The 144,179-nt window shown below is 40.6% G+C and overlaps 1 long non-coding RNA gene across 1 annotated transcript in view; it reads left to right on the top strand.

The window, feature by feature from the left end:
- Positions 1 to 3,471, top strand: part of LOC142149893 (uncharacterized) — a 4,458-nt gene extending 987 nt beyond the window's left edge. The window contains exons 2-3 of the long non-coding RNA XR_012690906.1: positions 188 to 535; positions 638 to 3,471. This is a non-coding gene — a long non-coding RNA (uncharacterized LOC142149893). The remainder of the gene's footprint in view (positions 1 to 187; positions 536 to 637) is intronic.
- The last annotated feature ends 140,708 nt before the right edge of the window (positions 3,472 to 144,179 follow it).

Below are 144,179 nucleotides of genomic sequence, written 5' to 3'. Positions count from 1 at the left end.
TGATCCAGACCGCATTCCCCATTGAGAATTATGGGCACTGCTGTACTCTGCGGTAGATTAACTCCTGGATTAGGCTTTTCTTAAATAGCCACATACCTACATTTGCCTAAACCATGTAAAAAGAGCCATTTCCACATGGTTTTAGGTTTAATTTTAATTTAAACCTAAAATGTTATTTTCATTTTAGGCTCCAAATTGTTTCCATACTGGCTGGGAGCACGTTGTCTGCACATTGCTTGAGGAGCACTAGAATCACTGACTAGGTAATGAGAAAAAATTAATAACCATTTTGTGGGGAGAGGTACATTAACGGGTGGGCAGTTATATAACAGTTATTTCGGTTATATTATTTAGCTCAGTAATGCACAGGCTTCGATATGCATTAATGTCTATTAGTGGGTTTACTTGCTCTTTAAAAACAAGCACACACCATGTTATTGACAGAAACAAGCTGGGCAAGTGTGAATTGAACATGTGTTTGTGTTCTCCGGAGTCTGTCTGACATTCAGAGAGAAGGGCTGGTTACATACAAAAGGTAATCCTCAATCAATATATTATAACTGGCTTTCAGTCAGTGCAAGACTTCTGTCTTCTGTGCTCTTTAAAGCAGTCACTCAAACAACAAAGTCTCTTTCAGATATTCACGGACGAGGATTGACAGATGTCTGCCTTCCAACATCATTGTGCTGTATAGATTGACTGTCACAAGACAAGATGTGTAATCAATGCAAAGGTAGCGCTGTGATGAACTGAACACCACCACAACTGTCACAGCAGTAAACGAGTAAAAGTGTTACCGATAAGTAGATGTTTTCAGGAGAGCCATTTTTATGGTAATAAGGCATCATATTAGGGAGCCATGTTTTGGGATGACACAAATACTTGATAGCTTATTTGTACACTGAAATTTAAAGTTGATATTTGTGTGCTTCATGAAAAAACAGTCAGTATTTAACTTATTTAACTTATGTGCAAAACAAAATACTAATTTGCACCCCTTGTATTGTAACATGGTTTTGTCTAGGAGACTGAAATAAAAAGTTTCTCAAGTTAAGATCCTTAATGAATCAGGCCCCTAATGTAGAGTTGAACTTAGGTTGGATTCTAACTTTAAAATAACTTGCAGTCTCTCATCCCAAAAAATCAGAGTATATATAGCACACAATACATGTGTGTAACTATGCATCAATCTTAATATCATATTTCAAAGTCCTGGCACCTGTAGTTCCACAATTGTACTTATTTTTCACTTACAAGTATTACCCTGACATCACCACCCAAAGAAGAGCCCCAATGCTATTTAGCATAGGGCTAATTTGCCCTGGGTGGGTGGCATACATTTTATGCTGGCCTAATTTCCCCTACGAAAATCAACCCCATGCTGAATGGGCTGGTGCTGGTTTCCCAGTGTCAAAGTGGACCCATTATGACCATTTTAATACTCAAAACTGCAAAAATAACAACAGATAGGAATATTATACAGTCACATCAGGGAAGAATGGGACCAAGGGATTATTAGCAGCTCAAGTGCAAATGACCTTGAAAATATACCTGTCATTGTTCCTTAGTCCAGGTATTATGCAAATAATGGCCTAATGTAGTGTAGACATAAATGAGGACTCCGGTTACAGAAATAATATTTGACAATGTGTCTCCTCGGATCTACTCTGCTACAACATTCCAACATACTCGTTCTGGACTCCATATGGCAACATACTCTCCAACATGATTTGCTGAATCAGAATAAAAGGATTGGTAGACATTCTAAGAACCCGCTATATATATTAACTCTGAATCTGTCTTCATTTCACCAGCTGGGAGCCCTGGATACAGTACAGGTACACCACTCAGATAGCCCGTCTGTCACCTAGAGTTAGGGGCAGAGACGGGAGCCAGCCTTCTGTGCACTGACAATTGCGGTTTTGCCAGGCTCAGAGTGACTGAGAGCCTGTCAGGATTCATGTGGAGCTGTCACTGTCCCACAGTAATAAATGAGTTTATGAAAATTGGAACTTTACATTAATTGGGTCAGTGACCCGTAACTCTGTGGATGAATACACGAGACGTAATGAAATTACCGCAGAGGCATCAGCGCTATTAATCTCTTGTGTGAAGAATCCTCTGTTTCCATGCACACAAACTCTTGCAGCTGGGCTAGATGTTCTGCAGACCTTCCCCAGCCCCCATCCATGTGCTGGATTTAAAGTTCAAAGTAAAATGTATTATTTATGCCATTTGTCTTTCATTTTTCTGTAATTGATATAAAGAATGTATATGAGGTAAAGGTGAAGTCTTATTTGGTAACATATGCTGCGCTGAAATGAAAGCAGTCAGCCATGAAACCGGTTCTCCATCATCATTAGGGGTTTCTCATTTTTAAAGCTACAAATACTGCTTGCACAGTGTAAGCGTAATTATAGTCACAATTATAAAATAAAACTATGTTAATGATTGGTTGGTTTAATGAGCTTGCTGTATTGCTGTACTCCACCTTCTTTGTGCTCGTTCGGTCTTTATGTACAACTTGTATTTTGTGTGTTTGGCTATTCTGACTTTCCGCCACTGCGGAGTTTTCTGGTGCCTGCAATTAAATGATGTGGATGATCATAAGGAGTTCAGGGTTGTATTAGGCCAATAAATGAGGGGTAGGACAGAGCATATTCTGGGGAATAAAATAGTAAATACACATGTTTTATGGTTTTATGTCATTGTGTAGTTTAGCAGTTTCTTCTTTGGTGAAACAGTAGATCTAATATTGAATAAAGTAATTTATTTGCCTCTCATACCTAATAATACACTACAATAAATTATATTATTGGTAAGTTGGCGCAATAAAATGATTAGGTCCAACCAGTCATATACCTGAATGTGACAGATTTGCTTTTACTAATAGCACTAATCAGACCAGATATAATTGTTTTGGATACTCCAGGCACATTTGTGGTGTCCAGCTTATCACTGCTGCACCCTTAACTCTGACACATCCTAAATGTATAGAATAATCTTTTATGTTCCCTACTAGTAATTAGTATTATCATGGATTTGTTAATGATGGAAGACATAGGTGTCACAACATACCCAAATCCTCACCCTCATATGAGCAGAAGTTTAATACAATGGGAAAAAAATATTGTATTACATGTGGTGCACTAATATTTTAGACTAAAGTTCCTGTCACATAGCGCATAATTCCTGCCACCCTTCTCTATCTGCCAACCAACGTATCCCATTCATTATTGACCCATATACATTATACAGCTTCTTTGGCTCTGGAAAATCAGGTAAGAGTCAGACTGATTCCAATCAGCAAAAGAACCTGCATAATTTATATGTCACATAGATTGTAAGCTTGCGAGCAGGGCCTTCTCACCTCTTTGTCTGTTTTACCCAGTTTGTTTATTACTGTGTTTGTCCTCAATTGTAGAGCGCTACAGAATTTGCTGGCGCTATATAAATAAATGTTGATGATGATGATGATGTGTCAGTGATTAAAACAAATGGCATTCACATGGTAACACTGCAGTGAGGGCAGGGATAGTGCAAGGAGACCTTGTGCTCCTCCCTCACTTTCGGAGGCGCTGGATTGCACCATTATTGTAAAAACAGTGCCCCTTCTATACAAACCGCCAACAGGAACTTAACGATGGTCTGTAGCCCCTGTAATTTTGCATGCCTCTACCCAGGTTTATCTAGCCTTTCTATGAGTCTGGGACTGACCCCAATAAATGTCAGGAGTGGAAGTACCAGTATTTGAACAGTTATATGGTCATGTGACTGCTTGATGAATTTTCAGGCTCATGCAGAGGTGAACGCATGTAGGGTTTTATGCATATAATATGTTTTTTTTACTTCTGCCCATGCCCACAAAGCACTAGTAATGCTTGCAGCATAACTAGACCGAGTCTCATCTTGTGATTATGGCTGCCTGCAGGCCCTTATGATTGAAGAGACAGAACAGGGGAATGAGGGGGCATTTAAGGGCGTGTCGGAGCAAATGCAACTTATGTACCCTGAGACTCAGATGCATATGCCGCTGTCAGGAGATGAGAAACGCGCAGGTGTTTGATCTAATATAAGTTATGAACTAATAATGATGACAGTCACCTTAGAGAGTCACCTAAACTCGAACGTTATCCTGTTGACTTATAACAAATCAATCAATTTGGTCTTTGATGAAAAGAGCCTTCTCCTGTTATAATATTTTACACTGGCGGCGTACAGTGTTTTCCTATTATGTTATTTAATTAAAAAAGAAAATGCATTTTATTGCAAATACTGTATACACTCTGACAGATGAATGATGACTGATAATGTCATAAGAGATTTACAATTAGTTACATTTTCAGTGAATCATTTTCTATGACAGTTTTACTTGAAAATGAACACCAGAAAGCAAGCAGTGTCGTATAGAATGTAAAACACTGCAGGGAGTCTTTGAGACAGTTACACAACAAAGACATATTTAGAAATATTCAATGAATGTCCCGGGATACAACATTTTAAACATATTTTAGAACAATTGTTGGCAATTTTCTGTCACTCTTTTAGAAATGTTTATAAATTGTTCAACTATTTCCTGAGAAGGAGTCCCAACGCACCAATACCATAATTATAGCCAGGGGTAGAGTTACATAGCATATTTTGGTGACTGAGGACCCTGAGGAGAGCCTCACCTTGAAGCCAGATCACAGCGGATGTAATAGCGGGGGTGGGTCATGCTGGTCTATTTGACTGGAGTAGATCATCATCATCATCATCATTATTTATTTATATAGCGCCACTAATTCCGCCATTGGAGCTTACAGTCTAAATTCCCTAACATACACACACACTCACACACAGACAGACAGAGAGACAGAGAGGGAGAGACTAGGGTCAATTTTGATAGCAGCCAATTAACCTACCAGTATGTTTTTGGAGTGTGGGAGGAAACCGGAGCACCCGAAGGAAACCCACGCAAACATGGGGAGAACATACAAACTCCACACAGATAAGGCCATGGTCGGGAATCAAACTCATGACCCCAGTGCTGTGAGGCAGAAATGCTAGTAGATCATCATATTCTTTTATAAACTCCTTCTTGCCTTGTATGTTCCAACAGCATAATAACTGTTTGTCATGAATCCGAATTGTAAAGTGCTACAGAATTTGCTGGCGCTATATAGATAAATGTTGATGATGATCATGATGATCTCTGCCCAACACTGATCCAGATCCAAGTGAACCACACATGAAAATTAAACTTCACTCATTTATTTTTAGACCTCACATTATACAAACATGATTTGCGTACCTTAGGTGTGTATCTGGGACAGAGACAAGGATGACTAGATGAAGGATGTCACAATTTTGTTTCATGAAGTGTTGGGAGGTTTACTATCTACTTCTGGAGATTTTAGCTGACATACATTGATTCCTTTTAAAATAATAGTAATTAGAGCTCTGACATTCCCTCCCTTCACTTTTCACAAACAGTAGTATACCTAGAAACGGGTGGGGTATGGAATAATGATGATGATTATCCCGACAAGACTTACCCCGACGTCTTCACACCGAAGGACTCCTTCCCAATGAGGCTGCAGGACGACTGATGTGCCCACCGACTGCAAGCAATCGCAGTGAATGAAGAAGCCGGTGCCACTTGATGACGTCACTAGGAACCGCAAAGCTGTTCTCAGGGGTAATGTAGGTATGCGGCCCTGGACAATGTACAACGCTTTGTAAAGTACATTGTCCTTGGCCGCATTGGCAGAATTCACCAAATATAATGTTATTTTACAAGGTAATCTTTTTTTGCCACATAGCTGTATTGACCATTCTGACATTATAAGCACATGACTCGGGGGCAGCATTTAAATGGTTTATGTTATTTTATTTTATTTTAGTCATGTTTTGCACAGTTCATATTGTATTTACTCACAATGCAAATGCTGGGCCTGATTCACACATATCTGCCGATTTTCAGGATATTGTAGTCATAATCACTCTGCACATGCCCAGAACCGGACAATACGCCACTGTGCACAACAGACACTTAGCACAACTGACAATTTCGGGGCGTGAGCACTGAGGGGAAGGGGCATTGTGCCATAGTCAATTTACAGTAAGTGCGTGCCCCTCCTCCATGCGCCATAATCATCTGCTGCGGCACTATATACATAAATAAATCAATGCGCAATTGTGCAAGAAAAAATATATACTGCACTACGTAAATGATTGGTTACTACATTTCCTGCAGCGACTTTTCATTTCCTTATAATTCCCAGTATGGGTTACATTATTGCCTATATATCTCCTACAGTCTCTCTTACGTATTCCCTCCTGCTGAGCAGAATGCCGCTGTCTCTTTTTCTCACGTCTCCAAATGTCTCTTCCTATCTCTCTGCTGCCTGTTTGTGATGATTGAAATCTTGCAATGCTTAATCTGGGAGTGATTAAAGAGCCTCATTTCTCGGAAGGCTCAGCACCCATCTTCTCCTGTGATAAATGGGCCTCTAACATCCTCTGATCCCATTATATTGTGATTAATTGTGCCAGTTTAAGTCAATAATTCATTTGTTAAAAATAGGCCTGACATGGCACCATTTGTCTTAGGGGAGAGGGAAGAAACTGCATCCACTTCATATTTAACCTTTAAGCTGCCAGTTGGCCTACACTACCCAATTATTAACACCTTCATTGATGAATAAAGGGATCATCACAGATTGCTGAGATAATCTTTTTATAAGCAATCGCTCCTTCTCATTCTGTTGTCATTAATTAGTATAACTCCCAGTGGAATTAGAGAAATTGTTATCTATCTGTTTTTCTTCCTCTCGAAAAGAGGGGGTGAATCTGAATAGTAATGTAAAGATGTTTCCCTGGAAGATTTATAACTGGCAATGACCCTATTTTAAAGTATTAACCAACTCCACTGAACAACTTGTCCTGTTCTCTATGCGGCATATGCAACTATACAATGTAATGTGTATTAAATGCCGTTTGAGCTTTCTGTCCTATATACAGGGCCAGTCCAACCACTAGGTGAAACTAGGCAGTTGCCTAGGGAGCCAAGGTTTAGGGGGTGCCTATAACACTGAATGAGACATATTTCAGTGTTTCGCATTTTCCCACAGTGCCTGCACACTTAGCCCCGACCACTAACATAGAGGGGCAGCAGCTAACAGCTGGGAGTTATGCCGGGAGGGTGACGGGCAGCTATGATGTCACAGCCCAACACCACGCTCACAGTCTGACAGAACAGAAGAAGCTGCCACTCCACACAAGGTAAGAATGGTCATCTTAGCGACTGAGGATGGTGGTGTGCACCCAAGTAATGAAACATGAGCCTTTAGCCCTCTGCATGAAAGCTGTGGGGTATTTATTTTGCTGTTTGGGATGGAGCCCAACACACATTTTACATTTTAGTACAGCCCAATGGTAAATCACAGTAAAACTGATATTTTATCAGTCTGTCTGTCCGTCCCAGGACCCTAATGTTAGTAGATATTGGAGGTTTTCTAGTTCTAAATTTTCTCAGGAGTGCTGCACAGTGATCTCATCGCAAGCTGAGCCCGAATTATGAAGCCTTGTATAACTGCTGAACATACCTCGCAGGTGCTTCCACAGTAGGACACAGCTGGAGAGGATCAGCAGACCTAGGCCTGCATACGATATTTGGGTTGCAACAAGCCCATAGAGCCCCTGGGTTACTACTGCTGCTGCCCCTACAGCTACTTCACTGTATCTATGTATCTATCTTAAACTTGATTACATTTTGTTCATATCCCAATTTTTTCTGTTACACTGCGTCTCAAACATCAGATTATAATCTCTGTGACTAAGAATATAAATCTAAAAGCAAATAAATCTGCAAAAAGGTTTTGATGGAACATCAGCTGTATTTGCAACACAGTAAAATCTCTCAAGCATGTAACAACTTGTAATTGCATTGAACGCATTATAAATGCTGGCTTAGTCTTGTGAAAGCTCATTTTATCAAAGTATAAATTGCAATACTTGACAATTGCTGCGCTGTGGCGATTACTTATGGCATAGCATATATCTCCAGCTTTAATTTCTGAAATATCCAATTTATATCAGCCTATTAAATATCTAAAAATGCTGTAATATTTTTTTTTTTGCAATTTGCTATTCCGGGCCATGGTATAGTGTCAGGGTAAATAGGTTGCAAGGGCTTTTACACACACACACACACACACACACACACACACACACACACACACACACACACACTGCCCTGCAGCCCTGGGGCCTTGGATTTCATTCCGACCAGGGCACTGTGTAGAGTAGGTATAGGTTTATGGGTTGTGTCCAGGAGATTTCCCTTCAATTCAAACACATACTGGTAGATTAATTGGCTTCTGATTGAATTGGGTCTTATGTGTATGTGTTTATGTGTCTGTGGTTGGGAAATTAGATTGTAAGCTCCTCTGAGGCAGGGACTCTTCACAGCTTTTTGCGTGAAATATGCACATCTCGAATGCAGGGCTATGTGTTCTATTTTCTCTCATATTATTTTCTTTACGTGTTTTACCACCAGATTGTTCCAGATCCATCGTCTTGAAACAAAAATAATACATTATTTAAAAAAAACCAATAATACCCATGTAAACATGTCCAACATATTACAATAACCTGGACTGCATCTGTAATATATTTTCACTGTAAAAAAAAACCATAATAACGTGAACTAAAAAATATTGAGAGTTTATTTTTGACAAAGTTCTTTCTAAAAGTCGTTTTTTCGTCTTTTAATCAGAACAGTCGAGTTAATGTGTTTGCTGAAAGAAAACAGTTATTAAAGCTTGTACCAAATGTTCTGGCAAATCAATGGTTCTTAGTAGGGGTCCAAAGCATAGTCCCCCTTCTGAAATCCCTCATTCCTGTTCCCTGCGCAAGCACTGGCCTGTGTTCTGTCTCCATAAATTACTCTTCCCCTTTAGCTGTGTCAGGGGAACATAAGAAAGCTGTATATAATTTCTGGCATTCCAAGGCCTTTCTACTCCTGACATCTGCCTGTGTTTGTGACAGTAGAAGCACATTCCTAACTCATTATCTTGGAAGGCAATGGAATCCAGGCGGTGACACTGCCATTAATCAGAATGAAAGAGGGACAAGCCTGAAACTTTCACTGCCCTGTCATTCCTAGTTTTGGACAAGCAGCAATCCATCTTTCCGAGTGACAGAGCTGATAGAGGGCATTATTTATTCTTTTTGTTGTATGGGAAAGGAAGGCGCAGGCTGTCAGCTGAGCCAGGGATCTGTACAAAAGTCCACAAGTAATTTGAAGTAGAGGAGTATGGAGGGAGAGGGATAGGAGGGGTAGTGATGAATGTTTCTGGATACAGTCATATAGAAGTGGGAAATGTATAATATAGTATTTCACTACATTGAGTAAAACAGTCTAATGTGAAGATATATAAAATTGTCATAACCTGCTTACATTTTAGCAATGCATTTGACTTCTGCATAATACACTAATTTAGAAACTGCACCCTGCAAAATTCTACAGTCCCACCATGTAACACATGACTTAAGAAGCTCATTACTCGGCATACTCACTCACTGGGTGGAAGGATTACATAGTGACAGGTGCTGCTGCTACAAAGAGCAGCCTACTTCTGCTGTCATTGGTTACCCTGTAAGTCTGCTCTTTGTAGTGAACTTCAACCAACCAGAGAGCTTCAGGCTTAATATTGCGGTTCCAGAGATACAATCTTTGAGTTCCAATTGTGCTTCGCCATTCTGCGGAATTACATTTCATACTGTATTTCTAAATTTGCATTTCATGTAATTTATAGTCTATGAATAGAGCTGGGATGAATTTAGTCTTCTGTGTTGTGGAGTTGGTGTAAGACTGGGAATTCCGTGACGAACAAAAATGATCAATCAAACAACTCCAGCTGTTGTCATTGATTAATCTATTGGTCAGCAACATTATGGATTAATCTACTGGACAAGATTATCTTATTACAAGTACTTGCAGAAGCACTTCTTCCACTAGTAAAGGTCATGTAAGATGAAAGACCCAGATAGGGCCCTCCAAAAAATGCTTAATGTTCTCTTTCAAAACAACAACTCTTTTAAGTGTTAAGGAAAAGCAATATGTTAATAATAAACACTGTGATGCAAAATAGTCAACATCACATAAACCTCAGTGGAAAGACATGGCTCAGATTATGACCACTTTTTCTCACTAGTACTGGTCCTGCTTGTACTAAAGTACCCAGTGCTCACTAAGGTCATACATCTTCTATATCTGCTTATGCATCACCTTCTAGCTCTAAGCATAGATCTGTCACCTCCAAAACACACATGAAAGAACCAGAAGTAGAACACTGAGACTGAAAATGAACAAACTGGGCCTTCACCTCATCCTGAGCAGAGTGTGAAAGTGCCCATGAGTTGTATGTTTGACATTACAGAGTCTGACACGTTATACTGGATGATGATCTTGTTGACATCAGTACTGACACAGATGCAGAGAATTTGAGAAAGATGCATACTCTAAGCCTGAACCCTAATCCATAGACAAAAATTATATTTTATTTTGAGGGTGCACTGTGAACATCCACCTGGGCATGCATGACATACAGGTGTGAAAGGGTTAATCAAAGCAAAACTCCTCCAAACTTATTTTCCACACTCACTTTTAATTACCAAATTACCACCACTAAGACTTACTTCCTTGTACCAAGTTTATAGTATCCCTCTACCACCCTCTTAATCTCCCTAGGTTACAGTATTACCACCCTCTACACTTCTTTGAGGTCTGAGGCTTATTCCAAAGTATTTGGTTGTTCAGCTTTATAGCAGATTTCTGCATTTTATATATATTTTGCACGAGGTATATTGCATGCCCTGTTAATAGCTGTAGGTGAGCGGATGTCAATGTCTATAGCTCTGTGTGTAATAGCTAGCAATGTTAATGTTGATGGTGTAAGTGGTGTATAGTGCAAGTAGTGTACTGCTGGATGGAATGTCAGTTTGTGTAAATTGTAAAGTAGCGTGGAATGCTTGATTTTTAAACAATAGTGTTTGATCTGATTATTAATAGCTCTAGGTGTTAATAGCTAGAGGTTAATAGATCTGGGTGTCAATAGCTTGAGGTAGATGTGTGAAGTGAGTGTTGTTCAGGCTAGTAGATTCTGGACGTGTGCTTTATTTGTTTAATATCTATAAATATGGATGAGTGTGTATGGATGTGAAAAGTAAAGAGATCTATTATAATGGGAGGTGTAATGATGCAGCGTGGTTAGTGTAAAAAGGTGTGGGTGTGTGTCTTAGGTGAGGACTTAGTGAATGCAGGTGATTGGGCATAGCAATTATCTCTGAAAAGAGCAGTTGTGTTATATAATGCTTTGTGCAATCAGTGGTGCTCTCCAGCATCTGCTTCTTGGCGACCAGGGCTCGTGGATGTGTACTGGGCATTGGTGGAATCATAATGCAGTATGTGTTCCACACACTTCCACTTCCTGTCTAGTGGAGCACACAGGCGCTGGTGTGTTCCACTCGTCTGGCTATCCTGTTCTTCGGGTAAAGATGCAGCAGTGAATGGGTAAGTATAGTTTTTAGTCTTAAACCAGCGGGTTTCCCCTCCCAGTGAGGACTACTTCTGGGATTTGCAGATGTGAGATGGGATTGTTGGGATTTTTGAAGTATGCCCGGCTGTGGCAGCCAATAGAAGCAGAGGGGCGGCTGAAAAGGGATTGGCTGAGGATGTGGGAAGGATTGGATATTGGCATAGAGGTTAATGGAGCCATGTTTGTGAGGGCTGGATATTCAGGGGAAAGGGCAGACAGTGCAATGTGTGCAGTGTAGAAAAGACATAACACAATGTTTATTGAATAAAAATGGATTAAAAATTGACATACAGAAAATATAAATGCATAGACATTTCTTTAAAATGAAATAGGAGTAAAAACAAAAATGGTCATACACATACTCACGTAATTCTGCCACCTTGGGAAGGATAGAATGCTGGACAATTCAGCCGTAGAAAACTGAACCAAAGAACTGACAATTTTTAACAATTTTCATTAACTTTTTAAACAGTCTCTCTTGCTCCCCTCTCCCCCTCTCTTCTCCCACTCACTGAAATAAGTGTGTGTATACTAATCGGTTTTACAACTGATTTGATTACTTTGTTCCAACAAACTTTTAGACAGGAATTCTATAATCAGAATATTTTTCTTCTGGGTCATAATAGATATAATAATTAGTTCAATAAGCAGAGCATTTTTATGCATATGTGCATATGAAACATGAATATGCTAGATTAATTATTTGGAGAATTATGTTATTTTATATCTTCCGCATACAGTTGGTATTAAAATAACCATTGGGTTGACACATGTCATGCCACTGGTTCCACTAGCTACAAATATATGCAGAGATCCCAATTGTAAAGCGCTACGGAATTTGCTGGCGCTATATAAATAAATGTTGATGATGATATTCTCTGACAAGTTTTGTTTTGATGTATTCTTCCCACAGGAGATAACACAAGGCCACTGGGAGGAACTACCACTATTCTAGACACAGCATCTGACTGTCATAAACCATTGGTGACAGGCTAATCTTATCTTGTTTCTGGGCCCCGAGTGACAAGACTCAGGCTTATGCAGTAAATACCAGAATCCTCCTGGTTTACGAAAGATGCAAGGACTTCACATGTTAAAAACAAATTCATATTTCTTTACTTCAATTTATAATTAATAATAATTTTATGTATATAGTGCTTTTCTCCTAATAGGACACAAATGACTTTATACTTGCAAAATAAAAATGATACATACAAACAGATAAAAGATTAACAGAATACAGAAAAGAGAGCTAATGTATTATGAAAGTTGAGGTGCATTAATGAAATGATGGAGCAAACGGGTAAATCTTCAGTCCTATTTTTGAAGAGTACTAGAGAGGAGTGCTCTTGGATTGCGCAAGGCAGCAAGTTTAAAAGATTAGAAGCTGCAAAGCTAAAATATTGGTCTCTAAATAAAGTACAGAAGATTCTAGATACAGTTAATATTCATTCATCTGCTGATTAAAGTGGGTGAGTAGGAGTACAGGGAAAAAGAAGTTTCTTCAAATAGATACCCTGATTACGTAGGGCTTTTGAAAGTCAATAAGTCAATTTTAAAACAGATTTTCCATCTTATCAGGAGTCAGTGAAGGGAATGTAAAACAGGTGTTATGTAACGGGAACAGGACTGGTTAGTTAACAACCTGGCTGTTACATTTTGCACCAGCTGTAAGCGGTACATTTTGTTTGTCTGGGTTACCCAAGTAGAGTGCGTTGCAGTAGTACCAGGACCAAAATGAATATGTGAATGTAGGAAACTCTTCTGAGGGAATCAAATACTAGATTCTGTCTATGTTACTCAGATGAAAGAATGAAGATTTGATCATCACTAATACCTGATGTTTAAGTGTAAGTCCCCTGATCCTCAAATGCTGTAGGCAGGTGAAGGAGGATTAAGTTCAGGCATTTTCTCTTTTCTTTTTTCAAAAGAGCATTAACCATACATGCCTGAGCTGTTTCAGTACTATGTCATCTCCTGACTCCTGATGGAGTAGATCATAACTATCATGGGTTGACAGACTGGTTTCCAGTTGGGTTGCAACCACTTTCTCTATAAGCTTCCATCTGTAGTTAGTCATGCAGTCTTGGTCTGAAGAGAGGTTTTTTTTAGAAGAGGTCTGACATCTGCTTCCTTTAGTGGTTCAGAAAAGAATGCCTGTTTGAAAAGAATGTTGTACAACCTTTGACAAATACTGGACCAATTTAACCAATACAACTTATTAGAAGGGTTGTTGGGGCTGGGCCAAGATCAAAGCTAGTCCATGAGGCCAGATAATCCATAAGCCTAGAACCTTGGCACACGATTTGTGGCACAGTTGGGATTCCAGTCTAGATGGAGGATATCTTATCAGCAAAGAAGATTGCACTGGGAGAGGGCTGCATCACCTGGTCTGCAAAACCTCCCCACCATATGGAAAAGCTGCCTCTACACCCTACAGAATAGCTGAGCTGGTCTGTTGTTTTCTACCATAATCTGACTTGTCAGGAACTCTGACTAAAGTGTGGTTTTGGACTGGTACACTTCAGTATGCTTGATTAATTTAGCTTACCCTCTACTAGAAGAGTCTTCCGCCATTGTCTTTCAAGCCTGCAACCCCTCTTCTTCAGCACCTAATACTGTTGTCAAACCAAGGTGCTTGGTGGTGTCGTATGCTTATACGATCAGACAAAAAAAACCAAGCAATTCAACTACAAAATTGGCATTCCTTGTTGCTGAAGTGACCAGTTATTAATCTGTGCATGTTCTGTTTAATCTTCACCATAAGGGTAGGTGGGAGGGCCTAAGGATAATGCCACATTCTTTTCCCACCTGTATATTTTATTAAACTGCCATCCTATCTGCCACTGCTCTGCCTTTCTGTTTCATTTGTGCCTAATGCCAACCTCTTGTTATATTATTAAGAAATGCTTGCCCACCTGTATATTTTATTAATCTTACTACCTATATACCACCACTGTTTAATTTATTTGTATCCAATGTCATATTGTTTAATAGTAGGAAATGTTTTAATAAAAAGCCATATATCTACCTAACTGGGGCTGTTTTTCCAGTTTGTTTCAATTGCATCCAAAACCATCTCCTTGTAACAGAAAGATGTAACACTGCTTTCAGGCTGGCGATTTAGTCTAAAGGCAAGAGGAAAAAATAGCTTGAAGCAGGTCATAATGAGCATAATGGACCCACACTAGCATTAATTTAGTTAGAAGTAGAGATGCTCACTGACCCCTATGAAGTGGTTTTGGTTTTGGATCTGGATTAGCTTTGTGTTTGGTTTTGGTTTTTGTTTTAGCAAAACCACCCTCGTGTTTTTTGGTTTGGATCTGGATTTTTTAAGAAAAATTGCTAAAATCTCATAATTTGGTTCTTTTTTTATCCTACATTATTATTAACCTCAATAACACTAATTTCAAGTCATTTGCAATCAATTTTGACCACCTCACAGGTCTAAATATTATTTTCGTACACTTTCAAACAAAGATTGCAGCAGTTCTTGCCAGTGATAAGAAAAAGGCCATTGTCATGTCTGGGCATAGGACCAAAAAACTTATGTGTGCAATTATTTTTACACAAATCCTGACAACCGTTGTCTAGCCATGTGTAGCGTTTGTAAAGCCACACTCAGTAGAGGTAGGGACCTTAACCATCTAGGATCCTCATCCATGTTACGGCATTTGACGAGAGTTCATGGAAAGCTGCTGGGAAAATCAGAAACTTATGACCCTGACAGAACTAGTATTTGTATTTTTCTGCATTGAGCTCTCCTTTTTGGGTGTTACCTATATAACACAGTAGAATTTGACTGCAGAATTACACCAACCTTCACAGTATTAGTATTTGTATTTTTCTGCAATGGGAATTAGCAATGTAGCTCTCCTTTTTGGGTGTTACCTATATAATACAGTAGAATTTTATTGCAGAATTACACCAACCCTGACAGCACTAGTATTTGTATTTTTCTGCAATGAGAATTAGCAATGGAGCTCTCCTGAATGTCACTGTAGACTTTCTTGGACACTGCTACCCCCTCTTTCATTTCTAGATGGCCGTGGAGGGCGGAATTTCTAGATTCCAAAACTCCCGAGATCTGAGATTTGACGACATAACAATGAAGTTTTGCCTCGTTTTCAATTCCGAAAAAAACCGTGAAAGTACTCGGATCCCATATGTTCGGGTGTGTTCGGTTCCCGAGGAACTGAGCCTGAGCATCTCTAGTTAAAAGCCAATTAACCCATTATGTCTTTGGACTGTGTGAGGAAACCTAAGCAAGCCAATGCAAGCACGTCAAGAACATACAAACTCTACACAAATAGGGCCCTGGTTGAAATCAAACCCATGACACCATGCCAAACGGTTAATTTTAAACTGGTGCATTTAGTTATCAGTGGAAATAAGTTCAGTGCAGTTGTGTGTATATTTCCAGATCCTCTTTAAGCATTATTTGGGTAAAGCAATATGGTAGTTAATGTACTGGGCTTGTCCTAGGGTGCTAAGATGTAGAAGTGAGCAGTATGACACAGTGATGCAAATTGTAGCAGACTCTATATTTGTTGCTTAGTCTCAGTGAGAGCTAATGAGCAGAGTAGCAGTATGTAGACAACATCTGAGGTACACTTCTGTAAGCTGGCTGCAGGCTAAATTGGTCAGTTTCCTCAAACGTATTTGATAGTTTATTGATAGCATGATTAAATGTTCCACCTATTCCTGAGCTTCTATGACTAGTCTCTAAATACAGTTTTGTGGTAGAGTTCCTATGTTTCTTCACCCTTCCTTTACACTTACCTATCTGAGTTTGTTCCACTAATAAATTGCTGAATATTACATTTCTAGCTTCTCTCTGTAGAAAAGTCTCAACTAACACTTGACATCCAAGTGACAGAGTGACAGACCTTTTATTTCACCTTTTACTTCCTGCAGTTCTTGACCCCTTTGCTGCTGATTTTTTTCTCACTCTTCTGCTGAGCTTATCTTGACACTTTTTGGGCTGGTCCCATGACAACCTCAATATCAGTAATTTGTCTATGCCGTACCCACACAAATTATACCTTGGTTTTTTTTCAGAATAGATTGAATTTTCAGAAAACACCGTTAGTTTGCTCATACCTCTGGCATAGCAAATGTACGCAAAATGGGCAAAAAAGTATTTTTCTATTGAAACAAAAAATAGTTTGTAAACAATACATGTTTGTGATCAATCCATTTATTCCAAAACAGCAAAAAACAGTATTCTACACATAATAAAATCTGTATTTGAAATTGATAATTCATTTTGTTTTTGCTAGTTTGCACTGTCTTGAAAGAAAAGCGTAATACGTGTAAGAATAATAAGGGCAGTCAATTAGGATTTCTTTGAGCCAGGATATGAGACAGGTGGACATTACAACACCCCTCAACATCTCTGGGCTGCTTAATATTTGTAACCCCTGAGTTTTTGGAGATCTGGGCTTTGTAATAGTGCCCTCCTCCCCCATCCTAGGACTTCTTAATGCTTTCTGCAGTGTAGGATGTTATCAAGTGATCATCAGACAATAACCTCTAAGGAGCCACTTCTTTGAAAGAGGGGACTTCATTTTTTCAAAGGAGGGTGCACTTAAGTCTCTAGGTGCAAGGATGGGGATATTGGACACTTTAAAAAACCCTCCCCCAATCCAGGGGTTGTTCAGAATTCTTCCTGTAGTATTGTGGTTTAGTGGGACATGGTTTTAGCACTCTAGGGGTATATTTGGGGGACGAGTCACACTCATCCTTAGCGCAGAAGGGGTTCATCCTACAATATATTGTGTGTGTATATAAATATTGGGACATCGATACAATTCTCATATTTTGGGCTCTATACACCACCACAATGGATTTGAAATTAAACTAACAAGATGTGCTTTAACTGCAGACTTTCAACTTTAATTTGAAGGTATTAACATCCAAATCAGGTGAACAGTGTAGGAATCACAACGGTTTCTATATTTGCCTCCCACTTTTTAAGGGACCCAAAGTAATGGGACAATCGACTCAAAAGCTATTTCATGGACATGTGTGGGCTATTCCCTCTTTATTTCATCATCAATTAAGCAGGTAAAATGTCTGGAGTTGATTCTAGGTGTGACATTTGCATATGGAATCTGTCGCTGTCGACTCATAATATGAGATCCAAAGAGCTGTCACTATCAGTGAAGCAAGCCATCATTAGGCAGAAAATCAAAACAAACCCATCAGAGAGATAGCAAAAATATAAGGTGCGGCCAAATCAACTGTTTGGAACTTTCTTAAAAAGAAAGAACGCACCGGAGAGCTCAGCAACACCAAAAGACCCGGAAGACCATGGAAAAAAACTATGGTGGATGACAGAATAATTTTTCCCCTGGTGAAGAAAAACCCCTTCACAACAGTTGGCCAAATCAAGAACACTCTCCAGGAGGTAGGTGTATATGTGTCAAAGTCAACAATCAAGAGAAGACTTCACAAGAGTGAATATAGATGGGTCACCACAAGATGTAAACCATTTGTGAACAACAAAAACAGGAAGACCAGATTAGAGTTTGCCAAACAACATCTAAAAAAGCCATTAAAGTTCTGGAACAACATCCTGTGGACAGATGAGACAAAGATCAACTTGTACCAGAGTGATGGGAAGAGAAGAGTATGGAGAAGAAAAGGAACTGCTCATGATCCAAAATATAACACCTAATCAGTGAAGCATGGTGGTGGTAGTGTTATAGCGTGGGCATGTATGGCTGCCAATGGAACTGGTTCCCTTGTATTTATTGATGATGTGACTGCTGACAAAAGCAGCAGGATGAATTCTGAAGTGTTTTGGGCAATATCTGCTCATATTCAGTCAAATGCTTCAGAACTCATTGGACGGTGCTTCACAATGCAGATGGACAATGACCCGAAGCATACTGCAAAAGCAACCAAAGAGTTTTTTAAGGCTAACAAGTGGAATGTTATGCAATGGCCAAGTCAATCACCTGACCTGAATCCGATTGAACATGCATTTCACTTGTTGAAAACAAAACTGAAGGGAAAATGCCCCAAGAACAAGCAGGAACTGAAGACATTTGCAGTAGAGGCCTGGCAGAGCATCACCAGGGATGAAACCCAGCGTCTGGTGATGTCTATGCGTTCCAGACTTCAGGCTGTAATTGACTGCAAAGGATTTGCAACAAAGTATTAAAAAGTAGAGATGGGCGGGTCCGGTTCTCCGAGAACCGAACCCACCCGAACTTTGGGAATCCGAGTACCGAGCTGAGCAGCTCGATACTCTCCCGCCCGTTCCGAATCCAAATCGAGGCCGAACGTCATTGTGACATCGTCGGATCTCGGGGCTCGGTTCTCGCGATACTTCAACTTTATAAATACACGCCTCCACAGCAATCCATCGCCATTTGACAGAGGCAGAGAGCAGGGTGTAGTCATAGGCTGATTAGAGCAGGGACAGAGAATACAATATTGTTCTTGCAATTGCTCTAACCAAAATCGCTAGTGCAGAGAGGAGGATAGAGGTTTATTATTTTTTCTTAATATTTGGCACTCCCCAGCGCTTTTGGGGTGTCCCCCATAATTGTGCATAAATATTTCTGGCTGTCAAAAGTCATATCTGTCAGCAGTATCTACTAAATAATTTTTAGCACTCCTCAGTGCTTTTGGGGTGTCCTCCCTAATTGTGCATTAATATTTCTGGCTGTCAAAAGTCATATCTGTCAGCAGTATCTACTAAATAATTTTTAGCACTCCTCAGTGCTTTTGGGGTGTCCTCCCTAATTGTGCATTAATATTTCTGGCTGTCAAAAGTCATATCTGTCAGCAGTATCTACTAAATAATTTTTAGCACTCCTCAGTGCTTTTGGGGTGTCCTCCCTAATTGTGCATTAATATTTCTGGCTGTCAAAAGTCATATCTGTCAGCAGTATCTACTAAATAATTTTTAGCACTCCTCAGTGTTTTTGGGGTGTCCTCCCTAATTGTGCATTAATATTTCTGGCTGTCAAAAGTCATATCTGTCAGCAGTATCTACTAAATAATTTTTAGCACTCCTCAGTGCTTTTGGGGTGTCCTTCCTAATTGTCCATTAATATTTCTGGCTGTCAAAAGTCATATCTGTCAGCAGTATCTACTAAATAATTTGTAGCACTCCTCAGTGCTTTTGGGGTGTCCTCCCTAATTGTGCATTAATATTTCTGGCTGTCAAAAGTCATATCTGTCAGCAGTATCTACTAAATAATTTTTAGCACTCCTCAGTGCTTTTGGGGTGTCCTCCCTAATTGTGCATTAATATTTCTGGCTGTCAAAAGTCATATCTGTCAGCAGTATCTACTAAATAATTTTTAGCACTCCTCAGTGCTTTTGGGGTGTCCTCCCTAATTGTGCATTAATATTTCTGGCTGTCAAAAGTCATATCTGTCAGCAGTATCTACTAAATAATTTTTAGCACTCCTCAGTGCTTTTGGGGTGTCCTCCCTAATTGTGCATTAATATTTCTGGCTGTCAAAAGTCATATCTGTCAGCAGTATCTACTAAATAATTTTTAGCACTCCTCAGTGCTTTTGGGGTGTCCTCCCTAATTGTGCATTAATATTTCTGGCTGTCAAAAGTCATATCTGTCAGCAGTATCTACTAAATAATTTTTAGCACTCCTCAGTGCTTTTGGGGTGTCCTCCCTAATTGTGCATTAACATTTCTGGCTGTCAAAAGTCTTATCTGTCAGCAGTATCTACTAAATAATTTTTAGCACTCCTCAGTGCTTTTGGGGTGTCCTCCCTAATTGTGCATTAATATTTCTGGCTGTCAAAAGTCATATCTGTCAGCAGTATCTACTAAATAATTTTTAGCACTCCTCAGTGCTTTTGGGGTGTCCTCCCTAATTGTGCATTAATATTTCTGGCTGTCAAAAGTCATATCTGTCAGCAGTATCTACTAAATAATTTTTAGCACTCCTCAGTGCTTTTGGGTTGTCCTCCCTAATTGTGCATTAATATTTCTGGCTGTCAAAAGTCATATCTGTCAGCAGTATCTACTAAATAATTTTTAGCACTCCTCAGTGCTTTTGGGGTGTCCTCCCTAATTGTGCATTAATATTTCTGGCTGTCAAAAGTCATATCTGTCAGCAGTATCTACTAAATAATTTTTAGCACTCCTCAGTGCATTTGGGGTGTCCTCCCTAATTGTGCATTAATATTTCTGGCTGTCAAAAGTCATATCTGTCAGCAGTATCTACTAAATAATTTTTAGCACTCCTCAGTGCTTTTGGGGTGTCCTCCCTAATTGTGCATTAATATTTCTGGCTGTCAAAAGTCATATCTGTCAGCAGTATCTACTATATAATTTTTAGCACTCCTCAGTGCTTTTGGGGTGTCCTCCCTAATTGTGCATTAATATTTATGGCTGTCAAAAGTCATATCTGTCAGCAGTATCTACTAAATAATTTTTAGCACTCAGTGCTTTTGGGGTGTCCTACCTAATTGTGCATTAATATTTCTGGCTGTCAAAAGTCATATCTGTCAGCAGTATCTACTAAATAATTTTTAGCACTCCTCAGTGATTTTGTGGTGTCCTCCCTAATTGTACATTAATATTTCTGGCTGTCAAAAGTCATATCTGTCAGCAGTATCTGCTAAATAATTTTTAGCACTCCTCAGTGCTTTTGGTGTGTCCTCCCTAATTGTGCATAAATATTTCTGGCTGTCAAAAGTCATATCTGTCAGCAGTATCTACCAACTAATTTTTAGCACTCCCCAGTGGTTTGCGCTCAGAATGGATTCAAAGCAATCCACATATGATCAGAATGAGCAACCAGGTTCTGTCACCAGTCCTGATGTTAGTGTTCCCAGTACGTCATCTGGCCAAGGCGATGTCAAATAACAGAGTGTTTCCAAATTAGTGCAAAAAACAAAAAACAAAAATTTTTTTACTGTATTGAAGCGAAAAAGTAGTGTAACTGAGCAAAAGTTAAGTGACGATAAAAAAAAAATTGCAAGCATGCCATTCTACACACGCAGTAGCAAAGAGAGAATGAGGCCTTCACCTTTGGCTATTAGTGGCAGATCCCAAAAAGTTACCCAGCCTACAATTGGTGCACAACTACTGTTACGCGTCAAAGCCGAGCTGCAAGATAACAGTAAGGCATTAGAGGAGAATGTTTGCTCTGATTCACAAATGACAACAATCCCTGTAGAGTCCATCCAACAGTGGGATGTCTAATTGTGAGCATTCTGCTGATGTGTGCTTTAATAGCCCGAGTGTAGTCGGTGATACCCAAATTGAGGATGCCACTTTGGAATTAGAAGAGGATGAGGGGAAGATTTGTGTAGGCGACGAGGGCGCTAATGATGATGTTGATGATTATGATGCAGACAGATACCAAATTGCCTTTCTCAATTTCTATTTATATTCTAGATTATATAACGGCTGAATAGTTGTCTATTTTACTCCTAGTGGAGAGAGGATCTGATGCAGACAGATACCAAACTGCCTTTGTCCATTTCAATTTTTATTGTACAGTATATAACGGTTGAATTTATTAGTATTTTATACAAGTGGAGTGGGGCCTAGAGAGACAGAAACCAAACTGGTTTTCTCCATGTCAATTAATATTGTACAGTCTATAACGGCTGGATTTTTTGGTATTCTATACAAGTGGAGGGGGGCCTACAGAGACAGAAACCAAACTGGCTTTCTCCATGTCAATTTATATTGTACAGTCTATAATGGCTGAATTTTTTGTTTTTTTAAAAAAGTGGAGGGGGGCCTATAGAGGCAGAAACCAAACTGGCTTTGTCCATTTCAATTAATATTGTACAGTCTATAACGGCTGAATTTTTAGTTTTTTTAAACAAGTAGAGGGGGGCCTATAGAGACAGAAAGCAAACTGCCTTTTTCCATTTCTTTACATATTTAACTATAAGTGTAGGGTGTAATATACATCCAAAGACGATGGCTGCATTGCCAATATGCATAGATGGAGAGGAAGACAATCTGTTTTGTGTGTAGAATAAATGAAGGCCTACCAACGAAGAATTAAACTGTTTTTTTGGATGATTTATTACCTCAACAATTAGATTACTTATCTCTAAAACAGTTGGAGCACTAAATTGGGTTATTTTAGGTACAAAAACATGGATTTTCCAACAAAATAGCAAAACAAAACCAAACAAAACCAAAACCAAAACCAAAACCAAAACACGCAATGGCGGTTTTGCAAAACCAAAACCAAAACAAAAACACAACGGTAATCCAGATCCAAAACCGAATCCAAAACCAAAACACGGGGGTCATTGACCATCTCTATTAAAAAGTGAAAGTTTGATGTAGGATTGTTTAGTTTGTCCCATTACTTTTGGTCCCTTAAAAAGTGGGAGGCACATATAGAAACCATTGTACTTCCTACACTGTTCACCTGATGTGGATGTAAATACCCTCAAATTAAAGCTGAAAGTCTGCAGTTAAAGCACATCTTGTTAGTTTCATTTCAAATCCATTGTGGTGGTGTATAGAGCCCAAAATATTAGAATTGTGTCGATGTTCCAATATTTATGGAGTTGACTGTATATGTATATATATATTTATTTTTATTTATATCAATAGTTTATTAAACTAAATTCATTTAGATTAAAATGACTAGAATGAATTAAGTAATAGAAAAATTAATTCATGTTCACCTGGAACAGGTCATACATGAAAATAATTTTGGCCATAAATGCAAGGGTTGCATTGGGCATTTGCCCCATTGGCCAGTCCCCCCTACTGGACCTTTATCACTAAGCAAACACTAAGTCCCATGTGTCAGATGAAATCCAAGGTGCATGCAACCATCTTTTGACAGTTATGTAGCTGAAACTCAGGCCCCAATATTATGTGACACTGAGTGCAGGGGTGAAGAGCAAGAAGAAGACAACATTAGTAAAAGAAGCCATGCAGGGAAGGGGTTATGGTAACGAGAGCAGAGTAAGTACTGTGAAGCATTGCACTCGCATTAATACACCACCCTGGTATTATCATACCCTACTGGGAATTGGCGCTGACATTATTACACTGCCATATTATACCGTATTAGGCATTAGCACTAGTAAACTACATTTTTCGATGCATTAGGACCGACATATTTCAACCTACTGGGCACTAGCACTAGCATATTAAAGCATTCTGGGCAGCACAGATGCACCATGGTTAGCATTGCTGTCTCACAGCAATGGGGTCATGAGTTCAATTCCCCACAAAGAACATATGCTCTTCCTGTGTTTGTGTGGGTTTCCTCCAGTTTCCTCCCACAGTCCAAAAACATACTGGTATTTTCATTGGATGCTGACTAAGATGGACCCTAGTCTGTGTGTGCCTGTATGTTTGCATGGTAGGGAATTTAGACTGGAAGCTCCAATAGACGGGGCTGATGTGAATGACAAATACTCTCTGTGTAGTGCATAATATGATGGCGCTATATAACATCTTGCTGCATATTATTGCAAGTATATTGCATCTTAGTGGGCATTATGACTTGTATTTTGCAATCTATTGGGCATTATCACTGCCACATACCATCTTACTGACATTATTACTTTCATATTACATTGTAACTGTAATAAAAATGCTGTGGATATGTAGTGATATATAATAAGTTATGATTTCACTATGTACAACAAATAATACTATCTGAATATCTAATCAATGTCTCTGTCTATGCAAAACACTACAGTAATTGTCGACAAATTAATTAAGGTTTGTAGCAAAATATCTTATTACTTTGGACTGGTGGTATGGTACTATGGCTGACTTACTTGTCCTTTACCTCCTGGCCAATAGATGATAACCATTGTAAAAGATGCATTATTTTATGTGTTCCAAGACAGGCAGACACACAGACATAAATTATCATCAACATGTCCATATGGATGGAGTGTGTGATTAAGTATAATTTAGTGCATTATACTATGTCCATAACTTCGGTACTGGATAATACACATCTGGATGATAGTATGCATTTAAGAGCCAAGAGACAGATAGCGAGTGGACAAGTTTAAACAGGTCTGTACAAGAAAACCAAGAGGGACAAATGAAAAAGAAAGAGAGAGGCAGGGATTTGGGTCCAAACAGAGGCAGATGGGCGATCTGTATAATCAGGTTGATACATTAACAAATAAAAAAAATCTTAAACTGTGCAGATGTGGCTAACTAAAATTTGAAGTCCAAGGTGAATAGAACATGTGGACCACACCCATCATATACCTTTCTGCATCCCTCCAAATAATTTATTTTAAAATGCTAACAAAACAGTCTGATGTATCAACAAAAATAAGAGTTCAAATAGGAACCTACCATGCCCCCAAATTGTTGCTATTATGGTGGATTGGAACAAGATGTAAATAACACAACACTTAGAGACAATGTTTGGGAGGCAATCTTTGTGACCAGTTTGTGTAATAAATGTGCTATTTAGCATTCTGATGTCTAAGGCAGTTGCCTCAATTACCTCGCCCTTAAATAGAACATGTATGTTTGAAATCTTTATACAATCCTCATCTGGTAGTAAAATTGGGTAAAGCAGCATTAAATTGTAAGCTCTGAAGGCTTATGAACACTTTAGAAGCATGCTACCTATTAATGATTTAACAGATGGTATCTATTAAGCATATATTTGGCACCTAGTGACCAATTTAAAGTAGATAACAGAAAAAACAGCCAAGCATTTTAACTGTCTTTACTGAGAAATGCTGATACTTGCAAGCAATTAAAAGTGCAAAGTGTTCATCTGGGAATCAGATGCTGAATTTAACATTAATGCAGTCCAGCTCACAGAAGTCAATGGTACAGAAAGGTTAACAGTGGGGCTACTGAGCTCAGAAAATGCATAATCTAAAAATGTAATTATAATGCAGGTTAAGAAAACACTACTTTGTCCAGACTCTATTTGCAATCTTAATTGTATTTTTTGAGCTAAATAGTCATTAACACACACACACACACACACACACACACACACACACACACACACACACACACACACACACACACACATAGATATGCTATATTGATGTATGCATTATAAGCAGATATCACTCTTGAATAGGCTAATAGGTGAAATGATTCTCCAAATCCCATGTCTAACACCATTATTTCTTGCTCTTGTGTAATGGAAAAATGGAAATTTAGTTTAACATCCTAACTCATGAAATGTATGCAACAGTGCTACACTAATGTGACTGGTTGTATAGAATGCAAAGCAAGGTACAAGATCACTCTTTAATCACTAAGCACATACTTAGCACAATATTACAACTTTACTTGTATCATCATCATCATTTATTTATATAGCGCCAACATATTCTGTAGCGCTTTACAATTGGGGACAAACATAGTAAACTAATAAACAAACTGGGTAAACAGACAAAGAGGTGAGAAGGCCCTGCTCGCAAGCTTACAATCTATTGGACAATGGGAGTTTGACACATGAGGTTAAGTCTACATTTGCAGTCGGCCCAGCCAGACTGCAAAGGTAAAAGTGACTCATAAGCTAAATGATCCTGTCACACAACAATGTTGGTCAAGTGGTAGTTGTATAACAGGTGGTAATAGGGTAGTGTAGTGAGGTTAAGAGGGTGGTTGAGGAATATTATAAGCTTGTCCGAAGAGGTGGGTTTTCAGAGAACGCTTGAAAGCTTGTAGACTAGAGGAAAGTCTTATTGTGCGAGGGAGAGAATTCCATAGAGAGGGTGCAACCCGGAAAAAGTCCTGTAATCGGGAATGGGAGGATGTAATGAGTGTGGATGAGAGACGCAGATCTTGTGCAGAGCGGAGTTGCCGAGTTGGGAGATATTTTGTGACAAGAGAGGAGATGTATGTTGGTGCAGCTTTGTTGATGGCCTTATAGGTTAGTAAGAGTATTTTATATTGGATTCAGTAGAAAACAGGCAACCAGTGTAGAGACATACAGAGTGATTCAACAGAGGAATAACGATTTGCAAGGAAAATCAATCTTGCCGCAGCGTGCAAAATAGATTGTAGGGGTTTGAGTCTGTTTTTGGGAAGGCCAGTAAGGAGGGAATTGCAATAGTCAATTCGGGAGATGCTAAGTGCATGAATTAAGGTTTTTGCAGTGTCTTGTGTGAGATATGTGCGAATTCTGGAAATGTTTTTGAGATGTATGTAACATGATTTAGAGTCAATGTGAGGAACAAAGGATAGGTGTGAGTCAAGGATTACACCTAGGCAGCGAGCTTGTGGGGTGGGATTTATGGTCATGTTATCAACAGATATAGAAATGTCAGGTATGCTCTTGTTGGTGGGTGGAATTATTATTAACTCTGTTTTAGAAAGATTAAGTTTGAGTTGGCGAGAGGACATCCAAGATGAAATGGCAGAAAGACAGTCAGTTACACGGGACAACACAGATGTCGAGAGATCAGGAGAGGATAGATAAATTTGGGTATCATCCGCATAGAGATGATACTAAAATCCAAAGGAACTTATTAGATTTCCAAGAGAAGCGGTATAGATAGAGAACAGCAGAGGACCTAGCACTGAGACTTGCGGTACTCCAACTGATAAAGGAAGAGGAGCAGAGGTGGCCCCAGAGAAATTAACAGTGAAAGAGCTATTAGAAAGGTAGGATGAGAACCAGGATAGAACAATGTCTTGAAGCCCTAGGGATTGCAGCGTTTGTATGAGAAGAGAGTGGTCAACGGTGTCAAATGCAGCCGAGAGATCCAGGAGAATTAGGAGAGAGTAATGGCGTCTAGTTTTAGCAGTGATCAGATCATTGACAACCTTAGTCAACGCAGTCTCTGTGGAGTGTTGAGAACGAAAGTCAGACTGAAGAGGATCCAACAGGTTGTTTGCGGAAAGGAAGCGTGTGAGGCGAGTGTAGGCAAGTCTCTCTAGAAGTTTGGAGGGGCACGGCAGCTGAGAGATGGGACGGTAATTTGATAGAGAGTTTGGGTCGGAATCTTGTTTTTTTAGAATAGGAGTAATCACTGCATGCTTGTATAGTGACGGAAAGATGCCAGTAGAGAGCGAGAGATTACAGATTGTACAGTATACTTGTATAGTACTTTACAACATTGGTATGTAATAGGAACTGAGGGCTGAACTTAAGCTCGAAGGATTTTAAAAGCTAAGGCTGTGATTGGACTGTATTGGTACTCTGTGGGTTAATAGTTTTGGCTGGGGAAGTACGCCCATCTGAGTCACGGGGAGGAGTTATGGAAGTTATATTTGGGATGGGCGGAAGTGAAACATTCTCTTGTGCAGCTGGACATTACCCACTCTCTCTCCCTGTTGCTGGTTGGTCAAGGTGATTATTTGCTTCATTGCCATGCAGTTATGGTATGGGTGTGTGTCTGGTGGACATGATGGAGTAGCGTGGCCAGTGGTAAGGGCACATTACAGTAGCGGCCACACTTATCCCACCTTCTTTCAATGGAATGGGCTATTAGTCTCAGTGCAAGTACCGCCCGAGCAGGTTGGCTTGTGGTTGCTTTCGTTAGCCTAAAAAGAGGGAGGGTTTTGTAGTGCCCGGGGATGGTGGCCCCATTGAGGTAGACATGTGCGCCTTGGGGTGTGTTGGTTGTCCCCCGTTTTCGGATTTCCCATGGTAAATGCTGGGGCATCCTGGTTTGCCTGGCGGATGTCAACTCTAACTACTCTCTTTCTCCACCACCATACCTTACAATAAAGTTGTCTGTGTCGCTATTTTATGGTTTAGTTAATGGTAAGAGTATAAGGTAAGGAAAGCCTATCAGCCGTTAAGCATTTTATATAATATCTGGAATAAAAAATAGACGGGAACCCACACTAACATTGTGTGTCATTTCTAAACTGCAAAAAATATAAAACTGCAACACAAATGCCCTTTTGTGCCATCACATGTCTACGTTCGTACAATAGCACACAGGTTTATTGGGAGAACATAGATTTGCATGCCAAGATGGAAGCATCTGAGGTGTAGCAAATGATTGCTCTGACTGATGGTTGAAGACAAACTGATCGGAAGGGTTCCTTGCTAAGTGCAGATTAGGTACATATTAGTGCCTAGTTTTGCGAAAAAGTTCAGAACTTAGGGCCTGATTCATCAAGGTACACAAACGCATACGCATCTGCTAAACGGGACTTGAGCTACGTAAAACACCACATACGCAGCGCAAACAGAGCAGATACGGCACTCAAAGTCAACTCAATCTCAAACTCCAATGCAAATATAACGGTTTGCGTCACTCAAAGTATGAAACACAGATGCGTATGCGTTTGCGTACCTTGATGAATCAGGCCCTTAGATATCAGTTTGCAGGACAAAATTACTTAAAATAAAGGGATGGAAAAGGTGCACTTACAGGGGCATCCCCAGTTTTGCGGGAGGGCACACAACCCTTTACTCCCTACAAAAAAACTTGAATTCTCCTCCTCCTCTGTGGTCCCAGAGGTTAGAACTTATTTCTATAGTTATAATGGAAACAAGGATATATTGTGCTAACCACAACTATGAAATGAAAATCTGAGTGCATTAACGGTATGACTACATATTAGAAACAAAAGAGATCAGCACTCTATTATTGCTATTTCAGTATCCAGTTCCATATATTGCAACATATGTTAAGCTAATGAGCTTGAGGCAGTCTTCCTCTACTAGTCAGTCCTTACATTCAAATAAAACCGGAAATCTTGAGCATACCCACATTATACATAGCAGACAAGGATTAGTTCCAAAACTTCTTAGAGAGAAAATGTTGAATGATGTGCAGTTTTTTTTTAAAAAAAAAAATTATTGATGCAAACCGCCTTTCCCCTCCCCCCTTCTGTTCACATGAGAGAGTATTTGGACACAAACAAGACTAATCTAATCTGCTTGATTAATTTGTATTCTATCTCTCAGGTAACACCCACCCCCTGCATTACATCAACATTTTAGACCAGTAACAAGCACTAAGTACAGTGTAGCGGAGCAGATGCCCCCCTGACCCCCAGCCCAGCCTGCCCGTAGTAGCGGAGCTGGCCGTTTGCCAGTGGAGAGACAGAGTTCCGCCCAGTGAGTGACATACAGGGCACCGTACATATTAGTCCCTCTTCCTGACATTTTTTATTTGCACTAATGGTCTATGAGTATCTAGTTAATTTCAAATCCCTACTCCCCTGTTAACATATCCCCTTCAGTTCATAGCTGATAACTCCATTATTTATTCTCCTCTAAAACCCTACCTGCTTCAATGCAGGTTTCATATTAAAACACTTACGTCCAATATTTATTAAAAATTCTGGTCACAGATTCCACCTTTGAAATGCATACATTCTTTATAAATTAATGTGTGGACTTTTTAATCGGGCAAATTAAAACAGCCTCATCCTTACCTTGCCGTGCATATAAAACCTTCATATAGGATCCCCGACGTCCTATTTAATAATAATTAAATTCAGTTCCAATAAAGTAACCAATTCCGATAATTAATTCCAAATTTTGTTGCTAACGAGCACACAGGCGAGGTAGTGGCCACTTGATTAATTTTACATTTTACATTTGCTAAGCAATGAATACTTAATTGCACTTTTATCTCTAACGTTGCATTTTATGGCTTTAGAATATGAGGTCTTAACACAGCAACTGACAGATTAAACAAGTTAGTGGTCTCTTTATTAACCCACAGGATAGTTTCCACTCAATGGACAATTCATTTTAGTCTCTGATCTTTTCAAGCACTAGTTTCGTTCAACTCTTATTTGGACCAGTCAACCTACTGTGTATTTAATAATATAATAACATCTGAATATAGTTAAAGGAGAGGAATATTTGAAAGTTGCCTGGGTCCTAGGTGGCAGGATTTCAGGGGTGTCCGTTGGCACCTGTATTTTAATTTTATGTTTTAAATATTATATTATACATATTAATATATATTTAATTTATATGTGAGTTGCTATTACTATTTTTGCGCCATAGATTAATTCAAATGCAGTTACATTGGATGTATGCGATTTCCAATACTAAAGATTTAGGGCTAGATTTACTAAACTGCGGATTTGGAAAAGTGGAGATGTTGCCTATAGCAACCAATCAGATTCTAGCTTTCATTAATTTAGTGCATTCTACAAAATGACAGCTAGAATCTGATTGGTTGCTATAGGCAACATCTCCAGTTTTTCAAACCCGCAGTTTAGTAAATATACACCTTAACAAGTGGCAGAATGAGGGCAATTGCACCCCCTGTGTGTCACCTGAGGAAAATATTGCAGTGAAGATATTTTGTGGGATTTGACAGTTATGAGAAAGGCATGGTAATTAATTTGGATGTCTTTTTCACTGTGCATGTGAAATGTTACATTATTAAGCATAGTAAAAAAAAAGGTGGAAGAATAAAAAAAAACAGCACAGGAAAAGCATCCGTAATTGTGCATGGCAACAGAGACTTAGTAGACCTCATTAATGAATTGATTGTCCACCCAACACATTTCACGTTACACGCCTGTTATTGCTCTTGGGAGATCCCAATTGTAAAGCGCTACAGGATTTGCTTGCGCTTCATAAATAAATGTTGATGATGAATGTTGATGAGGATACCGCAGCATAATAGAAATGCCCAGGGTTCCTGGCAGGCAGAAGAATCTGAACAGGTGCAAAACAGTTTAGTCAAATAAAAGTCAAAATATAATTTTTGAACCACCTCTTTCACTATTTTGAACCAAAATCCTGCTGGGGTAGCCAAATGTGCAGGAACAAATTAGCTTCTCCACCAAAGCTCCAATGCAAGGTGCAAAATGTGTCTGACTGAAAGTATAAGATGCGGCCCAATTCCCATCAGCTCAGAGCTGGGATCTCTGTAGATTGAAATTGACTCATTGAGTCATTCTACAAAGCAATGATCAATGATAAGAACAACCACTCACAGGAATAAAATGTAAATTATCGATAAAATTAAGCTTATATTTATTGGTACCTCCATCAAAATCAGTGTTTAAACATTAAACAATATGCAGTACTGTCCCCAAATCATATTATGCTATACTGTAGTTCTCCCAGTTCATATTATGCCACACAAGTAAACCCAAATCATATTATGCTATATAGTATTGCCCCCAGTACCAGAAAGGTAGGTTAAAAAGTAATTAAACATACACGGCATACAAGAAAATACATTAACATACCTAGTAACCTGTGTTCTGATCTCCTACTGGCCCAGTAGTACTCCGGGCGCCGAGGGAACCGCAGCTGTCATTGATCCTTTGATCCTAGAGATAGGCAGTCTTACGAGAGATGTTAGAAGGAGGAGGTAGGGAGGTAAGAATCAGGAAGGGGGGGCGGAGAAGCCCTGATCCGCACAGCACATGCATTAGGGTGGCTGATTCCTAGGGGGGAGCCAGCTATCAAGAACTGAATCAATGTTGGGGCTGGCCACTAATAGGCTAGGGCCGACCCCATTAGCTTGGGCCACACATACTGCCATGCCGGGTCCCTTCTGTAAATATATATATATAGAACAGGAAAAAAGTTGGCAAGCCAATGGGGCCTCTATGCTCGTGGGGCTCCTGGGCACCTACCCAGCATGCCCATGTGTTAAGACAGCTCTGTAGATAGATAGATATGAGATAGATAGATAGATAGATAGATAGATAGATAGATAGATAGATAGATAGATAGATAAATAGATTTTACACAACATACACCAGGCACATCTACCTATCTCTACTATTAATGAACAAAAGGGACACATGAAATGAAGACAGACCTGATGACCCCTTATCCTCACGAGTTATTTAGGACATATATGAAACTGGATATGATCATTCCCATCTGTCCCCTCAATCAAATGGTTGCATAAGAGGTCAAATGCATAGATTTCTGCAAAAGGAAATGTGAAACGTGAATGCCTATTATGCAGTTATTACATTACCTTTAATGTGTTAATTCATAAACATATATTCAAATTTGTAGGGACAAAAATGTTTACACTGCGCCTCCTACAGACAGGTTTACATAAAGTAAACTAAGAGACTGTAATTTCCCATTCAAAGGTTTCAGCAGCTGTTGCCAGGAAAACCGAACTAAGAATACTTGAAGTGGGATCCTCTAGACAATTGTTTTATGTGAAGTCATTATATGCATTCTATAAATATAATGGGTGTGGATTGCAGACATGAAAAGGCTGCTGATATCACAGTATGACACGTTTTTCTCACTGACCTTGAATCTTAGCCTTAATTAAGTTAATGTGTTTGTACTGAGCTTGTGACTTCCATTAGTTTTCTCTGACGCTGAGACCAGGCGGCCTGGAATATACATGATTTTACTGAGGGAAATAGGATATTTTTTGCTGCTTATGATTGCTATGATAATGCGGATTACTAACAAATAGGGGGTTAAGAGATTCCTTATGGTCCCCACATAAGAGATTTGCCATGTTTGTAATGCAAAAAACTATTACACATTTCCCCTCTGAATTTCTAATGAATATTGTATTATTTACTAGGACAGTAAACTCACACACTACACATCTAAAGGCCATCAGACCCTTCCTGTGATCCCTGTATTTCTAGGACTAATGATAAACACAGACATGAAATGTTTGTTATTCTTGAGATAGGATTGTATTCTATGCTCCTCATTACTTGGTAATATGTTCTGGTACTTCTGGGACATAATAGACTTATAATCGGGGCTGGCAATTACATTTATGGACTCCCTGACAAATTTTGAAAAATTGTATATTTCAAAGTCTAATTAATAAAAGTATGAGAGAGGCCATTAAGCCAAGGGAGTTTAAAAGCATGTGTTGTGATGCTGACAATGTTACTTACCACTGGGGGTTCAGTCTGTGATGGAATCAGCCAATTGTGAGGAGGTGGGAGTGTCGTGGAAAGAATATATCAAGCAATTGGAGAAGGAGAGAGAGCTTCCTGTTTCCTGGGGTCGGATAGCTGGCAGCAGCAGGCTCAGTATCTCTCTCCTATATTGCATTTATCTGTGTTTCTTTTTTCAGCTTCTTTCTTTTTCTTTCCTTCATCTGCTGCTGTGTATTCCTCCCCCCTTTTTGCTGTTTTTTGGTCCCCCTTTGCCATGTCTGCCACCCGTCCCAGACTTAACACTCATTTTGAGGGAACTAAGAGGAAGAGCAGGGATCGGTTAGAAACCACTTCTCCCGCACCGTCAGTTTGACATTAGTTTTCGCGCATGCCAAGTTCCTGGCGTGGATAACCAGATAGCGGACGCTCTTTCTCGTTTTGACTGGCAACGTTTTAGATCTCTGGCCCCACATGCCCGTTTAACCGGCTTACAGTGCCCCCTTGTGTTTGGCAGATGATCCGATAGGGATAAGGTGGCTAGCGGAGGCGTCCTTGGCTTCGGCAACTAGAAAGTGTTATCAAGGGGCATGGGAACGTTGGTTGTGTTACCAGGCGGCATTCAACAGCAACACTTCAGGTCAGATTCCCTCTATTATGGGCTTTATGTGGAATCATTATAATGAAGGGGTTTCTAAAGCTAGGATGGGGTCCCTGTTTGCCGGTATTTCATTCATGGCTAGACTAAATGGTACGCAGGATCCCACAAAGTCATTTATCATAGCTAAGGCTTTGAAGGGTTGGTCCAGAATTCAGCCAATAAGGAATGACACTCGCCGGCCTACTGACGGGCAAATTTTAGCCAGGTTGATTGAAGTCTTGCATAACTTAGCTATGGATGATTACGAGGCTTTGCTTTTTGGTCTGGCTTTCTCAGTAGCGTATCACGGTGCTTTTAGGGTTAGCGAGCTTGTGGCCAGATCTAAGAACGACATAGGTGGAGCTTTGCTGTTTAGAAATGTAATTTTACAACCTAATGTGATATGCTGTAAGATAGTTAGGTCAAAAACAGATCAGTTAGGCAGAGGCCAATGGTTAGCAATTACAGAGTAGCAAGGAACATCTATATGCCCGGTCATGCTGGCCAATAAATTTGCTAGTCTCCGGCCCCCAGGGGAGGGTTTGTGGTTAAGTCATATGGATAGTACCCCATTAACTAAACATCTCCCCATGTCTTCAGTACTCTCTATCGCTTCATCTTATCTTTTCTCCTCTATCACTTGGTGACTTAGGGCTATGCTGCTCGCTGTGTTGAACGGGGGCGTGAAGGGATTTTCTCCTCTTTTTTCCTTGGCAAGGTCTGATTAGTGTGTGTGCCTCCCAGGGTTCTAAGGTTTTTTTTTACCTTCATTTGGGTTACCAATTTTCCTATTTCCAGGTTTTAAGAATGAATTTGAAAAATAAAATAAGTAAATTAAAATAAAATAGTTTTTATATATCGATGCAGATGGCCCTCATAGAGGGATATAAATGTGAAGCTAATGAAGGAAAGTGTTTCCGTTGCGGGGTACTCCGCTTAAACTGGGGTGGCCCCCTCTGGTATGGAGGGGCTATTTTAAGAAGTTGGTAACAGCTTAGAATACGGTTTGTTTTGTGGTAGTACTTACTGTCATTAAACATGGGTATAATTTGATGATACTATGTATTTCGTTCTAGGTGAAAAGGACGCGAATATGGGTCGTGGGTCATTCGTTTATCTTTTGGGCAGCGAAACACAGAATAGCGAATTGGTGGTCCGGTTTCACGCACCCAGTTGACATTGGGTGGTTGGCTCAAAGGGGCATGGTATGGGCGACGCTGATTCCCACGTTAGGTAAGGAAATAGAAGATCTCGGTACCCCCGATATAGTGGTGATTCATTTGGGGGTAATGACGTGGGTAGAGGTAAATCCCTGGATCTAATTATTAACATTCGAGAGGATCTTGCGCAAATACATGCCCGATGGCCTTCAATTAAGGTTTGTTGGTCTAACATAATACCCCGGCTGTCCTGGAGATCAGCTATTCCCCCGGCCACATTGATAAGGGTGGTTAAAAAGATAAACGGATACGCGAGACAGCACGTTAAAAGCATGCAGGGGGTAGTTATAAGTCATCCCGGGTTAACGGTAGACAAGAGACATCTTTTCAGAGCGGATGGGGTTCATTTGTCGGCAGAAGGAACGGTTTTGTTTATAGAGAGGATTTTTTCAGAGCTGAAGGGGTTAGTTTTTTCTTTAGGTGGCACGGCTTTAGAACACACGGCTGTGGTGGGAGAGCATGGCAGTCAGATGGTTGTTAAACATACAGTACTTAAGTGTTGGCGATGTAGCCTTGGTTCCCTCGACGTTATCAGACTCGTTGATGCTCTATTAAGGAGTATCAGGTTTTGCCTAGAAAGGGCTTAACCAGTTTGAGTCCAGAGGGTATTGAGTTAATTTATAGTTTATAGTACCGGCCAATAGATAAGGTTTTAACCTGGGTTGGTGGAAAGGAGACGATCTTCCACCTTATTGGTTTATGTTGGTTTTTAGCCGGTTGCCCTGCTCTTCGCCACCTATATAAAGAAAAAAAGGTCCAAATTGTTGATAGAAACTTTTGATAGTTTTTGATAGAAATAAAATAAAATTAAATAAAATAAAAATATATAAAATAATTTAAAAAAAAATAATAATAAAAATAAAAGGACCTTTTTTATTCCAAACTTAAGTCGGTGTCCGTGTCTTTATTTTATGGTTTGTAAGTGTTTGGCAAAGTTAACCAGAAAGGGGAGTTGCATAGGAAGGGTAATCAACACTATGCATTTTATTAAGTTTATAACAATATTTGTATTATGTTTTGGGGTAGATGAAGCAAACAAATGCAAAAAAATTATACAGAAAAATAATTTAAATTATATAGACTCTCTAATTGTAATTAAAATGTGCACCCCTGCGTATTTTCTCCCCCAGTCACTTTAACATTGCTGTGGGTAGAGAGAGACCTTTTATAGTAAAGCACTGCACCTGTTTATGGTGGTGAATGGGTATCCCCAGTTACTGCAGACTGTATATGCTTCTATGGCATGTTATTCCTGCATCGGAATACAGAGAATGAATTACTAAGCATTTTACACCTTTTTGGACCTCATGAACTCCCATATCTAGGCATGCCCATGCCTAGTATGACATCGGTCCACTTCAACCACTATGGTTACAGACAGTATTAGATGCAGGGCCCTATACAGGGCCCCCCATGACCGAGTACCATATATTGGTCACTACTTGATAGAATATGCTGATCATTATTGGGTAGGTCATGGTGGTCATATACTGATCATAGCACATTCATGAACAGGTGCTTGCTGGCTGGGGGGCAGGGGGGCATCTGTGAGCTACCTTGTGCTGGGTCACTTGGCTACCTGCATTGTTATTATTTTTAAATGTTCCAAAGAGGCTGCTGAGTCAAGTCTCACGCCCCCAGGCTAAAATTTGCCAGCCAGCCCCTATCCCTATAGAGGAGTAGAGCGCAACCGCTTTTGTTGAATTAACAGCCCCTATTCATGACTTTTTTGATTGTGACTTATAATTGCCGTTAAGTCCATTACTCCATCCTATCACCCTACTTTACGATTCTAACACATTAGGCAAGTTTGGTTTTCACACTTTGAATAATGAATCAACACAGTCTCATACATAGACTCCTCATTGGTAAATAAAATAATAATGCTGTATTGTGTCTGAGCACTGTCTGTTTTTAGTCATGTAACTGGATTTGTTATTATTAGAAGTTCTCATGTGTGTTTTACAGATATCTGTTTGCTGGATTCCGCAGGTTCGCTCTACAGGTTATAGCGCAGGAATCTCAACAGATGGGAATTAGGTGAACCCATCTTTCAACTGTATCTCAGAGACCAAAGCAAAGGCCTGTCTGCCTTATACACACAGCACATTCCACATCCTGCCGCCAGATGAAAGATAGGGCCAAGGCCAGGTACTTGTAATTCTGCGGGTACAATGACAGCAAAGGATTAGGATGTTCATTCAGATGACCTTCACTTGTTTGCCTTTCAGAGAGCAAGTTATAAATGTGTCTGTGTGATGATACATTACATTAATATAAAGTACAATAAAAAGAAAGGCCAGAGATGCAAACTGCATATTCTATGTTTAGAACTAAAGTATGCCAAAATGAAAGAAAAATATTACCTGCTAAGGAAAATGTATAATTACAGATCCTGTACAGGTAAGAAAAGATTCTAAACACATTCACATCTGTTGTGACAATCGCATTTCCACATGCTGCATTTCTCCAGCCACACAAAAATTGTCTGAGTGGGAACAATGTACTTTAAATGTGCAACACAAGAGCAATGCTTGTACACAACAATCTTGTGGCACCAATCTCTGCGTGGACTTTGTGTATTCTCCTTGTGTTTATGTGAGTTGCCTCCCACAATCCAAAAACATATTGGCAGGTTAATTGGCTTCTGCCAAAATGGGTGTAGTGTGTATTTGAGTATGTGCTGTCTCCTAAGAATGTGCTTTGGGAGAGTGGACCAGTATGCAAATTTTGCTATGAGCCCTGGCGATGCTGTGTGTGGGACAGTACAGCATACTTACCTACATTTGCAAAGTCCTTTCCGGGAGATGGGCGTGACTGGGGGGCGGGAGGGGGCAGTGCGTGGCCAATCGTGCCATTTTGGCACCGCCCCCCGTGATGGAAATGGTGTTTTGCTGTGGGGGGCGAGGCCAAAATGACACGATTCACCGCGAATCGCATCATTTTGGGAAGACTGTAGCAGGATCCGGGAGATTTGCCAGCTCTCCCGGGAGTCCGTCAGACTGACCCGAATTTCGGGAGTCTCCCGGACATTCTGGGAGAGTTGGCAAGTATGCAGTACAGTCATGCCAAAATTCCGAATCTCAAAAGTGCTGCCAGGCACTTTTGAGATTCGTCAAATAAACAATGGTACAATTCTGGAACGCCGTATGTATGAATGAAATGTTTGTGTGTACGAGTTTGTAGGCTGCTTTTCTGCACAAGACTCGCAGTTCCCTCTAGCCTCTGCTTGTATGTCCAATATTCGCATTGTATAAAGCACATCCTTGACATGAAACATTTGTTGTTTAAGAAAAGTTGTTTTACACAATGTTTTCGCAATTTGCAAATTTATATTGGAACTTATATTTTCAAACTACTAAAGACAGAAGCTTTTTAAATACACAGCAAGGAAATTATAGTGTTTAAAATTTGTTTTCAGATAACAGTAGTGAGCCACTTCTTTCTGATATCATTAGGAGAAATGACATGAAGTGTGACAAGCCTGACAGAGAATATTTGTAGCAATTGTAACATAAAAGCTGCATTACTATGTTTAGCACCTGTTCTTTGAGCCTGGGGGCTTCTCCATACAGCCGCTTTATCCGAGACTCCGTCTCACAGTCCCTATCAAAGACAGAGAGACTGCAAGACACTGCAGAGGAAGGGATATGAACATGAGGACCAATCAAAAGCTGTAATCATTGAGATTGTGGCTTCTGATGGGACCTTCTTATCACCCGTCCAATCAGAAGCCATTTTAAAATGGCGAACATATAATTCTACATTCAAGCTCTCACAAGCCCTTTCTACCTTCTGTCTTATATCTGCACTTCTTCCATCAACTTTGTATGTCCTTGTTATGTTTTTATGTATGATTTGTTGCTTATATGATATGTTATACTGACTGTCTGGCGCGGCACAGTTTTGTAAATAAAGGAAGTTGACGATGTTCTGCCACTTAGGTGGTAAAGCAGCTTTACATTTTTGTATGTAGGAGTTATAATGTAGAGTGTTGGGGACATAATTTGCAGTTCTGTAAAACAATTTACTTTGCATGTAGTGCATTCATTGGAGAATGCAGCTCACTGAAGTTCATAGTCTGCTTTTTAATGTGTACATGTCAGTTTTCCTGCTGTGGTTCTTGTTATACAATGGGGGGAATTTCATTCTGCCAGACGTCACAACAATGTCCGGCTTCACGCAGTTCCAGGTAATAGAGTACCCAAACGTCACACGTTTTCCACCACACCGCTATGGGATGCGAGGAGAGAACCAGCGAAGATACATCATGGCGTAGTGCGTTCACAGCTGTCCTGGAGGCACTCCGTGGCACACTGTGGTCAATTTAATCCTCCCTAATGTTTCTTTCATGGCCCTTAGATGTTTCCTTACGGCTTTATCTTCTTAGCAAAAAACATCCTTATCAAAAAAAGCTTTTTTTTTTTATATATATATATATGCAATGTATTACATTTGATTGATATCTCTGGTTTGCAGCTGAGTTTCTTCAGTCTAACATTTTTTGTGGCTTTATAATTGATTATTTTGATTTTGGGATTTTATGATGGCATAGATTTAGTGTGCTAGTTTACTTTTACAGCGTTGTCTTTCAGGACTACAAAATCACATACGGAGTAAACAAGAGTTGTTTTGACAAGCAGAAAATGACAGTCAAAACTATTATTTGCACTTCACCTTTGCTTCACATAAAATAATAACACTTTTATCTATCAACGCACCTTGGCCACAGGCACTAGCGTGTGTATTGTGTTTTACTTCTGTTTGCAGTGACTGAGCAACTAAATACTTGCTGTCCTTGGGAGACACCGGTGAGACTTCAGACTGGGTCCACGCCCAGGGAGCATCTTTCAGCAGTGTTTTTTACACCTGGTTTACTTGGTGAGAGTTTTATGACATGGTGTGTGAGAAAACGATGACAGCTGCATGATGGGAGCCAAACAAAGTCGATGATAAGTGGATTCTCACCCGTGACACATTCGCAGGCATCATTCATCGGCCTTCACAAGTTGAAAGGCAAAACCTCAGACCTGATCAGACAGAAAGCAAACATATCTGTGAAGCTGGATTACCCTGTGATGACTACAGCACAATGGTGGCTTTGTCAGTAGAACTTCACCTTTCTTGTTGCTGTTGAGAGTTGAAAGAAATATTATACAAACCAAGCAGAAGTCATAAGAGTCAGACTCACCTTCGGTCACGGGCATCTGATGTCGATGACATGTTTAAAGAGTCACTTCCAACATTAATGAGAACATGCAGCTGAAATGGATTTGGCTCTAACAATGATTGCAGTATCATAGTTATGAATACATGATCCGTCGGCTATACCTGGGCCCTATCCAGTTATAGGTAGTGTCATCCTGGACTCTTTAATGTACGACACTTATTTTCCTCTGCAATTGTACCATTGTTGGTCCTTTGGAAGAAAGGACTGTAATATAAGAGCTGGAGAGGAGGATAGCCCAACAGGCTACTGCTCAGTGGACAGGAAGACTTGGTTTAAATTACTGCAACATGTTGTTAATCCGACATCTAACTGCACCAAGACCGGCCTTAAACTGGGTACACACTACACTGTTTTCGACCAATAATCGGCTGAATCAGCTGACATACGACCGCTCGTTCAAAAGTCGGGTCAGTGTGTACAGTGACACAATGGTCGAAAGTCTGCCCAAATGGATGATTGTCGCCTCATTTGGTTGGTCGTACCGTTTAATATTTTCGTTCCAATCTCGTTTCCGCTGTGTAGTGTGTATAAACTTCCGACCGATCAACAACAGTGAGTACGAAATTACAGTCATTGCTCACAACAACATGGCTGTAAAAAGTCGCTAAAGAGACGTCCGCTCTTCCCTTTATCGTTCTAAACAAGGCTAGTGTGAATGCAGTGCATGGACTGAGCGATCGGAACATCGATCGCATGTAAAATCGCGCGGCATAAAAAGTTGGTCGAAATTTTTTGTAGTGTGTACCCAGCTTTACAAAGGAACTTGGTCCTCAGCTCCCAGGCACTGCCATGCTATAAGCTACTCTAACGTTAATTCACTTGTTTCATCATCGGTCTCTCAGTCATATTAACTATTATACTCATTACAGTATCACTTTACACCCATTTCTTTAATTGAATTATAAACAAAATGAATGGTGTCTGTATTGTTAGTTTTGGGTGTGGTGGGTAGAAGCTGCAGACAGTTAAATTTTCATAGATAAAACAAGTGGTGAAAACTGATGCCTCATGTAACTCTGACAATACCTTTGTTTAGGCTATAGAGATGTATTTATCTTCATTAGCATTAATTGAGACCCTTTGGGTAAAGTTCTTTCCCCATGTGTGTAAAGGATGTTAAGTTTTACACTTTACATAAGCCATAAAACAACTCAATTAAACCAATGTAGGGCATTACCCTCTTACTTCTAGATAAACCATCCAATGATTACCCAAAGAAACGATAGTCCATGCCCTAGAGTACCCCAGCAGTGACCCCCCATCCATATCAATAAAGATTTGGAACTCTGTAATTAAACTGCAGTGGGTGCTTTCAGTATTTAGAATAATTACACTGTAAATAAAACCTTTGCTAACAGAGAGAAATAAATCAATTTTTATTTTAAGCTCAATATTTGTGGAAAACAGGTAATATTAGTGAAATTGTAAAGCACTTTGGAATATGCTGGTGCTGTATAAATAAATGTTATTCTTATTATTATTATTATTATTATTATTATTATTATTATTATTATTATTATTAATAATAATAATAATAATAATAATAATAATAATAATAATAAATACACTTTTCTTTATTTCTTTCCATAGCTACTTATACCCAATTAGTAGAACCCTTAGAAAGTTATCTCAAAAATGTTACGTATGCTATGTAGTTCTACCCAGGAGTAATCTCCCCAACAGCCTCATATCTCTACTGGAGGCAAGGGGGAGCGGTCTAAACTAACATCCAATACAAACCATTACAGATGTGTCAGTTCCAGCCGTCCAGAGAACAGCTACTTTCTTCGACCTCTACTGATCCCTGGATATGCTAAGGACACCAAGAGACTAAATTGATATATTTGTAATACCAAATGTCAGCCTCCTCCTCTCCTGGAGAGCCCAACGCCCTTGTGCATGCAAAATGTATGCAAAATGTCTTCCATGCACAAATCATTTTAAACCTTCCCCCATAGATTGAATATGATATTTTACCACACTACTTCCTTCGACACTCCTATCCATTTACTGCTATGTAGATACCCTAAATAGAGACAGCATTCTGTTCTGGGGACTTACTGCAATCACTCCCTGTCTCCCACCAAGACCCTACCACCTCTGTCCCTACTGACTACCCCAAATCTTTATCCCCTCCCCTTTTGTTTCAAACGATAAATTAACTGAGCTGTTATTTGTTTATAATTCAATTATGTAACACTTTGTCTATAACTGCAATAATGATAATAATAATAATAATAATATTGTCAATGTAATTGTTGTATTGGGTATTGGGTTTCCTCCGGGTGCTCCGGTTTCCTCCCACACTCCAAAAACATACTGGTAGTTTAATTGGCTGCTAACAAATTGACCCTAGTTTGTGTGTGTTAGGGAATTTAGACTGTAAGCTCCAATGGGACAGGGACTGATCTGAGTGAGTTCTCTGTACAGTGCTGCGGAATTAGTGGCGCTATATAAATACATGGTGATGATGATTATAACCAGCTGAAAACCCTGTAGTGTGTACCCAGCCTTATTCATGTCAAGCTTATAAAGATGAATCTCTCACTGGGACGATAACAAGCACATCTTATACATAGAAGAGCCATGATACTTGCTCCTCAATATTTCTGTTACAGTACTTTAACAGTGACATATATTTTTTTTTGCATTAGTTCTCTGCCTCATGACAAAATTGTGGGGAAATACAATTGGATCCTTAAAGACAATGGGACTGATTCAGAGTTGGATGCAGAACAGGAGTAACTTACTCTTAAAAAAAGAACACAAAAAAGGAGGACATTTCTGCCCATATGCATATGTCCGCATCCCAAGATGTGTCCGCCTCTGTGTCAGAAATATATGCGCCTGGTTTACAATAAGTCCTCATGATAAGTGGGTACCAGGGCCATCTTAACAACATTATGGGCCCCCGGGCAAAGCAGTGCACCGGGGCCCCTAGATATAGATATAGATATAGATATAGATATATAGATGTATACAGATATAAATATAGATATATAGAGATAGAGATAGATAGATTTACTTGCTCAGTGACCCTTGTAGGTTTTTTTTGCAGGTTTTTTTCTTTTGCAGGATTATTTATTCTCATTAAGAGCCCTGCCTATGGGGCCCCCTTGCCCGTGGGGCCCCCGGGCAGCTGCCCATCGTGCCCAATGGAAAAGATGGCCCTGGTGGGTACTTGCACCTGCCCTATACACCCCCTCATGCATGTTTCTGCAGGTCTGCATGAGCCGCACTGGCGTGAAAATGCTTTTAATATACTCGGCCTAAGAATTACTATTGTTTGTTTCCTGCCCAAATTAAAAAAACAACATTGAGACCACAGACATACAGCAGTAAATAAAATGTAACATTCTTCATTTAATTAGAAAAAAATATATACAATTAGCTATACACTTTGTGGCAGCGTTGAATGATGTCAACGCTGCCACAAAGTGTATAGCTAATTAGCATTTGAAGACCAAAACAAACAACAATAGCATAGAATAGATACAAAAATTGTGCAACAGTAACATGTATCAGCGCATATTAAAATGCAATAGACTGATGCAAGAAAGGAATATACACAAAACATGTGAAGTCTGTGAAATAAAGACAAGCTGTCATATTTGTGATATGGTAAGGTGCGTTGATCATTATCAGCTTTGTACAGTAAAAATGACAAGAAGAATATAATAAAATTACCAGGCATAATGTCATGAGAGAGCTTTACTGGTGCAGATTGGTGGAGCCTCATCAGGTGTCTCACTATTGTGCTGTGTTTGCCTTTAACTCAGAAACCCAAATTCAGTTCTGCTCCATAAGTCAGCAAAGTGGACACCTGGTCATCCTGATCAATTGTGGCATTACGTGGAGAACCTTCTGTCTATACTGAGTCACCAGGACCAAAAGCAGCAAAGGACTACACTGATCACAAATTTTCAGTTCCTACTTAACGGTAGGAACAAAATCTGTAGAAAAACCTGGCATTTCATACTGGAAAAAGATAATTCCCCCCGTAAAGTCTCTTGTAAATCGTTATTATGTAGGTGATGGACTGTGACCATTTCCACCATGTCAAGAAATACACCTGTTGTCCTCTTGCCCACAGCTCTGCTAATGACATTCAGAGAATTCTGTGACTATTGTTCCCTTACTAGAGGGCCATTATATGGTGTCGACAGGAGCTGCGAAGAATGATGGTCACAGTGAAGATGGCAATTTTAGTTTCCACTTCTGTGCTGATTGAACAGTCCCTTACACTGGGTGAGGTGCGATTCTTTAATGACTAAAGCCAGTGGGCTCCCAGGCAGGGAAGGTGTGACTCCACAATTCTCTAAGAAGCAGAGAAAATCTGATTAGGTGACACTTTGTCCTACACGTGCCCTGTCCTAGCTCTCCACTCTTGAAGCTCCTCATCATAACAGCCTCAAATCAATATTTTTCTAGGTGAGCAACATAGGGATGTTGAGAATAAAATGGATAAGACTAGTTTGAATGTTCAATAGTGTAAACTACTAGCGTTAAACCTTTTTAAAAGTCATCTTTATTTGTACCTTAATGAGGTGGTTCCAAACCTCTCCACGTTGTCATATAGCTGTGTTGTCATCTAGATTTTTTTTACACAACTGTGTTAAAATATGTGATGAATAAAACTGGAATAAGGAAAGGATATGAAAAACCCAAGTCTCAGCTATTTTCACATTTGAAGAGTTTTTACCAACGACTCATAAAGAATTGCGATATGTTCAGTATGCATATAAAATGTGCCATAAAATACTGGTTGGGATCCATGCATTAATGTAGGCTCACAAAGTAATCTGCTTTCATATACTATATAAATCCACTAGTTAACAGATTCACAGATCCTCAGCACAGACAATTAACTGTAACGGCTCATCGTCTGTGCTGCAAGTTCTGCACCCTAAAATATTACTTCCAAACGACACTGCTCTTTTAGGACCTATTGACACTTTTAAAGCCTGGTTTACTTGTCTATCACAGTGTCTTGCACTAGGGGCTAGGAATCAATGTGTTAATGTAAATAGTACACAGCGGTGTTTCTCTGTAATTCCAGCTTCTCTCACAGAGAGTGTAGAAAGACGAGTCTGCCAATTACATGGCAACAATAAGAAGCTGTGCAGCGGGTGCGAGACATAACAGGTCATACCCTTGTATGTTCATGTTGTGCCTCTTGCTTAACACCAAACAGAACAAACAAAACATAGTGGATGGAACACAGACTTTACTGTTGCTTACAATGACGCTGATAGAGAAGTGGACATTCCAAGTGGGGTACACATGTGTCCCTTGGGGTTTTAAAACCATGAAATGTGCTGGTTTATTATTATTATTACTATGATTAATATTATTATTATAATTTATTCACAGAGCCAGTATCCTCTTCAGCACTTTACAATTTGCATCAAACACAGTTATAAGACAATACTAGGTATTAGCAAAGAGAGAGCCTTGTCAAGCTTACGGTTAATGTGCTTAGTATTAGCGTAGATGCATGCTGCATATTTGCATTGTAACCAATATACAATAGTTATGTTGCGTGCATCTGAACTAATTGCTGCTGTGTATTTTATGTGTATTCTAGATTAAATGGCTGACCTGGCAAACACGCATGCAAGGGGGTTTTGTGAAGGTCACAAGTAGCAATATAAACGCTAAAGTGTTTATATGTCACCTGATGGTCATATATTTTACGATCTCTGCTATCAAGCATTCCGCGCCTTTTTACATTAATCTTTCATATTTTGCTGTTGGGGTCAGGTTAACATCTGGGTTCCTGTCCCTTTTTCAGGATAGATGTCCTGTTGGGCTAACTCATTTATTTCACCAATGACAGCTACCTTCATCTTGGAAATTGAATGTACTACCCGATTAGTGCATGTTAACACATAAAAGGAACAATGACAAATAATTCCATTTTAAATTCATCTCTTTTTATTTGCTGGAGTTTCCTGCCAGTTGCCAGTGACATTATAATGCAAACGATTCAGCAGCCATTCCAATCATTTAAAAAGAAAGCTGGTCCTTTTATTATTGTTTTTATTGTAGATTAGGAAACTGTAATTACAAATTGATTTTGTGTTTACTGTATTATGCAGTTATTTATTTTGGGATTTTTCAAACACAAGCTTAGTTTTACCAAATGTTGGTTTAAAAAATACACCAGTTGTGGTATGTTTGCACCCAGAGGAAACAAGGCATGTGTCTGATATTATTGTAGAAGTACTGATTTGAAAGTGGTGTACCTTTCATTTGTGGAACTAAAATCCAGCGCTTTGAAAGAAAGCCATCGTATATGCCAAACATTCATCCCTTTCTGACTAGTTTAATATTGTTTCCTGCAAAATTAGATCTGCTTTTTGTGGATTGACTGCAAACTTCAGGGTAATATTAGGCCTTGTTGAGAGTTATACGTAAGTCCAGCTAGGAGGTGCAATTTTGTCACAAACCAAATTACACTGCAGATGGATTCAGAGTTGGAAGGCACTTGTGTTCTAGCTCAACTCTAAATTGCAGTGTAAAAATTAAGCTGCCCAATATGAGTGTACTACATTCAAAAGTAGTATTTTACTGGCATGCAAAAAGTCCCCAAAAATTACATTTGCACTCTTTGCAACACATGGGTGAAACATGGTTTGTCAAAGTGCAAATTTGCACCCTTCAACTGGATGCGCTCTGAATCATTGAGCGCAACCAGAGTCGGATTAGCATATTGGTCTTTCTGGGCTATAGCTCAGGGGCCTCAGGCAGCCGGGGGGGCCTAACAAAGATTTTAACTTTATGCTGGCGATCGGGTCCCATTTATTTAATTAGGCAGGCGCAGATAACAGAAAGTCTGATGCTGTTAGCTGCCCTGCTGTGAGTGCGGGCGCGGTGCATAGCATGCTGCTTAGCGAAGAGGTCTCGGGAGACTATGACATAGTCTCACAAGACCTCCTCACTGATCAGTGTGATGTGCACCTCGCCCTCACTGACAGCAGGGAAAGAAGAGGTGCCACCTGAAGCCTGAAGGCTGCAGCTAAGAGGACCAGGTAAGTTTCTATGTGTGGGGAGAGCGGAGGTAATACACTGGGGCTGAGGGGAGGGCCTTTACAAATTACTGAGGGCCTCTTAGCCCAGGTGGCCACATTAGCTTAATCTGGCCCTGAGCGCACTATGCGCTTTATATTAAACACACGGATTTAGGCTTTGCATACTCCCAACTTCATCAAGCCATGGATCTTAAGATATGTGCACTGTTGAAATCGGGTGTAGGTCTGCTGTGCTCTACTACACAAGACACTGCAGGATACATCCCATACCTTTGTGGAATATAAATTTGCCAAAGAACACATAGAGAAAAATAATAATATATAATTAATGCCACCTGTTAATAATAAAGTCATTGATGATGAAGCAGTAATAAAACTAAAAGGATTTTGTTTAAATGTTTTTTAACTAATGAAAAACATTTATTAGAATGTTGTTAATGTCTACGGAACATAAAATACAGTTTTACAGTGGCTCCTGATTGCAAACACATGTTATAGCATGCATAGGAGACTGATATCACTACGGATCAGGAATTAGACCAGACCTGTAGCTGGAGCAAGAGATACGGCAGCAAAACAAGTAACTTTTAGATGCACAAAGCTTGATTCGGACCTGGCAGGATGTGAAAGAATTACTGAGACCTACCTGGAATTTGCCCACTCTCCCAGATATTCTTGGAGAGTGGGTAAGTATGATATTATCACCAGCAGGGGTTTGTTAAGAAATAGGATCTCTCCTGTTTGTTTGATCTATCATCTGTGCAATTACTGCTACTACTATGTGTAGGATCATTCCTGGGGGTAAATGTATCAAGCTGCGATTACGAAAATCCTTTGATTTTCTCTGGAAAGTTTAAACTCTCCAATGTATTAACCTCTGATTTGATGTAAACTCCCCCGAGAAGAGTTATTTTACAAATCACTGGTTTCAAAATCGCAGCAAATCGCGGTCCCGATGTTTCCCCACTCTAGCTATACAAATCTCCAGATGTATGAAGCTGAGATTTTGCAAACTCAACCGAGTTTGAAAAAAAAATCGCCAGATGCAACACACTGCTTTCTATAGGCGAGATTGCCAAACACATCACTGTTACACTGCCTGCCCATACAGCCGCAGGTAACAGTGGCTGTCTATTGTTTAAAAATAAATGATTGTTTGTTTTTTTTAAAAAGCGTGGGGTCCCCCCGTCCAAGCACTATTAACCCTAGTGCTGCCAGTCTATTGATGGTTATGCGAAAATTGGGAAAATTGTACAATCACCTACTACACTCATGCACCTAATCATCCTGCAATTCTGATTGGTGCTGCTGTCTTTATAAATATCTTCCTGGCAGCATACCAATGCTGGTGATAGTTCCTGCTTGACCTAGTGTGCCTTGTATCTTGACCTGTCAGTGTTTGATCTGGATTGTTTATAGGAAATGCTATCTTCTCCACTCCTGACTCTTGACTTTGTTTAATGGATTTGCTCTCATTTCTCTACCTGCCCTGACCCTTGGCTTGTTTAAAGGATTCTCCTGTCTTCTCTACTCCTGGTCCCTGCCTTTCTGAGTCTGAGTTCTGCCAAATACATTTTGATTGCTCACTACCAGTTACCGTAAGCTGTCCACTCCATCAGACAATTGCCAGACTACTCAGCATTAATCCTTGCCTGTCTGGCTCAGAGTTCTTCTAATATATCCTGGTTGCTGATTACCTCCCACTGTGTTCTGTCCTCTCCAATGGGCAGGTGCTAGATCAACAACTGCTATTATCCAAGCCTAAGTCCTGGTGGCAACCGAGTACTGTGGAACATAACAAGTTCTTCAGAAAGGGGGCTGCTAAGGGTGAACATCTCGCAAAGCCGGTCTAGCAGTTGAGAATCTCACGGCACTCTCCCCTTAACACAGTTAACCCTTGATGTATAGGACAAAGTACTATTATTGACAAAAACCCTCCTCACCTGCGCTTTCCCAAATATACCCAGACTATTAAATGATCCACAATGTGTATATTTATATGGTTTTTAATCTATTTGATTGTAATTTCACCATAATTCCCCTTGACGCTCATGAGCTAATAATAATTTCTTACAACATAGGTAATAGTCCCAGAATGCCTTGAGTAAAATAACTTTGTCGTAATTGTGAGATTACCATCTAATCCTCTTACCTCTCCATTGTTTGTTGTAGCTCAATTTTTTGCTTTGCTATTGCCTTGAGCCACCTAAAAGAACTAATACAATGCTTTCTCTTTATAACGCCACCCTCCCTTACCACCAGTACAAAGTACATTAAAATATATTATTTCTATTATATGCCACCCTTTTATAATGACAACAATCTTTACACTTCACTTATTAAAAGCTTTATAAGAAACATTGAGACTTGGAGATGTGTACAGTACTATGAGACATCACTGAATATCTTATCTCATCCTCATCTTGTTTAATGAGACAAATCAAAGTTGTCATAGTGTTGTCACACGATAGTAGCATTTGCGGAAACAGAGAAACAATAAAGGAAAATGTAGAAATGCAACAAAATATATATATATATAACTGGTCATATTGTATCGGGGGGGGGGGGTTCCTCTTTGAATGCAGATCAGCAAAGTTATGACAGTATATTACGATCAGTTATAACAGTATATTAAGACAGTAAAGTTAACAAAGTCATTAGTGTTCACTCATTTTAGCAATAAATAAATAAATTTATTTAATTCAATTTATTAATTACTTGTTGTAGCTGGACAATGATTGTATTGCATGGAGTATACAAGCCATAAGGCTATAATATAAATTAAACATGAATATGTTTAATCAGCATTTTCTGTGACCATATATAAGTACAGGATCAAAGACCAAGGGCTAGATTTACTAAGCTGCAAGTTTGAAATAGTGGGGATGTTGCCTATAGCAACTAATCAGATTCTAGCTTTCATTTATTTAGTACCTTCTACAATCTGATTGGTTGCTATAGGCAACATCCCCACTTTTTCAAGCCCGCGGCTTAGTAAATCTAGCCCCAAGTGCCTTTAAACTAGAAATGCTTGGGCTTGGTTCTCCGAGAACCGAGCCCACCTGAACTTCGCCGATCCAAATACCAAACTGAGCCGAGTCGGCTCGGTACTTCTGTGCGCTCTAAGTGAAAACATCATTGTTGCGTCATTGGAGCTCACTGTTCTATATGTACCACCCTCCACGACGATCTAGTGCCATTTCAAAGAGAGACACAGAAGGGGTAGCACGGATCTTGGCAGTCTCTACTGCAGTTGGGCAGCGTCATATCTAAAACAGAAAGAGGAGGGGTGGCAGTTTTCTTAAAAGTTTCCAGTGACATTTTACTGAGTTATAGCTCACACAGAAACAGGAGAGGCCCATTGCTCTATTGATAATTGTCATTGCTGAAATAGAAATAATAAGGATGTCAGTGTTCTTCAAAATTTGCAGTCACATTGTACTGTGTTATTATAGCTCACACAGAAACAGGAGAGGTTCCAGTGTTGTTGCCAGTTTACAGTCTACGTGGCATTGCTCCATTGCTAATTGTCATAGCTGAAATATAAATAATAGGGCTGTCAGTGTTCTTCAAAATCTGCAGTCACATTTTACTGTGCCATTTCTCATCCAGAAATAGGAGAGGTGGCAGTGAAACAGAAATTCAAATATTAGGGCTGGCATTGTTTTTAAAAGTCTCCAGTGACATTCTACTGTGCCATAGCTCATACAGAAACAGGAAGGGAGGCAGTGTCCTTGTCACTCTCCAGTCACATTGTTCTTGTCACTCTCCAGTCACATTGTTCTTGTCACTCTCCAGTCTCAGTCATGATGATGCTAATCCTGCTACATCATGTGCTGAAGCCTATGTTCAAGTGCATAGTGGTTTAAGGTCAGGGAAGCAAAAATGTAAGAAAAGCTTATACCTTATTAAAGAAAAAAACACCTCTCTAATAAAGGTGAAAGTTTACTGTATAAAAACATAAAATTGCCAAAATGCCATTCAACCCAAAATATTAACAAGCATACCAGGATCAGCAAGCTCCCTTCTCTCAGCTAGATCCCAGCACTTGCAATCTACACTGTCATCATCCTCACCCTCATTAGTGTGTGCATCATCCTCACACAATACCAATTCATCCCCACTGGAATCCACCATTACAGAAGTCTCTGTACTTTGATGTAATTGCTGGTAATGGCCTTCCCCATGGTATTTGTAGTTCATTTCACGACAGAGCTGTCACCATTTTTGGCCAATATTTTACACCAGACCAAATGTGAAAATGTTCTGCTGAATCATCTGCATCATCCTTGGGTCTCTTAGAAAAGCTTTTTTTTTTTTTCTAGCAGCAGTAGCCTGAGAAATTGAAGGAGGGGACGTTGTTGTGTCTCATCTGCATCACCACTGGGTGTCTTGGGAAAGTTTTTTCCTAGCAGCAGTTGCCAAAGAAACTGAGGTAGGATGACTCGTCGTGTCATGTACCACTTGAGCTGTCAGCTTGCTGACCAGAAGCTCATTGCATCTCTTGAGATCTGGGTCAGCTGGAAAAAAAGAGAAGACGTAGCTCTTGAACCTAGGATCATGCACAGTTGCCAAAATGTAGTGATCTGATTTGAAGATTTTGAAAACTCTCAGATCCTGGCCAAGTACTTGATCTACTTGGATAGTGCTCTTCAATGTTTGCCCTGAGTTGTAAATATTCAGTATGGAAGAGATAATAACAACATAACGACTGCCTGGCTACACAGCTCTTTGGCTGACTGTGATCCTTTGGCAAAATTGTAAGGTCAATAGCCCTGGATGATGCAACAGCCACTGGTCCACAATGATAAACGGGACGTGACGTTAGCTGAATTGCTTAGTTTCATCTCCTCCTTCAATTTCTCTAGCTGCTTCTCCAAAAGTCTAATTAGGAGAATCACTTGTCTCAAGCTAACAGTGTCTGAACTCACTTCACTGGTGACTACTTAGAGTGGTTTCAGCACCATGCACAACACGGAAAGTATTCTTCACTGCACTGGACTAAAGTACATTCCCCCTCAAATTCGATTCTTCTTGCAGCAGCTGCATTCTTCTACATGCTGTTTCAAAATGCCTAAAATTACTTGAATTATTTCTGGACACAGACAGCATCTCCTGCATGTCACTGTCATTTTTTAAAAAGCTTGGTACCACTAAGTTGATTGTGTGATCAAAACTGGGATTGTCATGGAATTCTCCCAGGCTGTAATGCTCTCACAATATTGGTGGCATTATCACAAATGACATATCCTCAGGAGAGTCAAAGCGGGATAAGCCATGTTGCAATGACATCCCTTAGTTTTTCAAACAGGTTGTCAGTGGTATGTCTCTTAGTGTAGCTGGTGATACACAAATGTAAGATACCACTTTGTATTTGCCTCAGGATGAGGGGGATATTTGTGCAGCTGACAACGGCGCTAATGAGGATGTTGATGAGGATGATGTTGTTTGTGTAAGTCCTGCACCAGTTGAAGCAGTTCTTGCTAGTGAAAAGAATAAGACTATTGAAATGCCTGGCCATAAGACCTTTCACCTTTATTAAAGATGTGTTTTTTTCATTAAAAAGGTAAATGCTTTTTTTCCTATTTTTGTTTTTGACATTTATGTTACAGAGACTTTTGAAATGGTGGTTTCCTGCGGGGTTGAATTAATATTGTGTTAGGATGATGTACACACTGAAGAGGGTGAGGATGAGGCTGAAGATGATGATAACATTTTGCCACTGTAGTTCATTGACAGCACTGTTAATTTAGCTGCCTTAAACCCATTGTTATCTTGTTATGTGGGGATCCCAAACAAACCAAGCTCTTCAGCCACAAAAGTGGCACTCCTTGTCGCTGAAGTGCTTGGTTTGTTAAAGTGTGCATGTTCTTTTTAAGGCCCATCTTAAGGGTGGGTGGGAGGGTCCCAAGGACAATTCCATCTTGCACCACTTTTCATTTCAACTACCGCTATGTGCCAATGTTACATACATGCAGGGCTGCCAAGAGAAATTAAGGGCCCCAGTACAACAACTTCATGGGGCCCCCTTGTAGTTGTAGCCATGCTGCCCCCCCCCTCTCCTTCATCACCGTGATATGCCGCTCCCCCCACCTCTCTATCACTGTGCCATGCTGCTCCCCCCTCGTCTCCTTCATCACTGTGCCCTGCTGTCCCCCCCACCTCTCCTTCATCAATGTACCACTCCCACCCACCTCTCCTTTATCATTCGGTGCCTTTTTCTCTCCCCCCCCCCCCACTTCTCCTTCATCACTCTGTCCCTTTCTGTTTTCCTTCCTTTGCCTCCATTCTTTTAGTTGCCTTCTTTCATCTCTTTTCTTCTCTTCTGTGGAAAGAAGAGAGATGCTGGCGCCGTGATCACGTGATGTAAGTATTTGGATTTTTGTTTTTTAAATAACGTAAAAATAATAAAAAAAATAATAAAAGAAAAAAGAAAAATATAATACAAGTAAAAAACCCAAAAACAAAACAAAAAAAGAGTTCTGCAGTGAGGGCCCGAGGCAGGCCCCCCTGGCAGGTCCGGGCCCCTGTAATTAGTACCCGGCGGCCCCTGTAGGCAGCCCTGCATACATATGCTATAAGTGCTGAAGTTTGTTTTCAATCATCCTTTCAATTGCTTCTCTCTTGTACATGTGACCACATACATTGTTTTTCACAGGGTTCATCATCTCCAACTGTGTTATAGGAGTGCTCTGGGTGAAGGCTCTCTCGTCTTCATATTCCAAATCTTCGTCTGCAGGGGCTGATGACACACCAGTTTGTTTTCTCAGGTCTCTTAGCTGTTCTTTGAACTGGACATATTTATCATCCTGCCTCAGGGTCTCCTCTGTATTATTTTTCTGAAGCGCAGTGTATCTCTCGTGTACAAGCTCTCTTAAATATGGGATCTCAGCTGGTGGGTCACGTTTTAATTTAAGAACGGTTTGCTCAACTGCATCTATATATTGGTTTAGATCTCTGTTCAATGCAGCATATTCCAAGATGATGGATTCCATGCTGCCCCCATGTTCCGTATCACACTCTGTCTGAAGCAGATGGAATGCCACTCCAGTTGTAATATCCATTCCTGTGTCTATATAAGTTTGGCATTTCTTCCAAGATGAGAGGGAGGTATCCAGACAGGAGAAGGAGATTAAAGATGCAGCACGAGCAGGCATGGTTTAATAATGTAGAGTTCATTGACAGCACTGTTGGGCTTAAGGCAGCTAAGCTATTGGTAGTTTGTTTTGTGGGGGCCCAAACAAAACAAGCACTTCAGCCACAAAAGTGACACTTCTTGTCGCTGAAGTACTTGCTTTGTTAAAATGTACATGTCATTTTCAATATGTTAATATGTTACATAAGGGTGCGTGAGAGGGCCCAAAGACAATTCCATCTTGCACCACTTTTCTTATCTGCCACTGCTGTGTGGCAATGTTTCCTATATGTGCTATGAACTGCCGTGTGTTTATGTCGTTGCTCTGTCGCTTAGCATCCAGCCAGGTCGCTGCAGTCTTTGTCAGAAAGTGGATGAAAATAATATTGTGACCTGTAAGGTGGTCAAAATTGACTGTAAATTAGTGTTATTGAGGTTAATAATAATGTAAGAACAAAAAAAGAGCAAAATTATTTGATTTTTAGCATATTTTAGCTATTTTTCTTAAAAAAATACAAATACAAAACCAAAGCCAAAACACACGAGGGCAGTTTGCCAAAACAAAAAACAAAAACACGAACTTAATCCAGATGCAAAACCAAAACCAAAACACGGGGGGTCAGTGAACATCTCTACTTAAAACAGATAAAAGAGGAAGGTTCTAATATAATAAAATAACAGTGCAGGATGCATTACATGTTTTTAATCTTTTTTTAATAATTTATCAATTTGTATTTTTTTAAACACTTGAAACTACAGGAACGCTTATGGTCGGTTGAAATTGAAAAGTAGGTGGACATAATATGATTGAAAACGGAAAATAGACTTCTTCTTAGCGCTCCTTATAGATTCATCATCATCATCATCAACATTTGTTTATATAGCGCCAGCAAATTCTGTAGCGCTTTACAATTGGGAACAAACATTAATAAGACATTACTGGGTAATACATACAGACAGAGAGGTAAGAGAACCCTGCTCGCAAGCTTACAATCTATAGGATAATGGGCGACAATAGATTGCTGCCGTATTGTACACGTGGGTAACACAAAACCCTAAAGAGAATGTCAATAAGAAAAAAAATGTGTACACAACCAGCGCATACCATAAACTGTTAAATGGGATTGAACATACATTAAGCCAAAAAATCCTTGAAAAATACTAAGGTATCAAAGTCCTTGTGTGGTATAGTTCAGTTAATATAAAGATATATTTGGTTAAATCTCCAATGGATCAAATAATAATACAAATTCTTTTATAGCATCAGAGTTCATTCATGTTTCTGTTGTACTACCACATATGCATGTCTCCAATACGATAATCACATGAAAAAAAAGAGAAAGAAAAATCATATATGTATAGTATATAAGATGAAAAGCACACATAAACTTCACTGCAACCCATATGAATCAATAATACACAATCGTATAAATCATACACTATAAGTGTGTGAATGTTAATGTTTACTTAATAAATACGATTTATGGATCACGTGAGAATTATCAACCAATATGTGGACAGGGCTCTCACCCCTTCAGATGCACTTACTTTGTAGCCCTACGGCTGTATACTTGTAAGCCATTAATTTCATCCACCTTCTTGCGTCTCTTCTTATAATCTCACATTTTATAGATGTTATTCAGGTTGCCCATTGTAATTCTAATTTTCCCTTCAATAGACTGTTCGCTTTTTATTTGCTTTGCATTCTGCATGTTACTCAGACCTGCTAAGCATTTCAGGTGTGTCTACCTCTGAGTGCTGATTGGAAGGCTGGGCTGTATAAGCTCTCATTTGTCCTGCACTCATTACCAGAGATAGCATTACCTGTTAGCTTACTGGTTCCTGTATCTGTGTCCTGTGTGCTTCTGACCATGCATCAAGCAGATACCTACCTTTACAACTTATTTTTATCCTAGTTCCTGAAACCTGGTTTTGCAGCTTATTGTCCCATGGTTCCTGATACTTGGCTTTGAAACCTATTGTCTGCTGGTTCCTGATACCTAGATTTGCATCTGCAGGCAGTGCATATATGTCTAAACAGCATCTGCAGACACAGACTGTGGTAAATATCACTGCTCTCTCTGTGGGGCATTTGCTGTAAAGACTGTCTTATATTTCTGCACTGCCACAAGACTGTTATATTCTTGCATTGCCACACAGAGTGTGTTATATTCGTGCATTGCCATAATGACTGTTATATTCCTGCATTGCCTCAAAGACTGTGTTATATTGCTATATTGTCACAAAGATTGTGATATATCTCTGCATTGCCACACACACTGCCATTCCTGCAAAGCCACGACTATGTTATATTCCTGTTTTTCCACGAAGACTGTGTTATATTCCTGCACTGCCACAAAGACTTTGTTATATTCCTGCACTGCCACAAAGACGATGTTATATTCCTGCATTGCCACAAAGACTGTTACATTTCTGCACTGCCACTAAGGTTGTGTTATATCCCTGCATTGTCTTTTGGCTGTATTTCATCCCTGCACTACCTCAGAGTCTGTGTTTTCACTTGTCTTTTTTTGATTACTGCAATATCCAGTGTGCTTCTGCTCAGACTACCATTATAAGCGGTGAATGGCAATAAACTCCATATTGTTTTTACTGCAACATCATCTCGTATTCCTGTGAACTCCTAACACTGTCAATTATGAAAGTCACCGGCAGATTCAGCTGCCCCCTAATCCATGTACTGGCTCTCTCTAAAGCACCGCTAAGAATTACATTTACAGTATTAGCCTTAATCTATAAAGTCATGCACAATTTTGACCTATCCTTCATAAGTACTCTTCCGACTGCTCATTAGACTTGCCTCAAGAACAACTGCTCACCCCTGTTCTTGCTACCTCTTCAATGCACATCCTGCAAATGATGACACATAACATATGTACGGTGCCACTTCTCAAAAGCAGAACGTATGTAAGTGCATGACGGTCAAAAGCACATTTGCACAAAACTGTATGCTCTGTAAAGTGACACTTTTGCAGCTTCACAAATTAGCCTTGTAGTTTAGATGGACACATTGATGTGAATGAGAGCAATCACCACAAAATAGAGCTTAGGAACAATGTAATGTTTCTCTGTAGAGAATGTGCAGCTTATGTTGTAATGCAAACTAGAAAGAGTTCACCTACACAGTATGTTCCAAAGAGCTACTTTTTACTATGACAAAAGTTGATTTAAGAAATATTTAAGCTCCCCATGGGACTGCCATGGTTTTCTCCAGTGAAATGTTTGCTCAGTGATAAATAGGATTCTTACACAAAGAGAATCCGACTTAAACTCTACTTCTCCTCTCTCATCTCCTTTTAAGTATCTCTTTATTCATCTTGATAATTACCTAATCGTAAATTTCTTCAGGGGGTTCATTGCAAAAGAAAATGAAGATCAGAGCCTGGCAATTAAATCGACTTGGAAAAAATCCAAGGCGTTTCACCTGTGATTAATTAAATCCCTTTCTTCCGTATCATCGGGTGCCAAAAGATAGCTTTGAAACAAAAACCTGTCCGTGGCTTGTTAGAGAATTTTGGAAGAGGAAGAAAGAAAATGCGTTGCATGTTTGTGTCTTTTTTATATCAAAACAGAAAGCATAATAACATACACAGATATTGTGGGTGGTCATGAAAAATAGATAGTATAGGTGGATCTACCATTACACTGACTGGAACTACTCACAACTGTTAGGAGCACCAAAAGAAGGCAATGAAAACTTTTGGCACAGTGGTTGACTAATGATGAGAGATATAGTTCAACAGTTGGAGAGTTGTAAGTTACCCAACCTTCTCCGAAGCTCTTAAATGACTTCATTAAATAATTGATTGTAGATAAACAAACTTGTATATCCCCTTCTGAACAATCTCAGATTATGACACAGAATATCTACACTGGACTTGGCTGCTTTTAAATAAATACCATGCATGTACTCCTCCAAGTAATTACAAGGTCATTCATACCATAGAATACAAAGCAGAAGCTTATGGGCTTAGCGTCATATAATGCTTGAAAATACTATTACATTATATGAAAAGATGATGCTAGTGTTGTTGGAGAGCCCCACATAACAAAATAGCAATGTAGTGTTAGTAATGTGATACAAAAAGAATGTTAGTGCTGCTCTTGAGTTCTGTCAGTCTGTGCAGGAGTTGACCAATGTCTAGCTTTCCTGTGTTTGACAAAGATGGTAGATTGCTAGATTGGATAACAAGAGTATTTCCCTAATGCATTATGTCTCTTTAAAATCAGACACGATTGTGTGTTCCTGATAGACAAAGCGACTTCATAACATCTTATTAAGTATGTTGTCAGTCTGCTCTGTTCCTCGCTGATATCTCCTTGGCATCCTTGAGTTTAATGAAACCTCCTGTTCTCAGCCTCCTCCTGTGTTTGTTAAAGTCTCTTCTGCCTCATCCTCGGAAATGTACACGCTAGAGAGAAATCTCATCAGATCCTATTGACTATCTGTCACTCGGAAGTCTGGCAAGCCACAAGTGTCAAAACACTGCAGGGTGACACCCATCTCCGCTCCTAATTCCAGGTGACAGAGACTGGGAAGCAATTTCACAGGCTGAAGAATGTATCTGCGTGTGTGATATTCCTGGCCTTGAAAGATGCTGAGGTTTACAGCATGAACTCAAAAGTCAAAGCCACCAGTTTAATTACAGCATGTACATCCATGTATAGGGTAGCCTGTGTAAAAGTAGGATATTCGAGGACAGTGTCCTTAGCCCATCTATGCCGACATTCATAGTTGTTAACACTGGTTTCTGACAAAACGCAGAGACACATCTATAAAACTGGCTTGAGACAGAAACAAAACACAGGTTGCATTTATTTATTTAATACTCAGTAATACACAGCAAGATTTGTTAAAGTCTCTTGAAAGAAAGCTGCATAGAACACTTGGACAAGGGAAATATTAAGTACAAGTGCGAACAGAAAAACATTGAGGACTATTCTGCAGATACATGCCACTGATTAAAACATTGCTTTACCTTAAAATTTTAGTCTGCGGGAACAGGTTGGTGGTGGGTTGTCGTGTTGAGCCTATTAAGAACTTTAAAAGAAAAAAAAAGCAGGTCTCCCAGCCCAAGATAGCCCACTATGGGGACAGCCTGGGGACCAGATGCCCCCCTGTCCCCGGTTCCAGACAGCACCTGGCTACATCTGTGCCTTCCTACAGTGATGGAAATGTGTACAACGCAACGGTGTTGGTTTCCTGTTATAAGCATGATATAAGCAAGAAGTGAAGGTTGCCACCTGACCTGCCTTAGGGATGGCAGGTTGCTCCCAGTGTTGGGTGGTTATGTTCCGTCCGCTATCAATCATGGTTGGTGCCAATGGAAATCTTTTAGCTTTGCAGGAAGCTACATTTGTATCTTTTTAGGTTAACTGAGCTTGGTAGTAAAATGCGTGAGAAAAGGTAGGTTTCCCGGAGTACCTCAGATGCTGCATGGATTTTCAGGAACCTTTATAGAGTGAGAAAGGAAATACATATCAGGAACACTACAACCAATCTGATTTCCTTATTTGTAAAGATCTGGTTGAAACTATATGCTGGTTTACATTGGAAACATTGTAAGAGCAATATATTAATTTTATTAATTTAAAATCTTAATATACAGGGGTTTGCACGGGTTCCTGCTTCCTTTAGCTTTCTCACTACTGCAGATCAAGCTGTCCTCTTCCACATGGGCCACAATTATTAACACATGTTAACAATCTAAGTGTGTAGATACATTTATTCTTTTTTTTTTGTTTTATCCTTGCACTTGAGCTACTAGAGTTTTCTTCTTTCATTGCTCTCCATAAACAATTCACAGTAAATATTGCCCATCAGGAGTGTGCCTAGGACGAGGTAGCAGTATAAAGAAGTAGGTTTCTGGGAGCAGCAAAATGTAGGGAACTAATTGCCAACATTCTAATTGTATTGCTGAAAAAGTTAGTGGTATCTATCTAGTTGATAGAGCTAATTATTTTTAAAATATAAAATGATTGTTTCTAGCGTACAATGCACACACACACACACACACACACACATATATATTTTATATATATATATATATATATATATATATATATGATTGAGTACACGTCTACACTCTGTAGACATATGTCTGAATCTTACCTTGCTGTAACGCTCAGAGTTTGCACATGAAAAGGTCGGCTTAAGTGATTCAGAATTGTGTATGTACTGATGGGAGGAACTGGGTAGATTGGTATACCTGCCAGTTGATAGATTTTCCTAATTGGTGCAGTGTACCTGTGTGTAGAGAACATGGTAACCCTACAAGGGGGAGTGAACCTGTCACATTGAGGCATACCCAGCTCTTCTTCAAAGAGATGGGTTACCTCTAACCACCTCCCCTAAAAAACCCCCCTTCAGTGCCGTATACACCTGCCATTGCACACATCTCATAACTGTCCTGGTATCAAAAGTCTTGACCTAAAATACAGTGAGACAATCGTAACTATCCTGCGTAAATCTGCTACTAAGTACCGACAAGGGTACACTCACATGCCAAAATTAGATTTTGTTTTGCAGGACAAGATATTTAAATGAGATTCAAGGGTTTGAGAGACACATCTATGAAAAGTTCCTTGACTTGTGAGCAGCCACACAGCCATTTACCCCCTGCAAAAGGTATTGTGGCCTCATTACTACGCACATTTCTAACACTGGGATACAAATGTTCAAATACAAGAGTGACAAATGTAATATATATGTAATATTATTTTTTCCTCATTTTTACATTCTGTAACACTATTCTTTGATAGACCTAAATACAAATTCTAAATTTACAGACTATATTTAATATGCACTAAAACTTGCTCACAAATGTCTGCAAGGATCTAATAATCAAGCATTGGATGAGTATTTTAACCGTTTTGTCTTAAATCCCCAACTTTTACTTGGCCTATGGGGGCTTCCAAGCACCTGTAACCTAACTCCCTATACTCATCTATGGCCTGTGGAAATTTTTAATTGCAGTCCAGACAGCTTCAGTTCTGTCACTGCTGGAAAACATTTGCAAATTAGATAAAAATGTGACCCACAGTGCATATTATTTTGCGCAAAATCACCTGTTTGTCCACCTAGCACACATATACCTGTTATACATGGATTTGGAAACTGTCCATGGAAAATCACTCTGTTTTTATTTTTGTGGGATTGCATGTTTAGCTGGAAATGTGTTTTGTGGAAAGAGTGAAATCTAACTTGAAAGTCCAGTTTACTATCATTTTAGGAATATTTTCTTCATCAATCTAAATGTTAATTTTTTTTTCTCCTTAAATAGCTGATTTGAGCTTTATGGGGTAGATTTACTAAAGCTTCTAAAATGGAAAACTGGAGGTGTTGCCCATAACAGCCAATCAGATCCTAACTATCATTTATCTAGTACAACAGTGGTGAATAAGGCGACCTACCAAGCCTTCACTTGCGGCCACTCACCCGGCTCTCCCTCCTTCTGTGCGGCCCCTTTAAAAGAACATGCGGACCTCCACCTCATTTATGTTGCCTAATAATGATGGGACAAGGATGCTCAATTCATTCTGCTGTGTGGTGTGATTGGGGCAGGACTGGAAGGTTTAGAAAAACTTAAACATGAAAGAGAGGATACATCAGTTCTGTCTGTATTGCATGTGTCACTCTTGTACATTTCATTGTTTTTCTCATTTTCACAGGTATACACCTAAATTGTGCTTTCCTGTATAAAGTCTTTTGGAAGGTGCAAAAGGTTTGCATTGTAAGTATAGGCTAAGGATTGAGCTTCATGAACTCCTGGGGATGAATGTGGAAAATGTGAGCATTTTGCAGGGAGAAAAAAGCTCTACCTCCACCCCCTCCCCACTACACAGTGAACGACCCTGGTAAATGTTCGTAAAGGTCGTTTTTGCATGTAAAGCACAAAACGAGTCGCATGAGTGTGCTTAGCCAGTATTTAGTATTCTGTAGCTTTATAAATGAACTTTATGGCCGACTCTGAACAAACGAGCAATAAATTGTGCTCCCACAGATTATAGAATGAGAAGCAAGACCTGTGTCATATCTCCCTGCCCTATACAGGTCTAGTAATAGTGAACATTGAAATATGAGTGTACAGGTAAACAAACATTCTTATACCGATATTTGGAATAGTACAAGAAACTTGGTATATTGGCTTTGCCATAGGTTTTTTAAACACAAGCTAGTCTTTGCTTGCTGACTGACTGGCATCTCCCTGCGAGGTGACCTAAGAGTTTTAAGGGAAGAGGATTCCAGCTGGCTACTATCACCACCATTATCATACATTTTACAATTCAGCCTCTCTTCCATTGCTATGTAAAAATAGATAATACGTCTCTGCTGCTGCAGGGGCCGACAATACAGAGCTAAGCAAGCGGTGACAGGGATAATAATGGATAAAAAGCATTATTAGACTTAGCCTGCTTTAGCAGATCTGAATTATCCACTTGAGTGAAAGATGATCCTGTTAAATTGGTGCTGAGAGTCTCTTCATGGCTCATCTTTCAGCCCTTGTCTGTTTGATGTTGGACAGGCATCAGACTCCGCAGGCGTCTCATCCTACCTGAATGCGCTGCTCCACTCGGACGGATGTGGCTTTTGAAGTTGACAGTGGGATGTTCAGTCAGAGCACAGCAGTTCCTGTCTGTCACAGAAAACTGCAGAGACAGCTTGTCATTGACAGATTGCTTTCAATGTAGGTCTCTCCACTCAGATCTGTTAGGGGGACGCCAACAGTCGCCTACAGGGCATCCCCCGACATCATTTTAAAGTGGAAGGGAACAAGGCGTTGCTGGCAGAAGGATGTAAGAGGCCTTTCTGTGGATGTCTGTCTGTGATGTCTCATTAGGACTCCAGCTTCTATCTCGGCATAATGGCATCTTATTAGTGTGCCATTTTGCTGAGATAATCAAGAAGATGCTGATTTGGTGTCAGGCGCACTTGAGCAGGCTGTGCCGAAGCATCCCGCAATTAGAGCAAAAACCAGGAGAATCTTTTGGTCTGCTCTTTTGTGCTGAAATACATGGAGGCAGGGGGCTGGGAATGATGAAGTTCATGTTGTACCTACTCTGACACTAATCTATTTTTGTGAAGCCTGGTATCTTTTCTGAAGCTGGTGAAAATCTTTTCTGTTTAAAACACAATTACACTTTTTCTTTTTTTTTTTAAAAAGTACTTTTAAAAATAATTTATCCACCCCTGTACCTGAATGATATGGATCCTCCCCATGAAGCCATTGCTTTGTGCTGATGGACTGTCTGATGAAACAGGGACACAGTGGTTAGCATTGTTGCCTCACAGCACTTTGGTCTGAGGTTTGATTCCAACCAGGGTCCCATCTGTGTGAAGTTTCTATGTTCTCCCTGTGTTTGCGTGAGTTTTCACTGGGTGCTCTGGTTTCCTCCCACACTCCAAAAACATACTGGTAGGTTAATTGGCTTCTGACAAAATGGGCCCTAACATATGTGGGTGGGTGTGGTAGGGAATTTAGATTGTTAGCTCCAATGGGGTAGGGACTGATGTGAATGATAAAAAGGGATGAAAACCAACTACTGCAAAGCATAATGAAATATCCACACCCTGAAGCCGTGTTATGAATGAACTGTGGTTGGTAAGTCCATTTTAGAAATAATTTCACAGAAGTACAGAAGTGGATTTGTTTTTTGAATCTTTTGTTTAATTTTAGTTTTACATGAGGCTAATTGTGAAATTTCCTGTTGCTGAAGAGAGTTGCTGGTCTTTGAGGACGATCAGAGCATAGAAGGGTTGTGGTGTTTTTTACAGGTACAGTAAATCTGATCACAGAGAGATAAACTGACTAAATCGAGACCCGTGAGTACTTTGTTTGGGAAACAATCATAGGAACAGATTCAATTGGTCGCAAAGTGCCGTCAAACATAGCCGCAATGTCCTGCTGCGCACATGGCCAGCTCATATGGTACAAATACCTCCTTTGCCCCTCGCATCTATAGTGGACTGTTCCAGAAACACATCAACAAGCCAGAGTCACCAGATAACAATAGAGAACGGTCAGAAAGCTGGGTCGGTACACAGGGACAGGAGAATCAGCATAGTCACACAGGCAGCACTGGTACACAGGAATCAGACAGGAGCTTGTCGAAGTCAGCAAATTGGATAAAGTAATTTCAATTAAAATCGAGCAAACTTGGTTGTCTTTGTCTGAAAAGATGCGTACGGTACGCTACGACGTACAAGCGTACAAGGGCACGCTACGGCGTGGAAGGGTGTACGCAGCTACTACACGTGGCAGCAACAGTATTTGGTCTTTTACCATACATTCGCACAAACACGCATACTTGAAAAATAGTACACATTAATGGTAGTTGCAACACATAGTCAGTTATGTCGAAATATAGTAGTATTTACGTGTTATAATATAAGTTATATGCACATTAGTGAAATATATGGAACAGGTTGAAGGAATCATATCATGTGTGGTATCATAATAAACCTCTTAACATTTGCTACTGTTTGGTTCACTCTGCGAAGGAATCGCAGAGTGCATACACAAGTTATGAATGATAGGTAATTATGAACTACTTAAGACTAAGGAATCTTGGCGGGAAGAGCAGAGCATACCCCCTGGAGAGATGACCCCCTCCTTTGGATTCCTTAGGATGAACTAGCCAATGATTGACAACCCCTTGGACCGTCCTGAAACCTGGACCAATAGAAACAAGCTATACCATCTTCATTGTATTACTGTATTTCTGTGTGCATATAAGCAGCAGCTTCACATCTAGTGTTCAGACATCTTGTCCCCAGACTTCAGGATTGAATGACTGCACACTGGATCCAGAGCGCCTGCGATAAGTAACGGCTGTACTTATTATTATTATTTCGCTTGAATTATTCTGCTACTTTTTGAGAATAAATATTTGTGCTTTGGAAACACAAATCGAGGTTCGACAATCGTTATTGGTTAGCGACAATATGCACTTAACAATTTGGGGGCTCGTCAGCTTTGGAGGTTTCGTTGCCAATGATACGCAAGACCAACGGATTTCGGTTCCGCAACAAAGGGTGGAGACGCGTCATAAACGGGTAAGAACGCAATGAGTTCAAAACCTGAATTTTACTCTGTGTTGTGAAACCGAATGTCTGTTTTGCATTGTCTAGGGCACGCTAACTAGAACCTAGGGACAAAAGAGAAAACTGTTTCTTTTTACTGTCATTGTGCGTTTTAACTGTATTGCATTGCTTAGCGTATGTGTATTTCCGGCTGTGCGTACGCGAACTTCCGGTAGATTTGCCACGTGGTTAAACAATCCTTTTGATAGTTATACATGCATAGTATAAATCACTTGTGAAAACCTCTGGGACATTATTACTATTGTTGGGAATTCTTTTATTTTCTGCGCAGAAAAGGTGTATGTCGTGTGATTTGTTGACTTTAAATACACTAAGGTTTTATCTATTGTAAAATAGAGTTTCAGTTGCTGTTTGACGAGGCAGGTGCCCAACTGGTGTACGGTATACAAGGCAGGTATACCGGGGGCGGAAACTGAATAAGTTTTCGCGACGTGCACCCAAGGGTAATAGTATCGCTTACAGATTAGCTTTAAGCGTTGCGTGAGTGTGACTTGGGAGTAACGGGGAGGAATTACGTTGGTAAGGCTGGTAATTGACTTTACCGGATGCTGCCAAGCGTAATAAACTCAACAGATTTTGTTGGAGAGTCAGGGGTGATCAGGGAGCTGATAACCCTTTAGTCCGCATTGATATTTCTGTATTAGGGGTCCTTGTTTAATACGAGAGGAAGCGAGTGGACGCGGCTTGTAGCAAATACGTCCACAGGCCGGTAAAATATCTCTAGCGGTAGTGTTGAAAATTAGTGGCTGAATATTGTGTTATTTCTGGAACCCTATTTTGTGGCAGGATATTGTGATATTTCTGGGACCCTATTGTTCAATATGGGTGCTAAGCAAACGCTAGAGAAGGCCAAGGTACTGCCTAAGGAAGGGCCTATTGGTTCAGCGAGATTTCTCATGTGTAAGAAATATGGTGCATACGCAACTGCGTATTGCGACACGTGGGTCAAGATGACCAAAGATTGTGATAGGCCTTTCCCAACAATAAGGAGTTTTAATGCAGAGGTACTAAATACTGTAAAAGATAAAGTATGGTTGATTAAGTCAACGAAAGTGAGAAATAGACATAATGATTGTTTAAAATTGTGGCAAATGGAAGGTAAAACGTGGCAGAGCAGCAAATGCACAGCGGAAGTAGGTGTGGCGAAAAGCGCGCGCAGGGCGGAAGTAGCCGTTGAGAAGCGTGGCGAACTCAGCGCAAGCGCGCCCCCGCCACTTTATGTGGCGGGAGGGGTAAGTACAGCCATTATTAAAACTGAAAAAAGGAAAATTGCTAAGTTATATCCTGTTTTAAGTCAGTTCAAAACAAATGTATCACTGTGATTTCAGCCATTGCTCATGCTGTTAATATGCTAGAGGTTCAGCGTAAGTATGGGAAAGGAGCAATGGCTGAGATAGGTGAGAGTAGTGTGATCACTAGGAGTGATAGTGTTCTAAATCTTGAAACAGCAGATCCGGTAGTGACTTCTGAAACTAGTGAACCAGTGGGTGCGTACCCAGTCCGCACAATATCAGTTCCCAATGGGAAACCGGATAAGGATGGTGAAGTTCCTTTAAGAAATGTTACAATGCATTGTCCTTGGACTAGATCAGAGTTACGTTTCATTATGACTGAATTCCCAGATCCTAGAAAAAAGTTGGCAAAGTGTCAGAAATTTGTTAAAGACTTAGGAAATGCACACGAACCAACCAATAAGGATTGGCGTGTAGTGTTGAGGGCGTGTCTTCCTCCCCATACTGACATACAAAAATTTATTAGAAATTGTTTGTTGGACGAAGATGACACCTTGACTGATGAGATTAACCAAGAAAATATAGAACAAATTGTCAAACACTTAGCCATCTATTTTCCAGTAGTAGTAAATTGGAGTAAGATTTTCACCATTAAACAAAAAGATAGTGAAACTGCAGCGGACTATTTTGGCAGAGCTCTTGCATCAATAACACGGTTCACTGGGATATCCAACATAGGTGAAGACCCACATCACAGAGAGGTAGCTGTAGGAGTATTAATGGATGGCCTCAGAGAAAATTTAAAAGACAAGAGTATAAATCTCAACCCCTGGTTGGAGGGGCAGCACTGTAGATTCTCTTAGAGAGATTGCTGTGGAACACGACAAAAATATATTTAGGAAAAGGGAAGAAAAGAGTGACAAGTTGATGACGGTGAGTATACAAGCATTAGAGGGAATGCATACACGACCACCAGCAAATAACCCACATAACCGGAAACGCAGAATGTTGAGATGTTATAATTCATCATCATCATCATCATCAGTTATTTATATAGCGCCAACATATTCCGTAGCGCTTTACAATTGGGGACAAACGTAATAAACTAATAAACAAACTGGGTAAAACAGACAAAGAGGTGAGAAGGCCCTGCTCGCAAGCTTACAATCTATGGGACAATGGGAGATTGACACATGAGGTTAAGTATACATTTTGCATCTTGGCCCAGCCAGACTGCAAAGGTAGGGTGATTCATAAGCTAAATGATCCTGTCACACAATAATGTTGGTCCGGGGGTAGTTGTCTTGTGTGAAATTGTGTAACAGGCTAAAGGTAGTGAGGTTAAGATGGTGGTTGAGGAATATTATACGCTTGTCTGAATAGGTAGGTTTTCAGAGAACGCTTGAAAGTTTGTAGAACAGAGGAGAGTCTTATTGTGCGAGGGAGAGAGTTCCATAGAGTGGGTGCAGCCCGAAAAAAGTCCTGTAACCGGGAATGGGAGGATGTAATGAGGGTGGATGAGAGACGCAGATCTTTTGCAGAACGGAGTTGCCGAGTTGGGAGATATTTTGAGACAAGAGAGGAGATGTATGTTGGTGCAGCTTTGTTGATGGCCTTGTAGGTTAGTAAAAGTATTTTATATTGGATTCGGTAGAAGACAGGCAGCCAGTGTAGAGACATACAGAGTGATTCAACAGAGGAATAGCTATTTGCAAGGAAAATCAGTCTTGCCGAAGCATGCAAAATAGATTTTAGGGGTTTGAGTCTGTTTTTGGGAAGACCAGTAAGGAGGGAATTGCAATAGTCAATGCGGGAGATGATTAGTGCATGAATTAAGGTTTTAGCAGTGTCTTGTGTGAGATATGTGCGGATTCTGGAAATGTTCTTTAGATGTATGTAACATGATTTAGATATAGAGTCAATGTGGGGAACAAAGGATAGGCGTGAATCAAGGATTACACCTAGGCAGCGAGCTTGTGGGGTGGGATTTATGGTCATGTTATCAACAGAGATAGAAATGTCAGGTATGCTCTTGTTGGCGGGTGGGAATATTATTAACTCTGTTTTAGAAAGATTAAGTTTGAGTTGACGAGAGGACATCCAAGATGAAATGGCAGAAAGACAGTCAGTTACACGGGACAACACAGATGTCGAGATATCAGGAGAGGATAGATAGATTTGGGTATCATCCGCATAGAGATGATACTGAAAGCCAAAGGAACTTATTAGATTTCCAAGAGAAGCGGTATAGATAGAGAACAGCAGAGGACCTAGCACCGAGTCTTGTGGTACTCCAACTGATAGGGGAAGCGGAGCAGATGTGGCTCCAGAGAAATTAACAGTGAAAGAGCGATTAGAGAGGTAAGATGAGAACCAGGATAGAACTGTGTCTTGAAGACCTAGGGATTGCAGCGTTTGTATGAGAAGAGAGTGGTCAACTGTGTCAAATGCAGCCGAGAGATCAAGGAGAATTAGGAGAGAGTAATGGCGTTCAGTCTTAGCAGTGATCAGATCATTAACAACCTTGGTCAGCGCAGTCTCTGTGGAGTGTTGAGAACGAAAGCCTGACTGAAGAGGATCCAACAGGTTGTTTGCGGAAAGAAAGCGTGTGAGGCGAGTGTAGGCAAGTCTCTCTAGAAGCTTGGAGGGGCAAGGGAGCTGAGAGATGGGACGGTAATTTGAGAGAGAGTTTGGGTCGGAGTTTTGTTTTTTTAGAATAGGAGTAATCACTGCATGCTTGTATAGTGATGGAAAGATGCCAGTAGAGAGTGAGAGATTACAGATTTGAGTTAGAGGTGAAATGAGCACAGAAGACAGGGATCTATCAATTTGCGAGGGAATAGGATCAAGAGGACAGGAGGTAGAGTAGGAAGATAAGAAGAGCGTAGAAATTTCCTCTTCATTTGTGGGGTCAAATGAAGAGAGGGTGTCAGAGGGTAGTGGGAAGGAAATGAGCTGATGGCTTGTTGAGGAAGAGGATACCATTTCTAGTCTGATCTTATCAATCTTGTCCTTGAAGTAGGTAGCAAGATCCTGAGCACTGATAGTAGATGGAGGGTTCGGGGTGGGAGGATTGAGAAGATGATTAAATGTATTGAAAAGGCGTTTGGGGTTAGAAGCCTGAGCATAGATAAGAGATTGAAAGTATGTTTGTTTTGCAGTGTCCAGAGCATTTCGATAGGAGTGGTAGACAGAAGTATATGTGAAGAAGTCATTAGAGCTTCGAGATTTACGCCAGTGACGTTCTGCTTTACGGGACAGTTTTTGAAGATTTCGTGTTGCTTTGGTGTGCCACGGTTGACATCGAAGTCGACGTGTAGTATGAAGTGTCGCTGGAGCCACTTGATCAAGGGCCGTTGCTAAGGTTAGGTGAAAATGAGGTACTGCCATCTCAGGGGATGAGAATGTAGAGATAGGGGAGAGAAGGTGTTGGAGAGAGGTGGAAAATTGTTGAAGATTAATAGAATTCAGATTTCTACAAGTATGAGGAGGCTTGGTTGAGTTAGACAGTAGAGAGGTTAGAGCAGTGGGGGTGAGAGTGTAGCTGATAAGGTGATGATCCGAGAGGGGGAAGGGTGTATTAATAAAGTTAGAAACTGAGCATAGTCTAGAGAAAACAAGATCAAGGCAGTGGCCATCCTTATGAGTAGATGATTCAATCCACTGGGAGAGGTCAAGTGAGGATGTTAGAGAGAGTAGTTTGGAAGCAGCTTTGGAAGGTGGGTTATCAATGGGGATGTTGAAGTCACCCATGATGATGGTGGGGATGTCTGAAGATAAGAAGTGAGGGAGCCATGCAGAGAAATCCTCAATAAATTGTTGGTGTGCTCCAGGGGGACGATAGATCACCGCAACACGTAGGGAGAATGGATTAAAAATGCGAATAGCATGTACTTCAAAAGATGTGAACGTGAGTGATGGGACATTTGGTAGAACTGTGTATGTGCACTGTGGGGAGAGAAGTAGTCCAACCCCACCTCCTTGTCTGCCTTCAGGTCTGGAGGTGTGGGTGAGATGGAGGCCACCATGTGAAAGTGCTGCAGGTGAGGCAGTGTCTGATTGCATGAGCCATGTTTCTGTTATTGCCAGAAGGTTGAGGTTTTTTGAGAGGAAGAGATCATGAACGGAGGTAAGTTTGTTACAAACAGATCGTGCATTCCAAAGGGCACATTTAAAGGACTTGGGAAGAGAGGGTAGACAGGTGATGTGTTTGAGGTTTGCTATAGAACGGTAGTGTTCTGATGTATGTGTGTGTGAGGAGTGTGGGGGACCTGGATTAGGTGATATATCACCAGCTAATAGAAGCAGAGTGAGCGAAAGATAGGCAAGGGGATTGTAAGATGTGTGGCCTTTTATTTTCTGGCGACAGGTGGAGGCTGTACTTGTTAGAGATAATAAATAGGACAACAGTTCATGGGTGTTAAATAGAGGTGAGTGGAGTAATGCAGGTGCAATATGAACAAATTTGTGTGTTGGTGGAGGGGTGAAAGATGACACAGTCCTAAAGATCATGCCATGAAATGAGACTAAGAAAAGCAATTTGTGAAACATTGTGAAAAAAGGGGTAAAAGCAAAAAGCAAGGATATTTTAAGAATTACCTCTTAGCAGTATTCCATATAAATAGACAAGTAGTGCAGAAATAGGCTGTGGCAGATGTTGCTTATTGCTGGGAGTTAAATCAAGTCAAATGTAGTCCAATGTTTGTCCAACTGTGTTGTCTAACTGTGCATTTTCGTCCACTTTGTGAGAAAATCCCACTTAGTGCAGAAATCACACACGTCTAACCCCACATACGTCTCCCCATATAATTGCAAAGAAGAAGGGCATATGAGAAAAGATTGTACAAAGGGATGGTATAATCCTAATGAAGGGTCACATAGATATCCTCCAAGGAGGGATTCACATAGACTAGAAGACTCACACCTGCCCGCGCATGTTATAGCAGCAAATGCTGCGCGGGAAAGCAATAGTCAGCGCTAGGGGTCAGGTCTTACCTGTAGTCTACAGCCAGTGAGGTTAACTGAGAGTCAGAGAGAAGAACCAACAATGATAGTTGACATAGCTGGTAGAAAACAAACTTTTCTTGTAGTTACAGGGGCGGCCAGATCTGTGATAACCTCTCCTTTTAATCTACAGGTGACCAGTAAAACTATTCCAGCTATGGGGGTAACGGGAAGAGTGTTACATTATCCTCTAACTAAACCTGCTGAAGTTACTATCGGGCCCCTGCATACTAAGCATTCGTTTCTCTTGGCTGAGGCGGCTCCTACTAACTTGCTAGGGAGAGACTTGTTATGTAAAATGGGATGTGTCATATACTGTACTTCAGATGGTGTGTTCCTAGATATACCCGAGAAGGTCGTTCATGAGGTACAGGACATATTGGATACCCTTCAATGGTTAATGTTACACTCTACTGTTATAGAACACAGTCCATCTCAAGTAAAGGGGATGTTGCTGGAAATACCAGGTTCACTACGGACCAAAGATGGACAGGACACTGGACTGATGGCAAACGTAGCCCCTGTCATGGTCAACCTAAAAAGTGGTAGTATAGCTCCAAAAATCCCACAGTATCCATTAAAACCGGAGGTGGAACTAGGGGTATATCCTGTTATTGAAAGGCTGTTACAACAAGGGATTTTAATTCGTACAGCCAGTATAGCAAATAGTCCCATTTTCCCTGTGAAGAAGAGTGGGGGAGGGGCTATAGATTAGTCCAGGACTTAAGGGGAATTAATAAAGTTGTTGAGAGCCAATTCCCCGTAGTGCCGAATCCAGCTGTCATCCTCATGCAGATTCCACCGTCTGCTAGTCACTTTACTGCCATTGATCTATGTTCTGCTTTCTTCTCAGTCCCTCTTCACCCTGACTGCCAATACCTTTTTGCATTCTCCTACCGGGGAGTGCAATACACATAGACCAGACTACCCCAGGGGTTCATTGATAGCCCCAGTATTTTCTCCCAAGCCTTACATGACTGTTTGCAATCCTTTCAACCCCACAATGGGTCTGTTCTAATTCAATATGTGGACGATTTGTTGTTGTGCTCTGATTCTTTTGTTTACATGATACTAAATTGTTGTTGCTCCATCTCTCACAAACAGGGCACAAGGTGGCAAAGGACAAATTACAGCCATGTCAGACTATGGTCAAATACTTAGGACACTGCCTCACTAAGGGGCTAAGACACCTGACAACCGACAGGATTGAGGCCATACAACACATGACTCTGCCGCAGAGCCAGAAGCAGATTCGTACTTTCCTGGGGATGTGTGGATACTGTAGATCCTGGATCCCAGGTTTTTCTATTCTGGCATTACCATTGCAGGAGCTAGTCTCTTCCTCAAAACCAGAACGTGTCGTACACACAGAAGAGTCAGAGCAAGCGTTCTTTAATCTTAAAGATAGTCTGACTAGAGCACCTGCATTGGGAATACCTGATTATGAAAAGTCTTTTGAGCTATCATGTACGGAAGCTGATGGTTGTGCAGCAGGTGTCCTCGCACAGAAACATGGTGACGCTAGCAGACCGGTAGCATACTACAGTGCACAATTGGACAATGTGGCAAGATCACTCCCAACATGTCTCAGAAGTGTAGCAGCAACTGCTCTTCTGGTAAGTAAGAGTGAGGACGTAGTATTAGGACATAATTCAACTGTCTATACATCCCATGCTGTATCAGCTCTGTTAAACTCAGCCCAAACCAGACATGTTTCTTCAGCTAGATTCACAAAGTGGGAACTAGCCCTGATGGCACCCTCAAACATCACCATCAAACGATGTAGCACCTTAAATCCAGCTACATACCTTCCATATGTGTCTCTAGAGACACAAAGGGTGGGAGGTGAGGAGACCCTGGTTGATGATGAGATAGGCAAGAATACTGACACACATGACTGTATGGAACGCCTGAATCAGACCTTTACTGCAAGGCCCGACATACGTGACACCCCCTTAGAAAATGTAGATTTTACGTTTTATACAGACGGGAGTTGTCATAGACAGACAGAGACGGGAGAGCTTTGTACTGGTTACGCTGTTGTAGACGATCAGGATGTGGTAGAAGCTGAACCCCTTGGTCCACCTCACTCAGCCCAGGTGGCGGAACTAGTAGCATTAAGGAGAGCGTGTGAGTTGGCAGAGGGTAAATCAGCCAATATATATACTGACTCTAGGTACGCCTTCGGGGTAGTGCACGATTTTGGGGCCCTTTGGCGTCTTAGAAGCTTTACGACAGCAGCAGGTACGCCAGTGGCACACTCACAACACATAAAAGGACTTCTGACAGCGATACAGTTACCCAGAACAGTAGCCGTCATAAAGTGCAAAGCCCATACCTTTGAAGAAGACCCAGTGTCATTGGGCAACAACAGGGCAGACGAAGCTGCTAAATGGGACAGCAGGGCAACCTATGCCTGTATCGACCGAGACTATGATGGTTTTTCAGACATTAGACATGCAGAAATTAATTGAAATGCAAGATTTGTGTTCCCTGCAGGAAAAGGCGGTCTGGAAGGCGAAGGGATGTGGTCAAGAGTTCTCAGGACTCTGGAGGGATGGACAAGGTAAGCCTGTAGCTCCCCGAACATACTATCCAAGCCTGGCTGAAGCAGCACACGGTCTGACTCACCTGGGTAAAGAAGGTATGTGCAAACTGGTGAGAGCATACTGGTGTGCTCCCGGATTTTCCTCTCAGGATGGTAAGAAAGCAATGTCATGTCTTACTTGTTTGAGGAAAAATGTTGGGAAAACTATTCCAACTGAGCCATCCCACATCCTTCCTACAGACGGACCTTTTCAGGTAATACAAATTGACTATATCCAATTACCACCGTGCAGGATTCTAAAGTATGTGTTAGTGTGTATTGATGTGTTTTCCGGTTGGGTAGAAGCATATCCGGCAGCCACTAATACTGCTGTGTTCACTGCAAGGAAAATTGTACAAGATTTTGTATGTAGGTTCGGTATCCCTAGAATCATTGAAAGTGATAGGGGTACCCACTTTACTGATGATATCTTCCCAAATATGTGTAAACTTATGGGAATTGGTAGAAGACTTCACACCCCTTACCGACCACAAGCCAGTGGTAAAGTGGAGAGAGTAAATGGTACTATAAAGAACAAGCTTGGTAAGGTAATGGCTGAAACTGGGTTGGCATGGCCTGAGGCTTTGCCATTGGTCCTCCATAGCATTCGGACCACTCCTAGACCTCCTCTTAATCTGTCCCCCTTTGAGATACTGTTCGGACGACAACCTCATTTGATCGTGAGTCCACAAGACGACTTGAAGTGTAATAATGAAGTGACTGTACAATATCTTATAAGAATGAGTAGACAGCTAAAGCAACAACAACAAAAACTAAAAATGCTGTCACCTGGTATGCCAAAAACGAACTGTCATGATGTTGAACCTGGAGACTATGTTATGATCCGCAATTTCTTACGTTCAGGTTGTTTAACAGACCGTTGGGAAGGCCCGTACCAAGTGCTGCTGACCAGTACTACATCACTGAAGGTTGCAGAGAGAGACACTTGGGTCCATCCCACCCACTGCAGGAGAGTCCATAATCCGGAGAAAGTGCAAGATAAAACTGAGACCGACGACAGAGATCTGTCACTTGTGAGTCTGTTCCGGGAGACCTAAAGCCTGCAGTCGAGATACCTGAACCAGAGACGTTGCCCCAGAACTATCTTTCCAGCGATGGAGTGGCGGTTTTTGTTTTTCTTTTGTTTCAGGATTTTCCTTGTTTTTACTCTTTCTAGGACATTCTATTTTTGTGAAGGAGGATGGAGGATGGAGGAGAGTTCTGGTAGTAATACGGATGAGATGGAGGCAGGGGAAAAGTTATTAGAATACTCAGAGCAGCCCATTATCAAGCTTGGTCCGGGGGTTATAAAAAGGTCTGCTAGCTCAGGAACTCGGAGGCAGTTTGAGGGGCTATTGTCTGATGAGTATTGTATCTGCAAGTTTTGTGACTCCCTAGTTGAAGAGAGATGCATCCAACGATGCCAGTCCCCCAGTACTCTGAATATAGGCGGGCATCCTTTGGAGGATTATCACTCCCTGGTGGGTAAGGTGCTAAACCAAACAGAGTGTTGGGTGTGCTCTCACGTTCCGCAAGGGCAGCATAATATAGGACTAGTGCCATTCCCTCTAAACATATCCAAAGTACTCGAATTGAGGGGTGGGAGGCCCATAGACGGGAGGTACAATAACACTAGGTCCCCTAGTCTGACGCTTCGACAATACTCCATAGACAGATCTTTGCTGTGCCTAAATATCTCTCATGCAAAACATCTGGAGAATTGGGAAGCTGACCCATCAGATCAGACAATGGCTCGCCACACCCATTTTAGAGGGAGACTCACAAGGTCACCAATAGGCAGGAATGTTGATGGAAGTCACAAACTAGGGCGTATAACCAAACATAAGAAAGTAGCCATTGGAAAAGTCTCTATAGATAATTGTAAGAATGTCATCCATGCCAACACGTGTCTGGAACAAATGGAGATACTAGGCATGGGTAGTTTTATCAAAACTCTGTGTGATATAATTAATGGGCATACTGTTCCTTATGTTCTCCCTGATGATGTGTATTTTGTTTGTGGAAGGAAAGCTTATTCCTGGGTGACTCCGAGTTCCAAGGGCTTGTGTTTCTTAGCTAAACTGGTTCCTGAAATCATGACTATTACTCATGAAGAAATGGTTGGTATTCACAAGACTACATCACCACCATACATACACACACGGTATGAACACTGTGGCAAGAGAAATATGATTCCTGGTGAGGAACCCATAGCTACAAAATTGATTAGTGAAACTGCTGGTTTTCAAGTTATGGTAGCCCTAGATCTCACCAGGACCGCTCGGGGAACATTAAACTTTAAATATATCCAAGACCTAGCTAAATTAATAGATAATATCACCGAGATGTATGATGACACTTTCAGGTATACTGGAAGGGAGCTACAAGCGTACAAGAAGGAGTTGGTGCAACATAGACTGGTACTAAATTATCTCACCTCTATTACTGGTGGGTACTGTGTGACACTGGCCACCCAGTTCGGTGTCAAATGTTGCACGTACATCACCAATAATACGGATGACCCGAAAGAGGTTATAGACCGGAAGATGGATGAAATTTTGCAACTGAAATGGGAATTTCAAAAGAACCATAATTCTTCATTATATGAGGTCGGGGAAAAGGTGGCAGATTGGTTCTTGTGGTTGAACCCTGTAAAATGGTTCTCCGGTCTGGGGGAGTGGGTACAGGAAATAGTTGCTAGTGTAGGTAAGCTCCTTCTCCTTATACTGGGTGTCATCTTAGCGATTGGTTTATGTGTCAAATGTGTTCCTACTGTGTTGAAGTGTGGAAAATGGTCTCCTAGGAGTAACACTGAGAAAGAGACTGAAAGGGTGGTACCAGATACCGAGATCATGATCTGTGAAGAAGTATTGTATAATCCTGAACTTGAAACGGTGATTGGGTGATAGTTTGTTACACTATCAAAGGGTGGAGCTGTCGAAGTCAGCAAATTGGATAAAGTCATTTCAATTAAAATCGAGCAAACTTGGTTGTCTTTGTCTGAAAAGATGCGTACGGTACGCTACGACGTACAAGGGCACGCTACGGCGTGGAAGGGCGTACGCAGCTACTACACGTGGCAGCAACAGTATTTGGTCTTTTACCATACATTCGCACAAACACGCATACTTGAAAAATAGTACACATTAATGGTAGTTGCAACACATAGTCAGTTATGTCGAAATATAGTAGTATTTACGTGTTATAATATAAGTTATATGCACATTAGTGAAATATATGGAACAGGTTGAAGGAATCATATCATGTGTGGTATCATAATAAACCTCTTAACATTTGCTACTGTTTGGTTCACTGCGATGGGCAGAGTGCATACACAAGTTATGAATGATAGGTAATTATGAACTACTTAAGACTAAGGAATCTTGGCGGGAAGAGCAGAGCATACCCCCTGGAGAGATGAACCCCTCCTTTGGATTCCTTAGGATGAACTAGCCAATGATTGACAACCCCTTGGACCGTCCTGAAACCTGGACCAATAGAAACAAGCTATACCATCTTCATTGTATTACTGTATTTCTGTGTGCATATAAGCAGCAGCTTCACATCTAGTGTTCAGACATCTTGTCCCCAGACTTCAGGATTGAATGACTGCACACTGGATCCAGAGCGCCTGCGATAAGTAACGGCTGTACTTATTATTATTATTTCGCTTGAATTATTCTGCTACTTTTTGAGAATAAATATTTGTGCTTTGGAAACACAAATCGAGGTTCGACAATCGTTATTGGTTAGCGACATTACGCACTTAAGCTGGAGAGCACAGAGACCTACGAAAAGAACAGGAGCCAGGAAGCACACAAGTTGCTTTGACACTCACCGAGTGTCAGAGTGAAGTTTAAGTAGCCGGGTAAGTTTGAATTCCCCGCCCAGTGTTTTTGCGGTCATGTGACCGCTGATACCCGGAAACGCTGCTTCCGACATAGAGATGGGCGGCGTTGGAACGGAGGAAAGGTAGTCCGTAACAGGTGGGTCCTTTACAGCCGATTTCCTGTCAAGCACCCATCTTTCATGGAACCTACCTTATCCTCCAATAACACAGAGACCCAGTCTACAAAACGTGCCAGCAGACGGCCCTCCTTACCCGTCCCCCTCAATGCGTTACACACATCAGTACCCGGTGCCATCCCGTGACAAGCAGGGTACGTGAGGGGCAAATGAATTCAGATTCCGCCGGGTCTATTGGTTTTTCCTCCATGAGTAGGCCACCTCTCCCGGGGTTTTTACTTTAACTCCAGACACAGGCGGTAGAGCAGACGGTCAGACCCAGTATCCCATCCTCCCTACCAGTGAGTCAGTCCGTTGCCGTGCATTCTAACATTTCTTTGTCTTCAGCAGCACAGGTAGTCATGGAAGTACCAGAAAGATCAACAGGCCTAGGTTTGTTCACGGCAGATCCTCAGGCAGCTTCGGGAGTTGTGGGATAGTAACCGTTTGACGGCGGCCAGGTTTCTGCAGGGATATGGATGGGAGGATCCCTCCATTAACATTTGGTTGGCCATTCGGATGGGGGAAATGCAGTACTTTCAACTTCCGAGGAGGCTTCAGGACGGCAGGCAGCAGTAGTAGTGGGCGGTGAGTCTGGTGATGTTTTTGTCTCTCATGAGCACACACCTAGTCCCTCAGTCTCTACCACCAGTGAGGATTTTTCCTCTTTGTCTGGCAAGGGTCCCCGTAAGCTTATTAAAATTTTGAACACGCATTTTAGCCATTATAATTCGCATGTAGATAAGCGTCCCATTTCAGGTAAGACGGCAACATCCACAGGCCCTATGGTCCGGTGCAAAAACACAGCCGTATTGTCCGGCTTACAACCAAGCGTCAGGGCTAAGATAAAAATGTTTTTTTCATTTATATGTTTGAGTTAACGGTATCTGCAACAAAGGAGCTAGATGCATCGTGTTCAAAAGGGGGCATAGGGGAAGCATCCTATAAAACGTTCCCCAATTTGATCTCAGGTTATTGCGCCTTTGCTCATGTTGTCTAGAAATTAGACTTGAAGCTATCATTGAAGTGTGGTAGTAATTGCACCTCATAAACGAAATGTACATTTGCGATCGCCCAGGTACTTGGTGCAAATATGATGCACAGTTTCGGGAGAATGTAAGTGGGCAGGTGGAAATGCCCTTAGGTTGTAGAGACGTGGAGATCTGGATGAAGCTGAACAGGGCAAGCCTCAGTCTAAGTCAAGGGTGGATAGTCATTCGGTTTTAGCAAGAGGGAGACGTAGTGCTCCCCAATTCCCCAAAAATAGATGTTTTGCGTTCAAAAACGCATCTTGTGGGAAGGGTGAATCGTGTAAATATAGGCACATATCCTCCAATTGCCACGGGCCACACCCAGCTAAAGAGTGCCCGAGGAGTGACCCCGATCTCGGCAGGAGCTGTGGGAATGACGGAAGCAATGCTTAAAGCCCGTTCGTCCATCGACATCACAGTTCTAGAGAAATGGCTAAGTTTTTATCCGCATGCGGATCAGGCCTCCTTTCTCCGCAAAGGTTTTTGACACGATTTCCGGCTTCCCATCAGCTCCGCAGTATCCGCCAGAGCCTCTAAGAAACTTAAGTCAGCCTACATTTATCCAGAGGTTCTTGACGAAGAAATTTGCGGAGAGATCAGCATGGTAGGACCTTTTCATTCGCCCCCCATTTCATACTTAGTCATTTCCCCAGTTGGCGTAGTTCCCAAGAAAATCCCTGCTAAATTCCGCTTGATTCAGCACTTGTCCCACCCAGTAGGAAGTTCAGTAAATGATGCCATAGACCGGGACATAAGTTCGGTGGTGTATCAGTCATTTGAGGAGGCCCTGGCAATGATTAGACTTTTTTGTATGGTGGCTCTCTTGGCCAACTGGATATTGAGTCAGCCTTCCGTTTACTCTTCCTTTGCCCTGATTCATTTAAGTTCATGGGCTTTAAGATCAAAGACAAATACTACATAGATCAATGTCTTCCCATCTTGCACATTTTTTGAGTCCTTCAGCTCTTTTCTACATTGGGCTATTCAGGCAGGAACAGGTCACCATGGAATAGCGCATTATCTGGATTATTTCTTATTCCTGGGGCCATCCAATTCCATTCTCTGCTTGGATACGTTGTACTCAGCCCAAGCACTTTTTCAGTAATGTGGGTTCTCATAGCTGGGGACAAGACAGAGGGCCCTTCTACATGCTTATCTTTCCTAGGGATAGAAATTGATACAGTGGAAGGTTGCTGTCGCTTGCCAAGGAAAAAGATCTCAAAATTGGAGAGTTTAATATCCAGTACTCTGGCCTCTCCCTCGAACAGCTTATGGGAGATCCAGACCTTATTGGGGTCTTTTAATTTCGCGTGCCGGGTTATCCCTATGGGTAGAATTTTTTGTAGAAAGCTCCAGTTAGCCATCAAGGGGAGGGATAGACCTCATTCCCTAATTATATTAAGTGATGAGATTAGGGCAGATTTAAATATTTGGAGTACATTTCTTAGGACGTTTAACATTTCTAGAATCTAGCCCTCCCCGCCCATATCCACCAGGGCTTTGGATTAATTTACAGACGCGGCAGAGTCCAAAGGACTCTTATTTCCAGGGCGAGTGGTGTTCTTCTCCTTGGCCACAAGCATGGATAGATAATGGTCTAACCCAGAATCTACTAGTTTTAGAGTTATTCCCCATCATAGTGTCTTTGGAGTTATGGGCCCCCCAACTTAGTGGGCGTAATGTGTCTTTTTGGTGCGACAGTTTGGGCATGGTTGAGACAATCAATCACCAGAGTGCATCTTCCAGGCCAGTGGTTAACTTATTACGCTTCCTGGTTGTTCATTGCCTGGACATTGCCATAAATTTTTGCGCCAAACATGTCCCTGGTATAGATAATTGTATAGCAGATGTCCTGTCCCGTTTCAATTGGATTATTATTATTATTATTATCGTTTATTTGTAGGGCGCCACAAGGTTTCCGCAGCACCGCACATAGTACAAACAGTAGACTATACAGTAGACTATACAGGGTAGAACAGTACAGAACAATAAACACACAGTACCAGTACTTCAGAAACTCCAGGAGATTAATTTTAGAGCTCTAGCCCCACATGCCAAGCCCATCGGTATATCATGTCCATCTTATGTTTGGCAGATGGTCGAGCCAGCATAAGGTTCCTGGCTGAAGCTTTCCTAGCTCCGTCCACGTGGAAGTCATATCGGCTGGCATGGCAGCGTTGGGAAACTTATCTGTTATCCCGTAGCAACAGTTCCCCGGGGACCCATCACGGTATTGATGATTTAATGTGCGGGTGTTACCAGGAAGGTTTTAGTAAAACAGCTATGCTATCATGTTGCCAGGTATATCCTTTATGGCAAAAATGCAAGAGCTTCCAGATCCCACAAAATTGTTTCTTATCACCAAAGCCTTAAAAGGTTGAGCCACGCTCCGCCCCATTCCTCGGGATAACAGGAGGCCAATAGATTCAACATTGTTAGCCTGTATCATTTCAGCCTTAACTCAGGTTTCTACAGATTCTCACAAAGTTATCCTTTTTAGCACGGCTTTCTCTATGACCTTCCATGGTGCTCTTAGAGTTAGCGAGTTGGTGGCACAATCAAAACATAGGATAGGGGCAGCCATTCTGTTTAAAAATGTTATTTTAAATTCCAGTAGCATTCAATGTAAATTAGTTTGCTACAAAACAGTTCTGGCGGGAAAAGGTCATTGGTTCTCTCTGCTTAGTCAGCAGTATCAGATTATTTGCCGGGTTCTTTTATGTCATAAGTTAGCAGGGTTACATCACATTCAGGCCGATGTTTGGCTTGTTCATAGAGATGATTCACCCCTTACTAAATTTCAATGTTACGCGTTACTCAAGCGTGCCCTAGTTTCTTTAGGCTTAGCTCCCTCGGATTTTGGGACTCACTGTTTTTGTATTGGGTCGGCTACAGCTGCGGCATAAGGTGGGGCATCCCTGGCATCCATTCAAGGTTGTCTTAGTGGCGCACCCAGGACTCTGCTGCTTGTCGCCTTTAGCGGGGGCGTGAATGGATTTTTCCTAGCGCTTGGCCTGATTGGCTGTGAGCCTTCTGGGGTGTTATAGGTTTTTACCTTCACTTGGGTTACTGTTTTTTCCCTTTCTGTTACTATATTGTTTTTATTGTAGTTAAATTTTGTGTCATTATGCCTTATATTGTGCTAGGTCCGCTAGCAAGGCAGTTTAGATATTTTAACCTTCGTTTCCCACCGCACCACCCCCTTGCAGAGAGACACTCTTTGGTTGCCTTGTGCACGGTATGTTTTATATAGTGTTTTTAGATTTCCGTATGTACAGTAGCTTTGGTTTTGGTCAGTGAGTTTTATTCTGTTTCCAGTTTGATCCTCAATCATATTTCGTATCTTCTGTCGTAGGTGGGGACAGCAAGAAGATGCATGTCTGGGTTGTGGGGCACTCCTATGTTTATTGGGTAAGCAAGCACGTTATGGCTCAAAAATACCCTTGGTTGCCAGCCCACATTCAAGTCAGGTGGATAGGGAAGAGGGGCATGAAATGGGACAAATTCATTCCTCTCCTTTCCAGCAAAATTGATGCACATGGTGTTCCTGAGATACTGGTCATACACTTAGGGGGCAACGATGTGGGCATTGGTAAATCGTTAGATCTTATTATCAACATTCGGAATGACATTTCATCATCATCATTTATTTATAAAGCGCCAACATATTCCGTAGCGCTTTACAATTGGGAACAAACATAATTGGTTTCCAAACAGTGGCCTAATATTAGAGTGTGCTGCCCCTACCTAATTCAACACCTTCAATGGAGGTCCAGTATTCCCGCTATCGCCATAGCAGCCTTGATTAGAAAGGTGAATCAGTCAGCCAGTAAATGCGTCAGGGTTTTAGGGGGTTCAGTTATATCTCACCCATTGTTGAAAGTGGAGTCTTCACATTTGTTTAGACCTGATGGGGTGCATCTTTCGGTTGAGGGTATGCGTTACTTTATAGACTAGTTGTTTAGGAAGTTGAGGGCAGTAGTCAGGGCTGGTAACGGCGGGCCGCTTATCTGTATATAGATTGTGGTGGGTGGTAGGAGAGCATTGCATTCAGTAGGTTTGCATATGTTGCTGGGTTCATCTTGTCATAGGTCAATACCCCCCTCCCGTTGGTGTCATCAGATGGTTTGTCCGCCTGCGAGGAGGACCCTCAGCCGGTGTCTATAGGTTAATACTGGCAGTTCATGTAGTCTTGGTGTTTGGACAGATTTTTAGCACCGGCCAATAGATAAGGTATGATCCTGGGTTGGTGGTACTATGGTCTGACCTTTTCACCGTGATTGGTTTTGCTGTTGCTGACTGCCCTGCACTCGTGCACCATCCAGTCCTTAGTAGGTCGAATTTATTAAATTCAGTTCAATAAATTTATGTTTTGTTCCAACTTTAATTTGTGTCTTTATTTGGTTTTAGTAAATGTTTAAGTAAGTTGTATTGTGTGATATGATAAGAACTTCCACGCTATGCATTTTAACAATTTAGGTGATTTTTATTTCTCCTTTTTAATATTTTGCTGTACCCAAATAGAGAATGAACTCACGCTGAGTATTGCACATACCTGTTTACCACTATGAGTATGTGGATGGAAAAATATTTTTTAAAATCTGCAGTCCCCCTCACTGAACTGGTTCTATGCAACACTGTAAACTAATGTAACAGCCCCTCTGTTGTTGTTGTTCACACCTCCCAGTGACTGAGTGAGTGTGTGGCCTAGCAGTAGAACCCAGAGTAGACACACTGGGAATGTTGCTTAGGAACATCAGACTGGTATGAGCTGAGGGGATCAGAACTAGTGTAGAGAGGAAGAGCCAGGGACCCAGGACAGAGGGGAGGAGGTCCTGGGACCCCCTTATAATCTGGGGAGCTGGTCCATCGCCTACTGCTACTACTAGGGGCTATAGTACAACAAAACTGACATAATACTAGTGATATGGGGCAGATTTCTGGAATAAATTACCTCAGAAAGTGACAGGATGATAGAAAGGAGCAGCACACATTGAAGACGGGAGAGAAATGTTACCCCTGCAGAGCACAGGAGAAAGATATTACCCCGTAGAACACAGGAGAGATATTACCTATGGCAGGAGCTAGCCAGGGCTGAGAAGGAGGTGCACTGCCTAAACTGTGCACCTCAGCACCACACACAGTGACAGGGGGTAACAAAATGGCGTCCAACGTGGAGCTCAAGCACCACAGATGGAGCTAGTGCTTGCAGGACACAGGGACTGAGCGCAGTGCACCCAGCTGGAGCATAGAGCCACATTTTCATGTTCATTAAAAAAAAAGCCAAAACAGAGAACAATGTAAACTGTATTTTATGTTCATACTGCCAATGTTTGTATATGCTGTATACTTGTGATTTTACATGCCAACATATGTGGAATTTTTTTTATGCAACATGCTTGTGAGTGCATGTGCGAGTCGGATGTGTTTGTGAGTATGATTAGCTAGGCAGCCCCACTAGGGTTTAGGTTAGAACGCCCAGCTAATGGGGGAGAATGTAACACCCCTTCTGTTATTGAGTGTGTGGCCTAGCACTAGGACCCAGAGGAGACACACTGGGAATGTTGCTTATAATCTGGGGAGCTGGTCCATTGCCTACTGCCACTAGGGGCCATAGTACAACATCACAGATAGAATACTAGTGACATGGGGCAGATTTCCGGGATACATTTCCTCAGAAAGTGACAGGATGTTAGAAAGGAGCAGCACACAGGGAGTGTCTGCCAGCGTCCAACTGAGAGATATTACCCCCCAGACCACAGGAGAGAGATATTACCCCTGCAGAGAATGGGAGTAAGATATTACCCCCTACACACAGTGACAGGGGATAACACTAACATACAAAAGGCTGTTCTGGAAATATGCACTTTCCTCCAGTGTGAACAATGTTACATAAACACGCATGCAACTTGCACTTTTAATTGTGCCCCTTCTATACCTCACAGCAGGATGAATTATCCATCACCCCCCAGCTCTATTTATAGACTATACATTTTGCGTAATGCGAATGCTTAATACTTAAAATATCAGATCATTTCAGTTTTAGTAAGTTAGTCCATTTCAGTTTGGTTATCTTCTGTGGTAACTCTGTGAGGGTTATTCAGTAAAATATCATAGTAGTGTAAAACAAGCAGCAAATGTTATATAGAATTTGCTGCTGTTTGGTGTTTCCTTAAAATGTGGTTAAATTAGACCATATTCTAAAAAAGGGGTGTAAAATGCCTTTGATTAAAAGTTGCTACCAAAGTAAAAAAAAATAACACAAAAACAAAGTGACAAGTAATGTTTAAGTAAAAGAAAAATGTTAAAAGTTTTGGTTATGCTAACAAGTTATCTTAGTTACTCCATATAGATTGTGGATGAACATTTTTCCTTTTTGGGGTAATGTTTTAGATTTTTTTATTCTCTAATCTTTTTGCTAAATTGCGTGCAGTTTTGGAGTTTGTTTTGCAAAACTGCAGATAAAAGTTATATTCTAATAGAATATGGAGTTAGTTTGACATGATTTTATCTTCATTTTGTGCTTACTTCTCTTTAATAGAATATCCTGAGTTTGCAGTACGGACACGTGGCAGGTCTGTTTCTATCTCATTAACGCACCAGGAGGCTGGGATGGAAATCCTTTTGTAAGGTTTATAGAAGGTGTCAGACAAGACGTTGTATCATTTTGTGTTATTTTCTCCCCTGACCTTGGGAACAATTGGCTGAAAAGATAACTGTAATTACTGAATGTGCAGGACTTCAGCAAGAAATTTGAGGTAACACAGATAGTATTTCTTATCTATTAACCTCCATTTATAACAAGATCCTCATATAACTGTTTATAAAAATAAATGTGCAATCTAATGACATTGGGCCTGAATAATTAAAGAAAATATGGTACAAAAAAATGAGTACATTGTCTCCTGGAGAAAACCATGTTACAATGCAAGGGGTGCAAATGTCTGTTTTTTCATGTAGCAGACAAATTCTTGATAGCTTTATTTGTATACTTAAATTTAAAGTTGATCTAGGACATACCCTATCCCAACTTTAAATCTGCCAACACATTTTAAATGTACATCCCCTTCCAATACAACATGGTTTTGCCAAGGTGAAAAGTTACTCATTTTTTTTTTGCTTTACTTTCCTTAATGAATCAGGCCCATTATATCTACATCTCTAATTATTTTTAATAGTTAACTAAATACCCCTGATTGTATTAACCTTGATAAGAGTTGTACCGATCTATTCCTACAACAAAAGAACCTTTCTCACAGCTTTCTCAAAAACCAACTGTACCCTACACACATTTGAGGAAGCCATTTTGTGGACTGAGATATTTCATGAGGCATTGGCACGATTAGTTTAACACACAAAATGGTTGTCTTCACTAAATGTAGGCAACAGGCACAAACCTTGCAACATCCCCACTTTTCATGGGACAGTTAAAGATTTTGGAAGCTGGGGTTTACCCATTTGGCTTAGCATCAGTGAATGTATGTGTGTTTTGGGTGGATATGGATGTGGCTTGGGTGGGTTGGGGACATGGAAAATGTCTCAATTTCTGAACCTGGAATGCTGGAAGTTATGAAAATACACTTTAAAAATTCTTCAATTCTTCTGTTTGAGGTGCTTATACATTAGTCTGCCAGCTAAATGTAAGTCTATATTAACTCTGTTAAAGTGCTTTTTCTACCTACAGAAATTATAGTAATCAGAATGTGCTAAATTAACCTGTAAATGGTATTGCTGTTTATCTTTTTGGTCACTGTTTTCCATTTAGGATTTACACAACATATAAGGTTAGGTAAACTTATCAAACTCTGCCCTATTGACTATATGCAAAAGAGCTATCATTACTTAGAATGCTATTCACAAATCAACATCTTCTGCTCAACATTTGAAGCCAAAACTTCATTGAGAAAGTGAATAAGGCTGGGAGACTTTGCCCTAGTGACTATACATATTGCTAATTTCATACATTATACATTAGATTTTTGGAACAGAGCATTTGCAATATCCAGGCTTCTCAGCCTTTTGGATAAGATACAGATGTAGCTCTATCCTATTTCTCTGTCTGTCTGTGTATGTATGTTAGGGAATTTAGACTGTAAGCTCCAATGGGGCAGGGACTGATGTGAAGGAGTTCTCTGTACAGCGCTGCAGAATCAGTGGCGATATATAAAATAAGTGGTGATGATGATGATGATGATGATTAAAGAGAGGTCAAGAAACTCTGATGGGTGGATAGGCTATCTTGATTCGAGGCCAAATGGCCAGTGGCATCTGTAGCCATAGTGGAGTATGTGGCCCCGGTAGTCTGAGCTAGGAGTCCATGAAAATATACTAATGGAGGAATTGGCTTTTCACACAGTGTACAGAGTAAGGCACAATCACTCATGCTTCTTAGCCCAGATATCACTTTTTACTTCTTTGCCTTGGACCTGTGGACAGCGAAGGACATTTTTGTTTTACCCACCGACTGCAGAACCTTTGGGCCCTATTTATTTATTAACACATAGTACCTTTTAGCATGTTTTTTTTAATCTATTTTTTTTTATCACATATCAAGCGGTTTGGGTGAGACCCTTACAACCAACCCTCTCCCCAAGTTTTTGAAGGCTCTCTCTTTATGAGGGGAGCTAAAGATCCAGTTCCCCGGGGGAAGATTCAGCTGACCTCGGAAAGAAAGGGGCCCACCCAAGGGTTGTAGCATAGGTGGGCCTAAAGACCCTTGCATCCAAATGGGCTATTAGAATTAGGCTTCAGGGTTTGGGGTTGTCGAGGGGTATCTTCTAGCTTCAGTGGAGGGGGCCTGAATACCCTTATGTCTCTAAGGGTCCTTTTGGCTCTGAGGGCTGGGGAGGAATGGAGCCCTCTCCCTTTAGGGAAAGGTCCAAAACCCCATGCCCCAGCACAGGATTTTACACTTCACTGGGAGATTTGGAGCACACACTTCAGGTGTCATTAAAAAACCCCAGTAGTTAGCACATTGACTTAAACCAGTGATTATTTTTGTTGCCTTGACACCCTCCCGACACATGATTCATGATATTCATGACACAGCAATGTTAAAATAATGTAATAAGCAAAACCAGAATCATAGTTAAATATAAGTATATTTGAAAACCAGTATGTATTAACTAACTTGTTAATGTAATCCTAGCAACAAACCCTCACCATTTTTTTTTAACATTTATAAAGTTTTTTATGTAAATGGTGTTAGAAGTGCCAGCTCATATACTTGAGATACTTGTGTAAGCTTTGGAGCCCTGATGGCCAGTATAATATAGATACTATTAGGAGTATTGGAGAGCTTGACTACTGCAAGAAGAACAAATGCTTTGTAATTGAGAGAATTAACACTGATTTCCAAGCTAAACTACTACTTGTTGATGTCAGGAACAACTCTGAATGTACCACTGTTCAGAGTTAGTACAACCTGACCATTGATCCAGGCTTCTTTGTGAAAGTAACAATGTCTTAATGTAATCTAGATTCCCTTAAATCAAACCCTATCCTCATTCAAATGTCAGTAATGCACTGACAACAATGATTTCACACTTGCACCTGGTTGCAAAGTAACACTGTTTAAAAAAACTCACATCCCCCTCCCCCCAACATGACCCCTAAGAAAAACACATTTTATGTTTGCACTATCAACCAAGTTATGACTTTATTTGTATTGCTTTTTAAATAAACTTTACCATAGAACTTATACAATTCGACTGTTTTCCTAAGTTATAAAAGCACTGTGAAACAATGTAATTCTACATTGTCAGAGCCTACATCTGCACTGTTTCCAGTGGAGAAAACAAATAGTTTAATATTCATTAACTTATTTTGTTTCCATTCAATTCTCTTTTTTTTTTTTTTTATAAAAGTAACTGACATTGGGCTATTGGGTAGAGGGGCATACAAACAATATCTGGTACATCATCAACTACATAAAAAAATTAAATATGACTCTGTATGTTGTTATTATTATTATTATTTTTATCATTTATTTGTTAGGCGCCACAAGGTATCCGCAGCGCCGCACACAGTACTAACAGTAGACTTTACAGGGTGAAACCATACAGAGCAACGAACAAAAAGTACCAATATTTCAGAAACTCCGGCCAGTCATATGCAGTAAAGACGGAGCGGAAGAACAGTTATGGAGACAGGAGGGAGGGGGCCCTGCTCATACGAGCCAGTTGAGGCAAGAGGAGAGAAGGGAGGATGAGCAAAGGGAGGAGATGGGGGTTAAGTAGATGGTTGGTAGGCTTTGAGGAAGAGGTGAGTTTTGAGTGCACGTTTGAAGGAGCACAGAGTAGGAGAGAGAAGGATGGAACGAGGTAGGTCGTTCCAGAGAAGGGGGGCTGCACGGGAAAAGTCTTGGATTCTGGAGTGGGAAGAGGTGATAAGGGTGGAGGAGAGGCGGCGGTCGTTGGCCGAGCGCAGGGAGCGGGCAGGAGTGTGAATGGAGAGGAGGTTAGAGATATAAAGGGCAGTAGAGTTGGAGAGAGCCTTGTAAGTGGTGGTGAGGAGTTTGAAAAGGATTCTGTAGGGGAAGGGGAGCCAGTGTAAGGCAAGGCAGAGAGGGGAGGCAGAGGAGGAGCGGCGTGAGAGGAAGATGAGTCGATGTTGTTGCAACAGAGCAACAACTTATAGGCTCTAAATGTGACTAACAGGTCCTAAAGAGAATATATAAACTTTACATATATTTAAAAAAAGTGTAGAGATCTTGTTGAAAAAAAACAAGGGTTCTGTCTATCATTACTGAGAGATGCTTTATTCCAAAGATAATGAGCATGTGCCCCTCATCTTAATACATGTAAATATGTTAAAAGTTTTCCTAAGCACTGGAAATGTATTAAAAGGGTACTTTGCGTACAGCATTCCTCTGATGAAACCACTTTATAATAGAGAAACGCGTAAGGTAAAGGCTACAGATCATACTTGGAATATTGCCTTCAACTTTATGTGAATGATTTCTTCCTTATTGATACTAGAGATTTACAACATTTTGGTCATCACATATGTGCCTGAATTAACTGCCATCCGATTTTGCTTGTCAAACAATTGGAGTCAAGTTTTTAGTTAAATCTTGTTTTGGTTCTGTATTTTCTCTGACTACTGTTAGGGCCTCCCTGAATCCTACATAAGGTTTTAGAACAGTAGCAGAAGTCTTCACTTATAGCAGCTGCCTTTCATGTAGAGGTAGTTACTATCATAGGTATTCGGATGCCCCCATGACTTATACTCAGAAGTAGTAAAAGCTTATACCAAAGGAATGGTTTAGCGAGGAGTTGGAGGCTGGGACTCAACTCTGAGGAAGAGTGCAAGGAGTAACTGGAGCCAAGCCAGAGGTCGTAGGTCAGTATCAAACAAGAAGTGTCAATACAGGCAATTAAATAGGGGGAAGGCATCAAGCAAGAGTAGTCCAGGGACAGAGAGTGGTCCAGATAACAAAGCCAAGGGGTCAGATAACAGGTTTTCAAAATAGCAGAACTCAGACAGAGAGCAATTGCAGGCCAAGAGCGCTATAACTGGCAGGGAGGCTAAGCCCTCCCTGACATTTAAACAAGAGAGGGCCAATCAGAGGAGGAATAGGGGCACACTCCAACCCGCAATGGTGAGTGGAATCAGGTGATTTCAATGCGATTGCGTGCCCCGGCTGCCTATCACACAGCCGGGACGTAGAGAGGTGAAGCAGCATCCCGACTGCTTAGGCAACAGCCGGGACAGAAGTATGAGCCATCACAACAGCGCGGTGGCTCAGGTAGGAATCGGAGGCAATGACCCATCACAATTAGCACGGCATCTCATAACAACTATATTCATGTGTTTGCATGTTTATATCGCCAAAAGGATTATTGTGTTACCAATAATGAATATGGATTATCTCCCCCCTATATATGGATGGATAGTGACACAATGCTGTATTAATGTTCTTATATTCAACACTAGTATTTGGTCATTACATCATGTAATGAACACTTAAATTACTGATTCTAATTTATATGAATAAAATGTTATATACAGTATATTTTTTTATATTTACTGGTGATTTTAATAGTTTTATTGGGAACAGCAGATTCCATAGACAGTTACTTCCACTGCACAAGCCAACTGAATTAAAAACTTCATTCACATATAAAGAGGTGGGGTAAGATATTCCTGTTCCAATAATGCCAACAACACTTAGACCGATGTAAAGATTTTGATTAGTATAAGGCCGACAAGGAGGAATAAACATGTGGGGAATGTTGTATATTTGTTACATGGTAAGTCTCTATTTCCTCCTTGTTGGCCTTATACTAATTTCAATTTGTATGTCGGTCTTTGTGTTGTCGGCATCACTGGAGCGGAAATAATAACTTATGCCCTTCACAATGAGTGTTTCAGACTCGTGGTGGTATTCCCTGTAAATTCACTTTGAAGCTTTAGAAGGTCTTGCTGACGTCAGTGCTCCAGAGTCCAGGCGACATGGTTGTTCTCTGTATGGAACTACACAGTACAGCAAATCAGTGGCTAGCAGAAGGAAGGTCTTGCACGGCCTTGTGATAACATACCTGCAGCAGAAGAGTGAGTAAGGTTTACAAGTTTAAAAGTCCTCAGTGATAGTCTGGAGTGCAACTCTAGGGCACACAAGCTAAAACATTTATTACAATGTGCAGCGATTGTGTATTGCACCTAATCACTGTTTGTTACTTTTCCCCTGAATATTCATGTATGACAATGTGTATATTGTATGTAACCTTGTAATGTAATTTCAAAGTGTGCTTTGCTGACTGACACCAGTGACCTATACATAGTGTCAAGAGTCTTTTGAAAGTAACCAGGCTAACAGATAACATCTCTGAGACACTTCAGAGATGTGTAAATAGTCTGGCCAGTCAAGCAGAGCAGAGGTGAGAAATCCTGCCCTCTAAGATGACATATATCTCAGGGATAGATAGCTCACTTTGAAAGCTCTATGTCATTCTGGGAATCAATTTGCCCTGACATTGAGAGGGTTAATTACCAAAGATGGGGGTGGGAGCAGTGTGAGAAGTTAAAATCCGTTGCCTGACCCGAGTAGTAGGGTGCATTCTTTGGGAGAACAAACACAAATAGTATCCTGGCACTGAAATACTATGTTCCCAAATGATCAGAAAGCTGGTGATCCAAAACCTGCAGAACCTGTGGGTTCTCAACAAAACATGGACAAAAAGCAACAATAACAGTGCTGGAAATTGTGATACACCACTGACCAAACAGAATCTGTGAAACTGGATAGATATATCAAAAATGTATTATATTAAAGTAAATTAAAAAAACATACAATCCATAATAGATCAGTGCACTGATGTATACACCACAATAAAAATATAATAAAAACATATAAAATGGAATCCTGATCAATTAACACATGAAACAGATAATTATATCAGCTGTTTACATGACAGTTATATCGGAAGGAACCGCCTCCTTTAACTCAAATATGGAGATATTCAACTGTAGTCTCCATTAATCTGAATAGCCACAAATAATCAATGTCCGTCTGGACCTTGAGCATAAGAACACTCGCTCTAGTACCACCAGCAGCTTGAAATAATGTAACCTCCTTCATTAAATGACCTCAGATCATCAATATTCGTGTCGACTTGGAGCATCAAGGAACTTGCTTTTGCATAACCAGCAGCTTGGGAATATTAAGCATATAATCATCCACAATATTTTATGAAAATATAAATAAAGCGTGATTGCAGGGATTAATGCTCAAACTGCATCTGTATCTCCTATCCCCGCTCAGCCGTGTCCGCTATAAACGGAACAATTTATTTGATCTCAGTCATGTGAAAACACTATATAAAGTTGCAGGTGTTAGCAAATCAATTTCAATTGCATTTAGACACCGTATATCAGGATGGTACTTTCCTGGTAAATAGATAAGTCGGCGTGCCGGCAGTTCCGGTATATAGAGAATGTGTCCTCTTTTGATCCGTCCTAGGGCTGCGGGTAATCGATGAATGGAGACCTGTAGTCCAGGTTAACACTCCCCTGGGAGGAAATACACATCCAGCCTGACCCGATCAGCACCCCACTAGCTCCTAAGCAGAGCGAACGTAACTTCTCTTGCCTCGCTCCTGGGCTTAATGCTGCTGGATGTGAGCGCTTATGTTGGCAAACAATTAGAACTGGTAAAAATAAAGTGGACTTCCAATTCACTATGAGAAGTGGTGTAACATCCGTGTCCTCTACTTTCTGATGCGTTTCATCACTCGCAGGTGATTTCTTAAGAGCAAATGTGATGTTAAAGTTAACGTCTGATCTTCTTTTATAGTCTTACCTCTCTGTCTGTATGTATTACCCAGTATTGTTTTATCAATGTTTGTTCCCAATTGTAAAGCGCTACGGAATTTGCTGGTGCTATATAAATAAATGATGATGATGATGATGATAGTCGGTCTCCTTAATTAGCTGCTGATTATTACTCAGGTGTTCCAACATAACTGACTTCTTATTATTACAGCTTAACATCCACCACTCATTTATTCATAGCAGGAGACCTCAATAAAATACAAACAATTTTATTTAAATGCAAATGACAACGCATAACCCAAAAAAAGTAATAAATGTAATCCTAATGAAGATATTTCATCAGTATTCACGGATTCAATAAAAGAAAACAAAAAATAAATAAATATATCTATACCACCATAGTCTTACACCATGTAAATTTATATCCCTTATATGGGGAAAGAAACCAAGAAATTAATTAAAACAAATTCCTATAACTAAGATCTTGATACTAACTAGTACCATATATCCCTATTGACCTAGATTACCTAACCTCATAAAAAAAATAAAAAATCTATGTATAATTAATCTAGGGAAGTTATAGATCACATACAAAGTCCAAAATATAATTACTCATAATACTAATATTTCATGATATGCAGATCCTGAAAAAACAAAATAGAACTAGAACCTATTATTACAAATGTAAAATTAGCCCATAGAAACTACAGTTCAAAGTCAGAACCTATAATATGATACATACAATACAAATGTTTAATAAATTGCAAAATGTGGAAAGTGTAAATAGAAACATAAACAAATCCAGCTGGGAGCATTCACTATTACAGTAGAAACCTCCTAACTTACAATATAACCTTTCTAGGAAAGTTTTCAATACCCTCCTTAGGAGAGAATTTCATTCAATTCTATTCCAACATTTAACGCTGATGGACTTAATTCTTTAATTGATGTATCCAGAACACTTCATATGTACATAATCTTTTAAAGCAGTCACCTCCTCTTATGGTGTGCTTATTAAGTTCTACCCCAAAAGCAAATCCTCAATTCCGCCATTGTGAACCAAATTAAAATGATGAGACACACTGTGGTTCGCTATCATATTCAAAATATTTCTTCTGTGCTCCATGAATCTGACCATCAGGGCTCTTGTTGTTCTCCCCACATAGACCAGATTACAACTACATTTAAGTATATATATTACATAACAAGTATTCAAATTAATAAGCCCTCCAATCTTATATTTTCTGTCCATACGTGTAAACTCAGTCAATTTATTGGCCATATGTACACATGTAGTGCACCTACTACTCCCACATTTGTAACACCCCTCATGTCTCTTGGGGATCCAATTCAGTGTTGAAGTGTGTTCTGGATTCTCTAGTGGACAACCTTTGATAAGACTAGGGACGAAAATATTTTTAAGATTAATACTTCTTTTAAAAACCACTTTGGGGTTTTGGGGTAATATATTTCTGAGCACATTATCCTGCTGAAGAATGGGATAATTCTTTTTAATAATGTTCTTTATCTCCCATTACTTCTTATTATACTTTGAAATAAAAGCAACCGAGGAGGAAACCTCTTGATTTTCTCTCTGGACTTCTGTTCTAATGACAATTTTCCTTTCAACAAAATGTCCCTTGCTTGCGCATCAATTGCCCTTTCTTTTAAATCGCATCCATTGCCCTTTAGGTATTTTGCTTTTTCATTTGCTGTAATGTGCACTTTTATAGTGGAGACTGTTGGCTACATCCACTCTCTTCTTGAAGGGGACATTTCAAATCTGCCTTCCAGAACTGAAATTTGTAAATCCAAAAAATCCATATTTAACCTGTGATATCTACTAACAAGTTTTAAATTGAAATTATTATTTAATGAAGATACAAAAGAATGTGCCCGTGATTCACCTCCACCCTGAATGATAAATAAATTGTCAATGTAACGGCATAGAGGACCAGATCCGCACCGAGCCCACACCCCAGACATGGGCCTCCTCGAAGGTTCCCCATGTACAGGTTAGCGTAAGTCGGTGCAAACCTGGTCCCCATGGCCGTCCCCATCACCTATAAATAATAACTGTGATTAAACAGAAGGTAGTTATGAGAAAGTATGAATTATATGGAATTCATTATGAACTTACATTGCTCTTTGGATAAACTGGGATTCTCAGATAGCACATGTTCCATCACCTCAATGCCTTTTATATGTGGAATATTACTATAAAGAGCTTCCACATCAAGAGTAAAAAATGCATAATTATCTTTCCACTCTAATCCTCTCAACAAATTCAACAAATGCATAGAATCACGGATATATGATTTAGTGTCAACATAAAATGAAAATGATGAAGTAAGTGACTCTATCCCAGATATAATTGGTTTCCCCGGAGGTGAAGTGCAATTTTTGTGTAATTTGGATAAGTGATAATATATCGCAGTCACTGGATATAGTGGAAAGAGAAACCTAAATTCATCTCTACTCTGAACTTACTGTTCAAGTGCCAAATACAGTAATATGTTCAAGTCTCTCTGAAATTCTAAGGTTGGATTCTTACTGAGGCTTTTATAAAAAGTGGTGTTGTTGTCTGTAAGCTTCCTTCATATAATCTGACAAATCCTGTACAACGACCCCACCATCTTTATCCGCTGAGCGAATATTTATAAAGGGTTCACATTTCAGTTCTTTCAAAGCCCTTCTTTCAGATAAATTCAAATTTGAATACTTATCCCTTGTCTTCAAACATAATTTTCTAAAATTGTCTAGAGTAAGTTGATAAAAACATACAATATGGGTTCCCTTTACTAAAACAGGAAAAAAAATCAGCTTTAAGTTTAAATTTATTCTTCAAAATACATTCCACAAGTAGAAGTAAAGTAATCATCATAAACGAGTAGAAGTAAAGTAATCATACACGAGTAGAAGTAAGGTAATCATCATAAAGTAATCTCTCCCCTTCTAGTTCAAACCCACTATTTTCACTTTTTAAATCCTCCAATATTTGTAAACACTCAAAATCCTCACCATCCAATACAGCATCAATCTTTCTCAGAGATTTATTTTTTTATTTATTTGCAAAGTATTTTTTCCTACATAAAGTACAGACATAACGGTTTAGTTCTACAAATAATTTGAACATATTAGGTTCCGCTGTCAGGGCAAAACTAAGGGCCTTGGCCAATCACTTAATTTTTTAGAGGATAGATTGAAACACCTTTTGCTTTCATTTTAATCTTATTCTTCTACCCTGGTCTCTTTCCTCCTCTCTTGCCTCTAACATTTCCCTTGGGCATTTTGGAGCCTTTTCCATAAGGGACTGATACAAATTTTGAAGAAAGAATCTTCTCTGTTCTGCACCCTGCATTCTTGTCCAGGTTAGGATGTGCCATCATTCTCAAAATGTACGCCAAGTCTTAAACTAGTAAGTTAGTGACTGTTAGTGGTTTTATTTCTGAAATTTATTTGTGAAACTTAATTTGTATGTCTTGTTATTAACTGTTTTGTAATTTTTTTTCGGATTAAATACATTTAATCTAGCATATTCTCTGTTATTCTTTGTGAATTTACGAAGCCAAGTGAGGCTCATGCTACATGTGTATGTGATTTAAGTGTGAAACATTGGTAAGTGGCTTTGGTGAACGTAAGGACTCCATAGTAAATCCTTCATGGTGGCAGAAAAGGTGTATTCTTTGGTAAGTGACCAAGGTAACTTCAGTCACGACCAGCTGTTTCAGATTGCTGTATCTGAGACAGGTTGGGCGTTTGTGACACAATGACAAAAAACATTTTTCACTCTTTCATAAGAATATAGACTATTTCACCGCAGCAACATACCAAATTTACAATATTGACATTTAACAAAACAATTAAGGAACATTTAAAAAAGAGCACCGCAGTATAACAGTGTAACTGTTTTACAATTTTTTTCACACCCCCAAAGTTAATGTGCTGTGTTTCCCTGGCACATATGGATGCAAAGGTATAAATCATGTCAATACGCTACTTACTTCCTTATTTCATGAGCTTCAAGAATTGTCCTCTTTATTTCAGGGGAGTAAGTAAGAGGACAAAAGGGCTGTGTTTATTTCAAGTGTAATGTTTTTGATGGCAAACATGTACTATAATAGTACATACTTGAATGTCCGGGAGACTCCCGAAATCCAGGTTGGTGTCCCGGACTCCCGGGAGAGTAGGCAAGTCTCCCGCATCCCGCAATTCCCTAGCCAAATAACGCGATTTGCATTGAATCACGTCATTTTGGCTCCGCCCCCCGCAACAAAAACGTAATTTCTGTCAAGGGGGCGGAGCCAACATGACGCGATTGACCGCGCTTCACCCCTCCCGTCCTCTAGTCACGCCCCTCTCCCGGACTGCACTGCCTGAAAGTACGCAAGTATGTAATAGTATCTGTATGATATATTGCTTTCTGCATTGTATATAGCAACCCATTGGCTATAGTGGTTACCTGAGCTATATGCTGTGTGCCAGCTTGCACAGTAGGAAAAGATCTCCAGATTTGCACAAGCTCCACCCCTCATTTAAACATCTCAAGTATACAGAATAAATCTTGTTTTCATAATTCTTCATCAACATTTACTTATATAGCACTAGCAAACTCCGTAGCTCTTTACAATTGGGAACAAACACAGTAATAAAACAATAGTGAGTAATAGAAACAGACAGAGAGGTAAGAAGACCCCGCTCGCAAGCTTACAGTCTAAATTATTTTTGTATGCAAGTTTATCTAGGTTTTTATGTATATTGAACGCTCATATTATCCAGAATGACCCCCACTAAATATAAAAACGCTGTTTCTTGTTTTCTTTTTTATGCATTCTATTGATATTTCTGCATTCTTGGCTGCTTCCTCATTATGTGTACCGAACCATTATAAAATCTAAATCGTCAACAGTGAAAGCAATATGGAGATACCCCAGGCCTCTTTATCGGTGCAGCACTGAATGCCGACACTTTAGCTGCCATATTGACAGGCAAAACTATTTTTACAAATTGATCCAATGACTGCAGGCTGGATATCTCATGGATTGGCTGAAGGTAGGATTACTACAGTACTGTGAAAGTCAAGTGGGTATCAGGAGAATGGACTATTTGCTCAGTATATAGGAAGAAATGAGTGTCAGCCTGAGTACCAAGTTCACTGGCCACAAATGTAACAATAGTGTCATAGTCCATAGATTGTAAGCTTGCGAGCAGGGCTCTCTTACATCTATGTCTGTATGTATTACCCAGGATTGTTTTATTACTGTTTGTTCCCAATTGTAAAGCACTACGGAATTTGCTGGCGCTGTATAAATAAATATGGATAATGATATTTCGGTGGACTCTCATAATCTGTAGTAAGTGATTGAATATTTGGGGCTAAAGTTTGGTCTCTTTGTATATGCAGTTTAGCATGCACGCCCTACATCTTCAGTGTAGAGAAAAGTTAGATTTCTAATGTGCATTTGCCTCACTGTTAATGTCTTTATAAATAGGTTTCACTAGATTAATTGTATTACACTTCAATTAGTAAGCCACAAATTGCTCACTGATCTTTGTCCTGTATGGAGACCTCTAGGGGGCAAACCTCTTCATGAATATTATTCCATTATTCAGATACATACTGTAGGTCTGATGCAGAGTGAGTAATACACCGGTTTGTATAGTGTATCTGTAATGGATTCATTCTGTGCATGACCAGAAAAGTGGGCATATGTGCCTATGTAGATTTCCATGATTCTGGCACTTGTGACTGTTTGCGTCTGGAGATTGGCTTGACGGGGCATGAAAGGGGCGTTTTAGCCGAGTACAATAAGGATATGTTTGTGAAATTGTGAACACATACATAATGGGACACAAATGCATATACCTGTCCATGACATATTATTTGCATGTGGTCAAGGACAGGTGCATAAAGCTGATGATGACAGTAGCGGTCATCAGCAATAGCGAACCGCGTGTGGGTGGCTGTTTGCGAATTCTCCGCTGATGCTGATAGGAACTTTCTTCATTGCATATGCATATATTATGCTTTTGTGTCCATGTTAAAGCAATTTTGTTTTCACATACATGTGATGGGGCATTGTATCACCTGTATTAGATAGGTCTTTGAAGTTGTACTGATGCCTAATAGTGGATATATATTTTGAAAAAAAGAATAACAAATGGGTATGAACATGGTGTCGGGAGCTGTCCCACTCTCTCTCCTTGCAACGAGGGCAGTCGCCTTCTCTGCCAGTATGCGAGTCCTGTTGCCTAGCAACTTTCGATTCCCCGGCCTCGATTTTGCGCATGTACTTCTCTGGGCTAGGCAATGGGACGCTTCCTCGGTTCTTGTTTTGCTGGTCAGTTTGACTTCACCGACCGCCGATACCTTGATTTGGGCTGCATATTTTTATTCAATCACTTTTCTAGTGATCTGGTGTGGTCACCTGTGTTCTTCTTACTTGCTCCCTGTTCGGTTGGATTTCCCAGTTCCTGACTTTTTCTTGCCTTTCGTTTTGGTAGCATTGGATCTCCAGGTCCTGACTCGGCCTGTTCCTAACTTCACCTGCCTCACTCATCCCAGCTTCCATGACTACTATTAGTTTACTCCTCTGTACTGATACTGTCCTTTTGGCACTGACCCGGCTTGTCCATGATTCTCTACTGTGACTCCAGCTACCTCGCTAGTGACTGGGTTCGAGGGCCGCTACCTGCATGTCTCATGCAGCTAAAACCAAATCTCCTTGCCTGAGTTCCTGGTGAAAACCAGGTAGGTGTTGGACTTCACACATTGTTGTCCATTGCTCCAACTACTAACAGGTGAACATCCTTCTCTTCTCATGTGTTGTGACACATGGGTGTATGTACCGTATGCCTGGCGTAAACTGGGCGTACATGCTACTGGTGCAGACCTGCACGTATCTTGCAGGTTTGCATATACACGCAGTTGTGGATTTTCTAGTGATTACAATTGTAATAGTTCAGTTAGTCAAACAATGTTTGAACCTTGCCTGACTAACTTAATGATTAATATTGGACACTGTATCTAGCAGAATATGGTCACTGTGCATCTGAATGGCAGTCTTCACAATTACCTAGTCTGACATTCGTTGGGGCTACCCAAGAGCCGGTAAACACCAAAACAGATTATGACAAATGAAGTAAATGCACTACAGAATAACTCTCCATATGTTTTTGCCTGTGTTGGTTGGAAAACAATTAGAAGAGGCTCAACATGGGTTTATAATTTAGCAACTTTGCATTTTTACATTTGTTGTCCCTAACAAGGGGCTCCAAAAGTACCAAAAGTACCATATTCTTACTGCAGTGACGAGTGCAGCCATTTAACAGGGGCATGCCAAATGTACAAAAGCAGTATGGGTAATTTACACAGGGATATTATCCAGAATTTTCACTGGTGCCGATTCATATTAACGTTGTGTCGAACTTCGCACCACGATTTAGGTATATGCAGTGGTGGAAGTGGAAATTTAAAATTGGCGGTATGGAAAATGATAAGTGAATGTAATTTGATAATTTTACAATGACAGCAGTAGGAGAAGTGGTAGTATGGCAAACCACTGTATACCAGCCCACTTCAACCACTAGGTATATGCTTAGCATTCACTGTATATACGCAAAGACCGTATACTATAAATACCCTAGTTTAGTCTACAAACTATATTGTGCAAAAATGTATAGTTTTAATAGAAGGACTCTGCATCACCACTTAATGTCATAAATAATACTGCACAAATTTATTTTTTTACCTTTTCAGCATTGTTTGGACAATATTTCTTGACTTGGAGGGGGAAAGAGAATTTCAAGCACCTATGTCCCCTTTCCCTTTCTAAGCATAGCAGTGATCTTACTACTGTAGTTCTTACTTTGTTTCTTTTCGGGAGCACACAGTGACAAGGTTCAGCACAAATATACTCCAGTTCAACGGTTCCACAAACTTGTTTTATTCAGCAACTTTTTAATGAACTTAAACTCCAAATGCTCCCCACAATAAACCAGAAATCTGTTTAATAATATAGGGATAAATTGGCAACCCTACCTCCCAAGAAGGTGAAATCATAACTGATAGATGCTCTGTGAAGACAATATTTCATTTCACGGGATGGAATATTTAACACACTGCAGTGGATGGAGAATTTAGCGGCAGCCACTATTTTCAATGGGATGACTTTTCCTACAGTTCAGTCCCAATTTATAAAAACACACATTTATATGTGTAAATAAAATAATGTATGTAAAAATACAAAATTGAAAAGGGTCACCAATGCAATAACGCCAACCCCGATGTCTCCTTACTTGAACGAAATATGTGAAAGTTAAATGAGGGTCAAACAAGCAATAAATGTTGGGGGGAAAAAATAGAACAATTTATATTTAATAACGGGGGACAAAGTTCCGAATACAGAAAGTAAACCGTTTGCATTTGAAGCACAGAAGAAAAACTGCAAAGATATTGCAAAGGACCTCATTACGGACAGATGCAAAAATATGTTCTCAATATAGACGCAAAATATATCTGGATACTAGTGCTTTTATCTAGCGCATAGATGCACCTGGACCACATATATGACAGTCATCATCATCAAATTAAACACCAAGCCTTTGGATGTGCAAAGATACCCCCTCCCCCAAAAAAGCACATTTAAGAGCTGTGCTCAACTGTAAATTGGTTAAACTGCATCTGCACACCCTTACTATAGTGAACTTACATGTGAACACCCCTGATCCGCCTCTCTATGCACAAGGGGCTGCAAGTACTGCAAGTATAAGATACACTGATATCAAAATGCGTGTTGCGACAAAATACATTCTTACATGGACTTTGTCCATCTCTTAATGAGGCCGAAACATCTGTGAGAGGAATTAATTGCAATTAAAGCTGCTACTGGATTGAGTTTGCGTTGACATGAATGACAGAGCCAGAGGAAGCAAGAGCACTGATTTGCCAATCCAGAAACTTTCCTATTGTGGTAATATCTCATAGATTGGTCACATTGCCTAGAGGACTCACTTTGAGTGTAGACATTCTGTGATCATTTAGGGGGATGAGGGGCATTTTGCTGCGATCTCGGTAAGCCTATGCTCTGTGTTATGTGGACTCATTGTTAAATACTCTTTCTTAGCCCAGTACTCTTCCAGTTCTGGGGTACTGCCTCCTGTCATCAAGGTCTGCATCAGAGGCAGTATATTCCAGTTGTAATATATCTGAGACAAAATAAACATAACTGGTCATTTTCATTATATTTGACATATTGTAAACAACTGAAAACAATCATCTTAAACAGATTTATATGTCCTAAGTTTTATTAAAGTAAGGTCAGAGCATCTTTTGTATTCAAACTGGTTACACTCAGATTTGCAGGACATGAAGTGGGTGGAGCTAGAACAACCAGTAGCCAATCAGAGCATTAGAACGTTAACAACAGCAGCACAGTATTTCAGCTCAGCAATGCCCTGAATATCCATGTTTAGTCAAGATTAAAGCCTCTGCTAGACCAGTCATGGGCAAAAAGGGGCTCTTGGGCCGCATATGGCTGTCCGAGCCTTCCCCTGCGGCCTTCAGCTCCTTCCAGCTTTATTGTCATAATTCTTTGTTATAGCTTGATATGTTATTACAGATAGGTGTCTGTCTTTTGTTAAATGTATTATTATAAGTTATTACTGAGATTAATTATAATGTGCGGCCCTTTTGAAGGTTAGAGGTCCGCACCATGCGGCACTTGAAGTGTATCAGGTTGCTTCTTACTGGGCTAGACCCACATGTATCTAAGCGGAGTATCTAAATTTTAACATTCGTGTCACACTGGTGCTGGTAGATTGTGGTTTCAATATATGAAACAAATTCCATTACACTGAATTTGTTAATCACCTGGAAAATAAAAAGCATTTCAAACAGTCTTAGGACAGGAATGTACTTGCTCTTGCAGTTTGTCAAGTAGCCAAAAAACCTTCTTAACATTTCAAATAACTTTTATTGGGCATTAATAATAATAGGAATAAAATGTTTCACTTTATTTTATTGCCTGTGTAATATTGCTAATCTCTCCTGTAATGTAAGGGTGATACAGAAACAAATTGATTTATGTGTTGTGTAAAAGCGTCTCTTAGTTGAGTCTATGAATGTATATGTAAATTTGTCAATAGAGTGTGTTGCAGTAAGAGCTATGCTATGCACAGAAAGCTTCATTGGAGACTACAAGCTTGCAGACATTTTCCTTAAACATCGATTGGCCATTTGTTGAAGTTTATGTCACGTGACCAGTCTCTGGAAGTTTTCTACAGAGGCCAAAGTCTCTGTCACCAACCAAGTACTTAGCAATCAGGGAAAGATAGCAGTGTAGACTATAAACAAGAGAAAACTTTATTTGCTGGACACACATAAACCCAGAGGTGTAATTAGACATTCCTCTCAAGGGTGAACCCCGCCCCCCCTGCCCACACACACACATATGCACATGGGGCTTTGGAGCCCTCCAGCTGTGGTCCCCATAGCAGCTGTTTCTATGGCATTTGTGCCTTTTCATAAACCCCAAAAAAGAAGTCAGGACTTGTTACGGCCAAACTGTGTGATATTTATTAATACTATAAGCACTTAGCATGGCATTTTGTGTCACTTATCATTTCATTGTACCCGTTGTTAGCGCTTCATAACTATTATAAAGGAGTGCGCTGACTTTGATCTCTGTATACCTGCGTTATACCATAAATGCTTACGGTTGATAACATAACCAATAGACCTTAGTCTTAACTTTAACTTCTAAGTAATATAATAAACCACACCAACTTGTTGGCAAATAATTCAACTCCCCTGGACAGGAGTTCCCAAGAGGGGATTATGAAGTGATAAAAGAGGCTACCTGGGAGTTGAGGGCGAGTGTGACTTGCTTTGGCCAAGAGGTGATGCTCAGCCAGAAATTCGCTATGGAAAATATCCCACTGGTTGGACCTGCTATTGTTAAGGGGGACGTGCTGTGGAATACATCTGACTGAATTTATTTGAACTGATTTCCTCACTTGTCGGACCTGCTATCGTTAAGGAAGCCGTGCTGTATTTAATCCTGTTCTGCAGAATAATTCATCCTTCTATTTTTCCTCTAATACCATGTCTGAATGATTTGGGAACCACGAATTTTCACACTCCCCATTTCCTCTTACTTGTGCCAGTCCATGTGCTCCTACTATTTGCTGTTTATACAGATGATAGTATCAGTTTCACTTTCTGGAAAGACCTGCAAAAATGGGAATCGTTCAATGCTAATTTATGTAAACTCCATCCAAAGGGTAAAAGATTGGATTAAGAAGAAAGTCTAACTACGAAAACAGGAAAACCAGCAATAAGGCAGTGTAATATAAAGGGAAGCAGGGGATCTAGCCTGGCATACAAGGATATAGGACCTAGAGATTTGGGCAAAACAAAATAATGTAACAGTCCTTAAAATGCTATTAACCAATGTTCATTTAGAAATCAAATATATAATACATTGTTCAGACTTGCCCTATGAGTTTTGTTACAATGTACATTTAGAATTAATATTTCTTTCCTTCTCAATAAAAATATAACCCTGCTAAATCCTCACCGAACAATATTGTCTTCAGCAAGGTGTGCTGGTATCTGGCCCAAAATCCAAATTACAAAGAAAAGTCCTGTCTCTTAAGTGGGCTACAAGTCAATCATGCTGGTATAGGCTCCTGTACTACCCCATATTTATTTCACTATTCTAGAGAGGTGATGCAAGACAGGAGCACCTTATTTGTTTGTCTACTTACTCATACCAAAAACAGGAATTAACCTCCCTTCCCCCCCCCCAGTGAACTATATCATTCTATAGAAAAAGAAAGATAAAATATTTTGCAGAATATATCCAGGTTCTCTAATTTTGTGGCTTAAAGACCACTTCATATAACAAAGTGTCACTTAAGTTCAACCTTCTTCTATCTGCGGGCTGTGCCCTTGCCAGTTATCTAAGACCTGAGCCGCCCTGAAGTTTTGCTAGTTTTGCTGATTCATAGTGGACCTTACCAGGGCAACCTTTCCATACATATATAAAATATAAATATACCTACAAATAGACTCGATGGCCAGGCTAAAGCTGCTCCTTCTTCTTCTCTTGTAGAGCAAAGATGGTTTGTGGAACCTGAAGAATAGGAATAAAGATTTTAGCTAATATGATAAAAAAAAAATATTTTGTAAAAGGGAAGAGAAATGTATAATAATGTTACAATAATTTGACAGTCTGACTGGTAACATAATGATCACCTGGCAATTGGAGATGGCTGTTGAAGAAGGAGGACCTGCACACTGATTTAGTCCCCATTACGCTATGAAATAGTGAAGAAAAGTGAATAGAGAGGAGATAAGAGATAGGGTCAGTGATCAAATACTTCATCAACATCATCAACATTTATTTATATAGCGCCAGCAAATTCTGTAGCGCTTTACAATTGGGAACAAACATTGATAAAACAATACTGGGTAATACATACAGACAGAGAGGTAAGGTACTTAAGCAAGAACACAAAGTGATTAAAGGGGTGTAGTACCTATTAACGGTACTGACTACCCTGACACATAACAGAACGACATTAGGATTCCGAATGAATAGTACACCGACCTGTGAAAAAACTTACTTACCGGAATGCAAATGACTTCACATCACGACTCCCTGTGTTGCCGGCTGCAGAAAATGACGTCATCAGCAACCGCGACTTGCCTTAAAGCGGCGATAAACGGACCCGCCTGTTATTTATGTAATGTAAGTACTGTTTTAGGGGTTAGGGATATTAGGGTTTTGAGTTAGGGTTAAGCCTAATCCTAACCGTAACCCCTAAAATAGTACTTACTTTACATAAATGACAGACGGCTCCGTCCAATGGTGTAAACTAAATTTTGATAACTGAAACGTATAGGTGACATTAAAGCATTAGAATAGAATAGGATAGGGACAATTGGTCCACTTTGCAGGGACAAGGCTACACGACCAACGTTACAGACACAACGCTAAAGACATAATGCTACAGAGACAATGCTATAGGGACAGCTGCCAGGAACTGTACTTCACAGTTCCCATTTGCAGTGTGTATCTTCACTGCTTGCTTGTGACTGGATCAGTTAAGTGATAAACATTGCCGGCCTGCATATCATGCGCATATTACATTTAATAGTAAGCCCTGGCCAGTCTGTCGACACCCGGCGCCCGGCTACTCCGCAATTAACGACTCCCCCTATTCACAGCATGTGAATACAGCCTGCCAGCCAACCAATACCAGGGAGGATGCATATGTTATGAGTCATATGACTCATAACAAGGGGACTTACCAGCCACTGCTGAAGAATGTTGGGTCCCACGTGCCCACTAATCTTAACAGGGGGTCCCACATCAAAGCAGTCACCAACGGTGAGCACCACGGTGACCACTGAGCATAAAAATAAAATAAATAACTAAAAACTATGTCCTGGCCCTGCCTGTGGGCCTATTTAAATTAGGAGGCCTGGGGCTGCAGCCCCATCAGGCCCATTGTCAATCCGGCCCTGCTGTACAGTGTTCACCTGCCACGCCAGTTTTCCTCCTGAACCTAGGCCCGCCACCAATTTGCCTAACGCCTTATAAATCTCTGCTGTAAAGATACCTAACCCTTCATCGGTTGGGTGCACCCCATCAGGCCTGTAGAGGCCTGGCTTCTGAAACCTAATTCCTGGGTACTCAATTTGTCATCTACCAATTGACCGTAGATACTTGGCCATGACTCTATTCACCTTCTTACAGGCACAGTCTGCCATTATCTCCATACTAGCCGGAGAACTATGTCGGACCAGCGTAGGAACAATTCAGGCCACGAGACACACACCCATGCTAGGTCGGACAATATTGCGAGGCACAACTCAATAGATTTGACATTGATGAAACAATTTCCATCCAGATGTATATCCAAAATATGGGGAACCCCACTCTCCACTATTTTCTGGACAGTAGTCCTTTAAAGCTTGGCCACCTCATTCCCCTCCAACCTAACCAAGATACCACTACTGGGCAGGGGAATGCAGCTGTATTAACAGCTGTTCGGTGCAAAGCCGTCCAATGCACAACGAGTGACCCAGGACCCAGATCCTCAGTGGAGTTCCATGCACTGTAATGCAGCAAAAACAACACCATTAAAGCACCACACAGCAACATAGCAATCCCATAGTCCATTATACACGGAAGCCACTGCACATCGAGACAAACGAGACAAACTCCAAGGAAAAGAAGGAAAATTGGGAGAGATAAGGAGGAAAACGAAAAGAGAATGAGAAGAAAATTGAGAAGAAGAGGATGGGCGACACAGGCGAAGGTAAACCTGTCAAAACCTTGTTATACCAATAGCCAATCAGGTCCACTTTAGAGGGAAAATCTTGAGAAATCCCTTTGCGCCCCTGCACCCAAGAGCAGCAAGCAACAAAGTCCTGTGTCAACCCATGAATAGGAGGATAAGATAAGTTCAAGAGAGAAGAGAGCTCCTCACATATTGCTGGTATGCAGTGGACTTCCATCTGCCTAAGTCCTGAATATATGGGTCTGACTCCCCATCCACAGCAGCAGACGTGGCCGCACCTATTCTAAACAAATGTGTGCCAGTTTGGGTGAAAATCCCTCTCTGTAACAAAACTCTGGGCTCCATTGAACTGACAGAGTTCTGGAAGCATAGATCCGTAAACAGTACAAGGTTAAGGACACTGGCAGATAAACATAGTCGGTTGGTACACTAAGATCCAGGCAGGATATATATAAAGAGCACAAAAAACTATGGAAGAGAACCAGTTGCTCAGGCAATGGAACTCAGATCGGGATTAAATAGTCTAGTGAGCGATGTCACAGGCATGTGCCTGAAAGCATGGTCCAGCATCATGAGATGAATCTAATTAGAGTAGCTAACAGAGTAGTGACAAGTAGGGTGAACGCACCTAAAGAGAGGTGTTCGCAGATGGCTGCTTGTGGAATGCAGCAAATGGGTGCTCTGAGCCTTAGGGGTCTATGTATTAAAGTGTGATCAACCATTAAAACGGGCAAAACAGCAGTTTTCTCCGTAAAATGGCAATTGCATTGCAAAACGCATGAAGGGTTTACGGGGACTGCAAAGTTTTGCAATGCATCAAGCTTTGAAAAGCTTTGCATTTCGCAGCAAGGTAACGCCATCTCAGGAAGGCATTACCTGTAATTTTCTATGGAATTCAGCTACAGCCTCTCTGGCTTCACTGAATCCCTCACCTGTGGAAGTGCTATGCTCATGCGCACAGCACTTCCAACATTCACCGGCTAGGAAAAGTAGTTCGTGCTAGAGGGGGACTTCGCATGGTACATTTCAGTGGTGTTTAAATATGCATCACTGCGATTTGTAGCGATACATATTGACTGACACTGCATAATTTTAATACATAGACCCCTTAATCAGCATGAACGGAGGGGCATATTTGATACAGAGAGCTGCGTTAAAGCTGGCATCTCACCTAGTTAATCCATGCCATGCTAAATCATAAGTCCATGTACCACTGGTAACAAGCATAGTTGTATATATGACATCTTGAGAGAATGAGTTAAGAAAAATAATGAGTGGAAACAAACTCTAAGCCATGTGTCACTGTTAATTTACATCAATAGTAATCTCTGATTCACCTATTCTGTGTTACATATCCTGCAGTGTGATTTAACCCTGAACACGGTAATGGATCTCTGTAGGATTCCGCAGCAGACGCAAGATGACACAGGCCTCAAACAGAACCTTTCCCCATGGTTGAGGAGCTGTCGACTTTGCTTTGGTTAGAAAGTGAGGGAGCCTCCCCGTGCAGTCACATAACAGGCTATGCCATGTAACATTAATTTGACAAGCATCACCTCCCAGCGTGCAGAAACCTTTGGAGGGCTCCTAATTAAACTGTAGACACCCGTCGGTTTTATTTGTGAGGTGGTTTCATTGCTAATACACACACGATGATTTAATTAGTGGCATGTGTGCTGATTAGCTGCATTTAGCAGAAAAATCGTTGCTAACACAGGAAAAGCAATGATAAAATAACAAGCGTGCATTTGCCAGGTCACTGGCAGGCATGTACTAGTGATGTAGCCAAGGACAGACACGGGAATCTGTCAGTAAGAACAAGATGTAAAACGACCTCTAGCAAAGCAGCACAGAATGTCAGGCACCACAGTAATGCATGGTCTACGAGGCACTATAGTGCCCTCTGGCAAGTAAGAGGTTAAAAGATGGTGGAAGAAGTATTATTGACCGGATTATTGTGTATTAATGTCACTGTACATCGGTCTGGGGATGTTTTAGATAAGAAACCTCCCCAATTACCTGAATTGTACACTACAGGGTCAAAAACCAATTGGTTCTTCCTGGTTCTAACGCTAAAAAGACAATCGTCGAGAGTCCAATGATGAGTTGTTACCACCTACTTCCTACCTGGGACCCATCAGAGACATGATCTTTGCAACCATGATAGTAATGTCACTATACATTACACTAAAAAGAGAGTCAATCTGGATTGAAAGATGGACAGGGCAGTTTGAAACCAAAAGAGTGATGTCAGAATGACAGAATAATGTCAGAACGATAATAATAATAATACCAACAGAAAAATTACAGTTACTACCATAACTAGTTTATCTTTAACTGGCTAGTTACTGGTTACATACCCCCATATATATATATAGACTAGTCATGCTTTAACCTGCGGCTTCAGCCCTCTGGCACTTGCAAGGTGTTAGGATACAATGAAGGCTACACATGCTATTACAGTACTACTCTGGAAATGTATTTCGAGACCTACTTTCAACACCCGAATGATCAAATATGTGTTTTGACAGACGTGTCATTAACCCCTTTGTTGATTAAGTTTGATACATTTCAATGTTTAATCAAACACATATTTTTATTGTCTCCCCTCCTTGGGAGTATTCACTTCACTCATCCGTAAGTACATCCGCATCCAGGCCAAGCTGCCTCTTCGTGTTTACTCAGCTCTGAGAAATTGAGCTTGCTCAGCGTCCAAGAGGAACTCAACCCTATTAATAATGCAGAGAGCAGATTTACTCCTGCAAATTTACAGCACACAGAAAGACTTACTCAGCTTTGTGATAACTGGAATCCTGTACACCGGTTTCTTCCTTTCGTTGGGCAACAGCACGACCGCTGTGAAAGACAAAAGAGAATGAGAGACACTGATAGAGAGTGGGCCCAGCAGTTACCTTTATAAAGTACTTTGTGGTTATTTTACTTCCTATTATCATGCCAACATGACATTTATCTTCATAAGTGTAAGGGTTAAGCAGGTATTTACACCTATAGGTGCTCTTACAGTTGACAAACCTCCTTGATGTGACTTTTATTTTACCCAAAAACCTAAGTTTACAGCAATATTGCATTTGTTTAAGAATTGCTTTGCATACTGTTAACTCAAAATAATTTGGTAAAATTAGGTTGTCTAGATGACTGGAAATGTTGTCATATTTGGGGTTTTATCTGACCTGCCATAGTTTAATGTGAGCTTAGGACCTTCAGGATCTTGGTTCAATCTTTCTTGATGATCCTGGCTTGTTATATCGTGAAGTTGGCAGTCAACTGTCTAGTTTTGTATGTGTGCCCCAGTGTACCCCTTCTCATGCCTTCATTCCTTCACTGTTAAATACCATGGCAGCACCCTCTTCCCCACTAGGAAGCATTGAGGCAGCATATTCGGCTCTTCAGTCTGGGACAGCAGCACTTGGCTGCTGTCCCCCCTTCAACCCCCTCTCATCGTAACTCTGACATGTAGGTGCCGCTGCTTCATATGTAAGGAGTTGCTGGCTGCTTCTCCTTCATGTCAGTGGCCTGTGCTCCATGTAGGAGCACCACAGGGTCAATAAAATCACTGACTGAGTGACATTATGTCTTTCATTCAGTGTTTTAGGCACCCCCTAACCATTGGTGCCCATGGCAATCGCCATGGTTCACCTAATGCTAGCGCTAGCCCTGAATATAGTGCTAAAATAGCTCATAGCCCTAAAACATATTTAATATACAGAGTGGACATCATCATAAGTCTGGGCAAGCAGACTTGCTTCAAGCCAAAAGGAGAAGGAATATCCATTCATATCTACAATTAATAGTGATGACATCAAAACTTTCCGTTTATACAGACAATATTTGAAGATGTTGACATGCACATTACATAACCTGTGTATTATAAGTGCTGTGAACTTGCAAGTGACAGCACTCTGTATATAATTATGTTCAAGGTGTATTATTTTGTAAGTGCCTGCACTACTGACCTCACTAACCACAATACCTTTCTGCTTGCTTCAGAATGGAAATAATGTAAATTCAGTAAGAAGTAAAACCAATTGCCCAGTTTTACCCAAGTTCTTATGTCAATATTTTCCCAGAGTGGAGTCACCAGTCAGCGTGGCAACACTGTCTTATTACGCCAGGATTGCTTAATTATAGATTAATACTGTACATTTAAACTCCAGTGGCAGATTAAGGTGTCAGCATTAATTATTATTACATGTTTGGAATATGTCACAACCTATTTAGATCACGGGCTCCATTTGCTAACACGCTTCTGCCGTGTGCTGTCACTCTGCTAACTGACACGCAACTGAAAGACAGTTCAACTTTTCCATGGAGAGAGACGGAGTCAGATATCATGTGAACTAAATGATTTGGCAACAAAGGCAGGACAAGGAATAGGAGTGAAAAAAAGGTGTAACTCATTCCTAACCATGAACGAATATTCTGCTAGGCAATGACACTTCTTCTTCTTATATATATTTTTATATATATATATATATATATATATATATATATATATATATATATATATATGTTTATTTGTATTTATTTAATTTTTTTTACCAGGGAAAGTATACAAGGATACAGTATTTTCTCTTATACCTAGATTTAGTTGGATATATGAGACACATTCTATTAATGATAATTAACAGGTGCACAGAATTTTTACAACCATAAAACTAATGAAGACTCCCACTGTTTAGAACATGCTTGTATGACATTGCCCTTGGCAGTTTAATTAATTTATGGCACTTTTCTGAGCAGATATGTCGCTCAGTGGCTGTTCCAACCGTTTTCAGGAAGAAATACAGTGAAACCCCAGCCTGCTATCATGTCTTTAAGATGACCTTGATCTTGTGACCACTGACGCAAGGGGAATTGACTAGGAGTTCCCTCTGAAAGTATTAGAGGGAACCCAGAAAATGGGAAGAAACCAAGGGAAGTACCCCCACCAAAGTACTACTGTGGTTCATCATACTCAGCGAAAAATCCTTTTAAAGATGCTCTGTACTGTACACTGCTAGTTCTTCAGTGTGGGCCTGGCAGGAGGTATTTGAAATAAAGAATCAAAATAAATCCAGCTTTGGTGCTTTCCATGGCTTGTAAGAATTAATGCATCTGTACGTCAAAAGGATATAAAAAAATGATGGGTAATCTACATTTTTTGTCACTAGGAGGCAGCACTGCTGTCCATGAATGATTTCACATATGCTTGGTGACATTAGACAATGTAATATCTCTTATAATATTACAGTGCTAACAAATGCAAATATTCACATTTAATTTCACCTTACAGAAAAATGTATAAACATATGTACTTATGTACTAGTGTTTAAGAATGGAGTGAAATGCTTGTTATTTATACCAGACATAATATCAATTTTGCCTTTTAACCATGGTAATTGTGAAAAAGAATGTCTGTTTTTTCATAGAGCATGCGTAATTTAACACACACAAAAGGGCATTTACACAAGTAGAAGATTGCAGAGGGTGTTCCTTCTTGTTTTGTCACATCATTCGACAAGTTTTCAGGCTAAAGTGTCTGTACTTGTTTATTTACAGGTAACCAAATTGGTTAGCACAACTGGTATCAACTGTGGGTCAGCAAAAATTGTACCCGTTCTGATTGGAAGAGACAGTCGCAAATGGGAGGATAGGGACGTTTCTTAACTAAAATCATTGATACACATGATTTACCATGCTATTGCAACAATAAGATTCTGTTTTACAAGACACAATACCAAACTTTAAAGGGGAGACTGTGCACTTAGGCAGGCGTTCCCTGTTTAACGGATGTACAGAAAGTTTTTGGTTGTGCAAAATTACCACTTTTACAAATCCTCTCTGTGGATGGAATCAGGAGGCGGCCTATACTTTCCATAGTACATTTATTGCAATTTATTGTAATTTATACAGCAAAGAGCTCACAAACCCATGTAACTAAAACTTTAAAATTCAAAAATGTGACTCATGTAGTAAGTTTTGCTGGGTGCTTAAATAGGTGTATTTATTGACAATAGAGTCTGCTGAAGCTTGTAAGTAATTCCCATTATGTCATAAGTGCCCGCAGTCAATTACAAAAAAGTGACATATTGTCACTCATCCAGGATTTTATAACGGCCCCCACATAGAGTGCCGGCTGCTGACATAGAGGAGAAGCAGCCCCCAGCTTACCTGTGAAGGTGCTGCTCCTCCATGTCTGTGATGAGCTGGATATGTGGCGCATGGCTATGATGTCACACGTCACAACACCACTCTGAGGAGCTGAGGTCATGCCCCACCTCCCACCAGCTAAGGTACAAGTCTTTAAAACGTGGCACCGTGCCTGGAAATTAGGGAAGCCGCCAACAATGCCTGTGAACTTTCCAAACTTCAGACAAGTGATTAGTCATTTAAAGTTTATTATTTATTACTATTGTTTATATAGCACCTACATATTACACAGTGCTGTACAGAAAATATCTAATGATTAACAGTAGTCCCTGCCCCATTGAAATAGTCTAAATTCTCTATCACACATTCACTAGGGTCCATTTTTGGCAGCAGTCATGTAAGCTACCTAATCGTCATCATCAATATTTATTTAGATAGCGCCAGCAAATTCCATAGCGCTTTACAGTTGGGACCTAATAAGTATGTTTTGGACTGTGAGAGGAAACTGGAGCCTCCAGAAGAAACCCACGCAAACTTGGGTAGGACATTTAAAGTCCACTCTGATAGTACCGTGGTCGTTATGCATCCCATGCCTCAGCTCTGTGAGGTGGCAACACTAACCACTGTGCCACCATGCTGCAAACTCGATTTTGCAGAAAATATAACATTTGGATTTCTTAGGGGGTCATTTTCAAACTGGTAGCAGAGACCATGAGGTTATTAAGTGCCATTGTGAAGTCACAAAACTGATGTTGTGGTAAATGTGACTATCGTTATGGGATTGCACAAAAATGGTGTCTAATAAATAGTACATTGTACAGCAAAGTGAAATTAATTTGGCTGTGGAACAGGCCATTTTGCGCAGTTCTGTCGATACAGTATTTGAGTTCCCCATTTTCTGCCATGTCCATTCCATGCTGTACTTGTAAATTCTTATTTGGAGCAATTTACTGTAGGACTAGGAATTTTGTGTGAAAAAATAATAGGGGCAATCATGAGCAGAACACTTAGGCCAAAATGTGTGAAATTCTGCGCCCAATTGTGGGATGTAGCAAATATTCTATTGCACAGTTTTGAAAGTCCTACTTGGGTTGATGGGTGAACCTGGGCAGATGGAAGTTATTGACAGCCGCGAGACGGACACAGTAAAGGATACACTAGAGAGCTTACTGAATGCAAAACTCCCTCACTATGACAAGAGGCCTAGACAATTCTCCTATCTCCCGAAGGTCGAGCTAATGCTAAGCTTCACTTTGGGAAAAAGCCCAGATAGTTCAACTTTCCTTACAACTAATAAGACAACAGCAATTCTTCTCTCGAGCTTATGGCTTGACTCCTTTTATTTCTAACTTTTTGGCTTAAAGCTGCAATAGATTTACACCCTTTCCAGGTAACATATTGAAGCTCTAATCAGGAGAAAATGACTGGAACCGGACATTGCATCAAGAGAGTATAAATTCTTCAGTCCAGTACAGTCCAACTGAGAACCTAATTAGAAAATCGCTACTGAAAGTGGAAATAACCAATAATTAAGTTGGAGATGGGGGTACATCCAAAATGCAAATGAAGAAATTTCAATAGCTATCCACATTCTCAGCCCCTTAACATGTTTGGAAGGGAAAGACACCATTAATATTCTGGTCATACTGTCCTAGAAGGACGAAGCTCTACCCTGATCTTCATCTTCTTCATATTTAGACTGAAAGCAAACTTTGCATAACCACTGCCGTTCAGATGAAGGGAGAGGTCCTTCCTGTATACATCTTGTTTGTATCCATATTGTTCCATGTTTATTTCTCTGACTATTTCATGTATTTTCTCTACTATTTTCTATGATAAAAGCCATGGAATATTTTATTAACCTGCTGCTAGAACATTCACGTTTGCTAGCTTCTGCCGATTCACAGATTCTAGAACTGAAAGCGTTAATGAAAAGCTTTAACTGGCTGGCCCTGGCTCCTGAGGGACGGTAATTTAGTTTTTTGGTAATGCAGTTTAAATTTTTTTTTAAGCTGCCAACATAAGGCGAGTAATTGAAAGTGAAGGTTTGGATACAGAGAACAGGGAAAGTGTTCATCCCGAGAGGTGTTTAATAAAACTCTCGTTCAATTACAAAGAATTACATTACTACGGAGACCGGGAGAATGCTTAATATTGCATTTTCACTCTACAAAGTCTGGGCTGATGTCAGAAAGGGGAAGAGACAGCCATCCAAACACAGGAAAGGCCTAGCTGTTGATGTTTCTGCTTTTATTTAGTAAAAAAATATAAAAAAATAGGTTTCTCCGTCTCTTTTCCTCTCACAATTGAAAACAATGCTCATTACTTTACATTTCAGCTTTACGTGCAAGATTGGAAAGCAGAAAAAAAGCCTGAGGACTAAGAAATATATATTTTTTTAAAACAGTGAATACGATATATTCTCTGGCCTCATTGTAGTGTACACAATAAGGGATCCTCTAAAGGGCATATGATAGTTTGTAATTTTATACATTGTTTTATTATGCAAATGTACCAGTTTTTACTGGAACTGCACGGACCTGCACTGTAATATAACAATGTCTTTGGGAGAGGGGGAAGGGGCAAATACGCTTTTATTGGAGGAGGTGAGATTTAAGAAGTGAAGAAAGTACTTTTATGAGGGTGTTCCTTGGTTAGAAAAAGGTGGCAGGGACACTTGCCCTGACAAAAGGATTGATTTTTTTAATTGTGCTCAGAAGTTCCTGGTAATCAGGAGTTATACTGCTTTTGCATCAATCAAGCACATTCGATGCGGGTAAGTGTATATACAATATACATACCCATGTAATAACATTAAACCATACAAATGTGACACATGTAACAGAGACAGTTCTCCATGTTCCCGCACACTAATAATTGAAAAATGAGGTTTGTACAAACAGTAAATCAGGAGAAGAACGGATGGATCTGTGCCTCAAACTGACTACATTTGCGGCGGAGCAAAATTTGACATCTTCTAATGGAAGGAATTGGACGTTCCTAGCTAAATATGGATGCTCAGGAGGTGGTGATACATAGTTGTCCCAAGTTGCCCTGTAGATGGGTGTAGTGTGGTGTGCAATGGGTACACAGTGCACCTCCTTCTCAAGCCCTGGCTAGCTGATGGGCATGGGTGTAAATGATCAGGGGGTCCCTGCACATGCAGGTGTTTCTTTGTAATTAGTAGGACACAGGTAATGTCACTTTGGTGCAGTGTAAAAGTCACAATAATTTGGGCGCCAGCCCATCTCTATAATAAACTCAACTTTTATTTACACTCCTCTTCCTCCAGCATGATAATCATAGTGGTTGCAGCAATAAAGAAAAATATACACATCTCCTTACTCTCTCCAGCACAGTTCTTAATGAGCAATACGAACATGGTTGCAAATATCTTTCATTACTCCTCCTGCACAGTTCTTAATGTTATCCAGATGTTAAATAACATAAATCATAGGTCTCTTACACTCCATACTCACTGCAGATCACCCTCCTCTGCAAGGGCACTCACATGGATGCTAATAGGCAGGCAGCTTCTCCTCCATGCAGCTCTGACACACTCTGTGTACCTCTCAACTGCAGCTCATCCCTCCTCTGCGGGGATGATGTCTCCTGTGCTCTGACACGTCACTCAGTGTACTCTCAGCCTCAGGATCTGACACTACAGCTACCTTGCCTCTTGTAGCAGCCCTCACTCCAGGGCCTCTTCCATGCAAAGTGTCCCCCTCTCTCTTGGGTTATCTATAGTGGCATGGAGTTCTCCCCCTCATCCAGGGCACACATTCCTTGCCCTGGCTCAGTCACCGCGCTCAGACTTCCAGGGTATCCCAGAGGAGCCTGGGAGGAAGCTCCCACTCTCAGCTACATCTCTCCTCTCCTGTGTCTCCTCTCTCCTTCTTTCCCCCTTGCTGACAGCCCCTCCTTCTTCTCCATCAGTCTCCAGGCTGGGCTGGGTTATCAACATGGTAACCTGTTTATGTAACTTTTCATAAACTATTAGCTTACCCTCTAGGTGACCCCTCCTGAATTCACTGAGCTGCAGGGTTTTACTAACACGCCACTAGGGGGCGTTACATGTATATTATTATTATTTTTTTTGAACATGAGTTGGGGCCGGTGCATGTGCAGTGATGCCGTTTTTGGGCTTTCACTTCTGGAACTGAGAGCTCAAAAGGGCTCCACAACGCTTGTCCCCTCCCCCATGGTATGTTGAGAAGATCAGAGCGAGTGTTTCAGCAGCAGTTGGACCCGGTATCAGTGCCCTCATCACCTTCGGGCCACCAATGGTTCAATGGCAGCAGTTCTGTTAGTAGTAAAACGCATTTATATGTGGACAACTACCCATATAATAAAAATATTTAAACACACTTATGTGAAACATTTAATAAATACAGTCAGTGATATTCACACACTTTTATGAACCACATAAATGAGGCTTGAGCAAGCAGTTAGGGCAGTAACGAGGGCCTACTTGGAGATGATGACTGGTATCTCTACATCGCTGTCAACATATCTTCATGCAGCTGACGCATTTCACATAGTATGCTGAGTCGCACATACCTTAAGATACGTGCACTCAGCATACAGACATAATTGTGTCTTGTTTTTAGACGTATTTTACATAAATGCACCCAACTCTACATGACACCCATGGTGTGGCTATGAGGTATAGGGGTTTGGAAAAATATCGACATTGCTCACAAACTAGAGATGAGCGCACTCGGATTTATGAAATCCGAGCCCACCCGAACGTTGCCGATCCGAGTCGGATCCGAGACAGATCCGGGTATTGGCACCAAATTCAAATCTGAAACTGAGGCTCTGACTCATAATCCCGTTGTCGGATCTCGCGATACTCGGATCCTATAAATTCCCCGCTAGTCGCCGCCATCTTCACTCGGGCATTGATCAGGGTAGAGGGAGGGTGTGTTAGGTGGTCCTCTGTCCTGCTATATCTCGTGCTGTTCAGTTAAGTTTTGTGCTGTTCAGTTAAGTTCTGTGCTGTGCTCAGTCCAGTGGTGCTGTGTCCTGTGCTCTGTCCTTCTGAGGTCAGTGGTGCTGCTGGGTCCTGTGCTGTGTCCTGTTCAGTCCAGTGGTGCTGTGTCCTGTGCTCTGTGCTTCTAAGGGCATAGTTATTTCCCCAATATTCCAAAGTGTTTAAAAAAATAAAAAAAAGTTATTTAAAAAAAAACCAAAAAATGAATTACATTTTTTTTTAATTACAACAAAATTTGCACAACCAATCCTGCAGTATAAGCCCATTGGTACTGCAATATTACCAAGTTCACACATTCAGCAGTAAAAGTCCAGTGGTTCTGCAATATTACAAAGTTCACACATTCTGCAGTATCAGTCCAGTGGTGCTGTGTCCTGTGCTCTGTCCTGCTGAGTTCAGTAGTGCTGCTGGGTCCTGCGCTGTGTCCTGTTCAGTCCAGTGGTGCTGTGTCCTGTGCTCTGTGCTTCTAAGGGCATAGTTATTTCCCCATTATTCCCAAGTTTTTAAAAAATAAAAAAAAAGTTATAAAAAAAAATTAAAATAAAAAATAAAATAAATAAATAATTATAACCAAATTTGCAAAGCCAATCCAGCAGTATATAAGCCCATTGGTACTGCAATATTACCAAGTTCACACATTCAGCAGTAAAAGTCCAGTGGTACTGCTATTACAAAGTTCACTGATTCAGCAGTGTATAAGTCCAGTGGTACTGCTATTACAAAGTTCACTGATTCAGCAGTATAAGTCCAGTGCTACTCTCCTGTGCCGCATATAATTTTTAAAGGCTTTGCCGAGTGTGTGTGGCTTAGAGGTACGCTCTCTTGTGCTACATATAATGGATAACCAAAATTTGGAAGATAAAGTAGGGAAAGATCAAGACCCACTTCCTCCTAATGCTGAAGCTGCTGCCACTAGTCATGACATAGACGATGAAATGCCATCAACGTCGTCTGGCAAGCCCGATGCCCAATCTCCTAGTACAGGGCATGTAAAATCCAAAAAGCCCAAGTTCTCAAAAAATAGCAAAAAGAGAAATTTAAAATCATCTGAGGAGAAACGTAAAGTTGGCAATATGCCATTTACGACACGTAGTGGCAAGGAACGGCTTAGGCCCTGGCCCATGTTCATGACTAGTGGTCCAGCTTCACCCAAGGATCTAAGCCCCCCCCCCCCTACAAAAAATTTAAGAGAGTTATGCTGTCAGCAACAACAACAAAACAGCAAAGAACTCTGCCTTCTAAACAGATGACATCACAAATCCCCAAGGCGAGTCCAAGGGTGTTGGTGGTTGTGAACCCTGACCTTCCCATCACTGTACGGGAAGAGGTGACTCCATCCAGCATTTGCAGCACACCCTCTGCATATGCTGGAAGGATCACCCACAGTCCAGTTACAGATTTGGCTAATGAAGGTGTGAATGTTGTACACTGGGAGGAGGATATTGATGTAGCTGGCGCTGAGGAGGATGTTGATGATTATGATACAGACAGATACCAAATTGCCTTTCTCAATTTCTATTTATATTCTAGATTATATAACGGCTGAAAAGTTTTCTGTTTTACTCCTAGTGGAGAGGGGATCTGATGCAGACAGATACCAAACTGCCTTTGTCCATTTCTTTGTATATTTGAATTTCTAGTTCTACAGTCTATGCAGGCTGCTTTATTTATATTCAACTACAAGTGTAGGGCGGGGAGGGGGGGGGGGGCATAGATAGCCACCAAAGTAACGTGGTCCATTTAATTTCACTTTCTAGCTCCACAGTCTGTGCAGCCTGCTTTTTTTATCTTCAAAGTATTTATATTTACAAGCCTTGCAATCTAAATTAACTAGAGGTAGTGACGTGGTAGAACTCCAAAAGGCAGTTTGGAAGCCCCTGTACAAACTGGCTCTATTTTTTAACTGAGTTGTCCCCCCTCCAGTGTGTACTCGGAAAGAGTTTTTAGGGCAGCGGGGAACCTGGTCAGTGAGCGGCGAAGGAGGTTGCTTCCTCACAACGTTGAAAAAATGATGTTTATAAAAATGAATAATCAATTCCTCAATGAAGTACAGCACTGCCCTCCAGACAGTACAGAGGGACTGTGGTTGTGGAGTCCAGCGGGGACGAATTGATAATGTGTGAGGAGGAGGAAGTATACACTGTAGGGGGAGAGGAATCAGAGGTTGAGGATGAGGACGACATCTTTCCTCAGTAGAGCCTGTTTAGTTTGTACAGGGAGAGATGAATTGTTTTATTGGTGTGGGGGCCCAAACAAACCAATCATTTCAGCCACAGTTGTTTGGTAGGCTCTGTCGCTGAAATGATTGGTTTGTTAAAGTGTGCATGTCCTATTTCAACAACATAAGGGTGGATGGGAGGGCCCAAGGACAATTCCATCTTGCAACTTTTTTTTTGGCATTATGTGACCATTCAACAGTCGTTTGCCATGTTCAAAAAGTAAAAGAAAATGCCAACAAATTCAATAAATTAAATCAAAAGTTAAATGCCCTGTCATTAACTAGAATTAGTGTAGTGTTAAGATGTTATAAACACTACACTTGGAAATTGGAGGAGGTATTGTGGCCCCGGTATCAAATTGGGTACCGGGGCCACCCCACTACGCAGTCCAGATACTTGTTTGGTGGAATTCAGACCAGTTGAGGGTTTTATTATTATATTGTGGGGACCACTCTATCTATACCACACTACAACTCTATACCACTCTATTTAATACTTTAATTCTATTTAATACTTTAATTCTATTACTAATTCCCATAAAGAGGAACTGCCGCTTCTATTTAATACTTTAATTCTATTAGTAGTTACCATAAAGAGGAACAAAATAAACCAATTTTACCAAAAGTATAATATGACTTACAAACACTACACTTGAAAGATGGTGCCTTTAAATGAAAAAGTCAGTCTTCATTGCACGACTATGTGCAACAGGGACAGTTTTTTGGTTTACAAAGTCAACCAATAACACTTCGACCCTGTCTGTCTTTAACATACTTGATGGGATCTCAATGACGAATGGTCTGTACCATGTTTGGAGGAGGTATTGTGGCCCCGGTACCAAATTGGGTACCGGGGCCACTCCACTATGCAGTCCAGATAGAGGTGTATCAGATATTAAACAACGTTGACTGTTGCTGCAAAAATTTTAAATAATATTGTGGGGAACACTACGCTACGCAGTCCATAAACTTTTTGGGTGGAATTCAGACCTGTGTAGGGTTTTTTAATAATATTGTGGTGACCCACTCCTCTACGCAGTCCAGGTACATTATTGGTGCAAATCATACAAGTTCAGGGTTTTTAATTTATATTGTGGTGACCCACTCCTCTACGCAGTCCAGGTACATTTATTGGTGCGAATCATAAAAGTTTAGGGTTTTTAATATATATTGTGGTGACCCACTCCTCTACGCAGTCCAGGTACATTTATGGTGCGAATCATACAAGTTGATGGTTTTCTTATTATATATATTGTGGTGACCCACTCCTCTACGCAGTCCAGATACATTTAATGGTGCGAATCATACAAGTTCAGGGTTTTTAATATATATTGTGGTGACCCACTCCTCTACGCAGTCCAGGTAGTTTATTCGGTGCGATTTATACCAGTTGATGGTTTTCTTATTATATTGTGGGGACCACTCCACTATGCAGTCCAGAAAGATACCTCGTTGCAACGTTTTGGACTAATAACTATATTTTGAGGTGTTCAGAATACACTGTAAATTAGTGGAAATGCTTGTTATTGAATGTTATGGAGGTTAATAATAGCGTAGGAGTGAAAATAAGCCCAAAAACTTGATTTTTAAACTTTTTATGTTTTTTTCAAAAAAAATCCGAATCCAAAACCTTAAATCCGAACCGAGACCTTTCGTCAAGTGTTTTGCGAGACAAATCCGAACCCCAAAAATAATGAAAATCCGGATCCAAAACACAAAACACGAGACCTCAAAAGTCGCCGGTGCACATCCCTATCACAAACCACGGTGTTGTATAATAAATGTAGAAACTGTTTTGGCCAGGTTTCAAATTTTGTTAAAATACTGCTATAAGGAGAAAATGAAATAATTAGATACAAATACCTTGCAGAAAATAGCATGATTGGTTACCATTTTTCTTTATTGGTGAGTGAAAACGGTGATAAAGTAATATGCTATTGAAGCTCATAGACATAGAAACATATAAATATAAAAGTTGACCATTTATAAAAGAGAAAGACAAACAATGTAGAAAAGTTTTTTAACATCATCATCATCACCATTTATTTATATAGCGCCACTGACTCCGCAGCGCTGTACAGAGAACTCATTCACATCAGTCCCTGCCCCATTGGAGCTTACAGTCTAAATTCCCTAACACACAAACACACACACACAGAGAGACTAGGGTCAATTTTGATAGCAGCCAATTAACCTACCAGTATGTTCTTGGTGTGTGGGAGGAAACCGGAGCACCCGGAGGAAACCCACGCAAACACGGGGAGAACATACAAACTCCACACAGATAAGGCCATGGTTGGGAATTGAACTCATGACCCAAGCGCTGTGAAGCAAAAGTGCTAACCACTGAGCCACCGTGCTTCCCACACGATTTTATGGTGGTAAAAGCCTGATTCTTTAGAAAAACCAGACATGATTTCATTTAAATTTGGGCACAGGCTGAAGTTGGCATCACGCGGCGTTTGACAGAATAATGACCACAAATGTGTAAATCCAGACATGTAAAATCATTAATTTATACCTCAGACAAGTTTGAGGAATAGCTCATCTGACACTGACGCGTATTATATCTTATGATAAGTACAAAGTATCTGCAACTTATTAGCTCATAAATTCTAAGCTATTCAATTAGAATGGCCGTGAGATTTACAGCAAGCTCCAGGGACGACAGAGAACCATTAGCGTTTATTATCATAAGTAAAGGCATTTGCTGGAGCCTAGTTGTAGGTCACCAGTAGCTCATCTCTGCACAAATACACATGTAGGATCTTATTGACTCTGCCAGTGAGAAACTAGCAATGGTTCATTAATTCTACTTCCCACAAGTGCATGCTATGATTATTATTAACCTCCATTCTCTATTGCCAAAGTAATGACCATCCTCACATAATCCATTACCCCAGGACTACTTATTTATAAGTGCAAATGGAATTTAAATGCTAGTTTCTTTATAATGTAATAGATTGGGCTTTAATCTGCTTTCTTATTTCCAGGCGGGCCGTGTATTAATTGGGGTAATTTAACTTGCCCTTGGGACTTTGAGAATGTATACACCTCTGTTCAGTACAGTAGAACCTCATTTAAAAGATGTGTAATTATGACGCATGTACAATGGAATTACCCAGTAACAACTTGTCACACTCTAGTGAAAATATGGATCTTGGGCTTCATTAGGAAGGCTCTATTGAGAGGGGTGAAGTGCAAGCAATGTTACTGCTATGCCAGAATAAGGATTTTAATGCATAATAAAAGAAATGCTCATATAATCCATTGGATAAATTACAAATGCATTCAAATTTCTGGAAGCAGACAAAGATTGTTCTGCTCAAAAACAGACACCCCTGTTTTGGTTGACAAATAACAACTACTGCTTAGTAAAGGCTCATACACGTGTGCTTTCCATGTCTCACGGTCAGATCTGTGTTCTCTAGTTGATGCATGCAACATAACTGACACTACAATAAGGAATCACTGAACCCAATTAATGAATTTGCCAACAGTACATGAGGCGCATGTTTATCGTAAACACTGAGCGGATATGGATGCAGCATGTCCTCCTGACAATGCTTTTATTAGAGTCCAGTGCTTACTCTGATTTCTCACGCGTTCTGCCAGGACTTTTTCCATAAGGCTCAATAATCCCTTTCTGCAATACCAGATATGCAGCATTCACAAAGTTGTGAATGCTTCTCGAGTGCAATGTACCAGGCGCACGGAAAGTACCCAGCTATTACACAGTAAGTTGAGATGAGTGCAATTTCAAAATTGTTCAGGGGAATATTTGTCTTATTATTAGATGTGGAATTTTATAGTTAGAGTAATTTAGCATCCCCCTATCATTTTTCTTTCACCTAGGATTCCACTATCATTTTGGTTCTACCCAGCCTTCTCTCTTATTGAACCCCAACTACACTACAGAGCAGAATGAATTGACAGCATTGCCCACCATCTATATTTATAGGTTATTAAAATATAAATAACGCAGAATGTACAAATCCAGTGCATATTGGCCATTCCGTAGAATGTCAAATCAGAAATGGAATTTAAAGTTTGTATTTCCGCAAAATTCAATTCATGCGAAAATTCTCACTTTTCTTATCTCTAGTGGGCATTTTACACTACAGGGGTTAAATGTATCAAAATGTAAGTTTCCGGCAGGTTTGAAAAGTGGAGATGTTGCCTATGGCAACCAATTCGATTCTAGTTATTATTTATTTAATACATTCTACAAAATGATAGTTAGAATCTGATTGGCTATAGGCAACATCTCCACTTTTCACCGCCGGAAACTCGCAGCTTTATACATTTACACCCAGGTCTACAGTTGCCTCCAGTTAGCTTGATAGTTGAATACATGGGTAAAATATTAATAATGATAAATGGTGCACAATAGATTCCATGGTGGTCCCTTTGCTCTTCAGTCCAGCACTGTAATGTTGATTAAAATAGCATAGTGGAAAATGTTCTCTACTGTATATAATATGGATGTTATAAGTCACCAATGCATTACATGGCCATGTAAAGATATAGAGCTACAGACAGAATCCTGAGGTCACGTTAAATACCTTTGTACTCTATGGCAATACAACATTATTCCTTATTATACATAGTTATATTCTTGTGGTAGACACACTTGGGTTGATGTGATACCTTTTAGCAGAAATGGTTATTACAACATTCACAATCAGGTTTAATAGTTAATCAGTTGTGAAATGATGTTTCTCATATAATTAAGTAACATATTCTCTAGTAGTAAAGAGATCATGTCATTAGTGATGGGATAATGTCACTACAAACCAAACTGGCAGCACAGTGGCTTAGTGATTAGCACTTCTGCCTCACAGCACTGGGGTCATGAGTTCAATTCCCGACCATGGCCTTATCTGTGTGGAGTTTGTATGTTCTCCCTGTGTTTGTGTGGGTTTCCTCCGGGTGCTCTGGTGTCTGCCCACAACCCAAAAACATACTAGTAGGTAATTGGCTGTTATAAAAAAAAATTGACCCTAGTGTGTATGTCTGTGTGTATGTTTGGGAATTTAGACTGTAAGCTCCAATGGGGCAGGGACTGATGTGAGTGAGTTCTCAGTACAGCGCTGCGGAATTAGTGGCGCTATATAAATAAATGAAAATGGTGATGATGAACTACCAGAAAATCAGAGGGAGTCACTTCTTCCAAAACCTGCTAGATGCCTTGCTCACAATTTATCATTCAAATTCGATCAAATTTAAACCAGTTTGAATGATTCAAACATCTCTAGTTTTAACTTTAGTTTTAAACCAAAAGAGATCCACTCCCCATATCCAATGTTATTTTTTATTTACATTGTAGTTACAGATAATATACATGCAAAAAAATAATACTAACCACTTTCTAAACCCAATTATTAAATCTGCTATCACCATCACCCTTGAATTTCACAGCCTCACTACTACTGACTCTAATGAAAAATCCCTTTCTATAATGATGGTGAAAACCTCTTCCATCTTATCACAGTTCCCGTCCCATTCCACCTGCACAGTCCGGAGCATTTCCACTTTGTTCTCCTTGAGTTACATGTCGATCATCTGTGTGTCCATGAAATGATTAATGTACAATACTTGATGTATTGGCCATGGGAATGCCTTATTAAGCACCTGGCATATAATGTGGAACAGTGTGCAGAATACAGCATGCTGCATTCATCACACAACGTCACACAATTCAAACTCCCAAGATGAATAGCGTGTTGTGCTGCTGACAGAACGAATTGTGCGACAACGGTTATATGATGAGGTGGTGGGGGATGGATGTCTTATGAAGGAGATGTTTCACCTAGCAACCAAGATGACACCCTTCCCAGTCTTTGATATGTTACAGCTGAAGGTAGCTGTAACATGAAAAGTAATGCAGGTGGGGTAGGGATGTATTATTTATAAGTATATTATACAATACTTCCGAGTGTGGAGTTAGTCTTTTTATATTATTTTTTATTTATATTGTTTCTTCATGCATGACATTACTAAGGTATAGATAAGAAGCATACATGTGTCACAAATTCTTGACTTAAACTGCATAGATGTCATATTAAGGGTGGCCAGTATACACTCTGTGTCCTCATATTTTGTGCTACAGGTCCAGTTAGATGACATGACTGCACACATAGAGCATTGGTATATATTTATAGCTCTCAGACTAGCACAGGACAGGCCGGACCCCTAAACAAGATTAACTTGTTGAATCTCTTCATGATCTAGTGAAACACTACCCTATGTATAAGAGATCAGAGATTATTTTTGTGTTCATTCAACATCTTTGACTTTCTTCCTCCGATTACAGTAATAAGTCTGAGTATTAATCATTTGCACAGTTTGAACATGCCTGTACCACACTAAGAAGAAAAAATCTGTCTGCTGATAGTACGACCAAAGACACAAGCACTCGACTATCACTTACAGGAAAAACAAACAACTTTGGGAAATTTTTAATGCTTTGCCATTGTGTCTACAGGGACTTCAGAGGCCCAAGAAAGACGACTGTCTCCAATTCCTCGTAGCTGAAGTTACTGGTGCGCAGAGGCATTATAAAGTCCCACAGTCCAATGAAAGCAGAGTTTACGTCTCCAAAGATATTGACCGCAATATGATTTTGGAAATCCACCTGTGCTGCAGCTTGATGAGTCTGGTGGAGAGAGGAACGTCTCACGAAGCCTGATGCCTTTGTCAGCTTTGACAATTTACTGATACAAGAATCTAGAAGCCAACAACGGTGCAACAATTCATAAATACTTCGCATAAAATTAGCACGTAATGACATAACTGATTGCAAGCTCTATTGACAGTGTTTGTTTAGAAGAATAGGTTGCATTAAAACTATACTTTATTATCAACATTGATTACAGTTATGCATCCTAATGGATACAACATAAAAACTGACGGATGTATTTAAGAGAATGGCCTAAGGATACATATCAATCAGCTAATGCTTTGAATGCAATTTTACTATCATGTTTACAATGATGTTTGACTATATACGTACAGAAAAAAAAATGCTTTAGAATTGTGGAATACCCTGGTCATAATAAACTCTTTGTTTAGCATCAATAATGAGACAGGTGCCGTGTGTCCCTTTCACTTCGACACGTTACCACGGTAGCAATTAATCTCTTATGAATTCTGCACTTTTCATGCTGGAAAAGTGTACCGTTCAAAAGATTCCATGTGATTCATCTAAATGTTGTTCCTGCTGCTAAAGAACAGCAGCAATCCATCAGATGAACATTTGAGAACTGCTCATACTGTATATACACAGGGAAATAAGACGGAAAAATTTGAGAAGTTATGTTTTTAATGGTATATTGCATGACTCGGTCATTATATGGCAATCCAATATATTCTGCCAACCAATATATAATTCACCAACCAATGTGAATTTCATAATGGAAGGAAATGACTGAATCATACAAAAGAACTTCAGTTTGTCTTTAGCAAGCTCTCCATCATTCATGTTCTTTCTTGTATGTAAAGTCTCCAGTCTATGTACAGTATAACCATTCCTCCTTTCACTCAGTTGGACCTATTCCTTCGCTCTGGTCTGGTTGTATGGTGTGACAATGACCAGCGTTCTCATATTCTGTGTTTCCGTTGACACAAAGAAAATTTCGTAATATCATGTTAAGATGACAACAACATATTCTCTTTAAAGGTAGGCTGCCAAGCGTTGCCCAGGCAAGCCAAAAGGCTTTAATGAGGAACAAAGGGACTGGTGAGTCATGCAACCTTTCACCCCATGGCTACAAATTCAACAATTGTAGCACTGTCTGGGGGTATATAAATCAGGACTATATTGTTTACTGCCTGTAATAATGTGCTACAGACAGACAATAACAGCTCTGTTGGTACATTTCACAGTGCATGTTCTCTGTGCGTTATGTCTAATTGATTTAGTTGCCCTGAAGGTCTTGTTTCATAGGTTCTTCTATGCTGCTCGTACTGTTTTACTGTTAGATTTTATGGGGCATAAACACCTCCCTCCTCTGATCCATTAAGTGTACCTCTCTAACAACATTCCTTAGTGAGAACTCTTATGTTACTCACCATATGTTCATAAAGTGTGTTCTAATAGTACTTTGTTGATTTCAGCTTCTAGTACCACTAGACACAATGAAATTAGATGATGGGACAGATTTGTTAAGTGCCTGATACCTCCTATGTCAGGAATTAAGCACATTGTAAGACCAGAAAAAAATGAATCTATATTTAAACCTCAGCAAAATGAGGTCTAATTATACATGAATAGTTTAAAAGACATTTTTATAAAAAGTATATTAAAGCCATATTTGTAGCTCTATTTTGATGATTTAAACATGGACACACTTAAGTCTGAGAGTCCAGTGAGTTACAGCTTGTTATGCTGTGGAGCATTGTTGGAACATGTCGTGGTCCACCAACAGGACACATTGTAGATCAGTGATTGGACATGTTCAGGACCACTAAAAGAAATATTGAATTAGAATGGCTGTTTTCCATGACAGAGAATGTTGTGACCTGTTCACAGTGAAGCTATGTGGTCTATGTGTGAAAAATGTTTATTGTACAAAACAGGGCACTATATTGGGGTCTATTAAGGGGGCTAATAGTTTGGCAATGGTGAACTATTTGGTCAACTTGTGTAAAAACAAGATCTTCTGATGGAGAATTTAGTAAACATAGGTAATATTACAGTCCACTGGCTGGTATTGTTTTGCTTGAAGTGAATGAATCCAAAGTCATAACAATGTATGTATCTTTTGCAGCATCCCCAGGCATGGTTAATAAGGTACATACTGCAATCTAAAGCCACCAATCATTAATCAGTTGTGCATATTAGTCTATTAGAGAAAGTATTTGATAGATTACTGTAAATTGCAGTACATTAGTGCTCTTCACCCCATATTATTACTAGAGATGCTCAGGCTCGGCTCCTCGGAAACCGAACACATCCGAACTTAGAGGATCTGAGTACCGAGTCGGCTCGGTACTTTCGCGCTTTTTCGGATTCAAAATGAGGCAAAATGTCATTGTGACATCGTCAGATCTCAGATCTCGCGAGTCTTGGAATCTATAAATACCGCCCTCCACAGCGATCTAGCGCCATTTGAAAGAGGTATACAGAAGGGGTAGCATAGAGTGTAGAGCAGTTGGGCAGGCAGAGTTAGAGAATTGAAAGAGGAGGGTGGCAGCAGTGTTAAACAAAGTAATCAGTGACATTCAGGAGCGCTCCATAGCTCCAGTGGTAAATCTCATTGCAGAAAAATACAAATACAAGTGCTGCTGGCACGGTTGGTGTAATTCTACAGTCCAATTCTACTGTGTTATATAGGTAACACACAGATAGGAAAGCTCCAGTGTTAAATCTCATTGCAGAAAAATCCAAATAGTAGTGCTTACAGGGATGATGTAATTCTGCAGTCCAATTCTACTGTGTTATATAGATAATACACAAAAAGAAGAGCTGTGTTAGTAATTCTCATTGCATAAAAATAAAAAAAAATAGTGCTGTCAGAGTTGGTGTAATTCTGCAGTAATATTCTACAGTGTTATATAGGTAACAAAAAAAGGAGAGCTGCGTTGGCAATTGTCATTGCTGAAATACAAAAGTAGTCCTTGCAGGCTTTACTTCTGAATTTGCACCAAAAAGTGTATGGTGTTATATACACCCAAATACAAGTGTTCCATTGCTAATTGTCATTGCTGAAATACAAATAGTAGTCCTTGCAGGCTTTACTTCTGAATTTGCACCAAAAAGTGTATGGTGTTATATACACCCAAATACAAGTGTTCCATTGCTAATTGTCATTGCTGAAATACAAATAGTAGTCCTTGCAGGCTTTTCTTCTGAATTTGCACCAAAAAGTGTGCGGTGTTATATACACCCAAAGACAAGAGCTCCATTGCTCCAATGCTAATTGTCATTGCTGAAATACAAATACTAGGGCTAGCAGGCTTGTCTTCTGTATTTGCAGGCAAATTGTACTGTGTTATATAGGTAACAGACAAAGAGGAGTGCTCCATTGCTAAGAGTCATTGCTGAAATACAAATAGGAGGGCTAGCAGGCTTGTCTTCTGAATTTGCAGGCATATTCTACAGTGTTATATAGGTAACAGACAAAGAGGAGTGCTCCATTGCTAAGAGTCAGTGCTGAAATAGAAATTATAGGGCTGGCTGGCTTGCTCTAAATCTGCAGTTACATTTTACTGTACCATAGCTAACTCAAAAACAGGAGAGGTGGCAGGGTTCAGTGCTGAAACAGAAATTGTAATAATAGGATTGTGAGTGTTCTTAAAAGTCTCCAGTGACATTGTACTGTGCCATAGCTCATACAGAAACAGGAGGGGTGACATTGTTGTTGTCACTCTCCAGTCTCAGTCATGATGATACTAATCCCTCTTCCTCATGTGCTAAAGCCTATGTTCAAGTGCATAGTAGTTTTAAGTCAGGGAAACCAAAATGTAAATAAAAAGCTTGTACCATTTTAAAGAAAAAAAAACCTCTCTAAAAAAGGTGAAAGTTTACTGTGGAAAAACATAAAATTGCCAAGATACCATTCTACCCAAAATATTACCAGGCATACCAGCATCAGGTAGCTTCCTTCTCTTAGCTAGATTTCAGCACCTGCAATGTACACTGTCATCATATTCACCCTCATCATTGTGTACATGTTCCTCAAACAATACTAATTCATCCCCGCTGGAATCCACCATCACAGACGTCTGTGTACTTTGATGTAATTGCCGATAATGGCCTTCCTCATGGAATTTGTAGTCCATTTTATGGCAGAGCTTTCACGATTTTTGGGCAAATCTTTTAGAGCAGAGCAAATGTCAAAATGTTGTGCTGACTCATCTGCATTAGCACTGGGTGTCTTGGGAAAGCTAATTTTTTCCCTAGAACCAGTAGCCTGAGAAAATGAAGGAGGAGACGTCATTACAAGATGTTGATCGCTCTTTGATCCTGGCGAAGCAAATTAAGTATTTAATCTACAATTACAATATAGTTAGCAGATTTGTTTAGTTTAATTTCTTCCTTCAATTTCTCTAGCTACTTCTCAAAAAGTATAATTAAGACAATCACTTGACTCAAGCTAACCGTGTCTGCACTCTCTTCAAAGGTGACTACTAAAGTACATTCCCCCTTAAATTCTATTCTTCTTACAGCTGCGTTATCAGAAATCACATATCCTCAGGAGAGTCCAAGCAGGATAAGCAATGTTGCAATGACATCCCTTAGTTTTTAAAACAGGTTGTCAGCGGTATTACCTCTGACCTGCGATTTGTTTTGTGTCTGATAACAACCTCTCACTCCCGCCTTCAAGACTTCTCCTGTGCTGCTCCCCACTTATGCCAATTCCCTACCACGCTCAATCAGACTTTTCCACAGCCTTCAAATCTTTAGATGCTCTTTGAAAGCCCATCTCTTTTTTAGAGGTGACCTTATTCTCGATACACTATCGACACTAATAATAATATATATAATAACAATAATATGCCTCTTAGTGAAGCAGATGATACACAGAGTTGCCTGCCTCAGAAAAATGTGACGTACTTGGGTACATGCTGCTGCTGTTCCTGCTGGTGAAGGCGAATCACCGACCCAGTGGGCTGTCACAGTCATATAATCTTTAGTTTGCCCAGTTCCGCTTGTCCCTATATCTGTGGTTAAGTGTACAATGGGTAGAATGGCATTTTGTAGCCCAATAATTACATTTTTACGAACCTTCTGGTAGAGGTGAGGAATAGCTTTTCTAGTAAAGTGGTGTTGTGATAGAATTTGGTAATGGGGACACAAGACCTTCGTTAATTGTCTAACACCAGCTGCATTAATAGTGGATATTGTACGCAGATCTAATACTAGCATAGACCCCATGGCGTCTGTGATCCGCTTTGCGACTAGGTGACAGCTTTCTTACTTTCTTCCTCTACCAAAGAATTGTTTAACAGTCAATTGTTGTAACCTACTAGTAGTCTTCTTCTGGGTTGAAGATCCACCCCCAGCATCAGTAGCAGAGGGACTAATGCTCAATAATTCTTCAGAGGAATCATGGCTAGTGGAGGAGTCATGTAGCCTTAGCAACTTGGATGCAGGACTATCTCCCATCACTTGTATATTGAGAGAAGAGAGGTAGATGATGCTGGACTGCTTGTTGTCATTTTTTTAACATAAGTTTCTGATTTTCCCAAAAGCTTTCCATGAACTCGTTTCAAATGCCGTACAAAGGATTAGTGTCACGGGCACTAGGAGTCTTTGCCCATGATATCACCAGATGATGTTCTTACCAGAGTAATATAGCTGGTACTATGGTCCTCTGGTAGCAGGGTGACAACGGAACAGGAGAATCAGCAGATGGTGAGAGAATGCTCAAGGAAAGTCTATGACTAGCAGCAACTGGTAATGACTTAGATGTATGTACACGAGGAACCAGATGGACAAGTAAACGTGAGGAGAGTCAGTGGTCTGCGTACAGCAAGTTGTACCACTGCTATAGTGAGGAGGAATGTCCAGGAGTAGAGAGGAGGTAGTGAAAGTCAGTGGTCTGCGTATAGCAAGTTGTACCACTGTCTATAGTGAAGGAATGGATTCCAGGTGCAAGTAGGTAACGGGGAAGTCAGTGGTCTGCGTACAGCAAGTTGTACCACTGCTTATGTGAGAGGATACTTGAAACTGGTGTCAATGGGAAACAGGAGTCAGTGGTCTGCATTCAGCAAGTTGTACCACTGCTATATATGTGAGGAGGGGCACGAGGAGATGAATGGAATGCAGAGGATACACAGGGCACATGGAACTTGATCCCACGATGATAACCACAATACAATAATAACTGACAAGCGCTGCTATATACAAAGTCACTATAGAGATCCAGGTAATAGGAAACAAAGTCAATAGTAACAATAGCTTCAGTAGATGGAAGACTCCGGAGATGAACACAACATAGTCCAGACGGATATGCAATACAATAGCAAAGTCAATGGAAAGTATGCATACAGCGGTTCAGGAGAGCAGGCTGTCAAGGAGACGTGCAAGGATACCTGAACGGCTGAACAGGAGGAGAGACCACTGGAGGATGGAAGCGGTAATCAGGTTGGTGCAGCGCACGGAAGATAACCGGTAATCAACGGAGCAATACTCAGGAAGCAGTAGTAGGTAAAACTGGAAACATGATGAGCACGGGAGAGTTGAGGCGGTCTGGAATCCGGCAGTAGTAGCGAAGGCAGCGAAGGGGAGACACGCTGAACACAGGAGAGTAGAGACGGTCTGGAATCCGGCAGTAGTAGCGAAGGCAGCGGAGGGGAGACACGCTGAACACAGGAGAGTAGAGACGGTCTGGAATCCGGCAGTAGTAACGGAGGCAGCGGAGGGCTGACACGCTGAACACAGGAGAGTTGAGGCGAACTGGAATCCGGCAGCAGTAGCAGATAGGAATCAGCTGAGTGCAGACACGATGAACACAGAAGAGTTGAAGTGGTCTGGAAACCACAATCGTAGTAAACAGGAATCAGCTGGAGCTGAATACACCAGGAATCACAGGAACACCTTCAGAGGCTCATGGGGAATGAGACTCCAAGATCAGGTCACTAGGTAATGATCACAGGTGGTTTAAATAGGGAGGGTTGCCTGATCATCCAATCAATAAAAGCAACAGGTACTGAAGGTTTCATAAGGGCTGCACATGTGCAGACCCTCAGGATGGCGGATGGCCACGGTTCCTGAACACAGGAGAAATGGCACTCACAGTCCGGTGAGTGACAGTACCCCCCCTTTTAAAGGTGGGCACAGAACACATGGAACCGGGTTTGTCCGGAAACTTGGAATAAAACTTCTTAAGAAGAGCTGGAGCGTTGAGATCTTCTGCTTTAATCCATGAACGCTCTTCAGGACTAAAGCCCTTCCAATGAACGAGGAAACGAAGCACTCCTCGCAAAATTTTTGCATCCAATATGTGAGTAATCTCAAAGTCCTCCTCTTGATGAGCTTGAACTGGCCGAGGTGCTGAAGGAGGGACCGAGAAACGGTTGATGATAAGAGGTTTGAGCAAAGACACATGGAAGGCATTGGAAATACGAAGGTTCTTAGGTAGTAGAAGTTTGAAACAAACTGGATTTATCACTTGAATGATCCTATATGGACCAATAAAACGAGGAGCGAACTTCATAGATGGGACCTTCAAACGAATATTTTTGGTTGATAACCATACACGATCTCCGATTTTAAGTGGTGGAATAGCCTGTTTCTTTTTATCTGCAAAAGACTTATATCTGGCAGATGTCTTCTTTAAACAGGTTCTGACCTGAGACCAAATATTTTTGAAGGTCTGACAAACAGTCTCTACCGCAGGAACTTGGGTGGGAGGGAGGGCAGGAAATTCTGGAAAAGACGGATGTGACCGTAAACCACAAAGAATGGAGTTTTAGAAGATGATTCATGATACATGTTGTTATGAGAGAATTCAGCCCATGGAAGCAAATCTACCCAGTTGTCTTGGTTGACTGAAGAGAACATCCTTATAAAAGTCTCAAGATCTTGATTGACCCTTTCGGTTTGTCCGTTTGATTGAGGATGGTAGGAGGATGAGAGTGATAATCGGATACCCAAGGTCTTACAGAGGGCCCGCCAGAATCTGGAAACGAATTGCACTCCTCTATCTGAAACAATCTCGGAAGGACATCCATGAATACGGAAGATTTCTTTGATGAAATAATCAGCCAGAGTAGATGAAGAAGGTAAACCGGTCAAAGGAACGAAATGTGCCATCTTCGAAAATCTATCCACCACTACCCAAATAGTATTGCACTTTTTACTAGGAGGAAGATTAGTAACAAAGTCCATACTAATATGGGTCCACAGCTTGGAAGGAATGGGTAGTGGTTGAAGCAAACCCGCTGGAGTTCTGCGGGGAGTCTTAAACTGGGAACACAATTCACAAGCAGCCACAAAATCTTTAACATCTCTCCTCATAGAAGGCCACCAGTAACTTCGAGAAAGAATTTCAAAAGTCTTGCGTTCACCAGAATGTCTAGAAAAACGAGAAGAGTGAAACCACGAAAGGATTTTCTTCCTAAGAGCAGGAGGCACGAGGGTTCTCCCAAATTGTAGCACCTTAGTGGAAGAAGCAGCCAGAGAAACACATTTGGGGTCTAATATAGAGTGGTTAGGACCATCTTCAACGTCTGAGGACGTCACAAAAGCTCGAGATAGGGCGTCTGCTTTTTTATTTTTCGCAGCTGGTTTGAAGGTTATGATTAGTTCAAAACGAGAAAAGAAAAGAGACCATCTTGTTTGACGAGGATTCAAACATTGAGCAGACTGTAAATATGACAAATTTTTATGATCAGTAAAAATTGTCACAGGATGACGAGCTCCTTCCAACAAATATCTCCATTCTTCTAATGCTACTTTTATAGCCAGCAACTCCTTGTCCCCGATGGTATAATTCTTCTCCGCAGGCAGAAGACCCCGAGAGTAAAAGGCACAAGGATGGAATTTTTGTTGCTCCGATCTTTGGGAGAGAATGGCTCCTAAGCCAACATTAGAGGCATCTACCTCTAGGAAGAAGGGAAGCGTCACATCAGGCTGTCGAAGAACAGGAGCGGAGGAGAAGGACTCTTTGAGAAACTGGAAGGCTTGAAGGGCCTCAGAGGACCATTGTTTAGTATTGGCCCCTTTACGAGTTAGGGCCACAATAGGAGATGCAATCGAGGAAAAATCTTGAATGAAGCATCTATAGTAATTGGCAAAACCTAAGAAAAGCTGAATTGCACGAAGAGTAGTTGGCTGAGGCCAATGTAATACAGCATTCACCTTTTCTGGATCCATCTGAAGACCAACTCCGGAGACAATATATCCCAGAAATGGAATCTGGGGCAACTCGAATGAACATTTTTCTAACTTGCAGAATAATGAATTTTTCCGGAGTCTGGAAAGGATCTCTGCCACATGTTGATGATGAGAAGGCAGGTCCTGAGAAAAGATTAATATGTCGTCCAGATAGACGACGACACAAACATATAACAAGCCCCGGAAGATCTCATTAATGAAACCCTGGAAAACAGCGGGGGCGTTACATAACCCGAAGGGCATTACTAAATATTCACAATGCCCCTCTCTGGTGTTGAAAGCTGTCTTCCATTCGTCACCGGACCTGATTCGAATTAAATTATAGGCACCACAAAGATCCAACTTGGTAAAGATCCGGGCTCCCTTGATACGATCAAATAACTCAGTAATTAATGGAATGGGATACCGATTTTTGATAGTTATGGCGTTAAGTCTACGGAAATCTATGCAAGGACGTAATGACCCATCCTTCTTTTTTATGAAGAAAAACCCTGCTCCAGCGGGAGAGGTAGAAGGTCGAATAAATCCTTGCTGGAGATTCTCTTTGATGTACTCAGATGTGGCTTGAGTTTCAGGTAAAGAAAGTGGATACACACGACCCCTGGGAGGAGTCTTGCCAGGTTGAAGATCAATCGGACAGTCCCACGAACGATGAGGAGGAAGACGTTCAGACTGAATTTTATCAAATACATCGGTAAAAGAAGCATACTGAGGAGGAAGTCCCGGTGAACAAGGTGAAATGGAGGATTGCTGTATCTTGAGAGGAACGACTTGAGAGAGGCAACGATGATGACATTCAGGCCCCCAAGACGTAACTTGAGGAGTGTGCCAGTCAATCTGGGGAGAATGACTTTGAAGCCATGGAAGGCCTAATACAATCGGACTGGTAGTAACAGGAAGAATTAAAAATGAAATTTCTTCCTGGTGTAATACACCAATTTGAAGGGTTACTGGAGACGTACTCTGGGTGATGAGACCATTAATAATGCGTGATCCATCGATAGCAGTCACAGTAATAGGTATTTTCAAGGTAATCACTGGTAGGGACCATTGATTCACGAGGGATTTAGAAACAAAATTTCCTGCAGCTCCAGAGTCAATAAGTGCTTGGGACATGAAAGATTTGGTAGCAAAGGAAACAGTAACGTCAAAAGCACAAACTTTTAATTTCGTAGAACATGGAGAGGACTCCAGGGACCCTAACTTCACCTCTCCAGAACTGGTTAGGGCCTGGCATTTCCCGATTTTTTAGGGCATGAATTGAGCATATGAGTAGAATCAGCACAATAGATACAAAGTCTATTTTTTACTCTTCGGTCCCTCTCCTCTGAAGTTAATTTGGAGCAACCTATCTCCATAGATATCACCGGAGATGAAACTTGGCGAACTTGAGGACTTGAGCGAAGAGGTGCTTTAAATGAAGTTGTTTTTTCAGACTCTCTTTCACGAAATCTCATGTCTACACGATGGCAAAGAGAAATCAAATCTTCTAGAGAAGTAGGTAATTCTTGAGTAGTCAGTGCATCTTTAATTTTATCAGAAAGCCCCTGCCAGAAGGCGGCAATTAAAGCTTCAGTGTTCCACTGAAGTTCAGAGGCTAATATCCGAAATTGAATGACGTACTGGGCTATAGTACGAGAACCCTTACGTAGACGGAGGATGCTGGATGCAGCGGAAATAACACAACCAGGTTCATCGAATACACTTCGAAATGTGGAAATAAATTTGGCACTATCTTGTAATAATGGATCATTTCTTTCCCACAGAGGGGAAGCCCATGCGAGAGCTTGTCCGGAAAACAAGGAAATGAGATAGGCCACTCTGGAACGATGAGTAGAGAAATTGTGAGGTTGAAGCTCAAAATGAACTGAGCATTGATTTAGAAAACCCCTGCATGTTTTGGGGTCTCCATCATATTTTGAAGGAGTAGGCAGGTGTAGCGTGGAAGCAGTAGACACCTGGGATGGCACTGGGGAAACAGAGGAAGGCACAGGAGCATCAACAGTAGCTGTGATATTTTGCGCAGACGTTCTTTGGGAGGCTAACGCCTGGCAATATTGCAGCAATTGTTGTTGGCGAACATCCTGTTGTTCAATACGGGTAACCAGATACTGCAGCATCTCTTTAGCTGTAGGTTCCGCTCCTGGGTCTGTCATGGCCTGATCTTACTGTCACGGGCACTAGGAGTCTTTGCCCAGGATATCACCAGATGATGTTCTTACCAGAGTAATATAGCTGGTACTATGGTCCTCTGGTAGCAGGGTGACAACGGAACAGGAGAATCAGCAGATGGTGAGAGAATGCTCAAGGAAAGTCTATGACTAGCAGCAACTGGTAATGACTTAGATGTATGTACACGAGGAACCAGATGGACAAGTAAACGTGAGGAGAGTCAGTGGTCTGCGTACAGCAAGTTGTACCACTGCTATAGTGAGGAGGAATGTCCAGGAGTAGAGAGGAGGTAGTGAAAGTCAGTGGTCTGCGTACAGCAAGTTGTACCACTGCTTATGTGAGAGGATACTTGAAACTGGTGTCAATGGGAAACAGGAGTCAGTGGTCTGCGTTCAGCAAGTTGTACCACTGCTATATATATGTGAGGAGGGGCACGAGGAGATGAATGGAATGCAGAGGATATACAGGGCACACGAAACTTGATCCCACGATGATAACCACAATACAATAATAACTGACAAGCGCTGCTTGAAGTATACAAAGTCACTATAGAGATCCAGGTAATAGGAAACAAAGTCAATAGTAACAATAGCTTCAGTAGATGGAAGACTCCGGAGATGAACACAACATAGTGCAGACGGATATGCAATACAATAGCAAAGTCAATGGAAAGTATGCATACCGCGGTTCAGGAAAGCAGGCTGTCAAGGAGACATGCAGGGATACCTGAATGACTGAACGCCGGCAGGAGGAGAGACCACTGGAGGATGGAAGCGGTAATCAGGTTGGTGCAGCGCACGGAAGATAACCGGTAATCAACAGAGCAATACTCAGGAAGCAGTAGTAAGTAAAACTGGAAACATGATGAGCACAGGAGAGTTGAGGCGGTCTGGAATCCGGCAGTAGTAGCGAAGGCAGCGGAGGGGAGACACACTGAACACAGGAGAGTAGAGACGGTCTGGAATCCGGCAGTAGTAGCGAAGGCAGCGGAGGGAAGACATGCTGAACACAGGAGAGTAGAGACGGTCTGGAATCCGGCAGCAGTAGCAGATAGGAATCAGTGGAGAGCTGACACGATAAACACAGGAGAGTTAAGACGGTCTGGAACCCGGCAGTAGTAACGGAGGCAGCGGAGAGCAGACACGCTGAACACAGGAGAGTTGAGGCGAACTGGAATCCGGCAGCAGTAGCAGATAGGAATCAGCTGAGTGCAGACACGATGAACACAGGAGAGTTGAAGTGGTCTGGAAACCACAATCGTAGTAGACAGGAATCAGCTGGAGCTGAATACACGAGGAAACACAGGAACAGTTTCAGAGGCTCATGGGGAATGAGACTCCAAGATCAGGCCACTAGGTAATGATCACAGGTGGTTTAAATAGGGAGGGTTGCCTTATCATCCAATCAATAAAAGCAACAGGTACTGAAGGTTTCATAAGGGCTGCACATGCGCAGACCCTCAGGATGGCGGACGGCCACGGTTCCTGAACACAGGAGAAATGGCACTCACAGTCCGGTGAGTGACAATTAGGATCCTAGATGGTTAAAGTTCCTACCTCTACTGAGTGTGGCTTTACAAACGCTACAAATGGCTAGACAACTGTTGTCAGGATTTGTGTAAAAATAATTGCACACATAAGAGGTGGATTTTTGGTCCTATGCCCAGGCATGACAATGGCCTTTTTCTTATCACTGGCAAGAACTGCTGTAATCTTTGTTTGAAAGTGTATGAAAATAATATTGTGACCTGTGAGGTGGTCAAAATTGACTGAAAATGACTTTAAATTAGTTAGTGAGGTTAATAATAATGTAGGATCAAAGAAAAGAGCAAAATTATGTGATTTTAGCACATTTTAGCAATTTTTCTAAAAAAATAAATAAAAATACAGATCCAAAACCAAAACCAAAACACACTAGGGTGGTTTTACCAAAACCAAAACCCAAACACGAAGCTAATCCAGATCCAAAACCAAAACCAAAACCACTTCACAGGGGTCAGTGAGCATCTCTAATCATTACATATACGTATTATATATAATATTATAAAGGGTGATTTAAAAGTTTTAGTGTGGAGTATTGATGGATTGCAAAAAATGTGCAATATATTATTGGTCATATTACCAAATCAGGTGTTTGACGTGTTAAGAGAATATCTAGACATTACAGAGGAGTTGCATTAAGCAGTTAAACATCCTGAATGTTAGCTCATCAACAAAGCAGTACAGGTATCTTATTTACAACATCATTTAACCATGAATACAAATAACACATATTAAAAGATCTTCTTCGATTGAACCCGTTTCATTATCGTTGACTAATGAATACCTATCAAGCCTTTAATCTCATTGGCCCGAAGTCCAACCATCCGTCTCCTGAATGAGACAGACTGCTCAGTAAAATGAAGCTTATCTTAAAAGAGACAAATGGATTGATTATTAGCCAGAGTCTCTTGGAGAAAAGGTATAATTCCACAATTAATATGAGTGATGAGAATTAAGCCTCATTGATAATTAACTGGGTTTTGAGGCTGTTTGTTCTACTTGCTTAGCATAATGTTTATATTCCAACAGCAGATATTTCATCCTAAGTATTGCTCAGGCAGTTAGATAGTGAGTGTGAATCTCTTATATGGTGTGCGGTGGGAATCATGGAGCTCTGTGTGGAAAGTCTGTATCACACAGAGATGGATTATAAAGGGGGCACAAGTTTTACTGTTACTTCTGTGCAACTACTTGGAGGCATAGGCTGGCATTTCCAGACAGGCAAAAAAAAACAGTTTTCCTCCAATAGTGTTCCTTTTTGATAATTTCAGTTTAAATCACAGGCCAAAGAGAGGGCCTCATATAATGGAATGTTAATGTATTTCTAAAGATTTGTTCCTGGATATGTACCTACGGTATATTTAAATACCAACTGCATCGCAGAATGTAGCTTTTTCTATTGTGTGAAATATTGCAATATTTAATCGATTATTGGGGAATTGTGCATCCTTTCCTACCTTATCATTAAGGACCTCGCACAGGATTGGCATGCCAGATTGGGTCCAAAATGTCTGGTTATCTTTCTCTCCTATTGAATTATGGGCAGGCTCAACCCTGTCATGATAAGCTTTACCCGGTCTTTCAATGCTGTCACAATAAATCTGTAAGTCCCTCTGTTTATTCTGGAGCTGGTGTTGCATGAAGGAGTGCTAACAACTACTGGGCCCAATCTTTGCAGTGGTTGGCAGGCATGGTTACTACTTCCCTGATGTTTCCTGCAATGCTCTCATGGTCTGCCAATTTATGGGTAGAATTGGATTATGGCTCCCTACTCTTTCCAACCCCTACTTCTATACACCATCTCTCCTGGCACTTGAATGACCTCACGCAGTTAACTCTGGATCAGCAACCAGAGACTTTTCACTTTCATTGACTCCCTCTCTCCTCAATCACCTCTGGAGTCTCAATCATCTTTTCTGAGCCAGCAAATTATTGATGATCTAGGTAGACTATGGAGGGCCCATCTCCAGGAATGGGCCCTCCATAAGCGCCACATTCAACAGAAATATGAGTTTTGGGTGCTGATTGTGTAAGCTCTCTCAGCTGATCCCATCCATAATGTTTTCTAGACAGCTTTTCAATGTAATCACTGCTCGTGGGCTTCCAGTTTCAAGCACATAATCTCTGGTGGTTGGTGTTGTTTCCCAAATGGTCTGAGTAGCAGTACCTGACACAAGGGGCATTGTGCCTCAGCCACAGGAGGTCCTGCCAGTTCATGACAGCCCCAGCAATGGACCACCAACAAATGCAATTCATTACTGATCACCTCCACCAGTCCACCATCATTTTTATAGGACATTTTCACTAGCTCCACAGTCATAGGCCTGTCAAAATCCAGCAGATCTCCACTCACTGCTTTGTAGAATTTTCTTAACAGCTATTTCCCCACCTACTGCCATTGATGTGATAGCAGCAGTCTCTCTTCTAACTCTTTCCCCTCTTGCCTCTGGATGGGAGAGGTATAGTCTCTAGGAGTTTGTGGGAAAGTCTCTTGGCAGGCTCATGGCCCCGCTATTTCCTCTTCATATGGTGAGGCCCAGACAGCAGATGTTTCTGGGAAAGGCTCATGGCGGGATTTCTCTTAGGGCCCCTCACTGATTAACACTCCCCTTTTACCCATAGGCTGCTGCTTCCAGTCCTAAAGGCAGGAAAGGACGCCATCTTGGCCAGAGATGGGTCCACACTTGGGTAGTGCTCTCTCTGCTCTTTGGGACAGTTAATTGTATAATAATAGTTATTTTAACTTAAGTAATCTTTCCCCTTCACTCCAATTCAAGAATCTCTGAAATGAGTGGGTTACATATATAAGCCTTCAATCTTGTTCTGGGCTCAGAAGAGATGTTAGTATAATGGGAGAATGGAAACTGAGCTATGTCTCAATAATACAAATTCCTTTATTAAACTCCTCCAGCACACATTTAATTGTTCCAACAAATATTGAACATTGGTTCACTGGGTCTGAGCAACATCTGACACTCACCTTGGAGATTTCCAGTTTGCCTACCGACTTCTACACCACCCTCCTCAGCTCTCAACATCAGGTCTATCTCCATGTCATTTGTCCCTTGTCCCTAGACAAAGGTGTATCACTCAGCTTAC

Source organism: Mixophyes fleayi, chromosome 4 (assembly GCF_038048845.1).
Source record: "Mixophyes fleayi isolate aMixFle1 chromosome 4, aMixFle1.hap1, whole genome shotgun sequence".
Classification (NCBI taxonomy): domain Eukaryota; kingdom Metazoa; phylum Chordata; class Amphibia; order Anura; family Limnodynastidae; genus Mixophyes; species Mixophyes fleayi.
The sequence above is the reverse complement of the archived record's forward strand: the minus strand, read 5'-3'. Positions and strand labels throughout refer to the sequence as shown.